Raw genomic sequence first — 122,341 nt, forward strand, 5'->3', positions numbered from 1 at the left:
TGCAGCTCTTAAAGTGAAAATGAGGTATTTATAATTCAGTTGGAAGGGAAGATCATGGTCAGGACACCTTAAAGCAGCATTTGCAATTTTAAGCAAGAAAAAATGGCAGCTCCACGCCTGTTTAAAAGCAGGAATTCACACTTGCACTACCCATTGGAAGGACAGTAAGGGGCATCAGTGAAATAGGTAACTAAGCCCAAGTATGAAAGTTAAACTATGAGCTCCCAGTTATCCTAGATTAATACTTCAGATAAGCAATTTCTCAACTTCAGCTTTTTGCTGTAAAACTTTGAGACGCTTTCCATCCTTCGTTCAGCTAGAGCAATCTATCAAAGAGATTTAATTCCACCATTCACCTCAAATTGGCAAAAAGTCATGCAGAAGTGGCTTAAAAAGAAACTGGACCTATTCGGGTCTTTCAGCCAAAATCAGTTTTCTTCCCCATAGAAAGGCAAGGCAGCAATTCTTTACAGTTCATCTATACCATCACTCAATAAAACAGCTCTTGCATCTGCTTTAAAAATACCAAGTTTCTCTAAAGCTTAAGGCCTTCAGCATTAGGGGACCAGTCAAAAATTCACCCAATGTTGCTTTAATCTTTGCTTTTTAATTACATGTAAAAATACCGAATAAAGTATATTTTGACATTACGCTATACCCTGAGCAATATGCTGGCTAGCTAGCACGTTATTGGCATCTTAATGGAGTCACTTTGTAAGTGGCTGGCACACTTTCATACCATTTCTATTAAACACAGATAAGGGCCCACACTTAAAAAACAAAACACGCATCAGAAACAGGATCACAATCAAGTGAGGGTTAAGATATACCAACACATTCTTCTCAGGCGCTCAGCTTCTTCCAAAAAAAGAAAACAAACCCCAAAACAAACCAACCAAAAACCCCATAAAATGCAGGAGCTGGAAGCATCTAAAAATTAAGTTACTTACAGCAGACTAGTGCTGATAGTGGCTGAGACTTCCACCTTCATGAGATTCCATCTTTCAGATAAACGAAGAACATACTGTAGGATCACCATTTGAGATTTAAGGGTGATTTGTAGCCATCTTTGGCAGCTTAAAGCCATCATCAATGCATCAGATGACAGAAGGCAAATATACTGTGCTGAGGTACGTCGAGATTCATTCTTCAGAGTTCAGCAAGTCTATCCATTCTCTGTTCCCAATTTTAAAAACTTCTTAAGCAAGAACTTTGGTACCACCACCTGTGCTCTCCCCACATTTTAATATGAAAGACAGACAAGTGTTTGTGTAGGGTACTGTAGGTTTAGGAAAAAAAAAAAAATCAAGATCATTTAGCAACACTTTTGTGCTTACACAAGTGACTAATATGCTTTATAGGTAGAGTTGTCAGGGGTTGTAGCTAACCTCGCTTACCAGAACAGTATCTGCTTCAATTGATTCAGTTTTCCATACAAGCCAAACTTCCAAATGAGTTTAAGTATTAAGAGTTAGCAGTTAAAACCATGGTAACAGCAGAGCCAACTAGGAAAAGCCTAATCATTTCTTTTCAGCAGATCAGAAACAAAACCAAACTATAACAAGATTTTTCAAATATGGAAAAAACGATCGGTTATATTAAGTTACCCAGTGGCTTGCACGATACAATTCTAAATGCCAGCTGCTCCAGCTATATGCTAACACAAGCGGCTTAGGCAGTATGTGGCACCCATAAAGTTGGCAATTCCCCACCTTTTTACAAGGAAGTTACACAAGCCATCTCGAAGATGCCAACTTCGTTCTGGTAGATTGCTCCTTTAAGGTACTTTCAGTAGAAAAGGTAGAACTTTAAAGCAGTCCTTCAAACGACATGCTACATATTTAAACAAAAGCAGACTTAACATTTCTGTGCAAATTTAGTTACTTCCACCTATATGTTAGGAAACAGGTTCAACAGAAGGTTTAAGTTAACAATTCATGTTGGTTTAGAATTAACAGTAAGTACAGCATTTTAACACTACAGTCATCTAAAGAGCATGTTGTGGGCAGTGTACTACATTGAGAACTTTTAAAATGAGTCAGAGATATTTTTATACAGATTTAACACCTGCCAAAGTAAATTCTGTAACAAAGTGATTTAGCAGTATGCATGTAACACTGATCCTTAGGCAAACATATAAACATTAAACCAATGAATCTGAGGACTGTGAGGAATGTTATAGCTGGTAGGAGTCTGCTACAAAAATCCTTAAGGATGCATTGCTATGTTGCTGTAGATCTTAATTCAGGACACTGGTGAACATCTTTAGCAAGAGACCTTATACAGCCACTTTAAAGCAAGCAGACATTTCAAAGTTTTTTTGGTTGCCAGAAGCTTAATCTTGCTTCACTTCACCCTTTAATTGCCTTTTCATGCGTGAATATGGGCTGATTGTGTCATCCATCACGAAGTCATACAGTACTTTTATCCAAGAGTTATATTGTGGCAGGTTGTCATAGTATTCAGCTGCTATTTTCTTCACCTGAAGAGGAGATATGAGGTTTATTTACTATTTATATTTACCACCAATCATAAGAAATTTACAATCCTCAACCTGTAACTTAATGTAGAGCACTAGAAGTGTCATTTTAGATGTTAAAAGAGTCTACAGGAATGGCTACCAGTGACAAGATGTGAAAATTTCATGAAGCAACTCCCTTGTTAAGTAAACTTCATATGAAACTTTTATATTGAAGCTAACCAGAACAAGCTCTGTTATCACTCTGAAGTCCATTCACTGTGCAACCTGCAGAATAACGTATCTCACAGAAGCATGCAGCTTGGTTGCTACTGGAAGTGGGTGACTCAGTTCAGTGCTGACTCATAGGCGTATGAATATCACTAAATAGGATGTTGTAGATTCTAGGAAGACGTGTTTAAAACAGCTATTTTTACACGTAGTTTCAAACCTCAGCACTCAGAAGAAAAAACATCTTATTTCTGAGGAACACCACATCTTGTTTCTGAAGACAGACATTAAAGAATGAATATAAACTGTTTCACAAAGACTTTATTCTCAGGTGTACATGCTGACTAGATCACTCTCAAATTGAGAGAGAGGGAGTTTCAGTTAGATATCCTTACTTATATTTGAGGCCAACCACCTAAATCCTTGAAAACCTGAACAGAACAAAACTCATTTTTCACTAAATTCCATAGTTTTAGACAGAAGAAAAATATTAATCTGTAGAAGCAATAAACAAAACCAAGATATTTGCATGACTGGTCTGGAGCTGGAGATCATTTTGATCTGTCATCACATCTATAGAATAGTGCATTGAGCCAATATACTTTTATTCAACAGTAATTATTCTTGGCTCACCAGTACCCCAGCTGGAATTAAGTGTTCAGTACTTCAGTGATCTTTAGCACACATCATAGCAGAGTCCAGTCCAATCAAATTAACTACACTGTTCTAAAAGAAGGCTTTGTTTTCTTATTAGAGCTGTGGATTAACAGTCCTGTAGCAGAGCTGGGTATTTACCTCTGCAATTAAATACTTGAAAAAAAAAAAAATCATTCCCTATTTACAGCTTCAGTACTGTCACAAGTAGCGAAATGGTGGTTCACCAGCATGGATCTAGGTATCAAAGATGAGTTAAAGCAACTCCAGCTGTATCTGAAAGATTAAATCCATGAATAAGAAGAGTCATCTTTTTTCAAAACCAAAACCATTTGCAAAGTGATAACAAACCAATTAGAGAATTTAACTGGCCTGCTAAAGAAGTGCTGGAGTAGCTATTTCACCTGCAGTTCCACCACTGACAACAGAAATAGTGAAGTTTAGACTCCAACAAAGGCACAAGCTTACAAGGTCTTACTGCTCCCAAGTGGAGTAACAAAGCTACAAGACCAAAACCACAGTTGCTGTCAAACTGCAAATTTAGTGTGTGATGAAAAACACTCTTCACTGGAGTTTTTGGTGTAACCCTAGAAGCCTCTGCTCCAACTGAGAAACAGATATACAATGAAAATTAAGCTCCTGCTTAAAAGAAATCAGCAAAGACTGAAGTGGGAAGAAGCCAGTTTGAAGATTCACATCTACTACTCATGCAGATGTGTCAGGTCTAAGTCTTGGCTTTGAAGCCTTAATTCTGTGAAAGTACAGCTGATACTTATGTAGGGTTCAAAGGTTCTCACTAGAGGAAACTGAGCTGCTCCAAAATAGAAAGCTATTAAACATTTCCCAACAGTCCAACAAACATTAGCAGTATCTCAAACCATCTCTTTTCCCCACCAGAGAATGTCAGTGATAGAAGAGACTAAAGGATAAGCATGCGTTACAATTTTGTCCTTAAGATTTCAGAGACAGAACTGACAAGTCTCTGAAGGTATCTGTAACTTCTTAATTAGTTTTCTGCATGCTTACAAACTAAAGAAATCAGAAGGCTGGTTGCAATTAAAGAAAACTAAAGATAGTGCAAAGTGTAAGACATGCATTTCCTCCCCTCTCCTTTTATGGAAAAGGCTTGAGCAGCCAGCACACTGGAAGCTTGTTCAGGATACCACTAAAATGTTAAATAATTACCCCTTTCCTCACTCAACTTAGAAATTGTTCCCAGGGTTTTAGGGTTTGCTGTTGGTGTGGTTTTGAGTTGTTTTTTTTTAATCTCCTAATTTCCATTCTTCTAAATATCAGCGTTCTACCCGATTTTCATGTTGAAGTAGGGCATATTTTAAGAAGTTATAACCTTGGAAGTAAACTTACCAGTGGAAGGCTCTTGCCAGGAATATTGGGGAAGTCATGATGTTCATTGTGATAGCCAACATTAAAAGTGAGCAAATTAAGTGGCCCATAGTAGGAATAAGTCTCATGTCCTTTCAAAAACATGTAATGTTCAGCTATGAAGTGTCCTGAAATTGGGTGCAACCCAAGCCCAAGTACTGAACCAGCAAGCATGTAAAAAGTGGATTTGACTCCCCATAAATAATATATCACCACATCAAAGGAAAGCTGAGCCAACAAATTGATTATTTCAAGTCGAGTAATGGGTTTAGGATTGATGCAGAGAGGTCTAATCGCATAGAAAAAAGGCTGAAGAACAATCCATATGAACTTCCTGAAACGGGTGCAGAAAAACCAGCCTTCAAAGTTGGTAGGGATGTCCACGTCAATTCCATCGCCTCCTAAGTAACGATGATGATCCATGTGGTATCTCTTGAAGGATATGGAATACGGGAGACCAAGAGGGAGGTTGGCAAATATTCCAAACCATCGATTCCACATTGCTTTGCTGTTGCCAAAGGCACTATTGTGAGAGATCTCATGAATAGCCAGAGTCATGGAGTGGCTAATACAGCTTCCAAAAACATATGCCCAGAAGATCACCCATTTCCAGTCCAAATCTTTAACTAGATAAAATGCAGTCAACTGCGCAAGAACCATCAGCACAACCACCCAGATCAAGTTGTAGTCTGGCTTCATCAATGCTTTTATCTCTGGATGTTTAGCTAGATAAGAAAGAATTAAACAAAAAAGGAATTATTTAGAAGCTCTCCTCGCAGCCAACTATCCCAACTAGATTACAAAAGCAGATAACAGTCATTTCTTCCCTTCCTCCCAATTAGGATTTGTCTGCAAATGTAACAAAGACACACCACCTTTCCACGTGCGGCATTTATCGCTATAACGAATCCTTAAATAAATCATTTCAGCACTTTTCTGTTGCTCAGCAACTAGACACGTACATGGCAAGCACCAGTACCACCTCCACCCTGCCCAGGAAGGAAACGGCCTTGACTGACAACACACCAGTCACCCCGAAGGCCTCAAGTAAGCTCAGCTCAGCTCACATTTGGGCGTTTTAGTTGAAAACGCGGTTATTTACCGCCGACCCCGGGTGCCGCGACGACACCTCGGCACAACGCCGGCCCTGTTTACACCGACCAGCAGACGCCTCATCGATCACCCACCGCCTTCCCTACCCGCGCCGTGCGCTCTGCGGCGGCGGGCGGGGAGCGGCCCGCGGCCCCCCGGCGGGCAGGGCCAACGGCGCCGCCGGCCTCCGCTGCGGCCCCGCGCCCGCTTCGCGGCTCAAAATGGAAGCCCGGGCCGCCCGCCCCACGTTTCGGAGCCCGGGCTCTGCCCGCCCCCGCTCCCCCCGCTCCTTTCCTTCACCCGCCAGCGCCGCCAAGGCGGCGGCTCCCGCCTCCACGTACGCGGCCAGCGCCGCTCCCCTTACGCGGGCCCGGCCCGGCTTTAGCCCAGCCGCACATCCCCTCGCCGCACCGGGAGCCCCTAACGGCCGGCGGCGACGGACGGGCCCTCCACCACGGCGCCTTCCCCGCGGCGCCCCCCCGGCAGCCATTTTGTGGGGGTCCCCCCCCGCCACGCAGCCAGTAACAAGGAGCCACCACTACCACCACCACCACCACCGCCGCCGCCACCCCTCTTCCTCACCCAGGATCTCCTTGCGGCGGTCGGCATGAGGCTGGTCCGTGTAGACCCACTCGAAGTCCTCCCTGGCGACGGTGTTGCCCATCCCGGCAGCACTACACCCCCCCTGACCGCCTCGACCACTCCGTTCCGCAGTGCCCGGCACCGCCGTTTATAGCGCCGCGGAGGCGGCCCGGCGCCCGTCCCGCCCACCGCCCCGTCCTCTCTCCCCATTGGCTGAAGCCGGCTGTCACGGCTGACAGGCCCCGCCCCCCCCGCCCGAGCGTCTCGCGCCCCGCGCCCCGCCCGCTGGCGGGGGCCTGGCCGGGCCGGGTGGGGTGAGGCGCGAGGCGCAGCCGTCGCCTGAGGGGCTGGGTGGCGGCTGCCCGCGGCCCCACCGCCTCCGCCCAGAGCAGCCGCGCTGCTGCCTGGCGGCGGCGGCCCAGGGGACACGGGCCGCCCCTCAGCCCCCGGAGGGAAGTCGTCCGTGCTCCACTCCTCAGGGGAGAGGTCCCACCGCTCTGCCCTGGGACCGCCCGCCCGGGCGGGCTGCGGCTTCCCGGCCTTCCCCTTGACTTCCCCGGCCTTCCCCTTGACTCATCCCGCGGCCGCCGCGGCCTGGCGGGCTTGCGGCCGGCGCCAGCCGCCTCCTCGGCGGCCGCAGGGAGGGGTCCCAAGGGGCCGTGAGGCGCTGCCGCCTCAGGGGAGCGGAGCGCGGGCAGGGAGCTGGCTTCTCAAACCGCCGCGCCGGGGCTGCCTTTGCTACGTCCGCCCGCGTAACTAGCGCTGAAGGAGGGAGAGAAGATTCTCGGCTTGTGGCACTGGGCCTTGCCGAGGCGCTGGGGGAACCCCAAGCTCCTTCATCGTTCCCCGCGGCGGCGAGGACGAGCTGGACTCCGAGGAGCTGGGCCGGTGAAGCCTCACCAGCTCCGCGTTCCTCCCCTGCCACCTTTAACCGTGTTTGTCCGGGTTTAGCTGTCTGAGAGGTTTCTGCCCCTCAGCTGTTGGGACAACCTTGCCCAGAAGCCACCGCAGGCAGCAGGGCAGTCTCACCCGACTCGCTTTCTTGAGGCTGGAAACAGAAACAGCATCTTACAGCAGCTCTTTAAAATACACTTTTTCTTTTCCAAACATAAGAGGTGTGTGGTTGTAAGGACTAGCTACCGTTTGTCCAAAACCTAAATTTATATAAGCCAACTACAACTCAAAATGCCTGTGCCAAGGTCTCCAATTTCTTCACTTTCTGTGGTAAGATATTTTAAGAACTTCTTTGACAAACTCCTTTGTGAGAACTAAACTCCATTTAATTTGTCCCTGCATCTATTTCTCGTATAACATTGACTGTGGGCAGTTCAGTTACAAAGATTACTTTATGTAGAAGTTAAATGACTACTTGCTTGGAATTTTAATTGTCCATAAATGCACTCAAATTAAAATACTTTAAATCAAGAATAGCGATAAAAACAACAGAGGACGTTATCACAAAGTAAATTATACCTTATCTATTAATGTAATATGAATATCTCAAGGTTTATAATGCATCACTTAAAATTTATTAGTAATAATGAATAAAAAAAGCTAATATGTACTAGCTGCTAAAAGCCCTATGTGCAACTGTACAGATGCAGGGGAAGTAAAATCCCTACGTGAAAATGTTTACAATCTAAAGTAATGGACAAAGCACAGGATCTAGAAAACATAACAGCTTTGCGGATATTTTTGTTTACATGCTTTTCTTAATCTGTGCATATTAGGATGGAAATTAGAACTGAAAAAGGGAGCAAGTAGAGAACATGGAAAAGTTTATTCACAGCTTTTCCGTCCTTAGTCACACGATCTGAATTTTGTAGACTTCAGGAGGACTGGTACAGCATAAAAGGTAAAAACAATGTTTAGATTTCATCAAGGCATTTTTGTCCTTGCAAGGGATGTTCAGTTTTACTTTTCTGCTTAGTGACCACTTAACAACAAGCCAGGAAGTGCTTTTGAGTTACCAGTGCAGAAGCTGACTGCAAAATTGCCAGGATCACAAGTGTTTCACTCAACTGCACTCTAAACAGTGTACGTAATGTTTCTGAAAACTTTTCCCTTCTTGTTGTAGTTCAAATATTAGCACTGCTATCCATCATTGTGCTAAAGACTTTTTCATACATGGGAAGGATCCTGCCAAAAGAATGAACTGCTGATAAGAAAGGTTACAGCTGACAACAGGAACACTGGAGGAGAGAGACACAGTATCAAGAGTTCAGCACACACAGGCAGGTTTACAGCACTGCAAGTGTATATAGGTTTGTAAATGGTGATAAGTTTCAGCAGGGTAATTAAATAGAAGAGCCCAGATTTATAAACTAAATATTCCATAGAAGCCAAACAAGCCTTAAACAACTAAGAAAAATATTAAATAGCAAGGTTTTGGAATTGCCCAAGTGTCCTGGAGTGCAAAGTGTTTTTCCTGTTTAATCACCGAGTCAGCCTGATTTAAGCAGTCCATAGAGCAAATCCAGATTTATTAGGTCTTCGGCAAGCTAACAGTTTCTGTATCTGAGGTTTTCCCTTCTGAAGACAAAGAGATCCAGTACCTAGCACATCTTTGGCTGGCACGGAGCTAGAGCAAAAATCCTGGAGTGTTCAGTTACATGTAAACCAAAGCGGGCAGCACATCCCTGTCCAACCAGAAAGGTGAGATCCAGTAAGTACAGCTCTGCAAGAGTGAGAGCACACGGACAAGTGAGCTGGCCCGGGTACGGTGCAAAGTAGCACAGGAATGGAACTGGAGAGTATCAGAATAGTTCACAGCTTGCAGACTTGTTGCTATAAAGTACTCCAAACTGAATTTACTTATGAATGAAAGAACAATCTATCACGGTAATTTGCCAGTTACTTCTTAAAACCACCAGGAACACCAAGAAATCAGGTAGTCCTCTCCTGTCTGAAGACACATTTAGCTACATCCTATGTCATCCTATTTTCAAGAAGCTCTTGATGTTGAAAACTCCTTAGGTTATCTTAGTGCTTCCCACAACTAACTGTTAGAAGATTTCAGTAGGAGAAACTAAGTTTCTGCTCAATACAGTCTTACCTTTTATGTTAAGAAATTATGTGAAGGCATTGTCGTAACATTAATGAACTGTTGCCTCAGTAGTTTTAAGCTATTATGAAACTAACTGTAAAAGACACTTACTGTTGAGTTGTCTTTCAACCCCGAGCTGTTCAGTTTCAGCCCTTGCTCCAAGTACTAAAACTGAACACTGGCTGCAAATAAAACTATTTGTCATGTAACTTCGTAAACTACATCTTAGTCTCACTACTTCGAGGCTCTCTCTTGAACAGATTATACAATCACTAATCACTACTAACACTGTGCTTTTTGAGCATGATATACCAACTCATGTAAACTTGCATATAAATTTATAGTGGAAAGTGATTTAGTTTTACTTCAAACTATTTATCAACTTGTTCATATATTGCAAAATGCATCCTTTTTTATTTAATAAGGGACACTATGATGTCAGAAGTTAATGTTCTAGCTGTTTTCTCTAAACTATTAGTTCATTCTGCTTTCTACATTCTATCTATACCACTGGTGTGTATCCCAGTCTGAGAGCCATTCCATACCGATGTCTCCCTCCCTCTCCAGGAAGTGAAAACGGAGTAGTGGTGTACCTTTGTTGTGGCATTTCTCAGAGCTTGCTTGTAACCGTCCCCTCTACCCCTTAAGTTTTGTTGGCCTCATTCAATTCTACTATACTTCGTAGCATGCAGAGGATCAGGATGCACCTGCAAACTTGGAGCACGTGATACTTCCTTGAGTTGAAAGTTCCAAGTTGGCACCATTCACGGAGAGTTTCATGTAACAATAGGCTGTTGTTGTTCTTTCCAGCTCAGTTTATGCACAGCTAGAGATTCATCAACATATAAATAAATGTTTCTCTTCAATAACCTGGAACTATTTGTATGTTGTGAAGGGTGGGGAAATGAATAAAGAAACTAAAGTGAAAAATATTAAGAGATGAACGAATAAACCTTTTCAGTAAATGCAATTCACAGGTTTATACTTGTTTATAAGTATTTAACCACAAATATCTGGTAATTAGACCGTTACATTAATTTGTCATCATGAATGACCATTAAATGGATTTGTATCAAATGATACACAGTAATTGTAGCTATCATGCTGACCCTTTGATTCAAAATTATTTTTTAAAAGATAAAGCATATGCAGTATTTTTAAACTGAACAGCAGGTATCTATCTTAAAGAGATCTTTAACAGTAAAAAAATTCTGGACCATGGAAGACCAGTAATAGCAAACGTTCCTCTAACAGTTTAACCTTTCCCCCAGATAACCTTTTATCATTTCCTTGATGCTTTTCTTAAGAAACATGCCTTTTTTAAAAAGATTCAAACTACCCAACAAGTTTATTTGAAAATTAAATGTCTGCCAAAAATCAGGCATTTGCAATGTTACTTCTGATATGAGCTAATACCATTGTATATGGTATTCGTACAAGGTTCCAAAAATATACAGATGGGGAAAAAAATAATAAAAAAAAAATCACTGTACACAACTCTGAGGTTGTTAAAGTGACCAGAGAGACTGAACAGTGCAAGACATGCTTTTCCAGTTACAAGCTCAACACAGAAGTGCAAAAGAAATTAAAGCTTCGTCTGAAGTGATTTACCTTTTAGGATAAGGAAAGCTTAGATTATTGTCATCAGTGTTACAGAGAAATTTCCATCCCACCCCACCCCCAACACATACACACAAAATAGTTTAAGTTTTTCCATAATACAGCATTTCATTCAAATTATGTCCCCCTGAGCTTGGTTATCGCGGGGACAATTTGTCTGATACTTACTAGATGTTGGCTTCTCAATTCTCCAGCTTTGGCTAACAATACCTGCAATTTACAGGCAGTGAAAGTGGCAGATAGCCTGGGTTCAAGCTCTCCTGCGACTCGCTTTGTAAGACCACCTCATTGGAAGAAACCAGTTGTGCTGAAAGCAGCTGCTAAGTTATGGCTGAGGAACAAAGAAATTGCTTTATAGGTCTCTGTACTCTCTCCCAGAGTTAGGAACAGTTTCAGGCAAGTGCTCTTAGCAGGCTGACTAAGCTGAACATGCATCTATCCATGCAAACATTGAATATGGCTCCCAAGTCCTCGAACCAGGGTGTGTGCATGTGAAGACTAGATAGAAGGCCCTTCCTTGTAAGTTTACAAAAATATATAGCCAATACCGTAGCTTAAGAAGTCAGTTTTACTCATTACAGAGATTCCCGAAAAGTATTAACTACTTTTCAGACATTCCAGACAAGGTCACTTGTAACAAAAAAGGTCAAGTTCTCTAAAACAAGATTTTAAAAGTGGATCTCTTCCTTCAAGTGAACAGGACATTTGTTTTTACGCTTAACTTTTTAGTCAGTTAAGACTGAATTTATTTAAGATTTATGTGAACATATGCATAAACACAAATAAGTTTACTTTAAACACATCTGCACAGAAAAAAAAGATTAACCCTTCAAAACGTAACGGAGCAGGTCTGGTTAGTATGTAACTATTGCAAATCTTAGAAGATTCTGTGCATTAGGCCGACCCATACAGAAAGCAGGGGAAAAGTCTCAATGAAAGAAAATTACTGTTCAAGTCTAAGTGGTGTTTTGAAGAGCCAGCAGACTAGGTGACACCATGAAGCTAGTCACAGTATCCAAACAAGCAGACCTGCTTGGGCTACTAAAGCAGTGTATCCTCCTGAAGGTGTCATTTTCTCCCAAGTTATTTTCTGTTTCGAAGGCGTTTAGATTTCCTAGGACAGTCTGTGGGTTCAACCGCCTTCCTCCGTTTCCCAGAAGATTGTTCATTTGAGCCAGAACCTGAAGAGTTTCCTACTGTACTCTCCATCACCTCTCGCAGCTTGCGTTCAAGCTCAGCCAATCGGGCATTCTGTTCACCTATGATTTGGGTTTGCTCTAGCAGTTTCTGATCTTGATCTTGGAGTTGTTTCTGTTGCTCTTGCACTTTGATGCGAAGCTCTGAGATCTCTCGCTTCAGCGCCGTCAAGCCCGTGCCGTTTGTTTTTACTTGCTGCTGGAGTTTGGTGATGTCCTGTCTTAAAGGGTTCTGCTTGGAAAACAGCTGCATTGTTGTCAGTGCTGCAGAAGTCCCTGGAACTTCAGAGAAAGCCGTGATTAATCCTCTGCAACTTTAAGACAATGGCAGAAACTGTGTTCCAGTTTTCCTGTTTTGCTTATCCCCACTCCCCAAATATGAATCTGAAAGCTAGCTGCAAGTTATGTGAACATGTAAACAGATTTACAGTCATTTAAGTGTCCAATAAAAGCAGATGGTATCTCAGAGCACAACTAGTTTAATTTAAAATACTTAAGATTTTCAGCAGTCTGGAAAACAGCTCATTGTTCATTTTCTGTATAGAAGCCCCCCTCCTTTTGCTCTATCAAAAATTACTTAGAGATATTATGTTGTCATCGATACTTAGTGTCACAGATTTTAAGTCAAAAATCCACAACATGTCTATAAATTACTTATTACAGGATAGTTATATTAAATAAATATATTTCAATAGAGCAGTACAATTCTGCTGTCTTAGCTGTAGACAGCTAAAGTTCTAAATTTTGTGGTTTGGGGCTTAACAAGATATTTCAGTTTAACTTACTTTTTGGAAGAAATGAATTTATCTCCCATGCTTCTTTAGACTCACTCTTCCTAAGTACTAAAACCATACTGGAATTTGAGCTTGGGAATGCTGGTTTTAATAAAGTTCCTGCAAATCAAGGAGACTAACAGCTACTGTATAATTTCTTTCACTTTTTCTATCATAAAAGATATCACTTCTATTTCTATCATTTTACTCTTCTAGCAATGCTGTGCAAGTAAGGTGCAACTTTTAAGGCTACAAAGACAGAACAGTCTGGAACAGCCTAGAACATTCCTCCTCCTCCTCTTTTTATTTCCTTAAAAATGCCAGCATAGCTACAGTTACGTGACACTAAAGGGTTGCCATTAGATAGGTTATGCTCCTCCCTCAGCACAAAATAGGCGTTTTTATGCCACATAAAGCCTTGGCTTTGAAAAGACAATCGATACCAGCTATGGTTTTGGGCAATGCTTCCTCAACTGAGAGACTCAATGGAACTGAGGTATAATTAAGAGGATATAATTAAGGGGTGGTATACACGCTTATGGCTGAAAGGATGGACAGGACATACCACAAATAACACGCAGCTCCTACAGTTAGGCCTACCATTTTTGCTTAAGATGTAATTATTAAGTTATGCTTTCAGAAAGTTAATTTCACAGTTCTTAAGAAGTGTGAAGATGTTCAGCACAGGGACAACACTACAGTTCCACTAACCTTTTGCTTTTGGCCATTGTATGAGGCAACTACCTTAGACGTTGGTTCACAAAAGTTCTGGAAAGTCTGACAGATTATACAAGGGACCAGTTTAATTGTTTATTTATAGACTGTTATTTTAATTGCCTTTTCACTATTACCCATAAGTATTTTGCTTGTTAGTGCATACATTAGAGCCCCAGGAAAGTAAAAAAGCACATACAAGTATGTTCTAGCTCTCTATGCACTACAACAGTTTCGGCTAATTCATTTGCTGATCCTCCTAAAAATAAAAGGCATCGAGTTGTCATCTTATGTGCCAAATTTCAACCAAGTGCAATGATAAAGTCTCATTCATTGGTGGCACAAAAGCGTTTGTTTAATGAATACACGCTATGCATAATTCTAACATACATTCAAGTGACTGTTCTTTTGGTAGTACAAAGGCTCCTTAAATTTCAAAGCAAATGAATTTTAGTTAGCATTCTTAAGAAACAAGTATCATCGATATTTGTGTAATAAAGCTTGCATTTAAGGGAGGGAGCTTTTAAAAAGATACAGTGCTGTGAATTTTTACAGAAAAACTAAATAAAACTTAACTATACATTGGAATTAATACCTGGGGCAGTTCCTAGCAGACGTCCCGATACATCTGACCCAGGTATCTTTCTTTTCAGTACTGGAACAATCTTCTCATCAAAATATTCCATAGCCATGGAGGAAATGTCCCTTAGTTCTTGAAGAACTTCATGAGCTCTCTGAGGAGCTCTTGTAGAGTTTACATACCTTAGCACACGATAAATTTCATCTATTACCTAAAACATTTAAGAAGAATTAGGATTTTCCGATAAAGGCAAGATTATTTCAGGTCATTCTGGAAGTGCTGGCATATTCAGGGGCTTTTACTACGTAACTATTGCATAGTTCTAGATCAGCTTTTTGAACTGAAGTGCTGTTTGTGATACATCACAGAAGCTATTCACTTGATCAATCACAGCAACTCTCTTCAATCTCATGAAATAATGCTCATTGTATGAAATTTTGTTTTACTACATCCATACTTGAGTTCTAAGCTATATAAACTATACACAGCAGAGCATAATCATTTCTTTTTGGAGACCCTGACGCGAGATACTCTAAGCCACGCTGCAGAGCAGTCAAAGGCAGAGCAGTCACAAGGCATACGAAACACATAAATGGAACAGCAAGAGTTATCGTTACATCAGTCTGAAGAGCTGTCAGTATCCACTTGAGTCCATTTGCATACACCCAAAATACTGCAAATTCATATTAAGTCCAAAGTGTATTAATTTATAAAATGTCAATCCACTACAGACAGAGAACATAAGCACCCCCTTAACAGTTTTGACAAACAAGCCCTTTGGTTAGGAGAGATGAAGAGATGAAAGGTGTCTTGCTAATTTATGAATTACAGTTTGAGGCAGGTCAAGATAGGAGTGCTGGTCTCTCGTAACCAAAACTACTGACACAGGTATTTTACACTGGATTAAGAAGGGTTGAAGAGTCTCCTGAAGAACACACATGTTAAGGACTTAGAATCATAGGTAAGACAACAGAGTTGCATCTTATGTTTAATAAAGGACGCTTAGCTAAAAAGTTGCAAAAGATAGACAAGACTATCCAATGATGAGACTAAGTGTCTCATTGTGCAACAAGCTTACAAAAGACTTCTCCAATTTTACCCACATTATATCCTGTTAGCAACAACATCCTTAAAGCATTCTCCTGCCATCCTCAACACAAAATCTTGCAGCAGCGCTCTGCTATCAGTGGGAACCCTCACACAGTATGCCGAACCTCATATTCTAACACAAATTCACTTCATGACAATTCTGTGGCAGCTTCATTCAAACAAAACTTCCTGAGGGCTGCAGGGCAGGTGTGGGGGAAACCACAGACTGTAAGTGAACACTGAGCCGTAAGTCTGCTTGACCAAAATAAGATTTTCTGGTGAACTGGTAACTGTGCTGAAAGAGCAGCAGCACTAGCAAGCTCGTACAGTAAGTAAATAATTTAAAAAAAAAACCAACAACTTTTTAGCTGTTACATCTGAATACAAACAGTGTCCTTATGACTCAGTGCTCACAAGGAAAATGGCTGGCAAGCTCACTTGCCCAACTTCGGCACACCCCCAGGTCTAGATTGTGTATTGCCTTTCCGTCTACTGTTCAAAGTATGGCAACATTTCTTCCAAGCATTCCATTTACTATGGAGTATCAAGGACTTAAGTTTATTTAACTTTATGTTACATTTAATTTATTAAAATATATGGTATATATATAATAGAAAGTCAAATAAACACAGATATATTAAACTATAATGATGTAATTTAAAATTAAATATCAAGTCAACAAGAGTGTACAGAAATCAAGTTACCTCTTCAAGATAAAAAAATACATTTCATGCCAACAGCCTATCCTACAGTACTGAATGTAAAATGCCTGCCATGCTTCCCCTCAATCCCAACAGCTAACTTTTCCATTCATCCCAGGGCAATTCAGTTACCTGCCCATGAAAAATTAATACCAACCTCACGTGGAAAGATCAATGAATAGAGCATTAGCCCAATGTTCACGGATCTTGTTTCAACACTGAGCTGTACCAGCCTTCCTCAGATCATGATTTTGTCAATTCCCCTGTGTGCTTCTGTTTTCACAGCTTATGAAACAGTGGTATCTCTGATGTACATCTCGCTTGCATAATTTATATTTTATGTTGGGGTAGTATTCCGAAACGCCAGAATTCTTCATTAGTATTAATATTTAACACACTATCTACATTTAAAAGTAATTCTACCTACTGTACAAAAATACACCATCCACTGTAATACTCAACAGTGCTTCCACATACTAAATATCTTAATTAATCTGAAGTACTCAAACCCTTAAGAAAGGTGCCTAAAATCTTCCTGATTGAATGCTTAGTGCTATACATAATCTAAACTACTACATCTTCTGATGACCTGGCCTCCAGCTGTTTCATACAATTAAAATTCACAATTAAACCCTACATATCACATGTTTCTTGTAAAAGGTTGTATAGGATGTATATGCCACAAGTCAAAAATTAAGAGAGAATCTAAGAGAAAATGGAAATCAAGTTTAAAATAATTAATTACTCTGGTTCATTCATTTCAGACTGCCTGTTATAGCAGAATATTGGTCTGTGTGCTTGTTTGGAAGTATCTGAAACACAGTTTCAGTATATATATATATAGAATATATAAATTTGTCCCAGCTGTCCCAGGTTAAGTTACACAATCATATCTTTTTAAACACAGATATACATTCACATAATATAGTCTACATTTTACCTTTCCAGGTATGAAGCAACAGAGATTGGAATCCACATACTTCATGAAAGTCATATTTAACAGAGAGAGTCTCGTTTCTACAGCAGCAAGGATGTCTGCGTGACGAGCTAATGAATGGTTTCTTCTTTCTGACTCCCGTCTAGAAGACAGACCATTAAGTGACACTGATTTAACAATGAGTCAACAAAATGAAACTGGAACAATTGCTCAGGTTAATTTCACCCTTAAAACCCCCTGAGGTTTAAAAATGTAACCACTAACATTAGTTCTGTCTTTATGGAAAAGAGACTGATACAGATTGAGAACCAGCTAGTAATCGCATACTACACTTTCTTCAACAATTTTTTTTCTCTAAATAATTACTACATCTTATATGATCCATAAAGTCTATATGTAATTTAGGACTATCTAAAAACAAGCTTTCAGTACTAACTAGCAGTAGACACCGAGTCAGTGTGAATATTTTTATCCCCTCCCATATTCCTGCAGTTAGTACTTCAATGTAACTGACATAAATTTAATATGTTATCAGTTTGTCGTGGTTTCGGTTGGGATAATCCTCTGTTTTGGATTTGGGATGAGAAATATTTTTGATAGCGCACTAATGTTTTTAGTTGTTGCTAAGCAATCAAGGCCTTTTCTGCTCCTCATATCGCCCCGCCAGCGAGCAGGCTGGGGGGGGCACAAGAAGTTGGGAGGAGACAGAGCCAGGACAGCTGACCCCGACTGACCAAAGGGCTGTTCCATACCATGAGACGTCACGTTCAGCATATAATGCTGGGGGAAGGAGGAGGAAGGGGGGGACGTTCGGAGTGATGGTGTTTGTCTTCCCAAATAGCCATTACGCATGATGGAGCCCTGCTTTCCTGGAGATGGCTGAACACCTGCCTGCCGATGGGAAGCAGTGAATGAATTCCTTGTTTTGCTTTGCTTTGCTTGCGTGCACGGCTTTTGCTCTACCTATAAACTGTCTTTATCTCAAACCACAAGTCTTTTCTCACTTTCACTCTTCTGATTCTCTACCCCATCCAAACTGGAGGCGAGTTAGCGAGTGGCTGCGTGGTTCTAGCTGCTGGCTGGGGTTAAACCACGACATAGTTCTTGCTACAAAGTTTGGGTTCAGATATAAGCTCTTTTGACAAAGGATCTCTACAGTAAGTAGCATTTAGTTTCTTCATTCTGACTGGGAAATCTGATAGGACACAGCAGCAGCTGCACTTATTCACTGGAACGAGGAGAAAAGACATTGCTTTAGTGAGACACTAGCTCCCAGTAACGCTCACGTGTCAAACACCCCTCCCTTTGCCCTGTTTAATCCTTGGCACTGAAAAACCTTGGGTTTTAATCAATCATCAGGGAAGGCAGTCAGTCTTGAAAAGGAATGGCATTTATTCATTCCTAGGAGTCCTTGCTTAACTTGTCAGAAGAGTTGAGTAATACAAGACCCACTCTTCTCTGTTTAAAATATCAGAGACTTTCTGGTATTCCAATTTCTAGTATAAGACAACCTACATTCATTGACACCAGTATTTTGTAATTAGACCTGAAGTTCATGGTGCTTTTGGAAAAAAATGAAATAAAAACAAAAGTGACTCAATTTTTCGAGATATATAAGCAGAATTAGCCAGCAAGAAACTCCTTTTCAATACTCCGCTTAAAAGAATCTAGCACATTTAAGTTTAACTACATTGTAACTGGTACATACCTTGGAAGCTGAGCTTTAACTTGCTTTTGACACAAGTTGTGGTATCTTTCCACTTTCAAAAATCCCTGATTTAACATTCGCTGGCAAACCAAGTCCATCCGCTTACAAACCTGTATTTAAGTAGAAAGAAAAACTTAAGGCTCAATTAAGGCCACAAGTCACTTTTACGATTATTTTATCCATACTTGCTTAGGAGTAAAAGAGTCTCTCATCGGTTTTTGCTCCATTTCAAGAAGCAGAAACTGCAATTGAGCTTAAGGCATCACCATCTCTAACAATAATCACAATACTCCAAAGAGAAGCAGATATGTTTCGCACAGTTCACAAATTAATCACCTAACAAGAGACAGTAGGCCAAATGCTGCCCATATATCAGCAGACACAATTTCCTCTGATTTTAATGAAAGTTGCAAATGCCTGTGCCTGGCTTTTAACTTGGTCTCAAGAGTGATTCTGGTAGATCAAGTTAATATTTTGTAGTCTTAAAAAAGACGACTTAAAAAAATCTTTCAGCATTTGAGGCTTATGTTTTTGAAGACAGCCACAATTAAATTTAAAAACTTATGCAATACAGTGCACATGAAACACGATTTTTTTGTATGTTAAAAAAAAGTCTTTTCTTCTCTGTTTAACAGACTCTTTTATTGGCTATGTTGGATCCCAACAGCCTCAATTTTTTCCACAGATTTAGGGAGAAAGGTCATTAATAGCTGCAGAAGATATAATAAACTGCTAAATTTAAACCTTCTCAAGTAACCAGTTACAAGACAAAGCCAACTTGCACAGAAGTTCAAAGCAATTGCAATTCAGTTCTGAAGATGCAAGAGCTTAGTGAGCCAAAAGTCCTTTGAAATTGCTTTTGGGTTTTTTTTTTGTACTTTAAGTGCACAACCCTCACTATGACACCACTTTCCAATGGATTAGCTTTTTTCTTTTTAAAAAATAAACACTCCTTCTCTCCATACATTACTCATTTCATAACTTTGAAGTCTATGTAAATTTATACCTTGGGAAGAAGATTCTCACTTCTCCTAGAAAAGTCTGCAATTATTTTCTGTTTACATGGAAAGCACTACTTAAAGAAGTTCTACTTTCTGTGAGTCTTCCTCTAGTTATAGCTAATTTAAGTTCTGTAGGAACTGACCATTGTCAAACAAACCTGTATTAAAAGACCGTTAAGCAATTGCTGTCGATCTCTCTGTGCTCCTTTGTATTAGATCTTCCTTGCTAACAGCCAAAGGAGAAGGATCAGACAGGCTAACTACAGGGGTACAGCCTCAGTACACTCTCCCCCACACGCACTGAATCAGCTGAATTATTTCCAGCATATAAAAAAAAAACAAACAATGCTGGCTCTTCAATTACAGGAAGGAGGAAATTGTCATGTTTCTTCTATGGTATCAGCTGCATTAGTAATGCCTAGATCTGATACCATTTTTGAGTACAAGGCTTTACAGCTTACTTGTACTTCTAAAGCTAACAAACCCCTGAAGAAGGACAAAGTACCTGCACAAGGGCTATGTTAGCTATGCGACTTCAGCACAAGAGAAAAACAATCCTAGATACATTATTAGCTGCAAATTCAGAGGAAGCAGAGTGAATGATTTTAACCATGTGTATGCTGACCCCTGGTGGCAGCAAGGGCCTTTAAGCGTGCTGAAGCCTTCCCACATAGAAGAGAGCAGCTCACAATGGGTAACGCTAAATTTCTTAAACACTGGATTTTTTCATCTTACTCATTTGCTTACACTATGCAGCATGAAGAATTATTTCCTCCAGTTTCTGGACATTACCCGTATTTACTCCAATAATCAGCCTAGAACACAAACAGGTAACAGGTACCACCAGAAACCAAAAGCATTTGTCTGCAATTTATTTTACCAATCACCTCTTAATTCTCAGCTGGCTCTTGATGTCACCATTTAAAACATATGGCACCTGAAGGTACAGAAACGATATACTTCTTTTACACTGCACAGTCAGCAGTCTTATGCAAAGTAGCATTATTACACTTTTAAGCATTCATATTAGTCCAAGACAGTGTGATAATAGCTACCCAGTGGGCTTCAATATTCTTCTACTCAAAGAAAGTAAAACATTAAATTTGCTCATATTTGTATTTGGAAATTTTTGTGAATATTTTCTAATTTTAGCCATAACGCTGAAAGAGCCCAAGTTTCCTCAAATGTCAAGTCCAACCAGACACTGTGTTCAAATTTCAGTGTTAGAAAGTTCAACTCCATGTGAAAAGCAGAATGAAAACGTGGCTGCTTCTTAGGATGCTGACTTATATGCGGTAACAGCTTCTGTGAAAGAACGGTCCACTTCATTGGTAAACAAACTAAACTGACACAATCTACTAGACAAGTACTACCAGCTTCTGTTTCCTCAAGCATATCTTGCTTCTTCCAAGCTTCACTAACAGATAACCAATATCAAAACAGAGATAAAAATATCCTACAGTACTTAGATTCAATACACGTTCTTCTTCTACGCAGACACCGTGTTTCATAATGCCTTTCTAGGGTAAAGTATAAATAAGTGACAAAATGCTGATGACTTCAGCAAGAAGCTTTAACATAGAAATGCCTGTAAATACAGATTTACTGAAACTGTGGGAAGACTAACGCCATGCTGTCCAAAGGCTATCAGTCCTTATTTGTGCTGTGCAGAAAATAAGCTCAAGTTTGCTGCAGAATCCAAGACACTTCTGACATGTGTCAGAATCCAACATAACCTTCTCCTCAGAGTGTTCACGGAAAGAGGTTATGGATTGTTCAGTTTTAATCATGCTTGCTGCAGTAATATGCTGAATGGAAGTGTATTTCCAAGCTCAGACACGTGAGTGAGAAGAATTTCATTATTACCCTCCTCAGGTAAAAATTCCAGAATTGCTGTAAGTCATCAAAAAATCACAGTAAAAGAAGCCTTCAAAAGCCAGAAGATATGACAGCTTCCATATCAGCATGCGGCTTGTCCAGAACATTACAGCTTCAGACATAATGATCTTCTAAGTTTTCTGTGTTTCTCTTATGATGACATATCAGAGGAAATAGATGAAGTAAATACTCAAAAGGGCTGAAAGCAAAATACTGCTGCTTTTCCTGTCATTCACTTTATCTGAATAAAAGCTTGAGAACACAAGATTCGCACTGAAGCATAATTTAAGACACGATTGCATTCTGAATACCCATTGTTTAGTCTCCATTACTTTTGATCTACTTCACTGCTTAACCAGTAGGTGCTTCATTTATGCTTTTAAATGCAGTAACACCAGGAATAGCAGAAAGCATTACGCTCAGGAAAGCAAGTGCTTCTTTGCACAATGAGGGGCCCATTGTCTTGCCTTGCCTGATGGCAATCATCATCATCAGGGTACATTCTTTACTTCATCCTTTGGTGACAGAAAGTGTCTTACATTATGCTCTATATAAACAATACAGGTTCATATCTCTATTTTAATCTGAAAACTTGCTGATGTTCTATGTCCTCTCACCCATCCAACTCACTAGTAGTCTGTTTTCTTGTACCAATACCAGTTCAACTCAAAGATTTTTTTTTTTTTCTCTTTTGGATCAGTAAGCTAAGGTGTCCCAGAAACAGACACTAGGACATTTACTTCAATGCTGGGATCCGGAGAATGCATCAAAGTGATCGGTTTAGGGAATCCAGATTTTGCCTCTACACATGTATGATCAAACTTCATTTAGGTTGAACTGATGTCCTGGATCATACATTCCTACTTTCCTCAAGATGCTTTGTCCCACGGAACGCCACATTCTAAAGGGTTAACAAGGCTGCTTTTGGGCACTTTAATATGCATGAGAACTAAGCAATTTAATCCCTGTCATTCAATTAATGTGGTCCTGCAATGCATCTTTAACAGCATACTACTCATTATAAGATACACCCATTCATCTTTGATAAGCAGCTCAAGTCAGTTCTCATACAGAAGAAAAGTTTCCTGTTTGTGCTAGACAGATCTTAGAGCAGGAATATACAAGGGTCTCCCAAGGCTACCTGTAGCCTTTAAAAATCTGAAAGTGATGAAATTTCACTACGATTTTATGCCTAGGCATTGTTATTTTAAAAGGCTACCTCAATTCTCCATCAACAGGAGAGTCTGAGTTAAGTAAAACATCCAGTCTCTTCCCCTCTGTTTATAGCCTTCAGTGAATCACCAAAAGAACACCTTTAGTTCTGAGTGGCCATCCAAAAGACCCAGCTCATCAAGCTTATGTGCTTCTGAGCTACACCTTTGACTAGGTCAAACCAAGAGGGTTTTGATTCTTCACATTAGTGCTCTTTAACAGGGACAAGAGTACTTTCTTCTCATAGGAATGCACATAATGCTTCTGATGTGCTTAAGGAAACAGTAAGGAATTTGATGGAGATTAAGTTTCTTGGCTGCCACCGACTCAAAAATTCAAAATAGGGAAAGACAAACTGGATATTTTCCTTCATTTTACATCTCATATTGATCCATATGTGTGTCAAATTTAGTATTTATCCTGCCTGGTTTTGTATATTTCTGAAACTTCTGAAAGGGGCAGTCTTCTTTCGGAAAAATTAACTTGTAGGTGCTATGTAAGACAGCAGAAGTAGTAAAATGTAACACTTTTAAGTATCACAGACAGTTAAACAGCTGCTTTAGTCCTTACACCACCATCCTTCCTATTTTCAACTTCACTGCTGACAAAACATTGCTTGCAAACATTAACTTAGCCCTACAGAAAGAAAAAACCTTAGATTGACTAGTGATAGCTCCCAGGGTACCACTGTTTATAAAATGCAACAGAAGAGTTGCAGCGAAGGGCTGTGTCTAGCATTGCAGTACAGGCCATGCAACACTAAGCATGCCCAAACGGTGTATGTACTTCTCCTCCCCTCATTCAAACTGTAAGCACTCAAAAGCAGAGGCTCCAATCCAAAAAGGCAGTAGTACATCTTCACAGATGCACTACCTACTCTCACAGAGGAAGCAGAAGTCTTTAGTGGATTGACAGCATGCTAGAAATATTTAGGTACTGGTGTACTTGGTGCAGTATGAAAGAACAGATTTTCGGCTTGAAGAGCTTCCAGTTTAAAGTTACAGTCAAGGTGCAACGCTTCAGGTTGCTGATCCAGAACACACGCAGTCTAATTTTCTGCAGAAATATGCTTGCAATATTAGCCAGTTTAGGCTAATAGAGTTCTCAAAATAGAAACAGTACAGTACATGCAAGTTTACTGAGGGTTACATAAGCTATGCATTAATTCCCTCACTATTATTCCATTTATGACCTCATAAGAAATTCAGTAAGATAGCAGCTTATCACATTATGTCATAGTATACATCAGGCTCCTTATACAGGCAGTTAAGATTGATATACACCAATCTCCTCACTGACAGCTGCATTTTATTTTGGTATTATAAAGTTTGGAGGTAGAGGTAATATCTTTTATTAGATCTACTCCTATGACTGGAGGAGGCAGGCAGCCTTTCAGGCAGACAAGGGCTTTCTTACATTTTCTTTTTTAACCCACATTTATTTCTAGATAGAGTAGGGTCCTTGGAGCGGCAGGCTCACCATCTCCTACACTTGTAGGCTTAAGATCTATAAGTAAGAATAAATACACACGTGAGACACAACAGACTAGCCCCCCAGGAAGAGCAGTCACTAGGAGAAATAAGCCTTCAGCAGCCCAGTAATTTCTTATAGAGGACGAACGGTATGAAAGAAGTAAGAGATGGTAGAAGACCTTCAGGAATACGTGTATGGAAGCACACACCGACATGCCCGCACCCGAGGCTCGGGGGCGGTTGGGGAGATGGGAGCAAGCCCCATCCCATCCCACCCCCTCCCGCCCCTTCCCCGGCGGGGGCACCGCCGCCACCTCCCCACCTCCTCCCGCCGCCGCTCCCGCCCCGGGGCCGGCGAGGCGGCCTTCCCCCGGCGGGCCCAGGTCCCATCCGCAGCAGGGCTCCTCGCTCGCCCGCCTGCCTGCCCCGCCGCCTGTCCCTGCTCTCCCCTCCCCGGCCCCTACCAGGCGGAGCTGGCTCGTCTCATCGTAGGACAGGAAGCTGAGGATGCTCTCGATCGCCACGATGGGCAACCCTATGAGCGTGTTGCTCTGAGGCGGCGGCTCCAAGGGAGCCAGAGCCTCGGGAGACTCCGACACCGGGGGCGGGGAGAGCCGCGCCGAGCCCAGGGCGCCGCCTTCCCCCTCCGAGAGGACCCGCTCCTCCGGCGCCGCCATCTTCGAGCCCGTCCTTCCTCCACTGAGGGGAGGGGGGTAACGAGCCTTCCTATGACGACACTTCCGCCCCCGCGTGTAACAGACGGGGCGCCGCGCCCCGCCCCTCCCGGCCGCTGGGAGGCGGCAGAGTGCGGGGTCGGGGGGGCGGCGCCGCAGGGCCCTGAGGCGTGGGGGGTGCTGCGGGAAATGGCTCCCCCCAGGGGCTGGGCACCCCACCGGCGGCAGATTTAAACCAAACCAAACAAATAAATCCGCCCCACCGGTGCGTGATGAAGGTGTGGGGCTGGCCGCTGTGGCGGATAAAAGCACAAGAGTGTTTGGGGTGAGTGGGGAAAATGTGGCTGTGTGGGCCTCATGCAAGGTATGTGAGCAACTGCTACTGGCTGTGGGGGGAAATGGCTGCCCCGAGCTCCCTACACCAGTAGCCTGACCCCCCATGGCTGGTTTTATTGGACACTAAGCCTGCGGTGGGTTTTTGCAAAGCTACAGGGCTTTTATTTTCCACTCTGGGGAAGAAGAGATGTGGGAGCGAGGCAAGCAAGGAGGCTGCAGGAGCTCACCAAGATGTAGGTTGTCCTGAGCTGGAAGGGACCCACAAGGATCATCCAGGCCTGCTCTTCACTCCACACAGAGCAATGTAAAAGTTAAACTGTATATATCAGTCTCCAAATGCTTCTTGAACACTGACTGGCTTAGAACTGTGATCTCTTCCCTGAGGAGCCCATTCCCATGCTGGACCACCTTCTCTGTGAGGAACTTTTCCCTAATGCCCAACCTGAACTTCCCCTGAGGCAGCTTTACGCCATCCCATCGGTCCTGTGGCTGGACGCCGGAGAGGAGAGATCAGCACCTCCCTCTCCATGCCCACTTCTGAGGAAACTGTGTGAGAAGGACCTCCAAAAACTTAATCACTGCTCTTGCTCAGGAGTATGGCAGTGCAAATTTCATCTTGGTCTTTCTATTCTACATTTATATGGAGGAGCACCCTGTGTCCAACCTGGGCCTACCCACCCTTGGCCAGGACATACAGCAGGAGCCGGGGTGACCAGACATTACTGAGGCGGCAAAACAAACAGGCTCTGCTCCTTTATTTGACTTTAATCCTGTATATTAGGGAGGTTTCTTAGGTGTAATAGATAGGGCAGCAAAGGGGTGGGACCAAAGGCTGTTTCTAGAACATTCCCTGGTGCTTCTGAGCATGGTTATGGACACTTACACCGTATTCTCACAACAATTTTAGCCTGACAGAACTCGTCACAGCCATTGAAAAGTACGGTGCCAGTCTCCTCTGCCTTCAGCTGCTGCTGCTGATGCTTTTTTCACATCAGTAGCATTGAGTGTGCATGCTTGACTGGAGAACTGGTGCTGCTGAAGACTGACTTGCCAAAGAAAATCAGTAGGTGCATGCCAGAAGTGACAGTAGCAAAGTGTATGGGAAAAAGCCATAAAATATTTGGAGAGAATGGGACCACTTATTGCAGTACCTGCACCAAGGTAGTACAGCTTAAAATATGTCAAGACTAAAGCATTAGCTGCCTGCGGCATCCCTGTACTTTTTTTTCAGCCACGCTTCTTGTCTTTGAAGGTTTATATTAACCCATTTCTTTCATGTGCAACTTCGCCCTTTCCTTGGAAATCCACCTGGAACCTCTTTCTTAAAAGAAAAAATTTGCAACCGGAAAAGAATTAACTTGGGAGCAGGGCAAATGCAAGGGTAAGCCTTTATGTGTGTCATCCTAATGGCACTCCAAAAATGCACACTGAAATTAATATTTCCTTTTTGGGAGCAGAACACTCTGTGCCTTGTACGGATTTGGAAGTCTTTTGCTCCCCCAGCCCCTCAACTCATCAATGCTGCTGTAAAATGATCTGGCTATCTTGGAACAAGGGATTTATTCTTCTGCATGATTTTAGGACTTGATCTCCTTTCACATGCACAGTCAGCAGTTTAAAACACACTCAGGAGAATTCTGTATAAACTTGTGACTTGGCATGTGAAGTTTGGGCTGGCAGTCCATTGATGTTTTAAAAGCAAGTGGTTTTTTCATCCTACTTAAGCATATATAATTTAAGATAGTTTCAAGAACGCTTTTTTGTTTTGTCATATAATTTGAACAATTTTTGTTTTTACGATGAAGCTTTGTGTCTAGTAAAGGTAAGCTGTATGTTCTACATGTTTTTTATATTACTAAGTAGAATATAGTAATAATATTAACAATATTATTAACTAAAACGATATAAATAGCTTTTTAGTTAGTAAGTCCGCTCTAGTAAGTAGGCTAATTCTGCTGCCTTCCAGATTCTGATACACGTCCTTCCCCAATGAATCTTGTGTCATTTGTCTGAGTATGCATCACTTTGGATTAATTTGCAAAAATGCAGACTGCACGCACTTTCACAAAATCCCCATTGCAGACTCTCTGGTGGCTTAACTTTTCAGTTACTATCACATAGTGTGAAGCCAGACAACTTGATAGTAGTTCCTGAAAGGGATGATACTAAGTTATGTAGAGCCTATTGCATGTCAAGTAACATGCAAACACTATAGTCAGTATTTACAGGTAATGCAGGATACATGCCTCGTTTGCCTTATGTGGGTTACTACCCATTTCGATTTCTGCAATGCTTGTAAGATCTAAAAAATCTTGAAATAGCCTTAGTTTTGATTCTGCCACGTTAGAATGATAAGTATAGTTGGAATTCAATTTCTTGGAAACCTCTCAGTGACTCACAAGAAAGATGTTAGGGGATTTTAGTGCCTCTGTACTTTGGTCTAGGACTATACGGTCTAAAAGGAAGGCTGCTTGGGCTGAGGATATCTGGTCTGCTTTCTTTGTAGTAATCTGCAAAGGTTTTTTATGTCATAAGTCTTTGTAAAATCTCATTATTTGCCTTAAAATTTGTCAGTGAAATTCTTAGCTGTATCTATACTGAACAGATTCAACCTCTCAGCTTACTGCGTGCTTATAAGACTGTATATATATTGTGCTCCCAGCTGATTGTAGTGTGGTCTGTTGAGGACAGCAGGGACTGTGAAATTTTACTGAAAGGACGTAGAATGTTTCCTTTGGGCTTTGTCTGGCAACGAGCAACACCAGGAGGCGTGATGAAGAAGAAGGAGCCTGGCTTAAATACAAGGAAAGTTGTAAATATCAAATGTGAGAAAGAAGAAGAAATTCAGGGAAGGGGAGAGAGTGAGAAGCAGGAGGTAACAAGCAGACATCTGGGAAGATAGGGATGGGGGAAAGAAATCTAGCAGCAGAAGTTGGAGGGGAAGGGCAGTGTGTAACTAGGTCAAGAACTGCCATGTTAATGAGGAATATAGGAACAAACAGGAGCAATGTGCTCGAAAACTGAGGATAAGAGCAGAAGTTGGGTGGGAGGAGAACAGATTTGTTTTATTAAGTTAGTGTAATCAATAGAAAAATAGGAAATGCCTTTACACATGGCACGTTTTCTTCTCTGGGGCGGCAGCAGTTTGCTCACTTTATGGATGTTAAGGCTTTTTTTAAGAGGTGCTAATTTGAAAGAAGGCTGGTATATTCACAAAGCCATATTTTCATGCAGGCTGCTGGAAACTGAGGCAGGGTAAAGTCTAAGGCTAAAACTACTGCAGAAGTTAGGTGCAAAGGCCAGATCTGGACAAAACACAGAGCCTGATTTTGCTTATTTAGGAGAGCAGTTACATCTGGGCATATCCAGGGACCATGAGGTTTGTGCCAGAAGAGGAGGAGAGACCTGTAAGCAACTGGGGGAGATCTACAGACAGTCTGCACCCTTGTCCCTGTGAATTGCCTCCAGCTTGCTTAAAGGTTTTGTTTAGAAAGGCATTAAAAAGAAATGGGGGGAAAAAAAGCCATACTAAAATTTCCTTTTAAAATGTTCTTAACAAGTGTAGACAGGAGTGTAAATTTGCACAGATTCATGTTTCACAGCTGAGACTTTTCATCCATTAACAGGCAGCTTACTATTTATTGTTGTGTGGAGTCACAGCTTCAGATAGGAATGTAATCACAGTTTAATTAAATCAATATAAATATTTAAAGGGACCTTTTGTAGTTTAACCGGTTTTGGGCCTAGTAGTGCTATATATTGCACAAAAAGCTGGTTGAGAAACCTCCTCTAAAGCCTCATAATTTATTTGTAATACTGTACCTAAGATATCTGATAGTAATCATGAGCTGAAGTTCAAAGGCAGACAAGTGTGATGCTCCCTGGGAAACGAGAGGCAGCAGCAAAAGGAGAACAGGTAGAAGACATAGTGAAAGAAAATAAAATGTTTGTAGATTTTTCTGAGGTAAAAGTATGGGGACCAGATGAATCTTGAGTAGCTTTTGCAGACTAGGCATGTTGCACAGTCAAGCTTTCATTAAATATGGTTTTCTGTTTTAAATTAAAAAAAAAAGTAACTAAAAGTATTTTCAACTCCACAAGAAAGTGAGAGTTTGTAGACATGTAATATATTTATGAGGTAAACTGATGTACTTGGGGAATAAAAAGGTCAAGGGTTCAGAAAAATAACCTTTCTGTTTTCTTGGAGTCAAAATACCTTCCGTGAAGGAGGACTGCAGGATCAAGTACTGGACAGCATGTTATCTTGGTCGGGTTACATGTCCTCACACAGCTGTACTCAGAATTAAGCGCAGTGAAAAAGCTTTTATAACGCAAAAGGTGGCTTTAACATGATTTGTTTTCTTGTAGGATGTTCGCAAGTCCTAGGATGGAGAATCAGTTTCCACCATAGGGAGGGCCTCAGTTTTGCTGCTGGTTACCTTGATGTAATTTCTAAGGAATTCCTTTGATTTTAGTATATTACCATATATTTACACTATGATAAAGAGAGCTTTTTGAAGATATCAGTAATGTCTCTCTGTGTCTTGTCAGTTCAGCTGAGTAAATCACCACTGACACGACAAACTGCACCAATAATGTTGATGTATAAGAAAAAGACCACTCCCAAAGTGAATGTTGTCACTTATAGACCATGTACATGTGTCTGCCAGGCTATCTAAAGCAGAGATTGATTTCCTGAGGTGCAGGAATATAGCTCTGTGTGAGAATGCACAAAGAAAATAGGTAAATTGACCAGGAGAATACATTAACAAAGGTGTAGTCTGCTCAGTGCTGCAGTCACTTTACGAAAAAGAAACTGTGCAGAGCCCAATCTTGAAATAAGTTTGTATTTTCTGAAACTCTTCTGGTTTCATTCTCCCTTGATTCCAGAGGGACTGCTATCATGAGCTAAGGCTGTCTGCTTGGCAGCCGAGAAATAGGGACGAGGCAACAGTAAAACGGCAGTGTTAATTTAACTCTCCGCATTCTCTAAACATCCAACTGAGATGAAGGTTCAGCATTGCTGTATGGCCGATCAGTGTCTTAAGGTTTCTGGTAAGGAATGGGATTTTGATCGCAGAATTCCCATTTGCAACAGCTGAATATATATGTGCCTAGTGAGCGTATTTTTTTGGTTCCTTCCCTGTTCTTCCTCTGGCCAACTCCCTTATGGGGCTGGGTGAGTGGCTGCAGGCAGATATGTCTTTCTCGCATTGCTGTAATTGCCTTGAACAGACATCTTGTTATAGAAGGTCTTCTGTCAGGGTCTGTGCTGAGATAAATTGACAGGGATCCGGAGTGAGTCTGGTGAATACAATTTAGTTATTGAGAAGAATGGCAGCTGTGTATGATGCATACAAAACACTTGATTTGTCTCAGCCTACGTTTTGTTCAAATATGCTGGGGACTAATGGAAGAGGAAGTTTATTTCTCCCCTCTTTGAGACACAGTGCAGACTTGCTTTATCTGGCTCGTTGTTAAATTACCTGTGGAAAAAAAAAATATAAATTTAAATTACATGGAAAAGAATTTTGAGCGAGGAGATTAGAATTTTCTTCTAGCAAATGACTTGGGAAGTTGGAGAAGCTTTAGTTTACTGAAGTTAAATAATTCCTGGTTGATGTGGAATAAATGGAAGACGTTTATTTACTGTGAGTGATGCTTGCGTACAGTGGTATTAATGTCACTTTCTACTTTTATAGAATCGTCCTTTGAAAGTGTTGTTAAATTATCAGCTTAAGAGCTGAATAGGTTGCAGCAAAATTGATGCAAATTCCTAAAGTAGTTTCTGAGTGCTGCTGGCTCCGTATAATTATTAGCTTACTGAGTAATGTGATTGAGTATGTACTTTGCACAGTGGGTGCATGTGTGATTCTCACAACTTAGATAATGGGATTTGTTTACAGAGAGGATGCAAGTTAAGCAAGAAATATTTTTTAATTAACTTTGAGATTACAGGGTCTGAACCTGAACCTCTGTTGTCTCATGTAGTTGCTTTCATGCTTTACCAGTTCGTATATACAGTGACCAATGAAGTTTATATCTGCTTTGTGGAGAAGTAAGTGCTTTCACAAGCCAAGAGACTGGTGCTCTTGCTTCTGAGTGAGGTAAATGTAACTCAGCTGTTCCTTGTGTTGGGAAAATTTGTTTTTTGTTTGAGCTGTGGCACAGGAGTGTGACAGAATACAATTTTTTGTTTAGATCTTAAATCAGTCTCATCTGTGCGTGAATAAAGAAGTATACATCACAACCAAAATGGACTTCGTCTGACAGCAAAACATACCTTGTAACAAAACACAAACCATTCAAGTAGGGGCCTGATGATGTTCTTCATTAAGCATGTGCTGATGTGATAAACTCCCTGAAGGGGATTACAGCTGGAGAGAGTTATTTCAGTTGCCAGACGCAGATGTCTTAGAGAGAAGTAGCTTATCACCAGGAGGAAGGTATATCTATTATATCACTCCTCAAGGGTGAAGAAAACCTGTACACTTAAAGAATTGGACTTGACAGAAGTTGTAGCAAGCCACCGTGTCTTAATTTAAAATTTACATCTGCTAAATGCATCTTGATGTAGTCTTTTGAATGTGGCATAAAGCAAATGCTTTTGCTTTGGAAGCAGCCACTGGGATAATATGGGATGTCCTAGCTGACGGGGTTAGCAGATTCCTTTAAGGATTTTATGAATCTCAGCGTCAGACTTTGGAACCAGTGAACTTCTTTTTTCCATCTGGGAGGTAGACTCAGCCATTGCTGCATGCTTTTCCCAAAACTATTTCTACTGCAAGGTTTGTTATCTGATGTTTTTAAAACAAATTAAATAGTGAAAATGCATCTAACAAACACTGGAGGACAGCTGGTATATTAGCAGAACTGTGTGAAGGTGCTGAGGTATAAAGCCAACAGTTTTCTATATCTACTTCTTTTCTTCGTGAGGAAGTTTGATGTTACTGACTAGTTGAGAAAAGCCTTATCTTGCTCTGGAGACTAGCTGTATAAATTAGGTGCCAGAAGTTCAACATTGCTGGGAAAGAATCCAAACTTGTGAAGCTGCTGTGCCCCAGCCCGCTGAGTTTAGGTGAGCAATTCTCTTGGCATGTGCCCTTCTTTTTTTTGTTGTTGGCTTGTTTTTTTTTTTCTCCTTCTCCCCATCAATCTCAATTACAAAGCTTTCCCTTCTTTCTGCGCTCTTAAGCCGCATCCCTCAGAAATTAGAGCTCAGAAGTTTGACTTGGTGGAGTTTTAACAGTAGGTGGCAGTGGACAGCAAATCTAAACCAGCTGGCTTCCTGCTCCTCTTACATTGTTGCCGTCGTGCCGATTTCTGACAAACTCTCTCTGAAATTACTGCCTTAGAAACAGTCTGAGAATCAGGTTCACCATCTTTTTTTGCTGAAGAGTTAAAGGGGTTATTAAAATATAAACGACTGGCAGGTACAGCTTTTTTTTTAATTGTTACAAGGTATTGCAAAAGGGATGTTGCCTGATGTCTCTTGCCTGATAATCCTCCTAGTTGTGTCAGGACTGTGAAAGATGACTTGACGGGTCTGGAGGCAGTTTTAGGCAGGCTAATAGGGAAAAGGATAAGAAGTTACTGTTAAAATAGCTTAGATACAGCAATGAAGGAATTAACTGAAGTTTTTGAGTCTTAAGTAGCGTGCTGAAGGCATGAAATACAGTGGTGCCTTCCCAGCCCCCTTCTCGCCATTTGTATGATAAGACTAACGACAAGAAAAGATGACGCTATTGATTTCTGCTGACTATTATTACCACTCTTGTCTCTAATATCTTTCTGCTACTGCAAGTTTCTGTGGTTCAGATCAAGTAGATCTCTTGTGGAGAGAAGAAGAATGATTCTGCTACATTTTTGTTTGGTGATTATTTTTTTTCCCTTTTCTTGGATGCTTTTCAAGCAATTCCATGAGTATTAACTTCCCTGGGATCCTTGCTGTGACTCTTCTAGGGAACTGTGGCCAAGAATAGTGGGAACAAGGAAGGAGGTGCAGAGCTTCAGCTGTCTGTGCCGTTGGCACCAGATCCTGCAGATCTCCTCTTCCTTTTCGTGATGGCTCTGCCCATGCAGGACTGAGAACTGTTGCCCCTTTGTGAAGTCCCCTGTGCGTGACACGGTTACCTCCAACTGCTGGCACTCTGGAGATTGAACCTGGTCAGGAACCCTCATGTGTTTCTCCCTGCTGTGTGTGTGTGGGGGAAACCATCTACTCCCTGCTCGTAAAACCAACAATCCTTCCTGTAATTAATAACCTGTTGTGGGGAATTCATGTCGTGCTTATCTAGTGAAATCATGTCTGAATTGCTGTAAGAGGCAGCAATGTGGGATGCCGTAGGGAAAGTAAGAAATCCATAGGGAAAGAAAGCAATGCTGCTGAGATATGCACAGGCAGTTTTGACCCTGCGTTACCTGCAAACCTGGCGAGTGTTATCTCCTCTGTTGGAGGGAAGCTGTGACCTAAAGCGCATGACCAGATGGCACCAAGAGCCTCCACCACAGCGGGTGAGTCACAGAACCTGGACAAAAACTGCAAAAAAATAGGTGCACCCCTTGAAGCTTCATTTCCTTAGCAGGGATGGGGTTGTGGTTTTGTGTGGAACCTTGTAAAAATTAGAAGTTGTGCCAACAGAGATGTCCATGGGTTGACTGGCAAGAGGCGTGCACTAGCAAAATATAGGTACCAACGCACATGCACACATCTGAAACCTCTTTTCTGGGTGATTTTTTTATGTAAACATTTCCAAGTTTATTTTACAGGCTTAGAAATCATAGAATCATGGAATGGTTTGCGTTGGAAGGGACCTTAAAGACCATCTAGTTCCACCCCCCTGCCATGAGCAGGGACACCTCCCACTACACCACGTTGCTCAAAGCCCCATCCAGCCTGGCCTGGAACACTTCCAATTATTACTCTAATATTCTAATTATTATTAGAAATAATTTGTGCCTGTATTTGGGGCATGCATTAAAAGATCCTGCCCCTTATTTTATCCCTTAATAGCTAGATGCTCCTAAAAATTCAGCAGAGTTTTGGGGTTTTTTTTGTGGAAGAATTTTTTTTTTTCTCTGCTGCCACCTGTTTTTGCCCTGTAACATTTTTATCTCATGAAATTAATTCAAGAGTTTGAGTTCAAAAACCCACCAAATGAAAAGCAGGATTATAAACCTTTGGTGGGTAGGTTGATGAATGTGTCCGGGCAGTGGAGCCGCAGGTGAATGGGGGCCATGGGAAAGCGCTGGTATTTACAGCAATGTTTAAAAATAGAGGTGTTGGCTCGACTGGTGGTATATAGGCAGCGTCTATAGGTACCGGGGAGCGCGCCCGCCGGAGCAGCGATGCGGGGCTTTGCTCATGGTTAAGGGTGGCTGTTTCCAGCCCTTGAGTGAAACCACCACAGAGGCACGAACCGGCGGCGGCTGGCGCTGCCCGGCGGAGTGGGTTGTCCCCGGGGCGCGGCGGGGCAGGCTCGGCTCGGCTCGGCTGGCGGAGAGCGGCGGGGCACCGAGGGCCGCGGGGCCGTGCCGTGCCGTGACGCCACGGCGTTGCCGGGAGACGGCGCGCTGTTTTCGCCAGGCGCCCAATAGGCGTCGGGGGAGGTGATGTCATACGGCCGGCGCCGCCGTCTCATTGGCTGGTCCTGGCGGCGGGGCGGGGACAGACCGGGGGCAGAGGTCCGCGGGGAGGGCGGCCAGGGCGGCCCCGGTGGTGGGGCCCCACACGGCGGGAGGGCGACTCCGGGCGGCTGCCGCTGCCGCCTCCTCCCTCGGAAAGAAAACGTACCGTGTATGTGGAGTTAAAGGTGGTCACGGCCGCGGGGAAATGGCCGGACTGGACCCCCCCGGCCCGGCCCCCACCGCTCCCCCCGGTGGTTCTTCCGAAAACGAAGCGCTCCCGGAGCTGTGAGCCGGGGGCGGGGGAGACTTTATACAGCAGGTTTAAAACAGATGCGAGACACTTCTGGGACGGGTTTTAAATATTGTTATATTTCAAAGCGCTGTAGTAAAAAAAAAAAGTGCCTTGATTTTCTTTGCTGCAATTAGGCAACTACGAAAATAGCTTTTTGAGCTTTCTTTGGCTTCCCCCGCCCCCCAGCTGCAACAGTATTGTATTAAATAATAATTGATTATCGCATAGGAGTTGCCAGGGGTTTTATCAGTGCTGTTAAAGTTTCTTTACAGCTTTAGAAAAAGAAGTGTTTATATACAAATTAGGTCTGAGTTTTGTTCTCCCTTCATCTGGCAGCTTCTAATCCTCTTCCCTTTTATCCTTTTTAATTACTGTGAAGATTTTAATACGAGTAGGAAAAAACAGATGGAGCTGGTTTTCCTGCAGAGAGAGCCCTGTAACGGTGCTGATTTAGCATACTTTCCTTCCTTGAGCTTTTGAAGTGCTGCTAGCAAAGTACCTGGGTTTGAAATGCGTGTCCCGCACTCGGGAGTGAGGGGTATTTTTTTCAGGGTAGTTCAGGGAAGGGAATATTTTTTTCCCCTCTTAAGAGGCTCTAAAAGATTGGTGGAGTTGGTTTTTTGGACAGCCCAACCTTAAAGCCTGTAAAGACTTTGTTCTGGCCCCTCCACGTTGTTCTGGGAGGTTTGAGTTGGTCGCTGTAGCTCGACTGCCAGGTCCCACTAAAAATAGCAAAAAAAGTAAACTGTCCCTTGAGCGGGGATGCTAAATTGGTGCGCACACGAAGCGCTGAAGGCGGTTACAGGCAGGACCATCCCTTTGAGGCACAGGGACCGGCGGATCAGACTAGGGCAGGCTCCAGCGTTAAAGCCGGAGCCCGGCCCGCGCGCGCTTCCCCGCTGCCCGTCCAGGGAGGCTCCGTGGAGAGGGACCGGTACCGCCTGTGCCCCTGCCCTCCGCGGTGCCTGGCGTGTTCCGCAGGGCTGTCCCAGGGTGACCCGTGGGGACTCACATGGATCTCGTACTGACGCAGCCCCCCGCTGCGTCCCGGCACTGGCGGCGGGAGGGCTGACCCCCACCGCACCGGCCAGGGAAGCTGAGCTCACAGTCGGCCGGCAGCAGGGACGGCGTGGCGGCTCCCCCCGGGCCGGGCACCCCCGGCGGGGCGGAGGAGGCGGCCCGTCCCCCGCGGGAGCCGCGCCGGCCCCTCCCGGGGGTGGGCGGCGGGCGGGGCGCGGCGGCTCCTCCTCGCCGGGCCGGGGTTAGTTTCGGAGCGGAGCCGGGGGCGACGGCAAGCGGCGGGAGAGCGGCTCCCGGTGGGAACAAAGCGGAGGGCGGGAGGCGAGGCCGGGCCGGGCACCTCCCGCAACAGGTCTCACCGCGCGTCCCGGCGGCAGCGTAGGCCCTCCGCCTCCCGGGTCGCCGGTCTCCCGCTCCGGGCGGCGGGGCCGGCACCGGCCGCCCCCATGCGGTTCGGCCCCAAGATGATGCCGGTGAGTCCCGGGCGAGCAGGGCCGTGGGGGATCGCAGTGGAGCGGTGGGGGAGCCCAGGGACCCTCCCGGGGGCGCGGAAAGTTGGAGCGGGGCAGCGGGAGGGAAAATGGATCTTGCGGACGTGGAGGGGGGCGGGAGGGCGACCCTTCTTCCCTCCCCTCCCTCTTTCCTTTTCTCCTTCCCTCCCTCCGCCCAGCGCGGGCTCCGCGGCCGCGCAGGGGCTTCCCTTCCCCTCCCCTCCTCTCCCGGCTTCCCCCCCGCCCCCCATGGCTTTTCCTTTTCTTCCTCTTTCACGCCGGGATCAACTTGTTAGACGGGCCCGCTGGAGCAGAGCCAGGGTGGGGGGAAGGGGGGGCCGCGGGGCCCCGGCAGCACCGCGACGAGGCCGCCGCCGGCGGCGGGGGGGCTCACAGAGCCCGGAACCTTCGCCCCGCTCACGGGGGGAAGAAAAGGCTGCCCCGCTGGGGCGGCTCGCTCTGCTCCCCGCAGGGTAAACCGGCAGCTCCTCTGAATCCTGCCTTTGTTTTTTTTGTTTTTTTGTTTTTTTTTTTAATGGTATGAAGTTCTTAAAGTTGGCTTGAGCCGTGCCGCCTCTGCTGCTTCTGGTGTGTTGTAGTGGGGGTGGCTTTGTTTTCGAGTGCCTGGACTCTAAGAGGAAGATGGTGTCCATGTTGTTTACGGCTCAAAGTGATGAGGAGCTCTCGGGGGTAGGTATTCCCATCCCCGGCTGGGAGAGTTTCACGAGCTGTTCGCGGCTCTGTGTGTGTTAAACCTGCCCTGTTCTGGGAGGTGTCTGTGGTTTAACACTCTCAAAAGGGACAGGAAGGACCATCTCCTATCGGAGTTTTAACGTGAATTTTAAAACTGCACCGGTTCTGTCAGCTGAAGTTGGATGAAAGCATAGCACAGCAACTTTGCTTAGTTTTCAGCACGAAATACGTGAAGGTGATGACGTAAAATACTTAGTTTCCTTAACAAGTATGCCTGACACTGAATACCTGGTTTTGCCAGCAGAGATGCCCCATGAAACCCATAATCCCTTGTTCTGAGACTGGAACATGTACAGAAAATCCCAGCAAGTTTTAATACCTGCTTAGTCCAAGTTGAAGGTGCTTTAAAATGTTCTCTCTGCCATCTTCCCCCAAGCGATGCAGCCTGCCTTACCACACTTGATACTGCATTGGTAGTCCTTTCAACAGAACTCTTTTATTAAAGAGTATTTCCAGTTTAACTCTCACAGGAGCTGACTGAAGCACGTGAGGAAAGAACCGTACTGGGAGGTGAAACTGGGAATCCGTGCTGGAAGGATATGGGCGTTTCAGGGATGCTAGTTTTGCTATTGGTGTGAGGTTCCTTCTCTGCAATTAGGAGGAATAATGACTGATAATTTGATCTCACAGAACACTAGAGAAGGCTGGGTGACTATTGCTGTAACTAATGAGAGAGGAACAGACAGAATATGAGCCCAACTACAGAGGAAATAGCCAATGTGTTGTGCAACTGTGATGTTGTCTACCTATGAAAAGCTAAGAAAAACAAGCAGTAATATAATAAGGTGTTAATTCAACCCATGTCAAAACCGAGTTAGGTAAGCACCCTCATATAACAGCGGAATCTCCAAGAGATGCTGTTGCTGACCAGTTCCTTGTCACTGAGCTCAAATAAAGGAACAAACAAGCAGGAGCAGTCTTATCCCATCAGCGTTTGCAGGTGACAAGTTCCGGAGTGTGCATCAGGATATGCGTCTTCATCGCCCTGGTGGCACAGACTTTTCTTTGGCTGATGACTCAACTCATTAGTGATTCTGTTTTTTAACCCATAAATAAAGGGATACAGCCTTTTCACATGGTGTTTACTGTGAATAATGAAAGATTTGTGAAGGTTGAATGTGGCTAAAGGAATTAAAAATATAAGTATTATGAGCATTAGAACTCTAATTCGCCTTTAAAAAAAACCCACCCAAAACCCTGAGTTTTAGTATCATCTTCAGAGGGGTAAGATGTCCAACAGTTATATTAAACAGTGCAAAAGGGTGTTAAAATGATGCTGTGATCCATTGGCTGTAGGACAAATAAACAGACACTTGACACTTTGAAACCATTTTATACTAAATATACTCACGTGAATCCAAAAATGTGGAAAATGCAGTGCCAAAAGTAATTCTTACTATTTATCTTTTTCTCTAGGTTTCTACAGACTTCCTCATCTCTTCTCTGTGTTTTTTTTTTTTTTAAGACCCTCCCCCCACCCCAAACTAATTCTCATTTCTCTTTATAAAGATTTTGAAAGAGTTTGGGGTGGGAAGCGGAGGAGGAGGAGGGGTTAGGATATCTGAGTGCCCTTTTATTTATGCACTAATGAGGTGTTCATGGACTTGAGTATCTTTATCTGGGTTGTTTGAATGAGAAGTAGTAGCTGGCCCTAAACCATCTGCAAAACGTTTTGTTTCTTGCTTAACGTTTCTTACAATGTCTTTCTCTTTCCCACCCGCCAAATAAAATTGTCTGTAGGAGCTTATAAGTCTCTGCTCCAGGTCCATCTCCCTTCCTCTCCAGAAGGTAGCGTGGAAAGGAGGAGGGCAAACAACACAGGAGGGCTGGTGGCCCCAAGAGGGGAATACAGCAAGCGTGAGCCCGGCCAGGAATTTACCTCTGAGTAGCTGCCAGTGAAAAGCCTGGAAACTGCTGTAGCAGCAAAACTACTCCTGCTCTTGGGAGACTACCCTGAAATGGGAATGTTTTCCTTGCGGTGATGACAGACAGGAGCTAAACTGCTGCTGTAACCATATGTCAGGACAATGGTATTAAAAGTCTGCATAAGGGTGTAATATGAAGTAATTTGTGTGTAGCTGTACTGATGAAGGTAATAACAGGGTTAACACTGGCAAGCTATGTGGAGTCTCACCTTTCATCTGTGAAGGCTTGTGGGAGTGTGACTGGTACTGTTAAGTAGGGAAAAGGAGCTGGAAACACTTTCAAAAATAGCATATTTTTCTGTGGTATAATTGGTCTCTCCCTTATTTTACGTTATTACCCTAAAAATGAGCATGTATTGAGAAATAATTTGCGTCATTACGCGTACTGGATAAATGGCTTTTCACAGATAGTAGGAAGTAACACAGATTGAGCTACCCTTTAATGCCCAGTGAAGTTTTTGCATCAAAACCCCTTGATGACCTAGATGAGGTTCCATTTTGCAATTTGTCTTATGTGCAGTAGTTATTGGGAGCCTCCTTGAAATCAGGATGGATCCAGACGTGCAGGTACATTGTTAGGGTTAGGGACTGGAGAGTGCTTAAATTCCTAAATCGGTGTTGCCCTCTGTCATCAGAAATTACTTAAATTTCTGCAGTGGAAGTTTCCTGATAACCATGCATTCTTTTCTATTCAAGTTAAACTTTGTTTAAATGTAATGCTGCAACTTTGATACCATGAGTTCTGCTTTCCTTCGAAAGTCTTGAATGCCTTATTCCAAGTGGTCTTCTCTGAGCTGTTACGTCCAGTGAGCGCTGGACTTTAAGTACATACTTTCATTGCAGAATACTCGCTACTTTGGGGATGTGTGTATTTATATTTTTTTCAGGTGTATTTTTAATGTTTAAAAAAACCTCCTACAATTAAAGTTGTTTTGCTTGTTCCATCAGTCAGTTAATTGGAATTGCCATATGGATTCTGAATGACTGAAATAGCATATTAGTAGCCCATCTTGGGCAGTTTTCTTGGGAAACGCTTTTCCTGCTGCTTCACTAAAGAACTTTTGACAGAAATTAATCTCTTTCGCTTTGTAAGATGAGCAGCCCTAAGTTTATAAACAAACAGGACCCCCTGTAGAGTTTTAACAACTTGTTATGATACCAATAAGTGATCTATAGGATCTCAGCCCCATTCCCTATGGTCTTTTAATTATTTAAGCTCCAGTCGGGTGTATCAATCATTAAAACCATTTTTCTGGTCTGCCTGTGTAGATTTCAGTACACGAATGGGACTTCAGACTGAGCTCTTCTGTGCGTAAGCCTCCTATCTTCATCTGATTGAAGTATTTAGTAGCTGTTGTGCGTTCTTTTAACTGAATTTCGATTTTATATTAGTCATTTAAAAGTTTTAATACTGTGATTGTATTCAAACAATTTAATGTATTCAGCACTTAAAGTATGTTGTCTAGAATGCTGAATAAAGCTTAGGTGATTGTTTTGCTGAGCTTTCTTACCTCTAAATTTCTCCTACATCTAGCACTTCTCTTGTAGACTGTGACCTGTCATTATGCACACTAGAAAATATTGCCTTGACGTTCCCAGAGAGCTCTTGTTTTGGTTTGGGTTTTGTGTGTTTTGTTTTGTTTCCCCCCCCTCTTTCATGTTGTTACAGCAAGATCTATCTTTCTTTTTTTCTGTCCTGTGAATAATTGTTCCAGGAATAGTTTTAAATGCATTTAATTTCTCGAGGTGACTTTTTTAATACCTTAGCTCTCCGACTGCAATTTGTGTTATGTTACGCTGCAGTGTGTTAAATATCTTTGTTTCTTTGTGTGGCTTTTATCAGAAATGGGGGAAGGGAAATATTACAAATTCGTACCAGATCAAGCTGTAGAGGCCATGGGAATAGCTAATTATGCTGCTTCTGATCTGTTCAACAGTTCAGGGTGTGAGTGCCTCGTGGGGCTCTTGCGTTTACTGTTTCAAGGGCTAGTGTGCAGCGATGAAGTTTGGGATGGGTGGATAATTCATAGGATTTCTCCTTTTTTTTTTTTTTTTTTCTTCTTCTTCCTAGTATTGCCAAACGGGATCTCCGCTTTATTAGCAAGCAGGCCTGCTTTGTGAGATTAATTTACATGCAAGTCAGTTGGACTTTAAAAGAGGCAGGTATAAAGGTTATTTCATCAGAATAAACTAGCAGAATGGCAAGGTGCCTAGCATTCCTTTCCAATTATTGATTAAGTAACCGTCTTGAAAATGCCCCGTTCGTCTAGCTGCCGTCCTTGTTACTAGTTTGCCTCGGGGACTCTCCTTTCTCTCCCACTGTGCGTGTTATTGAGCTTGTTTAATTATGGGCATAGTTCTGCCTTGATGCTGTACAGTTTCTCTGAAGAGGGAGCTGGATAACCCCGAGGAGACTGACTCAAGCTGCCTCCCATGGCTTGGTGGCACAGCTGGAGGAGGGCTTCTGCGTGGGCCTGCTGATAACAAAGGCACCCCCAGATCCTTTTAATCTGTGGGTTTTTGACTTGCTGTGAAGTGTAAAAACTTACTTAGTGCTCTGGAAACTGGAAGGTGCTCCTATTCATGAGGTAATGAGCAGATAAAGTCTTCCCTCTGCTCTCAGTTCTATTATCTTTAGGCCTGGTTTCTCTCAGCTTAGTCACTTGTGAGTCAAGCAGTGTCTTTTTGATCCTCAGTTCTCAAACAGTCCGATGGTATTGTGTGTAAAGGTCACTAGAAATCCTGGACATCATGTGAAGTATACTTAATTATCTTAGTCACTGTTGCTTAACTGTTTTAGAGGTTCCAGGCTTTTCTGTGAAACGTGAAAGACCTGAAACATTGTTTAAAATAGTGTTAAACAACTATTGCTGTAGTTTGGGATAAAGGTTCATGGAGAGGGAACTGTAAGGGAATCTGTGAAAGAACATCAATCATGACATTGTTGTGATGCTGGACATGTTAAAAGGCAGAAGCCAGTCTTCCGCTTGCTTTTGCTATTTGCTTTTTGTTAATCATTAATATTCTGGATCTTGCTGCTGGTGTTTAGAGTTAGTCACGCATGTGTCCTCACCAGTTGTTGCACCATAGCAATGGCATTATGTGGGTGTTGAACCCAGTTGTGTATAAAGGATGAGCCAGCCCTTTGTTTTTTTGTTGCTGTGGTGTTAATACTAAGAATTTTATTACTGAGATGATAACATCATTTCTGTACCAATTTCTTCTATGCTACAGTGATGCTTGCAGGTCTTAATACGATATGATCCTTTGATAGATGGCTGTGTGCAGTGCTTTTTATTGGCACAGGAGAATTAGGGGAACACTTAACTGCCCTTTTCTTGAGTTTTTTAAAATCCAACACTTTCATCTTTTTTTTTCCATCCTTTTGCAAAGTAAAGCATATACACTTTAAAACCAAACACTGCAGTTGTCTCTTGTTCTGCATCGTTCTCTGGATTATGAAATTGATTCAGGAAGACCTTTATCTGCAATGTACCCGGGTTATAGTTGTAGTACCCAAACTCAAGTGAAAACAGGGACGCTTTCACATTGCTGACTTGAAAGCTTCTGACATTATTTTGCGTTGTTCAGTATCAAACATCTGGTCTGTAAAATACTAACTGCTACGGATCAGAGCATTTAATAAAGAGAGCGGAAGCTGCAGGGAGGTTAAGCCACTTGTTAAAGGTCATGCAGGGAGTTCAGCCTGGGATTTGGGAGACCCGTAGAGTCAAAACAGCTGGTACATTGTGGTACAGCTGGAATACAAGTCTGTCATATCCAATGTAGGTATTAAATGACCTTGCTTAAAGTAATTACATTGCCTGTGCCCCTACTTCTGCAGGGTTAATTGTGAATGGGGAGAGAACCCTGATGGTAGTTCATTCTGTTCCATGCTTGAGAAGAGTCCCCAAAAGAGGTGCTTGTTCATTTGTTCATAAATACTTTACATGTGTGTGAGGGCAATGTTCCCGTTTCACTGTTTAAGGCATATCTTGGATGTATGAAGTAGCATGTGGGTTTTGTTTTGTTTTTTTTGTCAAATAATTTAGGAGATTTTACTTGTCTTTTGATACTTTTCTTTTGTGAGGCTTAACTGCTTAAGGAGCAATTTAGATCTAAGCTTGGATTACTGTTTTTCTCTATTGCAGTGGAGTGTTAAATCCCATTGTTTCTTTAAATTGAAAACTAAGGAAGAGTCTCTGGAGTCATGTATTTTTCTTACCTTCAGTTTCTTCTGTCCTTTAGAAGAGGAAAATTCATATTTTCTTAGGTTTTCTTCAGCAGGTTCTCTTTGAATGCTGTCATTGTTACCCGGTTTGAGCTCTGTGCTGCACCAAACCACCTGTGTGCTATGGTGCTCCAGTGGAGTGGCAGCCAGCCAGGTCTGTGAACGTGTCGCAGCCTTGCAGCATGCAAATACCGAGTTGGAAGACCCCACATAAGCACTGGTGTAGAGTATCCTTCTTGCCTTCTCAGGGTGTGGAGGCGTGGCCTTCTGTAAGGTGACTGTCCCCTTCTTGGGTTTCAGTAACCACAAGCCTCTTCAGCAAGACACACAGGGGTTCCACCCCCTTATTCCTTAGTTTTGCTGGACAAAGTTGAAGTTGTGCAAATTGGCTGGACTATCAAATCACACAGAAATGCACAGGAAGGCTCTTACTCCCTGAAGCTGGGGCTCTCATTCAGCTCTTTGTGTCATGCCTGTGTGCAGTTATAAATCAGTGGTAATTTCCTTGCTGCTTGAGTGTGGTGGCTTGTCTGGTGCACTTTTTTCTTTTCTTTTCTTTTTTTTTTTTTTTAAGTGCGTGCAAATACCTTTTTTCACACTGCTCTCCTTCCTACATAAATATATGATGCCCTGAATGCAGAGCCTCACCCAGATCAGTATCTAGGCCATGCAGAGCAGTGATTGATGGCTCCTGCCCTGGCTTCTCCAGGAAAATGAAACCCATTCCTGCCATCTGTGGGCATCCTGGGTCTGGATAGACCCTCTAAAGGATGGGATTCCCAGAATTTGTTTGAGGTTCTTTGATCTCAACTGTGGTTAAGACTCTGTGTGTCTCAAAATAATGAAGTGCTCAAAAAAAACGGAGAACTGACATAGCAGGCAATATGACTGATTTCTGGCTGCAAAAGAGGGAGGGAGGGAGGTGTCGCTGAGTTGTGAAAGGCAGGGTGTGTAGGGGCCAGGCAAAATACTCCAGACCTCCTTGGAGAGTGCCATGAAGGTCTCTTGTGAAATACCAAAAACGACAAAGTGACTGTGCCACGGGTCATGTATGAGCCGTGTTTCTTAAGAGCATTGCCCGCTTATCATGCTGCCCCATAGCCACTTTATCAGTGGTAGCCACGCTGTGCCTTCCAGCCTTATGAGAACAAGTTTTACTACAAGTAAGGGTTTGTGTGGGGAAGCTATGGAAATGGTACTGCATGCTTCTTGTCTCTGCATCGTTTTTCCTATGCTATTGTATGTAGGTCTTGCCCACAAGGCCTTTTGCAGTGTGGTTTCCCAGTGTTGCACAAAACCATTGTTATTTAGAGGGCTTCTCTTGCAAAGCAGTTAGTGGGCTTGGGTTAGAGAAGTTTTCTACCTCCAGGGAAGCAGACTGGGTGGCCAAATAGTAACAGGCTGGGGGGAACAATTTCTGGAGTTCTTGGGGAAAAGAATAATATTGATCTGATTAAACTTTACTCTGCTTAATTAATTTAAAATAGCTGTGACATCACCTCAGTGACCACCGTTTCACATGAGACCATCTGCGAAGATCACTATCATGACTTTGCTGGTGACAACATGCAGAGCCACCCAGCAAGCCTGCTGCCTTGCTCTGATGAGCTGCTCTCCCTTCCTTTGCTTCTCAGCTGGCGTGTCTGCCTAGAGCCTGGTATTGCCTAGAAAGAGCTCTGGGGAGTGAGCGGCACTTAAATAAAACCTGTCAGACAGTGATCAACTGTACAATCTGCCACCCTTCTGCAGCTTCTGTTATAGTAGCTGAATGTTTCCTAATGAAAGTTAAAGCATGTAGAGCTCCACATTACAGGAGCAAAGGTTAGATCAAGCGAGGAGTGCTTGGTGGGCTGATGGCCCGGCTGATGGGACACGATTTCTCCTTCCCAGTTGTGCTGTAAATCTGAATGTACATACCCCACTATAATTTGGTTGACTAAGACCATCTGACCATCCATCATTTCCAGTGTTGGAATAGACCCACTGGTCCCTTCTAACTTGCAAAATAACAAAAAAGATCCATCGCTTTTGATGCAGAAGCTTAATGAGTCTTTCGTGCCAGTTGAATGCATGCTGTTGTAGTGTAATATTCTTCAGTATCTGCACAGTTACTAACGACTTCCTGTGTGTTTGCAGCCCAGAAGCGGTAGGACAAAACCCCTTCTTTATGGCTTTGAATAATAACTTCAGCTGTTGTCAAATAGATGTGATCACCAAGCACGGGCATTTCGTGCCGGTTGTCTTTGGCACTGCTGATGGCTATGTTGGTTGCCTGCATTGCTGTGCATGGGCTGCTTGCGCTCAGTGTACTGGCTGTCATCTAGATCTGACAAGTCAAGGTCATTCTTAAAGGTACACTTCCATTGCAACAGGAGTGTGTTCCCACCCAGAACTGATGGTGAATTGGAATGAGCTACCCTTCTGCACAGGTATGGTGTGACATTACGCCTAATTAATTTAATAGTAGGATGCTGCTCAAATGGATGGTCTTGTTTCTTTGGTTTCCATCCCCACCCAAAGCCACGTGTCTTTCGTAGCTTCCCCTTGAATTTAGTAAGGATCTGGATGACAGTTGGGTGGGAGGAAATGCTGCCTACACTAAAGGCAAAAAGCACCAAAAAGGCTTATATGGTGGAAGTGATTTGCCATGTGGCTGCAGAATCAGACACAATGTGGGGCTGGCGTTGAGAAGCTTGATTCCGTCAGCTAACCTGTAGTAGGCAGGTGATACCTTATGCTTTCCTGAACCTCCATGTTGTCTTGAGAGCTGGTAATAGAGGGGAACTTCTCTGGTAATAGAAAGGGAGTTTCATTTTTGGGTATTCTTACTCACTGTGAGGATGAAGTTGGACTAACACAAACATATATTTATCCTAGTGAGATTGAGATGCTCATATAGCAGGAAGCCTCTGCTTCCTGGAGGCAAGTATATAGGGAAGCTGGAGTCGACCTTGAGAGCAGTAAAGCATCCAGACTGTTATGCTATGTGGTCTGAAATTCCTGGTTTGGGTTTGTTTCTTTTTTGCTTGTCCTGAAGATAGATGGCTGGACAGCATGTTCTGTGGTTGCGGCATAAAGGAGATGTTGACCTGCGGTGCGCTAAAATACCCCTGAATTTCGCATTGTAGTAATGCATTTTAGGATATCAGACTGGTCGGTCTGTAACACAGGACAGCCCAAACAATATATCCCGTGACTTTCCCCACACTTAGAATTACTTATGTGGTTAAAACATGTGTCATTGTTTTAGATGCCAGAAATGGTGTGTCCTCTGACCTACCTGTGCGTGCCATGAGCATTTTGGTTTGTCATAGGTCTGTTTCATGGGAGGTAGGACACAGATTTTGGCAGCTGTTTTCCTGGAGGAGTGACTAATGTGATGTAAGGAGTAGTATTTTCAAAAGCGTTTGTCACTGAGCTCTATGAATTTGCTGGGATTGGAATAAAGCAGTGTTCTGTGCTTTTTTTCTCACTTGCTACATGATTTGTGCTGCTATTAAATCACAAAGCTTCTTCTCTCCTGTTCTTTTTTTTTTTTTTTTTTGTTAAACTGTTTGAGATAAACATTGACTCAAAAAAAAGAAAAAAAAAAAAAAGTCCTCCGTTCTGCTTGAATACTCGCCTCCCCCATGGGTGCTCCCAGGAGCACAGCCCCCTGTTGCCAGTAAATAGCAGGTAATACGTTTGCTTGTGAGGCACTTGTTGCGTGATAAACGTGGATTTGGCTTGCATGTTCTGGTGGGCTGCGGTCAAGTGCTTCCTGGTGTGAATGTTGATCGTCTTTTTATTGGTGAGATTATTGTACTTTGTCTGGAGAAGAAGAAAATGAGTATTTTTATACCCTGTAAAGAGTTGGTATCTTAGCTAGTGGGTGGTGTGGTGTGGGTGGTATATGTGCCAGTTTACTCTGATAGCCTGTTTTGTTTAGCTCTAGGTTGTGTTAAATACGCTTTCATCCCTGACGCGGGTGTAACTTCGCTTTTCTCCATGAAGGGTCCTGGCTTGTACGAAATCTTTTTTGATTACCAGGAAAAATACTAGGCTTTCTTTTCACTGTAAGAATATACATGTGTCCTAAAGGACTATTTTGAGAGATGTAATTCTCAGGTGTCCCAACAGGCAGCACTTAGTATGGCTTTTTATTGGCCTCTAGCCACCTAGGAGTCTAAGAGAACAGTAACGCTTATTCCCAGTGGGGGGGGATGCAAAGCTCTAGAGCAGCAAGAGCAGCTTAGTTTCCTTTTATTTTCCTTTATTTAGTTGTATGTGTGGGGGGTTGTTTTGTGTGTGTTTGGTTTTTTTTTTTTTTTTTTTTTAGTACGAAGACTGCCTCTGGGTTTGATGCAAGTACAGAAAATTGAGATGATTCAGGCTTAAGCTTGAGTTCATAACCCTGCTCCTTATGCTTGGATGTTGCCTTGGCTTTAGGCTCTTTTTAGGTGCAATGTGTGTTGCGATACTGAAGAATTGGAGGAGGAGCAACTGTAAACCCCTGTGGTTATGTTGTACGAGTTAGACTGTCATTCTTTTCCACACCATAGTACCTATTGTAATAAGTACGTGGTATCATTTTTTATCGTCCTGAAAACAATATTAATAGCTTTCTCCTTGCGTACCAAGTGTTTATAACTCAGTGCTGAACGCAGAAGATGAGGCAGAGTCTGCCTGAAGGGGCAAGCCTCCAAAGACCCAATTCTCCTTTGCTGACTCCAGGAGGAGGAGGAGCGAGCTCCAAGTAGGACACCATCGGTACAAGTCCAAACACCATGTGTAGGCTTGCTTTTCTGCCAGTCAGCTTGCAGTGGGTTTTGGTGAAATGTCCAACAGTGCAAAAGTGGTGGCTCTAAGGAGCTATGAGGACGGATTTGGGGAGAAAGGGGAAGAGTAGTTGGGGTGGGTGTGTGTGTGTGGAAAATGTTCACAGGTGGCGATGGGAAGAGAGCTGTGAACGTGCTGCCATGTGGTACAATATGAAGAATGTGTTCAGGGTTTGTTTACCCTAAATTCCTGTAGTTGTTTAACTAAATTGGTGCAAATCCAAGTATGGATTCAGGTCTGAACAGAATGAGCTGTACGTGATGTGTTGGCAGATGTGGATGCTCAGTAAAAGGCTGTGGTTTCCTACTGAAATCAATTTAGTTTATATATTTTAAAAAAACAAACAGGCCTGTATCTTTTAGAATGTTTTCTTCTACTTAATGCTGATGTTGCAATACATACCCACAGTGCAAAAGTATAAGTGGCTTTAAAAGCCACACTTGATTTGAGACGTTCTGGCCTTTAGCAATATGTGGTAGCTCAGCCAAGGAGCATGGAGTGTTTTGCTCCTGTGCTTAGTGTTCATCCAAAATAGTGAGCTTTGTTTGCATAGACCTTTCTGATGCCTAGCTTACGGGGAGGACTTTTGTTCTCTTCTTGTATATGAGAATGACTGAAGAAAAACTTCAAATCGGATAACGTAGCTTGGTTTTGGAAGTCTTGTTTTGGAAAGATCTCTTCTTAATGACCTTGTGCATAATACCCTACTAAAAGAGGGGGGGATGTGGGTTAGGAATCCTGTATTTACCAGTCCTGACAGATTTCACAAAATTAAAATCGTTAACCTAAGATGATGATGATTTTCTATAAGGTTTGGCAGGAAGATTGTACTTGCGTCTTCCTCATTTGTAAGTCTGAACTGAAGCACTGAGTTCTGTCTTTGAGGTTGCAGCCTGTGAAGTTGGGGGGGTTGCAAACCAACATCCATTAATTTCAGATGGTACCGATGCTTGGTCAGAACTCAGACTGTTTTCCTTGCAGCTCCTCAGATTCCCCTGACGATGATTCAGATGCATGCCTGATAGTGAGATGTAATGTGGTGTTTGTGCTATAACGTTTGCCCGGTTTAACTTGTGTATACCAAAAGCAGATGGCTTTCGTTCCGTTCTCTCTGCATTAAGGATAAGAGGGAGAAAAAAAGGAAGGGGAAGGGAAAGCTTCCTCTTTGCTGTTTCCAGCTCTTTGTCCCCATCCCCCCAAAAGTGGACATGGATGTATGTCGTATTTGAAGTCCTGGAAAAAATTGACATTTTTACCAAAGATAAAATACAAATACATAATAAACTTATCCTTAAAATAAACTATACAAGCAGAAACTACCGTGCCTTTGAGAGTAAAGGCTCAGTCTTGTTTTCTCCTGTGATACAATTGAAAGGGAAAAGGGCTGTGCTTTATATAGACTGGGAATAATCTGAACAATCCCACGGTGCTTCCTACTGTACTCCACCTACCTTGCATCATAACTTCCTTTCTCATATTTATGGCCAAAAGCCAGTACAATATAAACGGAGTAGTGTGTGCAGCGGGTGAGATGGCAGGAACCTAACTCCTTGCCTTTGGGTGTGGCTATAGGCAAATATTAAACTTTACTCTGCATTTCTCTTGAACCTAGCTTTATTGAACAGCTGAACATGAAAAGGATTGGGGATAGCAATCATCCCGTGTGCCGGTCTTCTAGTAAGTCTGTTATAATCTTTTGCTTACCTTAATCTGCAGGTTACAATAAGGGAGCACGTTGCTTGCTGAAGGACTGTTTCAGGGTTCTGAGGAACTTGATGCGAAAGAATTGCTGAATTACTTTATTATTGAAATATACTTTGCGTTACATGGCGAGCTGTAACTATGCACTAACTCAGAATGCTGCTTCTCAGAAGCACAGGGAAATGTGCCGTTGTGCAGGCTGTCTTCTGTTGTTTGGAAAGTTGCATCAAGTCAGCAAAAATATCTATTTTAGCAGCTGATTTCTTTGCGGCTATCTGGGAAGGTGCAGAATCAGTGTTCCCAGTAGGTAAGGTGTAAGACTTCCATTTAAAACTCTTTGTTTGGAGGGATTTTGTATTTATCAGGAAAGACTCATTTGTGGTTAAAAATGTAGGTATCAGGTCTGCTGGTGGAAGCAGTTATTTCTCATTTCTGTCATTTGTACTTGAAATTTGATAGTTAATCTATTCGTTCTAAAATGTTATGCTGCTATTTTTTTTTTTGGCTAACTAAAATTACCTTCTAAATATATTTTAGTTCAGGATGTCAATTACACTGTTGCAGTTATTTTCTGTCCCACGCAGTGTTTGGAAAAAAGCTATTTCAGATACTTGTGAAATGTATTTTCTGTACTGCTGTATATTGCTGCTGTGTAACCACACTGTGGAGAAAAGTCATTGAAGGGCGTGCTATGAGGTGCTTTTTGGAGGCTTGTTTGTAGAGCGGATCAGGTGTACATGCTGTCCATGTTGTAGGAAGATATATTGTCTATGTTGAAACATTTGCACTGTAATATAAGAGGCGTAACTCAGGTAACAATAGAGAGAATATTACTGCAAAGCATTGCATTGTCAACCTTAAGAGTGACTTTTAATGCCTCCTTAAATATGAGAGGTAAGAAAATCTGTTATGCAAGCTAAGACCATTATTTAGCTGTGTTATGGAAATATAAAAACCCCAACACTAGTATTGTGTGGTTCAAGGGTATTAGGTTTCAGTCTAAAATGCAGAGAATATGGAATGTGCTACAGAATTATACTATTAGCTCTTCTGCAAGGTAATGAAATGAATCATGATTTCCAGAGGCGGTATGCTTGTTTGGCTACCAAATAATGTTCTTGGCTCTGTCATTGCCGCCTTATATGCCTCAGTTTCCCTGCCTGTAAAGTAGGAAACTGCTTGCTTGTGTCACGGCTTCCTGGTCATAAGATCCTTTGAAGATGAAAAGTACTATGTGAATAGATGCCGTAGTTTGTATCGTGTATTACGTGCTGTGCAGGAAGGCTGCATAAAGTTAGGAATTCAGCAAATGGTGAAAAGCAGGGTTGAGTTAGGGATTAGTTATTTTTATGAATTCTCTACTTGATTATAATACTTCATAAGGGTCTGAGTTTTGCTCTGGTAGATTGTTGTCCATTGTTGAAATCTTATGATCTGAATCAGATCTTTCACTAGAAACTGTTGGGGGGAGGGGGGGAAATTTTGTTCATCCTTTAAACTTGGGTAGTTTCGGGAATTAACAAAGTCTTTTTATTTTAATTTGCATCATGCACAATAATAGAGTTTTCTTCTGAATACTTGCATCCTGAATAATTGAATATTATTAGTATGTTACTTATAAAATGCCCAATTTGACAGCCTTTTAAGACCTTAGGTGTGTGATACCAGTTTTATAAAAAGTAAGGGGTAAGAGAAGTCTGATCTTTACAGAAACACCATCAAAGCTGAAAAGTAAATTGCACTTCTACTTTTTCCCCCTTTTAATCAATAATTGAGGCCTTCTGATGTAAGGAGAAAATTGATATGAGGTCTTTGATATGAAATGATATCTCATTGGATGAATGTGAATTGTAAGGCATGTTTTTGCTGAGATTTGTATTCCAAATAGGTTTGGAAGCTGGTTTCTGCGTTTTTTTTAATACAACAAAGCAGGGGTCAAAATGTGGTGTGGTTATAGCCTAGCACTTTCAGTTGAAAATTTATTTGCAGATGTCGAGACCTGTTACGTTGTATTTAATATCAGTGCAATTGTATGAAATGATCCTGTTGATAAGCTTAGCAACAAATGGGTCAGATTTGCAGGCAAATGTAAGACCATTTGGGACTGACGTGCAAAAGAGAGGCAGATTATGAAGTGGGGTGTGACTTGCAGTAATTGATGCCCTGATGTTTGGTTGCTTTTCTTACTGCATTCTCTTCCTGTTCCTGGGTGTGTTACAATCCAGCCTTAGTGGCTGTAGTTGGAGGTGATGCTTAAGTAATATGGGTTTGAACAAAAAGATCTATTTCGTGCTGAGAGGACTCAAAGCAGTAATTCATACCAATTTGGATTTTCTTAGATTTGTCTTAGTGGCAGGCTTTTTTGAGACATAAAGTCTGTCTTCATGTTTGGTAGTCTGCTTTGCTATTCAGTTGTTTGCAGGTCACGCGTTGTAGCCATTCCTTGCAGAAACCATCTCTCACTTTAGCTTATGTGTCCTTGGTTGTCCCTTTGATGCCCTCGGTGCATCCGATCGAACTGCCTCATTTGGTGGCTCCATAACTGCAAACTTTTATTTTCTGAGCTCGAGCGGAGTCAGCTGAAATCTGTGATGTGATTTTTAAAAGGAACTGCTTCATAGGTACCCAACGCATCCCTGCTTTCTTGCAAGTATGCCACGGTACTGGAATGCTTTTACATTTTAAAGCTTTTTGGTACCTATAAACAGCGAGTACCTCTTGGTGAGGAATGGTGGGGAAATCTCTAGTTTAGAACTTAGCTGGGGACCTGAGTCCTGTTTAAAGGTGCTCAGCCTGTGTGTTGGGCATTCCTAAAACTCAGTCTTTAAAAGTCTAAGAGAGGAAGAAAACCCCTAATCCAATCTGGAATTGTCAGATATTCCAGTATTTGCCTGGATGCCATCTTTAAAAGAACTACAAGGTCTGGCTGAGGTCTGTCTTTTTTTTTTTAATAAAATCTTTCATTTATGCCTAGTTTGAAACTGATTTTTTTCCCTTTTTCCTTTTATCTTAATTCCTGGATACCTGTATATAGCTATCTTGACATCTTTGGTTTCAGGGAGGAACAAAAGACCGCTTTATGCTCTAGCTTGATGCAATCTACAGGATTCAAACTTCTGAACAACGTGTCATGAGAGCATTCTTGTTTCCTTTGTTTTTCGCTGCTGCACAGCAATCAAACAGCAACATAAACTGGCTGGTAGGGTGGTTAGTGTTGTGTTTGAACCGTTCCCAGGGGAAGGATGACTTCTTGGGATCCCAACGCGAGGTGGTGCAAGCCACAGCAGCCACCGGTGGTTACGAGCAGTGCCGAGAAGCCGTATCAGGCTTTTGGTTCACACCAGCTGCTTCACCTTTTCCAGCCCTCTCTGGGGAGAGAGACATCTTTGTGATGGATACTCTCTGCTCAGTGCTTGCCCTGGGCTCAGACATGGCCAGGCGGACCAGGCTACACCAGAAGACCTTGCAGATACGCAGGCAGTGGAGCAAGCAGGACTAGCTCCTTGCCTCTCCCCTGCAAGGTGATAAATGTTATAGCCATTTGGGTGGGAGAGGAGGGACACAACTACTTAATGGACTTCTGAATCATCTGACCATTGTCCCTGGAGCTAAAGGGAAGTGGGATGAGGTAGCTGTGAAGGTCATGTCAATTTTATAGCCTTTTAGTTGCTTTAGACTCTCTTAAGACTTTGAGGTGTGTTTTTAGGGAATTTGCAGAGTTTGGTTGCTTTATTTTTTTCCCCTCAGGTCCTAGAATACGTGGGATAGAGATAATGCAGACACTACCAAGTCCCAGAAAGGGCCCTCACACACCAGGTCTGAGTGCTCTTGGCTTAATGTGTTAGTAATTATCCTGAGCATTGTGGGTAGAAATGGCAGCTCATGATCCTTCCTGCGTAGTTGTCTCTATTGGTAAATCCTAAGGATTAACAACTGGATATAAACAGGCACACTGAAGGGTGAAAGGCCCTGCTAGGGTCAAATTAGGTCTGCTTTGTGTATAATACCATGGTTTTTATAATTTTCTTTTAATTCCATCTATGAGCTCATCTTTTAAAACTAGCAAATGTTATTGCAGATGCACAGCCTGTGTGATTTAGTGCTGTTCTGAATACAAGGTTGTACAGCATCAACTGTGAAGTGTTGCTGTGTTTTACATACCTTTATAACACTACTGTAAAGCTACTTGGGAGCCTCTCTTTTTTTTTTATTTTTATTTTGTACTTTTCTGCCTCAATTTTTGTAATTAAGTGGTATTCTTACCTGGTTGCGTAAGGCATCCCTTGCTGTCAGCCTCCTCTAGAAACACTACATCTAAAAGATAGCCTGTTCAGTGACAGATTAAAGGAGAGTATCAGAGTGGAAAGCTTTGTCTCTTAATTTAGGTCAGTACTTCAATGCAGTGTGCTGTAAACAGCACAACGGTTGCATCCGTCTTCACTATATAATAAGTGTATGTGGTAAGCTGATCCTACCTGACTGCGGGCCATGCAGCTCTGGCCCCCACAAAACATACCGGAGAGGGAGCAGCCTTAAAACAAATTCCCTGCCGCCGGCCCGTGGGCGAGCAGCTGTGACCCCAGCTGGCAGGTGGGATGCTCCCCTCCAAGAGCAGGACTGCGGCGTTAGCAGCAGCCTTGATTCAAGCTAAAATCCTCAAGTGCTGGGTGTCCCGATCCATCCCACCTGCCCTCCACGGGATTCACCGGCTTCCGTTGGTCAGTAACTGGAATTTTGTTGCCGCCTTTGCATTTTAACGTGTTCTCTCTCCTAATTCCTCCCCTTACAAGCTCCAAGTGTTTGTGTTTTTCTTTTTTTGCCAGAATGTGACAAGGAAATGGTGGAAGGATCTGAACATTTAGGGATCTGAATGTTTTCCTAAGGATTACGAGCAGTTTTGAGTTCTCTTCTAGCAGGCTTTTTCCACTCTGAATATTTGTAGAAGGTCTTTAGGAATTTATCAGAAACTATTGACTTGTGGAGCTGGGCAAGACCAGAGATCAGAATCTCCGCGTGTTCTTGGTGCTGAATGTGGTGCAGTCCCAGGGCCCAAAATAGCATTCTCAAGTGTTTATACTGCCACAAGTGGGATGAATACTTATACTCTGTATAACAAGACATGCCGAGTGTGGAGTGTTTTCATAGAAGTTTTTACAAGAATAAAACCAGCTTCTCTCATAGGGGTGGAGGGGATCTTGGCACTCAAAAGAGCCCTGGAAAGGCTTTGGAGACCTCAGGGGTGTGCATGTGCACAGTTGTATTCCAGGGGAATCCCCAAGTGGGGGTTCCTAAAACTGTGAAGACGATGGGGCTAAATTTCACTTCACAGTGGTATCAGAAATATTGTCCCAGAGTATTCACAACAAATCACAGAAATAATGCTTATGGTAATGTGTTGGTTTTTTTTTTCTTTAAATTTAGAAGGGTATTATACCTCTCTCTTGCCTTTTTTGATTTGGCCTTTTTTTTTTTTTTACCTTTGAACAGTTATTCATAAGGATGTATACCCCTTTTACCTTCTAAAAATGAGGACAGGCAAGCATTTGTGTCTTTTCCTGCAAAAACAGCTTTTCCAGCTGCATGAAAAAGACTGAATTGTTATTGATAAGGTTTCTATTGCTTGAAATGCTCGGTGGAGGAATTGCTTTCTGAAAACATTTGACTGAGTTTTGTGTTGCTGGAAGTCATGCGACTAGCAGCCAATAGATACTGAAGTGGAGAACAGGCCTCGGAAGAGAATGGATATTAATTTTTAGCTAGCAGCTAAACTTTGATAGCAGTTTAGTATTAATAGCATCCAGTGAGGTGGTGTTCAGAGGCAGTAATCATCAATATTTTCTGTCAAATAAGGCAACTAATTTTTAAAATGCCCATTTTTCTAGTTGTGTCTGGAAAGATATGTGCCAGAATAACATCTAGCTGTCTGGTGTGCTTATACAGAATAATAACCAAAGACAAGGATCCTTCTACAGCTGTGAAGAGGAAGCCAAGTGTAAAATACCCTTGCTTTCCTGGGAATGGGATTTGGGGGGGACCTTGTATTCAGACTGAGACTAAGGGTGTAGCAACTCGACTTGTGTTTCTAAGAAACCTTCCGATGAAATGTGTTACGGAAATGCAAATTATGTTTCTACTTCACTGCCTATGTAGTAGGCTCTGCTCTTTTTTCTTTTTCTTTTTTTTACAGATGTAATTGCCATTGTTTTTCACTACAGAGAATATTTCTGAACTCTAGATGACTGTTTCTCCTGCTGCGTCAAATGGGTGCAGTATTATATGGATAGTAAGGTGGGAGGAGTTCTGACACATCACCTTGAGAGAAGGAAGGAGGTCCAGATTTAAAACCAAACAGTCCTCCAGCAATGTAATCTAGTTGAGCAGATAATTACTTCCGTATTGTCTCACTTGCTTGTAACTTGAAAAGAAATTTGGTTTTTGTTTCAAAATTCTGTATGCACAGTAGGTGATAACAAATGATACAGTTGTGTTGAAAACAATGCATTTAATGAGAGGGTTGTGACTCCAATGGCTTTGTGTTCTAAAGTAACCATGCACTGTTGCCTTTGTCTTTTCCAGATGTTTCTGACAGTGTACCTCAGTAACAATGAGCAGCACTTCACTGAGGTGCCAGTCACCCCTGAAACAACCTGCAGAGATGTGGTGGAGCTGTGCAAGGAGCCTGGTGAGAGCGAGTGCCACCTGGCTGAAGTGTGGTGTGGCTCAGGTAGGTTAGGCTCACACTTTGTGAATTATTGGGCATTCACTGCTGCTAATAAGGTAGCAGACAGAGACCTGACAGACGTGGTCCTGTCTCAAGAGGGTTTTCTGCCTTACGGTTTTGTCGATCTCTTCATCAGACCTGCTGTATGATAACGCATCTACAGAAAGGCTCACACATGCAAAAATGAGCTAAAGCAAAAGAAGGGGACCTGAGTGTGCAATGTTCTTGCGTGTATGCAGCACTTCTCTGACTCAAATGAGTCTCTGAAGGGTGTGGGGGAGTTGTTTTCTCTTCCTTCTTCTCCCCACTGTGGGATGCCACTGGCCTGTGTAGGGTTTTTGAAGCAGTAAGTATCAGTAGTTCTGTGATACAGAATCATTTCTTCAACCCCATAGCTCTTTTCACTTCCAGTGGCAAAGGAAACTTCCTTTTTCTGATGACACCTTCATTGTTTCTGATCATGTTAATTGAGTTGGGAAGGAAAGGAGTGTTAGCAGAAGGAGTAGGAGTTAGCTGATGGCAAGTGCTCTACAGAAGGTGTGTGGTGGGTGGGAGGAAAAACATAGAAACTACTGTTGACTGTCCCCTGTCCTGTTAAGGCTATGGAAGAGAGTTTTATGTTTGTGGTCGCTTGTGGCTTTTTTTCACGTCTATGTTCTTGCTGATTTTTTTTCTTGGAAGTTCAAATCTTCCTAGCTTGCAGTGCCCATTGGAACTCGAGAACATGTCAACAAACAAATCAAAAGCTAAAGTATGGCTAACTTTTCATGGATTAAATGGGAAAGGACTCCTGACTATCTCCTGTCTCCCTGGTAGCCACCCAGAGGCATAAAATAGGTGAATCACAGACAGGATTTTAAGTCATGCAAAATAATGATATTTGATCCAACTTTTTTGAGATGCTTCAACAAAATTATAAGAGAGTCAGATGATAAGGGCTTATGTTACTGTCTTCCTCTGCTGCTGTCTCAGGCTCTTACCTGTTTGAAGAAGTCTTTGGTGAGCTGGATGTTTGTTTAATGGCATGAGATACCTGAGTTGTCTCTTGATTTTTAGCCCCTTCTGACAGAGATGTAATGTTTCTGATATTTCTGAGTTTAAAAAATGCAACAGAATTTTTTTTTCTTCTCCTTAGAAAAGCATTTTTTATTTATAAGTGATAGTAAAAGAAAATCACCAATCTAGCATAGGAAGAGATCTTTTAGGAAAGTGTTTTTATTGTACGTCTTTGTCTAACTCTGTCTAAATCAACACAATACCAAAGTCTACAGTGAAAGACAAGTTAAAAAAAAAAAAAAAGGTTTAGTTAAAACCAGTGAATTTATAGTTAGCCTTAGCCCCGCACCCTGTTTAAGAGCTCAGGTTGTGGTGGTGGGGGACAGGGTTCTCCTGTTGTTACCAAAGTTGGAGCCCTGCTAGAGTGGGTAGCTCCTCTCCTTCTGTTTCCTTAACCTGTATTCTTGATTGACTTTTGAGATGTTGATGCGGAGTATGCTAGAAAGGGCAACGAGATTGTCCTGAAACCTAAGGAGAGCACTGATACTGAGAGGCAGGTGAGGTCTGCCAGCGCTTAGTGTCCAAATGGTCTTGTTAAGCTGCAAAGTGAACTTCTGGATGAGCGGGACCATATAATGCACAGAGGTTTATTTGTAAAATCAGGTTGTCAGCCTCTCTGCTACTCAAGGAGATGTAAGAAAATAATCTAGATACAGAAATATAAAGTGAAGCAGAGAGTTTTTCCTGAGATTAGTCTTTGCAAAGACGTCATGAGATACCATGAGAACAGATATCTAAATTGTTACTTGCCACAGCTATTGTCATAAGAGGAAAAAAAAAATCATCCATTTATGTAGTAAAAGCCTTGACAATTGTTTTAGAAACCAAATTATTCTTGTTCCCTTCACTGATCCTGTCATATTTACTAATTATTTACTTCTATATCCAAACACTGTATGTATGTGTAAAACTGTATACAATTTCAAACTGTACCTGGTCACAAAAAATGCACCAGTCTCAAATCAAGTAACATTAAAAACTTGAGTACTGGATGAAATACTTGCTTGCTGTTTTGGATAAAATATATCCTTTCTTAACCATTTGTATAACATCCAGTAGCAACCATTTGCAAGATCTGTTTTCATGTACATATGGGATCTTTTTGAAGGGGGGAGGGGTGGGAGAGAAATAGTTTTATCTTTCACCTAATCTCATTTTAGGTGTCGGCAAAGTTCGCTATCTTGTTTTGCCAAGATATGCCATGACTTCTATTGTGTTTGCGTTTTACACCGAACAAATTGAACTTTATTTTAAAATAAACATTGCACGCGGTAGCTAACCTTCTGGGGTAGAAACAAAAGATTTATCTTGGAAAATGACTTCTCAGGCTTCAGTTACCGAGATCCTCCTTAGATCCCTTGTCTCTCTCTCTCTCTGAGGCTTGCCGAGGAATTTTAGCTTCTGTTGTCAGGCCTTATTAAGTGTACTTTGAAAGACTGCCGCAAGTGCGCTTGAGGCATCCTACTCCCTGAAGGGGGCAAGTTTACTACTCTCCCTGTCTTCCCAGTTTTCCTTGAAATTTGATGAGTATCAGGGCAGACTTTCTTGATCTTCCTATTAGTGCCAGAATTCTGTTAGGCCACTACCTTGGCCACTGTGGAATGCAGTCAAAAGGTGTATGCCTGTATAAAGGTGGGTTGGTCTTTTTGTTTGGTTGTTTTTTGGTTTTTTTTTCTTTATGAGACAGATAAGGAATAATAAAAAAAAATGAAGTCTGATTGTTTGTCCTTTCTTCTTGGGCTTTCCAAATGTAGTTTTGTTTGGTATTTGAAAGCCTCTTTGACCTTCCTTTGAAGTCACTGGGTAGTATTGACAGATTTCTGGTGTAAAGGGCATTGCCCTTGATTATAGAGTTTCAGTTGAAGTATTGCTGAGCTGCTAGAAATCTCTCATAAACCTGCTGTATATTCTGTAAGATGGAAATCTGACAGCAGTAGTGTTGGGTTTTTGTTTTTTCCTTTTTTTTTTTTTTGCCTTGGATTAAGGTTTAGCAGATGAAGAGCTTTTTTAGCTGTCTAGACAAGTAACCGCCAAGAGACTGCTTTTTCTGTAACAGTGACCTACTTGCTTATTCTGTAAAGCTAATCTCTTTTGACAGTGACTCCAGAAATTTTCCTTCCTAGATTGCTTGAGCACAGCTGCAGCATTTTCATTTAAAGAAACACTTTTATGTTGAAAAAGAGCTTTTCACATTCTGAAAACATATGTTAGTAGCTCCTCTTCTTATAAAACTGAAAACATTTATACTTAACACCAACAATTTTTCCTCTGAAATGATTATTCCATATTAAGATAGTGGCTTTGAAAGACTCTATTGAATATGAATGAACTACTCTCTGATTTCTTTCTTTTTCTTTCTTTCTTTTTTTTCCTCCCTTTGCTTAAATAATGAAAGGAAACATGCAACAAAAGCAATGTCAGGAAAAATGAAACTGGTGCAAAAGCAGTGGTATTTAATTTCAGTCTTTGTCTGCTTGTCTTATTTTTCAGGCCAGGAACAGTATCTTCTGTTTGTCTGGCACCCAGTGCAAATGGATCCAACCTGATCATGAGTCGCGGATGTTGTCATAAGATACCATGACAGTATCCTGACTATGAAAAGTTGACTACTATGATATATTGACCTCATAGTTGCCATTGCTTTTGAAATAGGTGTAAAAATGTATGGCAAAATGTCTAGAACAACAAAAGAAATTGCTTTTATGTAAAGATTTACAGGCCAAAAAGTAATTCTAATTATATCCTGTCTGTAAATGCCTAGCTGTGAAGCAGATAAATTTTGGAAGAACAGTAATAGGGAAAGAGAGGAGTACTGGTAAAAGAAGGCAGTAGATGAAGACTCCCACTGGATTTTTGTAACATCAAAAGGCAATGAATGAGGCTTAAAAATCAGAGATGTGACTGAATTCCAAACTTGGGAACAAGAGCAGGAAAGGAAACGGTGGAACTTGTGCATGCAACTTTTAATGAAAGCTCGTCTTAACTGTCTGAAAGAAAATTGACAAGTTCTTACTGGAGTCACTTTTCACCATCTGATCTTTTTTTCCTTTGAGCTTTGAATTCAAAATAGTTCAGCTTTTCCAGGTTTATCAGAAGTGGGGCTTTCAAAACGCATGTGATCTGATCTTCGTGAAATTTGCTGTCCGAGAGAATGAGCCAGATCTATGGCTGATGGGAGCTGTGGGAGAACATCGAAGTGACAGGAGCTGTGATGGCTTGCTGAGCATCAGGCCTGTTGGGTAATGCCTAGGAGCCTCTTCAGGGTATTGAGTGCTTCTGCCTGAGCTTAAACGCAAGGGCTGCAATCCAGCATTTGATCACCATCCTTAGGAAGCGTTAAGAGAAGAATTTCTCTTCTCTGAGAGTTTATCCTTGCATCTCTCTTGATTCTCATTGGAATAGGAAGTCAATGAGTCCCTGCAGGAATCGGGGCAGAGGAGCCCTTAAGGAGGGGGTGGGAATGAGGTGGGAAAGCGTTTGTCCGAGGTACTACGGAAGTGGAGTGAAAGGTACGCCAGCACATTTCCTGTGGTGTTGAGCGGGTAAGATGATTTACAAATACAAAACTTAAGGCACTAGAGCCAAAAGCTCTAAATTGCCCATTTGCTTCCCCTTGGGCTGCGACAGTGCCTCAGCTTCTCCCTTCAGGGGCCGGCTTTTAAAGGGCTGTATCTGCTTTTCAGAAGTATTGGTTTAATTTGAGAAGCAAGGAGTGGTACAGCGCCTTCCTAAGGGAAGGGTAGAAATGCCTTGGGTGAGCGCAAGGGTTAGGTGCATGCGCTGCACCTGAGTAATAATAGGTGTTCCAGTGAAAGATGATGGACAGATGTTTTTTGTTTTGGTGCGTGCCCAAGCTACATAGAGATGTAATAATCAACTGGCTTTTTTCCTTTGCAGAACGTCCCATAGCCGATAACGAACGGATGCTGGATATTTTGCAGCGCTTTGGGATGCAGAGGAGCGAGGTTCGTTTCTTTCTTCGACATGAGCGCTCTCCCTGCCGGGAAACAGGTAGGTGTTGATCTCAGCTGGTTCATTTGTCGAAGTTTCATTTCATTCCTCAAGGTTAAGGAAACATCTTGCATATGTTACTTATTAATATTGGTAGTCAGTGTCGTGTTGCAGCCTTTCTTGGTCTGACTGTTACTTTCTTATGAATAGAGAATGATAGTAACAGAAAACTTGCTCATTTTAGTAAATACTTCATCCTCCCTTGCCAGGTCTGGGGTCATTAAATCCGAATTGAAACTTTTGCAGGTTTTCTAGAGCTGGTCATCACCAAAGCATCCAAGCACATCCTGTATTAAATATATTAGCCACAGCTAAATATATAGAGATCTGTGATAGTCTCTTCTTTTAAATCTAGTAAGCAAACTGTTGTCCAGTAATGTAATTTATTATTTGGGCTTAGGATGTTTCACCTGGATAATACTTTACCAGAGTGATAAACTTAGCATACTTGGCAAAGATAGAGTTCTTCAATGTTTCTCCCACAATCTACGTATTTGTATTCGTTTCAGGTATAGCTTTAAATGAACAGCCTAGTCAAGTTCTCTGAGAACGTGAGATCTATGCATTGTAAATCTAAATATGAAACCTGCAAAGAAAATGAATTCTTGCTTTTCAAGTTTTTTTTTCTGTGCATCCCATATTAAATCTCTTCAGTAGAATACTTAAGATGTTCACCTTTAAATCAGTCTTCTTCCTCCTCTTTTCCTGTTTTCATCCTTGGTAATCTTCCTCAGTATTGAAAATACCGCATTTGTGTTGTGACATTGTACCCAGTGTCTTTTAAAATGGCTAAATGCATCTTGATGTTTGAAATGTGTAATGAGTACGTGAAAAGATAAAGCTGTGCCACCTCTACCTACTAAGGGTCTTACAGTGCAGTTTCATTGTCAGGGTGTAATGGGCAAGAAGCTAACAGAGACGGCTTCATCTGGTAGTATATGTATGTCCGACAGGGAAATGAGTGATCTTGGTATTTGGCATCTGAACACCATTTGTATGTAACCTGATGGAAACATTAAAGTATGTTTCCAGTTAAGTAGCGTCTTTATTGTCACAAAGACTGCCAGGAAGAAAAAACTTTGTGCTTTTAAACTGTATGTGCAAATAATCAGCTGTAGATTAAATGGTGCATCTTTCATGATAGGTGACTGACCTTTAGCTATTGTTATTGATGTTCTCTGTGAGACAGTTGACAAAGGCACATCAGAACACCTAGGTGCTGATTTTAAGACATTGTGATCCAAATGCCTCTGTGAATTAACCAGATATTTTGGTGTCATTTGCAGAGGGGAACAGGTTTTTGTGACTCTTCATCTGTAATGCAGATTTACTGGGGGCCTGTTGACCATAGGAGAAATATTGCAATAGCATCCTGTTTGTTAAGCTTTTTTATTTGTCTGTTTTTAAGCAGTTTTATATTTTAAAATAAATGTTGACATTGAACAGGAGCCTCTTCATAAAATATCTTGTGTCATCATTTAAGTTTATCTGAGTGGTAAGAGCATGGGAAGAACAGTTGTTCAGATTCTAAACCAAAATGATTGTACTGTTTCTCCTTTTGTATTGAATGCTATGTCTAAAGAGATAAGAAAAAACAAAAACATATCTTATCATCTTTGACTATCCTATATTTCTATCTAGGAACTGGACAAAGATCTCAAGATCCAGCCTTAAAAAGAAACGGCGTGAAAGTGCCTGGTGATCGAAGAATAGAGAATGGAGTAAGTGCTTGATGCAATGGCCAGTATAGTGAAAATGGAGGCTTCCCTTCTTTTGAGATACTGGTGCAAATCCTACCCTGGAAACTAAGAGACTATTCTGGACGCGTTCCCAATGACTGCTCTAAACCAGACACAAAACCTTGAGCAATTTTCACCCTTGCATTCAGTTTTTAAGATGTTTCTGAGATCCATTGGCTGCCATATCCGTGTTTCTACAGGTGATCTCAGAGCAGCGAATTGAGCATACTTTCCCTCTCTACTCCCATCAAAAATTTTCTCTATTTTTCCTTCAGTTCATTGATTATTTTCACATTCAGTTTTGTGTCAGATTTCAAGTTGAGACCAGTTAGTGTTTCAGCATTGAATCCATTTTCTGTCATTTATTCTTGCTCTATAAGTTGTAATTATGGATATAAGATTGAATCTAGATTCAGGAAACATACGAACAGATAATTAATGTAATAATAGTGCTATCTTTGAGGGCGGTGAGGTTTTCCCCCCCCTGCTATATTTAAACTTTCCATTTTCTTCAACTTACGTTGAAGGGCTTTGAATTGCAACGATACACCTACGACCACAGATCTGTCCTGCCGTGTGCTGAGCATTCTGGGCTCAGTCAGTCAAAGCTGATTCATGCTGGGCTTAATTATAAAGGGCTGTGAAACGCCTCTTTAAAATGCTGCTGGGATTTTGCTAGAAATACTGATGTTTCAAGAGATGTCAGCTTATGTATGTTGCTGGATTGGGCTACACATGTGTATGAGCTTACAACTATTTATTCTTTTACCATGGAAATACACCATTGCTTTCTAATTATTTTATTGGATACTCGGTTGTCGTTGTTAAAGACCTTTATCATAGTTTTTCTGCCATAGCTCTATTGAGTTGCACGCTAGCCAAATTAAAAATTCTAGACTTAGCATGCTTTGGATTTTCTTTGACAGGTCAGTGCTCCAAGGATGGATATGACACTGGCTGAACTTCAGGAAATGGCATCACGCCAGCAGCAACAAATTGAGGCTCAACAGCAAATGCTGGCTAACAAGGTGAGTTTGGAATGAGACTGTTTATAGCCAGGAACAAAGGTAGTAAGAGTCATGTGAGGTGGAGGGGGAGGGTTGGGGATTTGGGTTTTTTTTCCCCTATTATAAACAGAGGGCCTCCTTTCTTTGCCTCCTCCTTTTTAAATTTGAAAGTCAACCTATGCAAATATCCAGTAGTAAAACATTAAAATAATGCCAGTGGTAGAAGTGACCATTTAGCTTACTAAAAGGATAGAGCATATAACATTAATATATTGTCATTCATCCTCGTGGCTCTACCGCCCTCTTTGTGTTCCGTGTGGTGACCAGACATTCACCGGTTTGATCACTGAACAATGCTTTTGTCTCTGGATATAATGCTGTCCTGTAATGATATCTTGCTTTCTTCTGATAGGGTTCGATGTGTGCTTGGTTTCCTGGGGCAGCTGTCTAGAAAAGATGGCGTGTATGAGATAAAAGTAACTAGGAGAGTGATTTATAAAATGCTTGCTGAACAGTAACAGAAAAGCTAATGAAAGCACACGGGGTGCTCCTGGATTGTTTAGGGGAAAAATACTCTGAATGCATCTGCAGAATGGTGGCATGGATTTTCATATTTGACTTAAGTGTTGCGAAAATACCATAGAAAATGCTGCTTTTGTCAGAGAATCGTTAAATGCGAGCCCATCCTGCAGAGCGCTCAGCTGTCTGGGTGGATGCATTCCCGTGTGTTTCAGAATGTGCTCTACTGGGGAAGAGGCTGCTCTGGGGCTCTTGTCTCACCGCTCTCCCTCTGTAAGAAGCCCTGTCTCCCTCTCCTTTTGAGATCAGCTGGGTTTTTTCTCCCCCCTATGTTTAGCATCTTGTTTGGTTCTCCTGGCTTTCAATAATCATATCTCAGGGAAGTGCTTCAAACCAGGGCTTTCTAATAGTTCTGCACTTCTTCAAAGTGATACTGTGGCCCAGTGAATAGCCAATATAACTTTCTTTCCATTTTATGGTAGGAACTGATAAGAAGAAGATGCAGCTATAAATGTAAGAAATCAGTCAATCAACTAAGTGATTAGAGTTTTCTGTTAAAGTTTAGCAGCACAGTTAATACCTATTCTGCCCTGTTTAATTTGCCAAGACAGAATGTTACTGCCCTCTCAGTTCCAGCTGAGATGTGCTAAAATACAAGAGAAGCCTAAGCTTTTATAACTTTTGTCTGTTTCACTCAAAGGTGATGGTAATAGACCATGGTCTTATAAATAGCACCGTAATCACTATATATATATGAAACCAGAAACAGGAACATTATATAAATTTACTGTAAAGGGAGTTGCAAAAGATTAAAAACAAAACAACAAAACCAAACCAACTATGAGTTTGAGTCTGGATAGCTGCCCGTCGGCTAGGTGTCTGCCGCCTGTGGTTTGAAGAAGAGTAGCCTTATGGGTGTCCCACTGGAGAGTATTTCATTTAACATGCCTCTCTGGAAAAAACCTGCTTTCCTAGATGCCCTTTCAAAGAGAGGCTTTCATGGGTTGTGTTCGTGGCTAACATTTCCATTGCCTCTTTCCTGCCTTCTGAAATCAGATGTAATATTAAAAATAGATTCTGAGGGGGAAAAATACATTTTCTTTTTAGATATGAGCTGTAATATCTATTTTTTGACATTTTCCTGCGTGGGATTGACTCTAAATTAGTGCACACACTGCAGGTGCTGCCTGGTTTTCTCCGGAAAGCAAGCTCACTTATTGCTTTTCCTTTTTTATCCAAAGTGCACAAGATTCCCTGTTTCTAAATATGACTGGTGACTACTTTTTTTTTTTTTTAAATTTCCTTTTTTGGAGGAAGTGTTGAGTTCTAATGTTCGTAAGCAGCGGTAGTCTTGGCTGTTAGTGGGTGCTTGGGGAAGTCTTAGCAGTTCTCCTACGTCTGGAACAACCCATCATCTCCAGACCTGGAAGCCATGTGTAATGGCCAGTGACTTAAAGGAAGTCTCTATGGGTGATCTGGTCGTTTCTATTAGTTCTGAACTATAGACATCTGTACACAGAAACTGACAGTGAACCACCCTACTCTCATACTCTTGGAGAGGCAAAAGGATCCTCTCCACTGAGGTGATGTCTGTTGTATAAATGGGGGCCAGGTCAATGAGAAGGTTTTCCCGTGTCTTGAATTCTCCTGTCTTGTGATGGCAGTGATTGTTACCAGGAAATAGCAAATTTGCAGAGCTTTGGTGTGCACTGATCCTCCATCTGAATGAGGTTCTAACAGAACTAGAAAAAGTACAGAGAATTATGAAAATGATCAATAATTTATGGAATATCTTCCATATAAAGAATATCTAATATTTTCCAGCATGACTTAATAGTTGTTTAAAATGTGATGTACAATAGAGATCTGTAAAGTACAATCAGCATGGAAAGAAGGTAGAGGGGAAATAATGATTAGCTCTTGCAACTCAAGAGCCAAGTAGTGATTAAATGAAATTGGCAAGTATCATGGAATACGAATGCTAAAATTTTTCTTAAGCTTCAAAGGATTTGGGGCAATTTCATGGAAGAAAAATTTACCAAGGGCTGTTAGACATGGCTACCACCTCTGTTTGCATACATTCTTGGGCTACGGAATGGTGGTACCTGGAGGATTGTATTGGGACAGTACCAGTACGCGCTTGCTCTGTTCTCTCAGACTTCCCTGGACACTCTGGGAAGTCAGGATATGGGACTAAAGCTGATCTGAGCTGCTGTGGCAAATTGTTTTTAAGTTTTAAGACTGTTCCTGTTAGTATCTTACCATAAGTTTAATTTAAAATAAATAAATAAAAAAAAATTTCCTTGTCTTGACTGCAGGAACAGCGTCTGAAATTCCTGAAACAGCAAGATCAGCGACAGCAACAGCAAGCTGCTGAGCAGGAAAAACTGAAGCGATTAAAGGAAATTGCTGAGAATCAGGAAGCCAAACTTAAAAAAGTGAGAGCACTGAAAGGCCACGTGGAGCAAAAAAGACTCAGCAATGGGAAATTAGGTGAGTTGCTGCTTGTGGAAAAGTAGCCTGTGGTTTTTTCATGAAGGGTGCTTCTTGGAACTCTAGAATTTCTGGTGATTTCGATGATTCAGAAGAGGTATCTACAGTGTTCCAGGAAATGTTAATCTTAACAATTTCACATCTTGTATTTACCGAGAAAATTCCTGAATGACCTAGAACAAAATGTATTTTCTTGCTGTATTTTAAAATATCCCCTAAGGGCATTTCCACTCTGTGTTTTGAGCCTAATATGTCTGCTCTTTAAGTTACAGTGTAAGTTGTTCCCTTGCTCAAATACCTTTGTCTACTGCAGTAACTTTTTCATCCTTGATGTTAATACCCCACACATTTAGAGTGTTATTTTCTTCTTGGCCTATAAGAAAGGCTGGCATGGTACCCATGTTGCTTCTTACGCAAGAGATAACTTAATGGCCAAAGAGGCTGAGTATTTTCTTTTTAATTATGGAAATCGGACTAGTGTCTGGCTTGCTACAGTACTAGTTGAGTGCTTGCAGTTCAGCATGTCGATGCAACATTAAATATTTATTTCAGCCTTCATATCAACACTCATTCTTCTGCCTACCTTTTCATCCTCCCTCTATATGTATTGTACAGAACTTGTCATTTCCAGCTGGACTCAAATGAAAATATATTGGTTTATTAAGGTAAAATAGAAATATATTGTATTATTAAGAAGCCTGGTGCTTTACAGATAAAAGTGTTTTTCTATGGGGAGGACACATTTTCTGCTTGGGTTCTGTTGCATACAGTAAACATCAGTTTAAAGGAATGGAAGGATGGTAGAGTAATACAAGATCTTGGAGCATGTGTGTCTGTTTCCCTGCATCCTCCCCAGCCTGTTTGGTCTTGGTACTTGCTTCAACACTTACCGACTCCTTAAGCTTTATTCTGTAATGTGACAGTTTTGGCAGGGGGAGCAGCTGATGACAACCATTCATAATAGACCCTAAAAAGCCCTCCGAGTCTTTGTTTAACATAACAGCTCGAGTGTTTTGTCATTGAGTTCCTGTGACCTAAATTCAGAGTTTTAAATATTATAAATATGCCTTGTGGTTGAGTGAATTTCTTCCTGTGGAATTCAGCATTAAGTGAATTTAGGCTTCTACAGATGAAATTCAGCCTGGTAGTGTGGTTTTGGTTGTTTCCATACTTCAGAAAGTAAAAAAAAATGTCCTCTTTCCCTCCCCATCAGAACTCTAAGTAGACCAAATTTACATAATCTTGCTAGTGCGTTTGCTTTTACAAATGCTTGGAGGAAGAGCTGGTTTGACAGGGACCGTGAGTTGGCAGCAGCCGGCTGCAGCCTGCGTGCAGCGCTGCTCCTGAGGCCGGCAGGGCGCTCTCTGTCCCCTTAACCACCGCCTTGGAAGCGGCCCACGCTCGGTTGTTTCTCAGGGCAGCTATTGTGCTTTCTCGTCCTCTCCAGTGGAGGAGATTGAACAGATGAACAGCCTGTTCCAGCAAAAGCAGCGCGAGCTGGTGCTGGCGGTGTCAAAAGTAGAGGAACTGACCAGGCAACTGGAGATGCTGAAGAACGGCCGAATTGATGGTTACCATGACAACCAGTCGGCTGTAGCTGAGCTCGACCGCCTGTACAAGGAGCTGCAGGTAAGGCAAAGCCAGCTCATGAGCCACAACTCCTAGGAGCCAAAAGCTGGTTGGGTCGTTTCTTGCCTTGTCGGAAAGAAATCCCATTGCTCCTGTTCCTGGCAGAGCTGCGTGGCTACCTGCATGCTGAGGGTGGAGGGTTAGTTATACTGGATTCAAGGGAAACAGGGGAAGGAGCACGCAGTGTATATACCTTTCCTTTCTGCAAAATTTGGAGACAAACCAACATTTTTTCTGGAGAAAATAATCTGGGTTTGCCAGCGTGACTTGACTTTTTAGAAGGCTTTTCCCTTTGTAACTGTTTCCTGTCCCCAGTCCTGAAAGTTAATTTGTTTTGATTTCTGTTGTTTTCCCCTCCTCCCCCCACCGCCCCGGCTTTGTGAATTTATTCAGTTGAGGAACAAACTGAACCAGGAGCAGAATGCCAAGCTGCAGCAACAGAGGGAGTGTTTGAACAAGCGCAACTCGGAGGTGGCAGTCATGGATAAGCGTGTTAATGAGCTGCGAGAGCGCCTGTGGAAGAAAAAGGCAGCTCTGCAACAGAAAGAGAATGTACCAGTAAGTGTTGGGATATTTAATAACAAAAAAAATGAATTTCATTTGTGGCCCGTACAGGCTGAAGTAAAAACTTGCTTGTGGGGAAGGCTGTTCGGATGCTAGACTTGTTGTTTTTTATCCATATGTGGTGGAAGTCTTGTATTATTAAAGTACTTTTCATGGTACATTGGTGTTAACCTACTTACTCTTTATGGACAAGAACTCTTCTTATGCTGTCGTGGAATTTTTTTTTTTAGATTTTTTTTTTTTTTGGCTATTACTATCTCATGTTTATATCTCCTTACAGCTCTTTTTTTAAAAAGCATTTTTAATATTGTAGCATCATCTTCTATTTGTTTTATCCTTTTTGACTTCTATTTCAAACTCTGATGGATGGATACTGCAGCATAACATTCTTTACATTTTCTTTTTTTTTTTTTTTTTTTTTTCCCCAAAGGTTTCTTCGGACGGGAATTTACCCCAGCCAGTGGCTTCTGCTCCAAGTCGAGTGGCAGCAGTAGGTCCTTATATCCAGTCCTCTACTATGCCACGTATTGCTTCCAGACCTGAACTTTTGGTGAAACCAGCATTTTCAGATGGGACACAAGCTTTGCAGGTACCTGATGGTCCACTAAAAACACAAACTCTGCCTAACATGAGAGCTGGGAGCAGTTCGCAAGCTAAAGCTCCTGCAGGTAATAGCTTACAATTAATATTTCTTTTCCAAAAATGTCTTATTTTCTTATCTACCAACTCTGCCTTTTTTTTCTTCTTTTTTTTTTTTTTAAAGCAAAGTATTATTTGAGATGTCAATCTTACTACTTGCAATTTTCCTGCCCCGGTGAATATATTTTATAAGCCTTGAGGTTATACTACTCAATGTGTTATAAATTTAGTAATCCTTCTAGGGAGCAATCTGAGTTGTTACATGTTAGGAGGATTTTTCTGTAAACTATTTATTTACTTATTTATTTTAAAATACTCCTAAAAACTATACAACAGTATTTGTGCAAGTTTCTAAAGGCAGTTTTAGAATATACATGGTAACAACCTGGTGCCTGGGCTTAACTCTAGCAAAGCAAAGTTTCTGATCATGCGTTCTGGAAATGACACATGTAAAGGATTAACCACTGTTACAAGAAATATTATAAAGGAGGCAGGTGATTGTAGCATAGAAATAGCAATGAACTTGCTGACACGTTGATGGCGTAGGAATAGAGAGAGACCTAAGTCCAACACCTGATAGAAGGCTTGGCCTCTCCTGCTGGGAGTGGTAATGGAGATTTGCCGGGCTTCTCTCTGCAGCTTTCTCCTACCTACGAGATACAGTTCGGCTCTGTGAGAGTAGAAGTCTGGAGAAAGTTGAGAGCTGCAAATACCTCTTCTGTGCTATCTTGGAAGGAGAAGAGTCCCTTTTCAGCTGGGAGATAAGAGAAACTCTGTGATCTTCCCAAAAGGAAAAAATGGAGGCTGAGCTTATAGAAGAGTTCTGTTTATTTTTATCTCCCTCCTTCCATCTCTAGTTCTGGCAGATGTTATTAAAGTAGCCATAACAAGAAACCAGTCCAAGTGTCTCTTGCTGTGCTGGAGAATGGGGAACTGTTTCATTTTATCTGGTTTGCAGATCCTAAAACTGATGGAGTGGAATTTTAGCTCCAGTCCATACAAAAATTGAATTTTTGCTATAGGAACGTGTAGTGGTGTGCTACTTGAACTAAAATAGCACTCCTTATTTTTTAGCATTTGGGCAAAACGACTGCTTTCCTAGAGAGATAGTATCCAACACTTTGTCAGAATGAAACTTCTCTCCTGATACTTAGCATTACTCTTTGTATTTTCTATCACTGATTGTACTAGATAATTTAGAATTTAGTAGAGAGAATTTGGTGAAATATTTAAACTAATAACAAGTTGCAAGCATTTTCTTAGTTATTTTTGAGGCAGACTGGATGCCTGCTCCAGTGAATTTAAATATCAGCTTTTAATGCAGTGCCTGTACGCACACTGAACATGCAGATGATCTTTCTGCTGTTTTGGCTATCACTGGCAGGATCTACTTATGCTTTAAAGCATCATGTTTTCTTTGATATCTATATATATATCTTTCTCATTCCTTCTTACCGTCCTGTCACTTCTGACTTACTGTAAATATCCAACAAAAGTTTCTTATTAACTGGAAAGGCGGCAGTCTGGAGAAGTTTCTTGGCTGAATGCTGAAAGTGCAAACATGTGCAAATATTTGTGGACAAATAGTTTTGCTGCTGCTTTAATAGCTGTTTCTGAGCTTGGTTTTGCATTTTTTTTCTTTTTTTAAAACAAACAAATGAGCAAAAAAATCTAAAGTAATAGGATTTATAGTAGCTAATTTATATATGATACTTGTACAGTGTCTGGACCTGACTCTCACAAAAAAACTTACTTGTAGTAAATAAGTCAATGAAAACATTATTTTAGCTTAATCACTTCCACTTGTTCTCTCCTAGGTTCTGTAGTCCCCAGTACAAAACCTTCCCCATCTGCCACTGACTGGAGTAGTTCAAATGCAGACAATCATATTAGTCAAGGATCAGCCGTGACTTCAGGAAAAGGAATTGTGACTAGTGAAGGACAAGGTATGTTCTTAGATGTTTGGCTAATGTTAAAATATGGAGAATCTAGTTAATGATATCTGTCTGTTCTAAATGCTTCCGTAAATACACAGAATTCATTTGAGAGCACAAACCTCCCTGAAGAATATTGCCATATAAGCTTTAGTATCGTTGCAGGGATGTTTTTGGGACAAAAAAACCCAACAACAAAACAACCAAAAAAAACCCCCCAAAACCCAAACAAAACCAAAAAACAACCCAAAACTTGTTTCAGGTGGTGAAGTAGATACTAATGCCTTCATACGTGTTCCTGTTCAATTTGCAAGATACAGCATTTGGCAGGCCCTTGCACCCTTGGCGCAGGGGTAGGATCAATACAAAAAGCACCCCTTGCACGCACTGTCTTGAATATTGCACAGACCAGGACTTTTATTCCTACAATTCTGTTGCCTGTTTAAAACGTTTTCCCCTCTGTCTCTCTAACAACAGCTGAAGGAGAAGCTTTTTTAAGAGACAAAGAGAAAAAAGTTCGTCCATTCTCAATGTTTGATTCTGTGGACCAATCTGCTGGGCTGGGCACGCTCCGAAAGAACCAGAGCAGCGAAGATCTCCTGCGAGAAGCACAGGTATGCGGGAAACTCGAACTACTGCATTCCAGCTGATAGGGATTACTGCACAGCTCTTCAAATATTGCTGTCAGGATGGTCTTTGAAAAGCACCTACTTCCTACTTTTAAAAGACTAATTCTAAGGAAAAGAAGTCTTTTTTTTTTTTTTTTTTTTTTTAGGCTTTTATTGGTAGTTGGTAACTCAAAGTTGTTCCCTACAGTCACCAGTCACAGTGGTGAAAATCTACATTTTGACTGAATATGTAAAAATGTCTGTGTTACTTCTACTAGCGTGTACGCATTTCCCCGCCCCGCCCCCCCCCCCAAGATTGTATGCACCGAGGCGTTTGCATGGGGTTTTAAAAATCGTTTACACGCTTGTTTCACTGTTTAATGCAGCAGCGCCCTTCAGATGTTTGATTGCAGCAAGACTTCCCACCTAAACCTTGGCACAAGGGCACGATTTGATCGGGCAGGGGTGAACTAACATAGAAGAGCTGGGGTTCACAAGCGCTCTGTTGGAAAAGAAGCTTCTTGCCTACCGATGCTACTAAGTGCCCCCGCTATCTCCAGAGAAGTTACTGTGCCCTGCCATTGCTTGATGTTTTAAACATAGCTGCTACAGAACGAATTAAAGAGAATGGGTTCAAAGTGTAAACAACTATGATGATAAAATGTTTCAAGAGCTCTCTTCATGTTTCCAATGATGTTGTAAACAGTATAAATGCCAGATACTGTATCATTCTTACAGTATCTTTGGTCCTTCACACTAAAACTCTTTAAAACATGTTTTGCTATTTAATCTTAATAAACTTGTTTTTGTCTTTCAGACGGCCAATAAAAATGTAACAAAGGTACCACCACCTGTCCCCACTAAACCAAAGCAGATAAACTTGCCTTACTTTGGTCAAGCCAGTCATCTGCAACCTTCTGATACTAAGCTGGATGGAAACCTGCAGAAGCTGCCTTTGGCTATTGTAACTATGGGGAACAAACAAAAACCAGTGGCACAGCAGCCCTCACATCCTTCTCAGCAGATACAGCAAAGAATTTCTGTACCTCCTGCAGGTCCTTCCTCTAGCCAGGACCAAATTCTTCCCTCCTGCAAACAGGAGAGTCCCCCAGCAGCAGCCGTGAGACCTTTTACCCCTCAGCCGTCCAAAGAGACCTCACTCCCACCATTTCGAAAGCCTCAAACTGTGGCTGCAAGTTCAATTTATAGCATGTACACGCAACAGCAGACTCCTGGGAAGAACTTCCAGCAGGCAGTGCAAAGTGCTTTGACAAGAGCGCAGACCAGGGGACCACACTTCCCAAGTGGTAAGCATGTGGCGCCCTGCCTCTCTTCTGTCTTCATAAACCTCAGATATATGTACTTTCCACTTGGTCTGTGGGTATAAAGCTGTTCCGCAGGGGAATTAAGCAGGTTAGTGCAGCTATAAGAATCTTAGATGGATCTGACATGCTGTATACGGGCTCTAACAAAAAGTGCAGAATATCTGTCTTGCATTTGCAAGAAAACTAATGGTAAACCTGGTTACCAGATCAGTTCTGTTCATTTGATCGTATTATTCTGCTTCTTTGCCCTACATGGGTGAATCAGGTTGTGTGTTCTTTTTAGGCTTGTTGATCAAATATTCACACTTGTTTTTTCCCCCCCACCCCTCTCCGAACTCCTCCACAGTGTATGGCAAGCCTGTGATGGCAGGAGCTGGTGTACAGAATCAGCTGCCGCAGACGGAGAACGTCTACTCAAACCTCCAAGGCAAGCCAGGCAGTCCAGAGCCTGAGATGGAAACAACAGCCTCTGCTCATGAGAATCACGAACCAGAGCGAATACCCCGTCCCCTTAGCCCGACCAAATTGCTGCCTTTCTTATCCAACCCGTATCGCAACCAGAGTGACGCTGATCTGGAAGCACTACGGAAAAAGCTCTCCAATGCACCCAGACCACTGAAGAAACGTAGCTCCATTACTGAGCCAGAAGGACCTAATGGCCCCAATATTCAGAAGCTGTTGTATCAGAGGACCACTCTGGCTGCGATGGAGACTATCTCAGCTCCATCACATCCCTCCAAACAGACAGCATCAGCTGCCAGTCCTGAAAGCCCAGCAGAAATCCCAAATCCTTATCTAAGCCCAGAATCGGAAAAAGAAACAGCTGCTTCTATGCCAGAACCGGCCATTGCTGAGGAAGCAGAAAACACCCCAGCGGATCAGAGCGAAGCTGTTCTTCCCTCTGTAGCTTTGGACACTGTACCTGAAGGAGTATCAGATGGTGATGAACTCACGCAGCCAAAAATGGAAGAACCAAGCATAGAAGCTTCACTGCCACTGGAGGTATACATGGAAGAATATCCTCCATACCCACCACCTCCCTATCCATCAGGGGAACCAGAGAGTTTGGGAGAGGACTCATTCAGTATGAGGCCTCCTGAAGTTACTGGACAGTTTTCCTTGCCTCCGGTAAGTATTAGTTAGCCTACAACTTGGATGCCCTGACAATAAGTCACCTTAAGATCTGACATAAATCCTGTGTGTTGTATTGTAGAACTTAAGTGGATGTGGGAGAACAGTCACACAAATAGTCTAGAAGTCTTTCCGTGGCTATCTGTTCTATTTGTGCTGTGTTCTTATCTCCAGAGTGAATGACAGTAATGAAAAGTCTCTCTTGTTTCTAGAATTAATGACATGATGAAAAGTTTCAAATGGAATTTGATACACAAATAGTAAAACTCTTCCGGGCTGTAAAGAACATTCCCTATAGAACTCTGCCTACTACATCCAAACTATACTTCTATCTTAAGAGAAATTAAAGTTCACTTTTTTTGAGGCACAGTTACAGACTTCACAAACATTTCCCACTATTGCTGATATGAAATGGAAACTAATTATCTTAATCCCAGATTGCATTTGTTTGTCTGAAAGTGCCTTGCTTGAAAAATACGGAGAAACACACTTAGTTTCTGCTTTAAAAACTCATTTGTAGACATCAACTGTTGGCATTTCTTCTACTGAAATGTTTTCTGGGTTTTTCTTCGGAACCTGATTTAACATCAGTCAGTTCTTAAGTTGCATCAAAATGGAGTCGCTTTGGGCTAAGGGTCGGCAGCATTTTACCATCTTGTTTGTCTTGGAAGTTTGTATCTGTGTGTGTGGTACGGTGTTATCTCTCCGTTGTAGAACAGAAATGCTTACTGCTTTCAGTTCCCCAAAGAGTTTCTTTTAAAACCTATCATGAAGAGAATTTTAATAACTTGATAGATGAAAGTGGTTTTTTTCCTCCATCGCTTCAGTGCAGAGGAGTTAAAAGCTTTAAATGTGCTTTTTAACCTTGTAATTTCTGCATGGAATAGTCATTGCATGTTTTCATGCTTTAAAGGCTTTGTCCTTGCTCCCTTTTACAAGGAAACTTGAGTGGTAGGATTTCCTAAATTGTAAGCACTCGTTCCTGGTTGGTTTTGTAATAATTCTGCGATGATTAGAATAAACCGGCCCAACTTCTTGATTTCATATTCAAATACTTGGGTTGTGCTGCCAGGCTCATTCTTTAAAAAGCCTGTACTTTTGATATTATGTATAAATCAACAGGCAAAAGAGTATTTTCTGGGAATCTCTTCTTATATATCTTATCTTTACACGTTTGCTCTTGCAGAACATGAGTCATTTCTATTCATCTTTGCTTGGACATCTGACAGAAATTTACATACCCTTATGAATAGCGTTTATTGCTGCTGCACAGCCAGCTGGGGAGAGCGCTGAGCTAATGCCTGCATATTCTCTTCGAGGAAAGAGTACAAACCAGCTAGAGAAATACTTTGTTTCCAGTAGCACTGGGAGCATGTAAAGCGTTTTTAGGCTTGGTCCTACATTCTTGCCAAAACCGTTTTCCATAACTCTTTCTTTTTCCTGCTAACCTCTGCTAAGTTTAGGCAAGTGTTAGGAACTTAACATCGGTGCTGAAAAAGTAGTGTACTTCATGGAGTGTACTACTTGCTTTGTGTAACAGCTTTGAGAGCTAATGCTAAAAATGATCTGAATAATTAAAAAAATAAATAAATTAAATTGCATTTTTTCCTGATCTGCAGGGATTTGGGAGTTTTATTATTTTGTTGACGTGTTTGATCAAGGTGACTTCTGTATTTCAGTTGAATAGTGACCTTGTCTAGAGATAAAGGCAGAGACGTTTCATAACATGCCTAACCTACTATATGCATAACGTGTTGGGGAATTGGTAGAAAATAGTCTAAACTTCATATTAAACAGTGCCTTAATTGGTCATTTCTGCTGTCATTCCCAAATAAGCAATTCTGTATTCTTATTCTTACCAGGAAAAAACGCCTGTAACTTGTTTTACCTTTTCACAGGGGAAGAGGACGAACTTGCGCAAAACTGGCTCTGAGAGAATTGGGCATGGAATGAGAGTGAAATTCAATCCCCTCGCATTGCTTCTGGATTCATCTTTGGAGGGGGAGTTTGACCTCGTGCAGAGAATAATTTATGAGGTACAAATGCTAACTTGTAAGAGAAGGAATAGCAATCCTGGTTCAAACTGGGAAGTTGCAGCTTTTCTGGGCTGGGGAAGCTAAAATAATAGTGCACAACCTTGATCTGCCCTTGAGGAGACGATAAGTCCTAACAGAACATGGACACTTGGAGGCTGATTTTAACTGTGTTAAACCCACGCTGGGTATTTAGCATCAAGAGTATAAATTCACAGGACAACATTTTCCTCATTTCTTATGTAGTGTTTCAGCCCCTGTCTGGCATGTTATCAGATAATTTGATAAGCAAAATCCGCGTGAATTTTTCTTACAGTTAAATAGGCAAATATGAGAAATTTGTTAAAAATGCTTTTACTAAGTTGTCAAGATATTATTTCTCTGAACCACTTTACGTTCTCACTGTTAAAAGGAGGCTGCAAGCTTATATGTGTGTCGTCTTGAGAGATTGGCTACTGCTGTAGTTTTCTGCCTGTTGCTCATGTCCTTCATAGGAATATGGCTTAAAATCATATTTCAGCATAAGAAAGCTCATTTTTATATGTGAAGAGATGTTTATTGTAGAGTTTCATCGGAATGTGAATGGCTTTTTTTCTGGCTGACTAGGTTGAAGATCCTAGCATGCCCAATGATGAAGGGATTACTGCACTGCACAATGCCGTGTGTGCTGGACACACGGAAATCGTCAAGTTCCTGGTGCAATTTGGTGTGAACGTGAACGCCGCAGATAGCGATGGATGGTAAGGCTTTAAGTGGTACCTTACAGATGCTCTCCACAAGAGAGCTGTGGCTCGGGGGCTGCTACAGGTCCCTCGGTTTGCTCCTGTACAGCTGGCAATGACTTTTCCACAGTAGAGCAACAGCCGTTCTCTGTGGGCCATCATATGAGAATGCACGGAGAAGAAAACAGGCAAATTATATTAATATTCCCTATATGGAAGAAGTGTGTCTGAGGCCCAGTAGGGTGGATACAGTTGTCAGGAAATTGCCCTCTTTCTTTGAGATATTGAAGACAGCTTATGCATAACAAGTTGTTTGCTGAAATTCCCGGTGTCTTCTCTGTGAAATAATCTGTAGCTTACACATGCTCTGGGCAGTACCTAGCCCTGCAAACTCGCCTCAGTTTTTTGTCCAGTACTTGGACAACTTAAAAACAAGACAAAGCAGAAAATAACAGTCTACAACCTAGGCTTGTAACTGAATGGGTTATAAATCCTTCTTAAGGTAGCTAGGGAGCTTATTTACAAAAGGCTAGGGGAAGGGGGCAGTGACTTTACCATTATTTCTGCCTGTAACAGAAGTGTCTAAGGCCCAAGATTGAATTAGGATGCTTGTTGTCCCTCAGCCTCAGGGGTAATGGTTTTAAACTGAAAGAGGGGAGATTTAGATGAGCTATTAGGAAGAAATTCCTTAATGTGAGGGTGGTGAGACACTGGTCCAGGTTGCCCAGAGAAGCTGTGGCTGCCCCATCCCTGGAGGTGTTCAAGGCCAGGCTGGATGGGGCTTTGAGCAGCCTGGTCTGGTGGGAGGTGTCCCTGCCCAGGGCAGGGGGGTGGGAACGAGATGATCTTTAAGGTCCCTTCTAACCTGAACCATTCGGTGATTACCTGCGCTTGTCACCAAGTTAGGTCTTGAAGTAATTATCTAGATTGTAAGAAGCATGATGTCAGGAGGATTTCTGAGTGGTTTTTTTAATATAGATTTATTTTTTTAATTTTTATTGCTTTAATCAACATTCTTAAAATGTTAATGGGTTATTAAAAGGTAGCACAACTAGAGATCCATATGGAAACCCAGCTTTAGGGCTCAAGCAGCTCCCATTATCTGTGAAAAGCAATTGTTCTTGACATCCTGAGTGAAGTGCTTCTGGTGGGAAGCCTTCAGCGATGCAGTACTGAGTGCTGGAGGTCACGCATGAAAGCGGTTTGCCCCTAAGAGTCTGTAAGTACTGCTATCAGGAATAAAAGTAATGTGTCATCTTTCTCTCCTCGGCTTGCAGGACCCCGTTACACTGTGCAGCATCTTGCAATAACGTGCAGGTGTGCAAGTTCCTGGTGGAGTCAGGTGCAGCTGTATTTGCGATGACCTACAGTGACATGCAGACGGCTGCAGACAAGTGTGAGGAAATGGAGGAAGGCTACACACAGTGCTCCCAGTTCTTATATGGTAGGTGATGAGAGCTGAGTTCTGGAGCGTGCTAGGGACTCACCTGGCACTTTTTGGTATGTTTTTGGATGAGGGGCGGCAAGTTGCATGCTTAGGTTGTGTGCCTGTGCCTCGAGTTTCTCTTGGAAAGAGAGCGGTTTTAGCCGGCTTCTTGTCACAGAATGAGGTCCATCGAGACCAAATTTAAGTACTGAACCCATAGAGAAGATCTGAGTAACAACGTGTTCCCCTACATTAAAGACCTTGAAATGAGTTTAAAGCGTGCATTGACAAATACATTGGTATGAGGTAACAATTAGGTGAATCTTACCACGTAAGTACTTTTTTTACATAAACCCAAAAGTAGTATGGGTATCTCAGTAGGCAGTTCGTATCTGCTACCTAGTGTCTTTAAATCAGGACTATTTCCTAATGTGCACTTCAGAACCAAGAAAAGTCCTGCCAAACTTCTGCCTTAACGGAGGTTAGTAAGCACTGGATTTGACTTTATCTTTCCGGCCTTTTTCTTCTCTTGCATTTAAAAAGAAATCCCATTTTCAATTTAGATTTTATTCAAATAGTAAGACTACAGGGAAACTATCTTTTTTAATGGAAAGGATGAATTCCCCCAGGGTGTGATGAATATTAGTCAATGAGGTTTTAAATTACTGTATGTTTTGTATGTAATGGGGTTTTAAATTACTTTTTTCTATCTTTTGTATGTAGTTCTTGTCCCCTAGGCACCTACCAGCTGGAGTGTCATCTATCTGTAAAAGGTTAGAGTAAAAGCAATGTAATACAGTGTAAAAAGCTTAATATAGCCTTTCTGGTTTTGTGGAACATGTGAGATCTGAGTTCCTATAAGCTGCTCAGCCAGCATATTTCAAAACTGTCTGTCCAGCTGTCCTCACTAAGCTTGAAAAATGTATCTCTTGGTGCCCCAAATATATAGTTTTCCCTATGAAGGGAGGAAGCCTGTTTAACTAGCGTCGAAAGTCGTGGACTAAGCAAAATTCCATTTAGTTTTGTATCCAGACTGCAATGGTGATCATCAACAGCAAATGCCCAAGGAAGATTGTAGGATTAGATTAAAAATAATAATACTACGTCTGGTATTTCTTACTGGTTTTAACTCTGACAGGAGTTAAGAGATGGTATCTTTGTGTAGAACAGGTCTTGGGAGATTTCTTTCAGGAATTAGTCTAATTCTTAAAATCCAGGTAAACAGCCCATAAGATCCTGTGGGAAGGAGATCCATGGCTTTATTATATACAGCATGAAGAAACACATTCTTTTTGTTTGCGGGGTTTTTTGGACCCACCATCTGGTGATCTCGCTTGATACTCTGTTTTGAGTTGGGTTTGAGATATTTTTTTGTGTGTGTGTGTCATGAGAAATTTCTTAATGGGTCCTGAAAAGTCTGTAAGGCTTTGGTTATTGTGAGCTTTTCCAAATTGAAGCCACTGAAAGTAAAGGTATCTGTCTCTTGATACGCTGGCTGTTCAGCTATCAAATTTCCATATTATTCCATTAGGAATTAATCCTATTGCTAAGACTGTTTCTAGTTGCCTATAGTTATAGTCAGAAATTAATTCACTGGCTAAATCTGTTTCTTGCTGTAAAAGAAGTTTGGGGATGTGTATCTGTTTCCCGAAGAGATACCGTATTAAAACCTGTCAGGTGAGAAACCTTGGTGTAATTCATTGATTCACCTAATCCCTTTTTGTTGTACATGATGTGTAATATTGAATATCATCTACAAGTATGTTTAAATAAAACCACTAGTCCTTTAGCACTGATTAAATGACTAGTTTGCTGCTGCTTAAGTGTGTCACTTCTCACTTGCTAAGTTTTAATGCCTGTCCGGTTGCTTAAGAGCATGTTTGCACTGCTACCCTGCTGTGAGTGTTCACACTTTTTTACAGAAGACCAGATCCATTGTGCGCATCTTCTCTTTGTTTGCTTTGATATGCAGTGCTCAGTCTTAACCTTTCACGTGGGTGCAGAGGACAGCTTTTGCCAAACCTTTAATCGTACCAAATGCAAAGCAAGGGAGGGGCTTCTCTAAGCAGAACTAAGCATTCATTGGAAGTATTTTAATGTTACATGATGAGCTGGTATGCAGAAAAATAGAACTGGATTTGAGCAGATGCTTTCTTTAGCAGACATAGGTAAGCATCCTATACAAGAGGTTGTAATAGGTAAGAGATGGAAAGGGAAATGACAAGTTTTGCGATACAGTGTGCAACACGCTCTTTGCTCCCAGCAATACCAAAACCAAACAAAAAATCCAGTAGGATTCAGTATTTTAAAATGGAATAATTACCCAAGAGAAAGTTTATATAACAGTTGATTAAGATACCTTTTCCGGTTTGCTGCTTAGAAGCTGAGGAATGTGTACAGAAAAAATAGTATCTCATCTTTGGCTACAGCTGTAAAATGAGCAAATTCTAAATAACACCCGCAAGGTGTATGTTGTATTCCAAAACACCTTGGCCCGGAAGCAATTTAATTTGTTTCTGAATTCAGCGTTTAAAAAAAATAACTAACATAGTGGCAGAAGTCAAGAACTGCTGAAGTAAGTATCTGAGTTAAGTGACAGCAGCTGGCAGGCAGCAGACAAATCTTTCAGGTATAGGTCTGAGACGCAACTCGTTTCAAAGTTCTGAAATAACGTAGCACAAGTGGTAGATGACACCTCAAGCATTAAAATGACAATGGTGGTCAGCGTAAGCAGGTATTGCTATCTTCCTCTGACAGAAAGAGATTACCGATGAACTAAGAGTATAAACAAGTGTTTCTTGCTCATCACTTAAGTGTAGGAAGCGTGAACGCTAGCACAAAAATATAACCTTTTATCAATCAGTGCTCCTCTCCCCATTTACCTCATATTTTTTGAATGTGTGTAAGGAAGGAATCTGCTGTGTGCAAGGGCTAACTTCACAATGCCACCTGTTCCAGGAGTGACTTTCAGTAGGCTGATGACACCAAGGTGCTAAGTGTGATAGGAACCAAGGTTGGTTTTTCTTTTTTCTTTTTTCCTGGACTCTTTTCGGTAAGAGTACAGCAGCCTTTCCAACTGTTATCTTTTTTTTTTTTTTTTAACATTTTTTTGAGCTGCTCTGTGTTTTTAATGTTGCAGGAGTCCAGGAGAAAATGGGGATAATGAACAAAGGAGTGATTTATGGACTCTGGGATTATGAGGCTCAGAATGACGATGAGCTCTCAATGAAAGAGGGAGACTGCATGACAATCCTGCGCCGGGAAGATGAAGATGAAATTGAGTGGTGGTGGGCACGGCTGAATGACAAGGAAGGCTACGTTCCCCGCAACCTGCTAGGGGTGAGTCCTTGATCTTTCCAAAGTCAAAAAAAACCCCAAAAAACCCAGCCCACTATGTGGAGCATAGGCAGCATTATTCTCATGCGTCTAGGTCAGGTGCCATTCCAAAAGTCAAGAGGAAGGAGTTGACATTCTCTGTTTATTCATTTGGGGAGTTGAATACCTTGTCAGAGTGGTTTAACACCCTCTGTTTAGATACGTAACACAGATTATACTAATGGCTGCATAAAAGAACATGTATCACCACCCTGTTGTACGCGGCAGGTTCTAATACTAACCTTGTCTCACCATCTTAGAGGGGGAAAAAAAAAAAAGCTTTTATCTGAATATGACGTGTGCATAAGGTTTTGTTGAGCATATGAAGAGAACTGGGTTTCCCCTCTTCTAGAGCGTGATACACCGGCACAAAGGGCCTTAAGAACTGAAACTTGTATAAAGAATGAGTCACAAGTCCTTCCCTGCCCGGGTGTACACAGCGCACCTTGTGATCTGAGACAGTTTCACAGAGAGTTTTAAGACAAACACTACAAAATTCTATGGTCATCTTTTTTTCTAGTGTTGAAAAAGAGATCATGTTGCCAAATAAAGGCAGATCTTTGTTTTCTCCTATGCTCTTTAAGTAATATCTAACCACACGTCAAAGGCCTTAAATTAATGGCCTCCCCTAACCATCTTTGTACTACCTCTTTTATTAAAAGCGGCTGTGTACAAATAATAGATATTTTCAATTATGTCCCCATATTTCTCCTCAGGGCTGAGTTGCTAGAAAACTATAGCAGATGGACACGTATAAAAATTCCATTAAGCTTTTTTCTGCATATCCCGTTTCCCTGCTGCTGGAGATAAGAGCTTCTGCCAATGCTAAAGATTAACTGGTGTGAATTTTAGCTGATTGATGTATGATGCTTGAAAGAGGGTGAACCTCCTTCCTCATGTAGATAATCCTTACTCTTAAACTGGTTAGATTTTGCAGAGCGACTATATCTAGTGCAAAATCAGTTTTCACTTCTGTATTGCTTTCAGGTCAGGCCTACCCACAATGTACTGTAAAATTCTCCCTAGCATAGTACTTCTGCTCAGGTTTTTCCCTTCCAAATGTAAGCATTTTTGGACTGAGAGCAGCCATCAGCCCTGCACAACAAGGTCAAGAAAGGTCAGAAATGGCAGCTTTTTATTTTTTTCCTGCCCCAGGGTGAATTGGGCAGGTGCTACTTCATAAGCTTGTGCCCTCGGCCTGAGCGCAGGTGTGTGAGAACACCAGGAGCATCTGTGCTCCTGTACTAAAAAGCACAAGGCAACACAGCTTAGACTGGGGGTCACGACTCAACCTTCAAACAGAACACAATCCAAACAGAACCTTTGGGGACAACTACCTAGGCCCAGTATTCACTGTTCACTCTTGTGCACGTTCAGTTGTGCTGGTACTGCTAGCCAAGGATTCCGTGGTTATTATCAAAAGCAATTACTGGACTCTTAATATAGCAGCTGAAATGTAGGCTGAGATATTCAGCACAGAGGGAAATGTTTGGTAGTTTGATATGGTCTTTATTAATTTATCACAGCTGCTTTATCCTTTTGCAGTTAGGTGCACTGAATAAAAACAAGGATGAAATTATCTGCATCAGTACTCTGCCCTTCTGACTCACTAACTTCCTAAGCTGTGGGAGAGCTCTTAAAACTGAATGCAAATAAGATAATACTGTCAAAATACTGATTTCTTCATACCAAACGAAATCTTTTGAACACTATCAGGTGTTATGCTACTGTGACTGACTGACTGACTGAATCTCTGCTAGTGGTGAAGTCGTTGGTCTCTTCTTAATCATTAGCTGACCACGAAAAAGAAGAAAGCTACAGTCTGGCTGAAGAGAGCAGCTTTAAGGAAAACATTAGCTGAAAAAACCCAGGATGTAACGTAGGCATGCATGGCCGTTTACAGCATGGAGGTTTCATCTTTCCTAATTGTATGAAGTGTATGCTTCTATTTTTATATGCCAGTAGCCATGCTTTGCAAGTGGAAGTAAAAATACTGGCATATTTTTATATGCCAGTAGCCATGCTTTGCAAGTGGAAGTAAAAATACTAGCATATTTTTATATGCCAGTAGCCATGCTTTGCAAGTGGAAGCCAAGAACTTCCCAAGCACCTCAGTGCTGCTGCACGCTGTGGCGAGCTGCGTCCCATCAATCGTCACCCTTCAACCGAGGCGGTCTCTGTGCCTCTCTGTGCGCAGCCGCAATGTGTCACTAGCACACAGCTCAAGGGCCAGGGGGTGGCAGCTACTGATTTACCACTGGGCAGTTAAATTCACTTAACTGGCCACCCACTATCTAAAGCACAGCTCCTACTCTTCTGTGGCCCTTATGCAGCCAGATGTTTCCAGCTTGCTCAAAGCTATAGATCTGTAAAGGCTGATAGGCATTGAGAGCGAGAAAGCAAAACAGACTTTAATACCTCTCTATTTCTGTTATAAAACAGGGGAAAACCACACAGTTCACTAAGAACAAAAGTCTTTTTGACTTACAAAGCCAAATCTGGGTAGAGCTGGAGGTACTGAATTACGTGCTTTACAGTGCCTTCCTCTTGTCCTGTCATGGTTAGTAGTTTTTAAACTTGCCTAAGAATGCTAAATTTGTATCTGTTAGTGCTCTGGGTGTTTTTTATAACCATATTTTTGCTACTAGACGTTACATTAGAATTGTAGCACCAAAGAGAGGTTTTTCTTTCTTTCTTTTTCCTTTAAAAACCCTAACCTTTTAAAGCACTAAAATTTTAAATCTCATTTCTATTTTACCCTCAGCTGTATCCAAGGATTAAACCTAGACAAAGAAGCTTGGCATGAAATAGTACAGAAGCCAGATTCTTGAAGTACTAATCATGGATGACTTACAAAAAAAAAAATTCATTTTGTGTTGGTTCCAATATCATGAGACTTATTTCAATGACAATGTAATTTGAAAGCTATGAAGAATGTGCTTTGAAAACAAATGAAGGATTGATGCATTAGCAAATAGATGAGGGCATTCTACAAGATGAAATAATGGTTACAAGCAAATGAAATTCTGCGCCTTTGGTCCAAGCGAGCCATTATGTTCAAGTACCCACTCTGATTTCTTCAAACATGGCAGAAAAGAATTTCACATCTTTCTGCGTTAAAGCCAAGGACCTTTTCAATTTACCATTGAAGGAATCATCATGAAACAGCTAATTTGGCTCTGTCCAAATTTATCCCGAGGCTTATTGCTGGAAACAGAACACTTGTTGAAGAAGCTAAACTGAACTGCATCTGAACAGTGACAACCACGTGACCAATCCATTAAGCAATAACTTTTAAAAATGCTGTAGCATCTTAGGAATTCCATGTATCCAAAATATTATGTGCTGTAACAGACAATGTAGTTTTAGATTCCTCTTTTTACAAAAAGAGCCTCATGTATTTATTGTATTTTGTACTTTGAAAACTAAGTGTAGAAACTTTCTGTAGTCCTTGACAACTTACTTGTTTTTACTTGACTGTGATACCATTAAACTTTTGTCTCCTCTTAAGCTTTAACTCTGGGTATTTTAGTGTCATGTTTTTATTAGACCATCTGAAAATGTTAGCAGTGAGACACCCTGCTGTTCTACACCATGCTAATATTCCTCTACCTTCTGTGTTAAGTTGTACCGCTCCTCCCCAGTTTGTTCAAGACAGTTTTTCTGTACTTAAAATTAAGCCAGATCTGTCAGTTGCATATAACCTTGTTAACCATAAAAGCTAAGGGACATACCTAAGAAAAAAACTTGTTACAAGTATTTTCCAAACAAAGCCTTTCCCACAGATCTATCCTTTGTATCTTATCTGTTCATCAATAATCACTTGATAATGAACACTATTAAATAGAGAGGAACAAATCTTACCTTAAGGGTATTTAGGAAGTGCTTCACTCTTCAGGCTGAAGTTTTCCTACGAGGTAGGTCCTTATTGCTTTCTGAAAAGGTGCCCATAAATACAAGACCGTGTTTGTAGAAAGGAGGACGCAATTCCTCAGGTGGGTAAATTTAAGCCAGCAGCAGTGAGAACTCCTGGAAGCAGTAACCTGCTCATGTTCCCAGCCCCATGATTTCAATAGGGTTGGGTACAGGGTATATACCATCAGTCACCTTTCTTGGAAACCTTTAGTTTTTCAAGCACTGATCTTTTAAAGCATCAGATAAAGTATCAAACTATCTAGCATTTCATTAACTGACACACAACCTAGTCAACACCAGAACGCTGATTTTCTCCCCCTATAAAAAACAACATACTCTCTTTCTGACAATGAGAGCTCTCCATATGCTCTGTGTTGATCTATCTCTAAAAAAAAAATAATAATAATGTCCTTAGTGGCAGAAAGAATAACAGTTTTGCAAACTTTATTTCTACTGATAAATACACTTTCTTTTATTTCAAAGGAAGATAAATAATATCCAGGAAATCAAGATTCCACCTGAGAGCACGGGCTTTCTCTTGGAAGAGTCTGGTTGTCACCACAGCCTCCTGCTAGAGGCATGGCCATGGTCAGGATGGAAAGACTTGTCTTCAGTTTGGTCAAACACGTACTTGCTACTTAAAGTCTTAAAAAAAATATTGAACCAGAACAAAGCTGGGGCTTGACAAAAAGCACACAAGAGACCCATATCTCACCTAAACACCTGCAACACCATCCCTTTTCTAGTTTCAGAGACACAGGATGGAGTGGAGCTGTCGTTCAAAAAGCACTTATTAAACCAGACCATCAAGCCATCATGAGCTTTCTCCCAGAAATCATGTAAAACACCATAAATACAAAGATATTAGCAAAGCAGTATTTTCAAAAGTTGCACTGAGGATTTATATTAAATCAAAGCTTTTGTACAGAGGATATATAATAGTAGATAAAAGATCGTCAGGCCCATAAAAAATGAGGTTGCAGAGTCTTCTCTTGTTGAAGTAGAATGCTTTCCTTCGTATAACTGTGTGCAACATTTGCCATGCATACGTTAAGGCACATTCACGTTAGAATATTACTTGTATGTTTGCTTGATTATCTTCACCTGGTCTTGCTCTTTTTGAGGTGGCTTGAGCTGATGTCAGTGGCTCAAATGACAGTAAAGCACAGCCACTACAACAAGAGAGGGAGAGGAGAATAGCCCAAGGTTAAGTTTAGTAAAAATACCGGTAAGAAGTAGACGTGTTCCCATTTCTAGCGTAAGGATGAAAGTCTATTGTTACAGAAGTAATTTTAAGATCTTTCCTGAATGATTTAAATTTATATCTTGTTTAAGTCAGAAGAGTTTTGGGATGATCTGCACATTCCTCATTTAGCTCCAGAAATAAGTTATGTTTGGGTAATAAGCAAGTTGAACATGCGTAGGAGGGTAGTTTTCTTCTAACTTAGTCCTTTCTATAGGGCAGATGTGGTCAAGACCACGAGTTGCCTCTGCACCTGCAGCTTACGCTGTTGTTGACAGAAAAGGCAGGGAAGAAGCCTGCATACACGTCAGCCAAGATTCCTGCCCGTAAGGGATAAGTGGCGTCAGGTGCAAGTGACCTTGTCTGTCTGTTAGACAATGTGCTGTAGGTACATCTTAAAAAAGGGTAAGACTGCTTATAAATACACAAGCTATATAAATCCAGCATATATGTGTGTACACATAATCATCGATAATCAGTCAGAACGGAGCAGGACGGTCTCTACTGTTAACCCCCCACCCCCCCAAAAGAAGATGAAAACAAGTATTTTAGAAATAAATGAACTTACATTAACAAGGTTCAATTCTATTGTTCCAGTTTTCTCAGTATCCAGTTTTCTAAACATTTCTGTGGCAGGAGAGAGATGACAGACAAGGATGAATATAGGAACTACCTGGAAAGCCTGCCCCTTCCTCGTGCTTCAGGATCAAAAAGGAGTTTAGTCCCAGAGACTAAAATTCAACAGTGGTCTACAACCCCAAACCAGAAGGAGCCACACTAAAGCTATTGCATGCCTGTGGGCAAGAATGAGACTGAACGTTTTTAACAGTTCACTCTGTAGTGTTGATGCTATTTGTCAATCCGTAAATGTTTAGATTGATTTTTTTTTTTTTTTTGTTTTTAAATCAACATTTAGTTGTTTGCATGAAAGACTGACTGGCTCTGGTTCAGCAGCCTGGCCTAAAAGGCTGATTCCTAGCTCTAGGAGGAGTGTGCAGACCGGGTTGCCAGATTTATAGCTCAGCTTGGAAGTTGCTTTGGTTCCAGTACAGAAGTTTTCTGAATAACTTATCCCGGACTCGAAAACACAAAGCAACAGAGTCTGTCTGGTTCTTAAGCATGTACTCACTGAACAAGGTTTCCAGCCGAATCAAACACCGGACAAAGTTATCAAAGTCAATGATGAGGTCTTCATCAGCAAAACGAGCCACAATGATTTGATGTAACTGGCAGTTCAATTTGAACCCTAAAAATACAATGTCAAGGATTCAAAAAAGAAGAGGAAGGAAAAAAAAAAAAAAAAAAGCAAAAAGCTCCAACCAACAAAAAACCTCAACCTTATACATGGCCAGAAATTCAATGGGCTACTTTTGATTAAATTCACAAATTTTAAGAGTATTTGCTCCATTTTGGAAACTCCCAACAACCCCTTCTGTTCTTGGAGGGATTTAGAGCTGTGACTAGGTCATGTATTGCTTCTGCTGCATGTTCTCCCACGCTTATACACCCATTTCCCTGAGGACACGGACAATTGCTCCAGCTCGTCCTTCCCTGGGCAACGAGGTGGCTGCCCGACTCGGCCCCCCGAGACCCGAGATGAAGCAGTGGTTTTCTGTGGGCAAACGGGTCTATATTTCCACAGAGCGCCCAAACTTTGGGACGAAAAGAAATGCTGCCTCATCTTAGGCGGTGACAGGAGGGGAAAGCGCCAGAAAGCCCAAGCGCTGACATTAAGGCATCCCCAGGAGATCAGTAAGTTAATTTGCGATGGTGTGGGTCTGTGACCCCCGCCTCACTCACTGCCATAACTCAGATTTGCTTTTCAGTGGTTGCAGGAGCAAACTGACTCCTCTTTTAGCTCTCTTGTGAGCATCACCCCTTGGTCAAGCCACTTCCATTCCCTAGGTCACAGCATCCCTCTTTCACGGGCTTATCCCAAACCCCCATTTACCCAGAGAGACTCACTGCAAGATGACAGTATGCTCTTATAAGACCAGACTGTTACAGTTTGTGCTTCAAAAGCTGGTCACCAAAGAAAATAACCGCAAACCTATCACTCCTTTGAGATGCTTTTCGGGCGCCTGCATGGCAAGACTCTGCTACACAAAGACAGGAGCCCACGCTGAGCATCTGGATTAAATGGAGGCCTTCCATCAGGTCCAGGAACACAGGATTTTTCAGCTTATAAGTGATATACAGGCGACTAGTGAGTGTCTACCAACCCTGCTTGAAACTGATACAATCCTAAAAAGAGACAGAGCAATATAAATACCTGCTGTTTCCAGCGCTCTCCTCATCTCATATGAATTCATGGTACCAGATCGATCCACGTCAATTTCCCGGTAAATTTTCTGCAGAACACAAAACCCAAAGCTAAAACTTGTCAATAACTCAGAGCACGTTTGGGCTTTCGGCAGAAGTCAAACAGTTTGAAATGCAGCCTGCACATTCCTTAGTAGCATTTGCAATGTTGGTCTGAAGAAATAGGGACTTACCCCCGAGTTTGTCTAAAATCAGCTTTGGAAAGTCTTTTTAATGCAGCAGCCAGAGCGGATAAAGACTCCAGAGAATTCCTTGGACACCTGTGCAAAATGGCACTATCGCTACCCAAGCAAGCAGCAAGACTGACATTAAACTCGCTCTGTTAAGTGGGAAGGCTAAACGTATTTGGACACGAGTTAAAACAAACCAGAAACCCCTCAAAAGTGCACGACAGGAAGAGAGGCGGCCTCTCCTTCAGCCCTTCCCCCCGGGGCTGAAGCCATCACACCCCTGGGCTCTGAGGGGCAAAACCTGGGCGACCAAGGACAGAAATGCATCCTGAGCTCGAGCGGGAGCCCCTGCTTGGGGAAGTGTCCGAGGCAAACCAGTCTCCAGCCACCTCTACGCCTGACTGCGTGCTTGCCCAAAAAGGCTGCGTCTCACCTGGTATTTCTGAATCTTCGTCCAGAGGGTGTGGAATTCCTTCAGTCCCAGTTTACCACTCCCGTCGTTCTTCTCCGAGTTAAGGTAAGCTCTTTGGAAGGAAGGAAAAGGGCCTCCCCTCCCTGTGCTGGGTTTTACTTACGTAGGCAGTGGTGACTTAATACTTAAAAAAAATTTGCAGTTAAGAGAAGGATGCAAGTCCTCTCTGAAGGATTCATCCTGTTGAATATGCAATTGTTGTCCAAGATGTCTTTTGAAATCAATAAGGTGATTGATGCATTTAAACCACAACCAGGTCACAAGATCTTTCTGCTCCTCCTTTGGCAACTCTCTCTCTTTTCAATACGTGTATAAACCAGCTGAGATTATGTGATTTTCTTCTGCATTGTTGGTTCAACACCTGCAGTTATAGCAGCATGACTCCTAAGCCTGCGTTATAAACAGGAAAAGCCACAGCCAAGCCTGCCATTTGGAGAACTTAAGTTCTTGCACAAACAGCTAACAAAAGAACCTGGCATGGCTCCCAAAACCCACTGAGGAGTCCCTACGGCCTGCCATATTTTACACCAAATTATAGCAGAGCATCATTCTGTTTTGGTAATTTTCCCTTTTTCTGACTACGCAATTCAACGCCCACTGTGCGAGGAAGCTGAACACAACTATTCTTAGACTTGAATCCTTCATCCTATGCTTTTGCCGTTATTCTTAGGAGTAAAAACTCCTAAAATCCAGCATACTCTCTGGTTTCTGTATTTGTTTCCCTCATTTTCTATTTGCTAAGTCCTCCTGCCCTTACCAACTCCAACAGAGCAGTGAAGTGCCCCCAGATGTGCGTGTTCAAACTCTATCAGCCAAGGCAATCCACGCCACGCTGAGAGCCAGGTGCCTTTTCCCAGCACAAACTGCACTTTGTCGCCAGCTAAACCAGAACGTCCGACAGCTGGGAAGACTTGAAAGCAGATCGTCCTGGCTGAAAACAAGTCTTCCCCACTGCCTGGCAGAACTCAAGTGCCATGGTCAGCAGCAACAGCCCCCCACCTCAGGAGTCACTAGTACATCAGGATGGACCCCCACCTGCAAAGGCAGCAGCTCACCTACTCCAGCACAGGCAGAAGAATATCATCCAGGAACAGCCTTAAAGGATACATCTAACAGGTCAACCATTATTTTGCATGTCTCAATGCTAAAGCCATCAGATTTAATATCTTGGCCTGTAAAGAGAGAGCAAAAGACAGGATTATCATTGCACGCTGTACCACAGCGCCTTCCTACACCACCCGGGAGCTCCGTCACCAGTGTATACACCTCAGCCCTTATGTGCTTCCGTGTCATCGGCGGCTTCCTCTGCAACTGGCAAGAAATCTTTTTCCTTTTACAGGGCTTTTTTGCTTCTAGGTAACACGTGCTTAGTACTCTACCATATCTGCAATACACACCTACTCGTTACTCAATGGCCATCCGCTGCCTACTTCAAATCCTCCCCTGGCAATAGGTGTCCGACTGTGCCGCTGCCGCAGCCTGGGCCAGGTGAGTGCCGTGAGCAGCAGGGGATGCCAGCCTCCGGCTCCGGGAGTTATTACTGTCATCCCTAAGCCTTTGGGAATTTGCAAGTACCTAATGCAACGCTGACAGTGGAGGATGTGGTGCCTGTAGAGCTATAGTCAGGATCACAGAACCATAGAATTGCCTGGGTTGGAAGGGACCTTTCAGATCATCTAGTCCAACCACCAACCTAACTCTGACAAAAACCATCACTAAACTATATCTCTAAGCACTATGTCTACTCGTCTTTTAAAAACCTCCAGGGGTGGTGACTCAACCACTTCCCTGGGCAGCCTGTTCCAATGCTTAATAACCCTTTCAATGTAAAAAATTTTCCGAATAATCCAGTCTAAACCTCCCTTGGTGCAACTTGAGGCCGTTTCCTCTTGTCCTATCACCTGTTACTCGGTAATCCTACAGTTCCCTCAAACACCGGATGGGAAACCGTTGCCTCATGTTGCTTAGGTCCCCCCCTCTGAGGTAAGCTATGACCCCTGACAACTCCTTTGCATGCGGCAGAGCGGGAGGCAATGCTCACTGAGAGGTGTGCTCAGTGGGGTCAGGACTTGCCAAGCGAGGAAGAGCTTCAGGGCGGGAGGACACACGAGCAAGAATTACAAAGCTCTTGGCGAATGGTCAGAGGATGGTCCTTGTTTTGCATGAGAGGGACGCAGCACTGCAGCAGGCAAATGGATGCTAATAAGCAGCCCTCTTTGATTTCCTGATGAAGAGACTTTGAGTGAAATTTAGCTGTGATGTTTCCCCAAGCAAACAGCCCAGTTAGTCTGGTTTGTAGGTGTGCAACACAAGCAAGAGGCAGACAGAAAGCTTTCCTGCCCTTACTGTCTGCCTGCAGAGACAAGGGTGGACTTTTGTGGACAACGTGGGCTTCTGACCTATGGAGGTCAGCTGTAGGTAGCTTCATGCAAGGGAAGAACATCAAATCAAGCCTGGTAACCAGCAACACACCATTGCTAACTGGCTAGTGCACACAGACATACAATGCAGTCCCGGCTACCTGGCTAAGATTTCACTTTGGAAAACAGAGAGACACTTATTTCTCCAAGCACTTATATCTGAAGCACTGTTTTATGAAAAGGAAAATAACGCAGAGCCAAACTCTGAATCGCTTCACAGAAAAAGCACCCCAAAGTTTCTCCTTCTCAGAGGCACCCCAGACCATTGGCTGGGCTACTGTTTGAATCCTGAGCAGTTCAATACTAAAGTAACAGCAGTACCTTTTCTTGATTGTTATCAGGCATTAAATCAAATCCATCCATCTTCCTGTCAGCCAGTTCCCAGTAGGAGACGCTGGGATAAACAGCACCCATATGTGCCCTGCCAAAGCACACGTCCTGCGTGCACAGCCCCAGCTTTTCCGCAGCCCCCTGAAGGAACAGGGCACTTGGCTGTGGCCACACGGAGCGCCAAGCCACAGCGCTTTGGCTCTGCCCAGGTCAGTGGTGGGCTCCCCGCTCCCACAGCCACGCTGGAAACCTGCTGGTGGACAACTGACGCCGCAGCTGGAGGAAAGTACTTACGTTTAGCCATGATTTTATTCAAGATGTTGCGGAGTTCGAAGGCAGAGATCTCTGCATCCTGCGTGAAAGAGGAAAATAAGTTTTTTCCACTGTGAGCTGCAGACACCATCTCATAAGCAGGCTCTGACTGCTTTGGGCAAGTTGGCCAAGTTCAAACATCCCTTGGGAGTTCAGGTTTCCCTTGGATGGAAATGCAAGTGGATCACCACCACCCATTCCCAGGAGCAGAGCCCTTTGCCTGAGCCCCGCGGCAGGCGGGAGCAGCCCGGGCAGAAGGCACAGCCCAGCCCTCATCACCTCCCGGAGGGACCCACGCGCCCGCACCAAATGCTCTGCCCAAAGGACAGAATTAGAGACCGGCAGAGATAAAAGCCGAGCCTGCAGTTCAAAGAGAGAGGAGATCATTTGCCAGGAGCGCTCACAAATCCGTTGTGTAAGCAGACTGGTAACTACACAGATTTTTGCATGCACAATTATGCACATGCTCAAGATCTGACTCAGCGCAGGAATTACACTCCATGCTGGGCGAGGCGTCTCTCTTACCCACTCACCCATGCTAGCAGTAAGTCCTTAAAAAAAAAAAAAAAACACCCAAAAAAACAACAAAACAAAAAAAACCCAAAACACTCACACTTCCTGCTAGCTGTCCAAAAAGCTTTTTAAAGTTGGGTTCGATGTCATCTTCACTGATCTCGGTCTAGGAGAAATAGAGAAGATGGAAAGGAGGAACTTTTCTGCCTGAGAAGGACTTAATGCATTTCCTTGCCTCTAGTAAAACACAATTTAAATGGCAAAGTTGAAGGTACAGAGTGCTATTACTTTGATTTTAATCAGTTTTATTTTCAGGGATGCCTCAAAATGCTGGTGTTGCAAGCACGGCAGGAATTAAGAACTTTAGCAATGTCTTTTACTAAAAAAAAAAAAAAAAAAAGCACCACACAAAAAAAACCCCAACCCCCCCCACTTTTAAAAATTCTTTATTAAAAAAAAAAAAAGAAAAATCACACCCAAATTCAGAACTTCATTGTCGCTGCTGCTACGACTGTTGGACCAGCTGCCTTCATTTAAAGACAAGAAAGCAAAATTAAGTTCTCATCTTGGGGAAGAAAAAAATATGGAAAAAAAAGAAATCACAGAGAGTTGTAGATGCATTAGGAGGTGAAACATCTCCAGCAAGACTAAGCATACGGTGAGCCACTACTTACTCATGGAAACAACATCGCATGCAAAAACACCCCTGTAGCTAAAGGGCTGCACTCTCAGATTCCTGGCAAACAGAGGGAATTTCCCATGGCCCCAGTTGCCTCTGCAGGGAGTACCTGATTCTCCTCTACCTGGGAAGCCCAAGTTCACCATTCTGGAGAAAGGACAACACGTTTCCATTTTGCTTACAATATCTCCATTTGCTGGACGTTCAACTATGGATATTGAAAGATCTGTTTCCAAAGCGGGACAACAGTTCTTGGCAACGCCTGTAGCTAAGCGCTGCCCCGCGCAGGGAACAGAGCACTCCAACCCCACTCATTTACAGCAAAATTATCTCCATTTAAAACATTTAAGTTAAGATATACCTCTTCAAAATTGGCCTCAATTTCATCATCTATAACCCTAGAAAGAAAGAAATCAATATTAAAACCAAAACAAGTCACTTTTCTGATGCCCTGGCTTCAAGTTTCAGTTAATGAGAGATTCTTTAAATTATGGGAATAACGATGAGCGTTCAAAGCTCAGAGGTTACTGGATTAAATCAGCCACAGACCCTGCATACCACACCTGAAAGCAGTATTTTGCCACGGCAACAAGAGTTTCAAACCACACTACAAACTGTGCAACATCCTGCAGAGTCACAGACAGGATTTTGGGTCAGACATAACCCTTTGGGTCACTTAGTGCCACTGCCTACAGACCTCGGCCCAGGACCAGGCTCTCAGGTGCAAATCAAACTTATATCTAGTATTTTTTTTTCCTTTAAAACAGCAAGAGTGAGAGACAAAGTCATTCGGACGTGCCAGAGTGGCAGAAGTGTTTCACACTGACCCCCAGCCGTGGTGGGAGCATCACACCAACAGACGGTGCGTAAGCAGCGATAAGGGCCCATCAAAAGCTAGATGTGTGCCTTCGCACAACTGACATCCCAGTTTTCTGACTGCTACAGAAACACGCAACAACAGATTACAGAACAGTAGAAAGGTTTTTGCTTTTTTGAATTAGAGAACTCAACACCAAAGATCCCACGCCTCTTCCCAAGGCCTTAGCCCAGCTGCTCTTTAAGATGTGACACACGTATCTCTCTTGTTTCACGGCTTCTTCACAGCTAACTGCGCGGTTTGATCCCGCTCCATTAAAGCCCATTTTAATTTTATCAAAGGTACCATTTGGTTGAGCAAGTATCTTGAATTTTTTTTGCAGCCTGATCTCAAAGGCGTGATACCAATCGCTGCAAACAGCGCGGTCCCAGACGGCCAAAAGCACAGGCATCTCCCGCGCGTGGAGAGCCCAGCCTGCGCTCGCTGGGGCTTCTTCTTCTCCACAGACCAACCTCTGCTGTGGCACCCAGCTGCCTACAGCCCAGGAACTAAAAAGGTTACGGCTGGTAATAACAAGAGTTGTTATTATTATTAATAATAATTATTATTATTTGTTATATTATACTGTTTTATTATTCCATCACCATTCCTTCCTGATAAGTTTACTCAGACTTTCCTCAGTTGCACATGGGGAAACTGGGGACAAACCAGGGCTGCCGGCAGCCCATCCGCGCAGGGCAGTTGCGCATCCCCACTCCCCGCTCCCTGCGTAAGCCGATGTCCCCCAGCCCTGGGCTGCTCCATCCTTCCACACCCATGAGAGGGACCAGAGATCACCCGTGTGCCCACACCGCTCTAATATGGCTACAAAAAAGCTACATACGTGGAGTTTGCATTTTTCTCGGAGAAGACTCGCAGACAGAAATCCCCATTCTTGTTGGGTTCGAAGGTCGAGGGCACGACGATATATTCTCCGGCAGGGAGCTTGAACCGGTTCAGCACTTCTCGGAGGTTGATGAAGGTGTTCGATTTTTCTCTTGCTTTGTTGGTCAGGAAAAAGTTTTTGCTCAGATGAATATTCGTCTGGCCAGAAAACTTCAGAAAAGCAAAGAAAGAAGGAAAAAAACCAACCAACCCACAGTTTGCATGTATTTGCATTTACAATTTAAAAATGTAATAGATATGACAATTGGCTATGTATGGGGGAAAAAAAAAAGAGAACCAAAAGAGAACAGAGAAAGTGGGGGGGTACATCCCACCACAGTACTCCTGAGCTGTGTGTACAAACAATATTTTGCGGATCATCTCAATAAATCATTAGGGTCATGCTTGCGTTTTGCAGTTGGTGAACAGGTTGTGAAGACATCTGGCAAACTCTTCCACCAACCATTTTTCTTTAAAGTGAGATGGATTACAACCCATGTCCCTCTGGTCCCCAGAGCTGGTGCCACCAAGGACTGCAGCTCAGCTCTGCTGCTGAGGTCAGGCTGCATCAAGGCAGAGCGCCTGCTTATCAAGGCCCCCAAGAATAAAATAAACATTATGCCTTATAAAAACATATTTGGAGCGTCACATCTTCCAGAACAAACTCCTCTGCGTAGGGTCTTATAGGTGGGCTAGCTCAGCTCTAGAAGCAAACATCAGGAACCAGCATGGTTCAGAAACCTCCTCCTGGATTTTTAAGAATGCGAAACCTGTCAGACCCGCTGCCACGGTGGGAGATAAAATTCCACCTTTGGGGGGAAAAGTCACGGGGACTGTAGCTAGAGTCTCTGTTTTATGGAAATCCTATTTTTGAACCACTAGGGTGAGAGCTGAGCAGCTGACAAGAGTACTGCTAAGGCATTCAAAAGGTAGGTAAGAAATTTCATTAACTGGTAGCACGATTTCCTTTCCTGATGAAACCACGTTTTACATAACAGCAGATGGTTTGAGCGTGGCCTCAGGAGCCGCGAGGTGCTTTGCCTCCAGCAAAGCCCTGTAATGAGGTTACCAGGCGTTTTGCTCAACCTCACTTGTTCCTCTGAGGAGCAGCAGCTCAGAGGCGTCTGCGGCCCTGCCTCCTATTGCATAGGCATCGCCTGCGCACCCCTCTCGCACCCCTGGGGCATGCTATCAGCTACCTGCAGGTAGAAACAAGAGAGAAACCAATAAAGACGGTGCTTAGGGAAATGAAAATAAACACCTCCTTGGAATACTGGTTGTGTGTCAAACGCGAAAGTCTGCGCAAACATAAGAAAAGCAGCTGCGCGCCGGGGGAGCAGGCGTGGGTCTGGGTGGGAGAAGACCCGTGGAAGAGCAGCTTTGGTGAGTTTCTGCAGCACAGAGAGCTCTCATCCCAACCCGAGACACTCTGAAAACGCAACATGGGCTCAAGCCCCCTTCCAGAATAAATGGCCTCTAACTTTAGACTCTGCACAGCCAATATTGTCCTGCAGTGAAGGAGGGAGGATCCTCTGAACTGTTTCTTCCCACAAGCCATTCAGCCCCAACTCTGCATCTTGGCCGCCAACGCATGCTACGTACCTCTGGGGGCACCTGCAAGGAGAAAAGGAGAGAGTTATTTGCTTGTGGAATGGCAGCTCCGGGGCTACTTCTTTTCACCACTGGTTAGCAGGTACATCCACGTTCTTGGGAAAAAAATGAAGGAAAAAAAAAAAAAAAGTCAGCTCGAGGGGGAAGGTGAGCACTGAGCCCACGTCACCCAACACCGACTGCTGGCTCTGCTCCCAACTCCATCCCAGGGGCAGGCGGGGCTGACCCGGAGCGTGGGCAGCCTGGCACGGACACAGCCAGGCTGCTCGTGGCTTCCTGCTGACCCTCGACCCTGCTGCCCACTCTGATATCTTTATTAGACTCAGTTTCTCTACTATTTCTTCCCATCTTCTCTTTCTCCCTTCTGCCCACCTGTCCTCCCCACCATCAGGAGAGGGGACAGGGGCGGAGCGGGACAATAATGCAGCTTTCTGTTTCCTGATGGGTTCAGAGGACCTAGCTTTGCTTTAAACCTTATTTGCCTACAGGGACCAGATTCTCCGACAAGCTTTTCCAAAGCCGGGACACTGAGAAAGCAAGCAGTTGCACACATTGCCCGTGGTTACAGAGCAACCTGCAGGCACGACCATTACTCCTGTTTTCACTGCCAGCTAACCAACGCTGCTTCGCAGCTCTGAACAAAATGTCCTGCTTAAGGAGTTACTGTAGACATGTCTCCGACCCTTTATTCAGCAGAAGGAGCTTTACAGGTGTCTTGGCTGGTTCTGCTGCTGGGTTCACACTCCCCAAGCTACCGCTGGTGTCCCAGCTGGCGTCATATCCCCACCACGTGACAGCAACTCTCACCCTGCTGCTTTTCACCACAGCCTGGCAAGCATAGGTCAGACTGGAGTTCTACGCTTTAATTTTATTTAATTTTATTTTTAAATAATTTTTCTCTCCTCCATCTAGAATCACAGAATATTATAGGTGGGAAGGGGCCTCTGTAGGTCTTCTGGTCCAACCCCCTACTCAAAGCAAGGCCAATATCAAAGTTAATGATGTTGCTCAGGGCCTTGTCCAGCCTAGGTTTGGCCATCTCCAGGAACACAAATTCCATCATCTCTCTGGGTACCTGTCCCTGTGCTGCACCGCTGTTTTTGTGGAGGATAACTTTCCAAACATCTAAGTGGAACTTTCCTTGCTGCAGCTGGTGTCCGACTCAATCCAGCTGAGTTTTGACAGAAAGCCCAATCTGAGAACTGCAGTGCCCCATTTATAGGGTAAGTTTTCCTTTTCCTCCCATGCACCTGTACTGCCTTACTTGCCTCGTAAATCGCAAAGCCGATGGTGTGCATGTCCTCTCCCATCTTCCGCTGCTTCCGCCGGTGCTTCTGAATCAGTCCAATGAGGAAAGTGCAGCCGCCCTCAGGATCATCAGGATCCTCATCTTCTTCCTCCAGCTTAATTAAATACTGTGGATTCGTCCAGAAAGTGTCTGGGAATTGGATTTATGCAAACAGCTCAGATGCTGAAAGCAGCTGTGCCGATACATAAGTGTTGTCTAGGACAGATGCAAGACTGATTTCCAAAATCAGCTGCGAGAAGGAAATCTTAACACTACCATCCCAGCCTCTACAACCACAACTAGATCCCCCATCGGGGAGCCACATTCCCCAAAAACCTTGCACTTTTTGGACCTTAGTCCCAGGTATCCCACGTACATCCTCCTCCTTCATAGGTCACCCCAAACCAGCTCCCAGAAGAAGCTCCCAGAGAAAGTACATGTGGACAAGTATAAAGGGTTCCCTCCATCAGAGTGGTGACTGCACGCTCTTACTTGGGTAATTCCTGCAGCCCCCTGCAGTGGCTCCTCGCCTCCAGTTCCCATCCAGCTTCAGCAGGCTCCACTTCTTGTACCTGTCACTTGCCAAGGTGTCCGGAGTCAGGTTACAGATCTCCAGGCGGGAATAATGTCTCAAGAAGTCGTTGAACGCCATCCTGTGGGAGGCAATGCCACAGACAACGTCTCCTTAGAATGGACAGGTTTTCTAAAGTACCACCTTGTCTATCCATCCTCTCTCCTGCTGCAATTTAGCACTAGGATTTGGGGTGAATTTGCTCACTTCTCTTGAAGAGTGTACTAGTGTACTGGGAGAGGTTACCTGGTGCAAAAAAAACAGAGGAGAAGACATTCTCTTCAGCCTGAATGGAAACCCGGTGGTACTTACCAAAATTCCCCATCTTCATGCCTCCTGGTCAGACGCTCCCGCACCTCAGGGTCAACACCACTCCAGTTTGGGCAGCTGAAAGACAACCCCATGTCAACTACAGGGTACGGTAAAGGTTAAACCCTAACGTAGCTGTTCTGGAACAACGATTTTACTTTCTTACAGCTCCATGCAATTGCAGTACTCCACAATATCTAGCTGATAGCAGCTCCAGGGCTCTCAAACCATAGCAGAATTAAAATACAGGGACCTGGGGTATTTGATACCTCACTTCTTCAACATCCAAAGTAAGGTCCTGAAACAGAGTTCTACTTGCAAAAAGTGCTAATGCTTTGACTGAGACGGAGCTTTATTTTAGAAAAAGCAAGACACAGAATAAATACTACCCAGCCACAGAAGCGTGTATTCATTGCTGACCACAGAAACAGATTTTTAAAGCCCTTTTAGAAATTAAGTTTTCAGAAGCTCACCACCAAACCTGGGCTGTTAAAGAAGCAGACACTACAGAGAGGCTTGTAGGAGCCACCAATCAAATCACTGCGCCTTACACAAAGGCAGGTGTTTGCATGAAGGGCACCGCATGCTGTGATGCCTATGCAGGAGATGACAGTGGTGTGGGAGGCTTCTTTTAAGCTTCTCGGAGCAGACATCATATCCAGATGAGTGAGAGGAATCCGAGGTAGGGGGAAGACAGACGACAGCAGAAACGCAGTCGTACCCCTGCAGTAAAAGCCTACAGGGAACACGCAAGCCATCGACTCACTTGTCATTCCACTTTCCCGTCCACTCCACTTCCCCCCAGGGATTTCGGATTCTGATCAGCTTCTGCACCGTTCCTCGGAAGCTCACCTGATGGGATCAGAAGTGTATGGAGAGTTACACAGGGACTCAGCACTCCGCTCCCTTCCACCTTTTCTATGGGAATTAGAGGACATGACAGAGTATCTCAGCACTCCGCAAACACTACAGTGTATGTACACAAATACACATTCAGCTGGTCAAAAAGACATGAAGTCAAACCAATTTTGAATGAGCTCCACGTGCCCAAGCTTCTCCAGAGGCTTTTTTTCTGCAATCAAAGCTCACAATAAGCAAAACGTCTGGTTTGCGCTGCTACAAAAAGTTACCTCTGATGGGATTGCAAGCAAAGGGAACGTAAAGCTGCTGCAGGACTGCCAGAAAGCAGGTACAAGGGGATGTTTCCCTAAAGTTTTCATCTATATATAAGTATTAACCACCCTTTCATATTCAAATTGATTTTTTTCTCCCCTCCCTATATATGATCTCAGCTGCACGTATTACAAGAGATGGGATACTCCGTCCGGCCACAGCCCCTTTAACCACACAAATGCCCCGCAGCGCGGCGGCATCAGCCCTGCCACCACAGCACCTTCTTGCACTGCGCCGAGGCCCTGGCTCGTTACCTGCCGATCTCTGCGCGCACAGGGGCCAGGCCAAGCAAAGCTGTACGAGTTTCAGTGGGAACACGCAGTATTTATGGGGCGCACAGAGCATTAAGTTGACGAAGGAGCTGGCGCACCTCTACAGCCTGAAGCCAAGAAAACTGCGCAGAGTATCAGCAGTGCAGAGTCCAGAAATGACGGGCCGGTGCCCGAGATGAACTATCCTTACAAAGCCTGCACATATGTCCAAAGGAAAAGCCTGGCTAAGTCACGCCTGTTTGTGAATTAAGGTCAACAAACTCCCTCTTCGCTGCTTTTGCTGCGAGAGGACGACCCAATGCACACACAAACCTGCCCATTAGCAGCGTCCACCTCAGCGCAGCACTGTCAGCAGCTCTCTGCACCTCGCTCTGAAGTTTCAGAGGCATTTCAGAAACAATTACCAGTGAAGTGGCCATTACACACCCGAAAGTCCATTACATACCTGGAAGGACGCCACAATCTGCTTCCTTTGTTTTCACTGGCCTTGCCTTCCCCAGTTACCTGCTCTTGGACCTTGCATCGGAACACCGTGCCCTGCCCAAAGGTGCTGTTCAGCGGGCATTTAAGGAACAATAACTTTTTTTTTTTTTTTCCCCCTTGGCACACATCTCTCGCCCATCTTGCTGTGCAGGTAAGGCAGAGTGCTGCCTGCTGTACAGAAATGTGCTGAAGGGCCCGGTGACCAGCAGAGGGTAGTGTGCCCTCTGCACAGGGCTCCCCGCCGCCCCGCTCACCGGGAAACAGCAGTGCTTATGAATAAAAAGGGGTTTTTTCTTAATCAAACCCACCAGAAGTCAAGTTTGCCTTTATCCAACACACGCCAACTAATTCGGTATTTCTTCAGAAAGTAGGGACTCAAAACTCCATTGGGCAAAACGGATGAGACTGAAGGACTTGCCAAGTTGACGATGAATTTGTGGCTGCTGCCGCGACCTGGGGAGGGCCACGCACAAAGCTGGCTGCATTTCACACCTGCGGGGAAGCCCACCTACCTCCTCTGCCCCGGTGACTGAATATGCGTGTCCCTTCACCAGCTTCTGGGAAGTGACTGCCTCCGTCTCTGCCGCGCTGGTGATCTGGAGAAGCAAAGAAAGTCAGTGAGCGTGGCTTCCCACGTGGAAGGAGATCCAACGGAGCAAAGCTTCCCGCTCCAATGGAACTTTAATCTCACTGGCAGGCTGCGGGGGGGTTTAGCTGCTGCACAGAGGCAACAAGAGGGATCTGTGTGACAAGGTGGGGAAAGGGGACACCAGCATGTGTTGTGGCGCTGGAGCCTCCAGGGCCCATGTTGGTGACACAGGGTGCACGCCAGAACCCCTCCACTGCAGCAAAGCTCCCTCCTGGCTCCAAAACACTTGGTGTGGCACATCCCCTCTGGTCCATCTCCAAACACCATTCAAAGGGAATACACACGACAAAGTCCATGATCTCAAGGGACCAGGAAGAACACAGGGAATGACTGGCCTGAGGCTGCCCAGGCATCACCAGGGAGCCTCAGTGCTTTGCTTTTGGGTCAAAACACCCCCTTTGGCTCCACCACCCACGCAGGGGAGCAAGGGAAAAGGCTGCACGTCAGATGCCATTCATACCTGAAGGCATATCACCCTCTCACTTTTTCGTGGCCACTACAATACTTGGGCAGTCTGGCCTATAAATGCTGCAGAGAAAAACCACTTCTTGCTAGAAAGTGACTGCTCGACATCTTGCTCTAAGGATGCTTAAACCCTCTATGAAACGTATGTTTGCCATGGCCTTCCCACCAATTCAGAAAGTGTGTGACCTTTAAACAAGCAGATCAGCAGCGTAACACAAAGAGAGGGTGGGATCAAGCAGACGCGATTCCTGCTGTCAATTCATGCCCCTTTTATTGCCCCGCAGCGCACTCTCCATGTAATGCTTAACCTCCGTGTCCCTGTTTCTCTTTCAGAAGAGAAGAGATTTTACAGAATTTTTCAAAGGCTAAAGTCACTAACAATTAGTTTCTAACACAGAAAGTGTCAGCACTTATCAACAAAAGAATATATTTACTTCCCCTAGCCCCCGACAAGATTTGTATCGTGCTGGGGCAAAAATCCAGATGTCGGATTCTCATCTAAATGCAAACTAGTAAAACAGGCCTCAAAAGCGCTGTGAAGTTGCACGCTGACATCAAACCAAGTACTTTTCCTGCTGTGAAGCTTCCCTCTCTGGTGACTCTGATTTAACTTAAAAAATGGGAGGAAACACTTGAGTTATATTATGAACAGGGTCCCTGTAAACAGTTTACCTTCCCTTTAGACATAACTAAGATGTAATCTCCTTTGGGAGCAGGGCAATTATCGTAATGACAATACTTAAGACTCATTTCAGCTAGGCTAAAAGCAATGCCGAATCCTTTGCCGGCAGGGCCAAAGCTCCTCTTTCCCTTCTGGTGCAGGTTCAGCTTCTGGTGACGTGTTTTCCCCACAAAGCCTTTTAAAGGCCTGGCAACAGTTTGAGCCTCTCTGCTTCAAGAACAGAGCCCAGATTTTTTTGGGAACGTTTTGGTACGATTTGTGCGAGAAACAGGCTACAGCAAGGACGGAGGTTGCTACCTCTGAGCATCCGACAGCAGAAGCCACCGGCAGCAGCTTTCTGTCCAAACCCACCCAGCCTGTGCCAACCTGCTGCCAAACTATGGGCTTTTCTTAAGAGCAAAGATGTCCATCGGGACCCCTAATGAGTTCCCTGTGCAGTTCGTTACCGTGAACCTCTGAAACAGGAAAAGCTTTAAGTCTTGAGGAAGAACATGGGAGGCACTGAGCTTTTACGCATGAAGTCAAGCTATTTTGATTTCACCCTATTTTGAGAAGCAACGCCCCAGAGGAGCACATGCCTGTGTCACACTCTCAGCTCAAAGAGAAAGGAGCGAACTGGAGGCATCAAGGGGACCAGCATCCTCCGTGCACCTCCTGTGCACACCCCCAGCTGCCCGCACACACAGCAAGAGCCGAGCGCCCAGCAATAAGCCCACTAACTCACGTCGATGGAGCAGCCAAGGAGAGAGCCTTTCTGAAGTGCCTTCTGAATGATTTTGAAGAGGTTGGGTGGTGCCTTCTGCAGCTCATACCATTCCGCAATTCCTCCAGTGAAGTCCTCGAAGCCTTCGGTGGTGGTGCCACCAGAGAGAGACTCGTACGAGCCGTTCAGCCTGCCGAATGGGGACACACACACAGACAACCGTCAGGCTCTGTATTTTCCTCTTCTCACACACACACACAACCATCAGGTTACCTATTCTCCTCTTCTTTTGGAGAGGGGCACTCAGTTGTGCCAACTGTCATGGCTTTCCTGCTTTTAACAGCACCACAGCAGCTACAAATGCGCCCCCCCAGCTTTGCTCCTTACGCCTCTGTACTTGGAAAGCCCATTTTATATGATCATGTATACAGTTTGCAGGCTCGGTCATATCAATGATAAAAATCATGATCACTATTTGAAGAAAGAAGAATATTTAGAAAAAAAAAAAAATCAAGACCCAGCAATTTGCCTCTCTAGTTCCATTCCTTTAACAATCACAGGTCTAATTTTCAGCTGACCTAAATCAGCTCAATTTCTTAAGTCAACTGAAAATAGTAATGTTAGATGGCAGAATTCCCCCCGATCCATCCCAAAACTGGAAATTTGGATTTGAGAGACCTGGGCACGCAGACCGGCGTGCTTGGCATGCTGAAGCCCTCACAGGTGCATAGAGCAGATGAAACAGAGCTTCCCAGGCCCCGGTGACAGGGGACAGCACTCTAGGAACAGCCTTCCCATGAGGCGCAAGAGCTCTTTTTCCTGGCTGGCAGCAAAGCCGATACTTTCGGCTGTTTGTCCTAAGCACCTGCTGGCAAAGCTTTACTAAAGCAGCCCCTGTGGGATACCCTAGAAGTTTTGAAGGGTGACAATAAGGCTGACATTGTAAATGCATAGTATCTGTGGAGTTGAGGATGCTATGGGGAAGGAGAGGCACGAGGACATTTGAGCGGGGTGAAAGCAGATTCCCTTGCCCTAGCAGGGCTGCCCTGGCCTCAACTCACTTGGCGTAGGCCTTCTCCAGGAGCGCGCTCCAGAACTCGCTGCCCTCCGCCGAGTGCACGAAGAGCAGCTCCCCGTTCTTGGTGGGCAGCCTGTCGTCCACCACGACGTCCACCCACTCCCCGTACTGCCAGAACTGCAGAGAGAGCACAAACTCCTCGTCACCGCCCCACGCTGTGCACTCAGGCCACCAGGACGTTTATCTGCTAACACCCATTTCCTAGAGGAAAAGCAACCCCTCCTCACAGCCAGCTGTTCAGGGATGCACATCCTCAGCTGGATCTGCTGGTGGAGGAAGGACCACAAAGACAGCCCTTGCTCACGGTTCTTTGGTTAGCAGTCATCTTCCTTCTGCCATCGTGACCCTTTTTGGATGTCTCCATTTTTATGCCTGACTCTTTGACACCCCTCAAAATGTTCCAGGAAACACCACACATGTGGACATGAATAGCCAGTTCCTGGCCACCAGCACCGCGGGGACGGCAGGAGACAGTTTTCCACTTACCTGGAAGTGGAAAATTCCTGCATATTTATCCTGGAAGCTCTGGTCTTTAGGAACGACACGAGCCAGTATTTCTTCATTCAGAGTGAGAGAGGCAATAGCGGCCAAGAGCCAACAGTCCCCTGTTAAAAAAAAAAAAGAATTTCATTATTAAAACCTTATTCTTTAGTTTTTGTACTACATAGGGATTGTGCATTCAGAGTGGATGCTAAAATGGTGGGGGGAGAGGTACAGAAATGTTTAAACAACTCAAAGGTTTACAGAATGCTCTTAGACAATGGGACGGGGCTTCGAGCAGCCTGGTCTGGTGGGAGGTGTCCCTGCCCGTGGCAGGGGGGTTGGAATGAGATGATCTTTAAGGTCCTTTCCAACTCTAACCATTCTGTGACTCCGTGATTATAACTAATAGCCACCTCAGCTGTGATCAGATCACCCCTCCCATCGCTTTACCTCTAAGGCAGATCAAATCCACGTACACAAACACACACCATTTCCAGGTGAGTGCTGCATTTCCTCAAGACCAGAGTAAAAAAAAAAAAAAAAAAAAAAAAAAAAGAAAAGAGTAAAAGCAGGCCTTTTTATGATCTACTAGCACAGTTATCACCCATGCTGGGACTATTTGAAAGAAACCTTGATATTCAATTGAGTGTCTACAGGCTAGGAAGCAGGATGGGGAAAAGGCAAAGAGCCGGCCCTGCGGGCACACACAGGTACTCAGGGGTGCAGTCTCTCCTCAAAAGGCCAGTGTTTTCTCAAGCGTTGGCTGTTTTCCTTTCCCTCCTCCATGTTTAATCAACGCCTGTTGACTTGCCGTCCAGAGGTCTACCCTACAGACAAGCTCCCTTTAAGGTCTCTTGCCAGACTTGTGCCAGACAGGAGCTCCTTTCACCTTATACAGCTCTGGAGGCTCTTGCTAGAGGCCTCCCTGTTTAGTCCCACATCCCGTTTCTGGCACTAGTCACCAGAGAGTCAGGGAAGGTCTGAAGGCAGGCACTGTTCCCCAGTCCCTCACACCTCTTCACCCTTCCTGGGATGGAGCCAACACACACCGAGCCTGCACACCACAGCCCCAGGGCCCAGGCTGTCTGGATAGCATTTTTCCACACCATCTCCGACCAAGCAGAGGGAGGAGGAGATCACAACTATGTAAACATTACCTCTATTTTTTTGTTAACTGTTTTCATAAACCAGTGTAACTTTAACAGAGCAGCTACCTTGCTGCTCAGCCCTGGGTTTTCCGCAACCCATTAGCAAGGTGATTAGAGATTTAAAGACCCAGCTGGTCCCCTGACTCCCACAACCCCACACAAAACTCCTTGTTGCCACTACCAGATCTGCCATGACCCATCAGATCCCACAGAATGGTCCTGCAGCATGTGTAGGAACGCAGGTTCAAGAAACATCAATCGGCCACGGCTGCCAGCAAGTCAGAGGCCAGCAAAACAGCCGTCTCTATACAGCAAGCTCTCCCCTACGGCAAAAGGTCAAAGTCTCGCAGGGGAGAAGCCAGGATTCAAATGGGTGGCTGGGAGAAAGTCTCTGGGAGAAGCAGCTCCTGGTCACCCCCAGGCTCAAACCCGGCACTGCTCAGAGAGCACATGGAGGAACACAGGCAACCGGCAGCTCCCTCCAGGCCGCCCATCGCTTCTCACAGCTGATCCCCGGCAGCAGCTCAAGGAATGACATTTGTCCCATGGCCCTTTTCGCATCTCACGAAAGGTGGAAGACGTGAAATCGCAGAACAATTTCAAAACCTGAGCTGTTTTACTATTTCATAACCCGGAGGGGAAGAATCGAACATAAAACTTTCCCTTCAGCTCTGCCTCTGGCTGCTTGTACTGCAAAAGGGAGAAAATCTGTCAGAGAAGGTTTCCAAACAGGAAAATCACCTTGCCATTCCTCCTGTGGCAGATTATGAAGCAACGAGGATGCTCCTCCTCCCTCCTCTGCGACAGCACATCCATCTCTCCCTGCAAAATGGCGACTCTTCTTGCAGCCTCCCTCACAGGGTTGGGAGCCCCTTCCCCGGGAGCCGCGCACCCTCTGGTGCCGTGGTGCATCCAGAGGCACCGCCAAGCACAGCAACCGTGCTTGCTGGGAAAGGGACTGGGGTCAGAAGACACCGAGAGATATTTTCAGATGGACTAATCTACAATTAACAGCGCGATCCTCTGTCCCCCAGCCACACGGGGGCTTTAGCACTTACCCTTCACGGCAATTCTCCTTACAGAGGAGGATGTTAAAGGGCTCTGCAAACAAACCCTTTGGTCAAAAGGCAACAACGGGACTTCAACTTCAGTTCAGCTTAGATCTGTGCTCTCCCATACATGGCCTGCCCATGCAAAGTTATGTTTGTGGGTTTTTTTTTTGTGGTTTTTTTTTTTTTTTTTTTGACCAAAGGAGTCTTCAAATAAGGCTGACAACATGGTAATCACTTGGGAGAGACTGTTCAGAGATCCCTTCTGTACTGAGGGTCCATGTTTTTATTAAGTCTCCGAAACAGGTAGTTTCTGAGCCAGAGTTGGGGTTCTTCAAGTCCAAGGGACAACTCCCTGCTGAAGAACAGCCCTGGCACTTCGACTGGGGCTCTTGTTTTTCTCCCACTGGCACTCATCACACAGCAAGTCAATTCATTAACCCAGACAAAAAGTCTTTCTGTCACCTTACGGGGTTAAAGGAGGTCACAGCTTGTCACACGCCTCTTCTGGGTCAAGAGAGCGGTGGGTTGTTATGTATTTGGCAGCAGAAATGTTGTGTGTTAGAGACATAGTGGCAGAATGGTATTTATGTAAACATACATGTGCACTGGACCAGCACACACTGCGGGAGAGCTGAGCACTCTCCATCAACACCCCAGCACTGCACACAGGTGGGTAACCCTTGGCCTCCCCCACAAATATTCCTCTTCTAGCACCCAGGAGCCGCTGTGTCTTTAAGACCAACAAAATCCCAAAAGAAAAAGAGCTAGGATCGTCATTCTCCTTGCTGTGCCGCTGTTCCTCCTCCAGCAGGAACAATCACTCACACCTGGGAAAAGTCAGCAAGCCTTAGTGAGTCTTTCAATTTCTAACAAACAGCAATCTCAAAGCATCCTGAACCCTGGGAACAGGCATGGGACAAGTCACAAACACACAAATTTATACGTTAACAAGTCTCATCTCAGCACAGAGGCCAAATAACTGATAACCCGCAGAGAGGTGCCTGTCCAAGCAGCAGAACGACCCCAGCACACATCCCACACTCTGCAAGGTTTTTTACAGACAGACACACGCAACTCGGCAGTGAAGTGAGTCTCTGGCATCTCAGACCTACACTAGCTAGACTAAAGCCAGTACAGGTATGCTTATCTAGACTTTCAGGATGCCTTCACGTGGTTAGGCAGATCACAGAATGACAGGGGTTGGAAGGGACCTCTGGAGATCATCTAGTCCAACCCCTGCCAGAGCAGGGTCACCCAGAGCAGGTTGCACAGGAACGCGCCCAGGCAGGTTTTGAACGTCTCCAGAGACGGAGACTCCACCACCTCTCTGGGCAGCCTGTGCCAGGGCTCTGCCACCCTCAAAGTAAAGAGGTTCCTCCTCATGTTTAGGTGGAACTTCCTAAGTTCAAGTTTGTGCCCGTTACCTCTTGTCCTGTCCCTGGGCACCACTGAAAAGAGCCTGGCCCCATCCTCCTGACACCCACCCTTTAAGTGTTTATAAGTGTTGATAAGGTCCCCCCTCAGCCGTCTTTTTTCCAGACTGAAGAGACCCAAATCCCTCAGCCTTTCTTCATAAGAGAGGTGTTCGAGTCCCCTAATCATCTCGGTCGCCCTTTGCTGCACCCTCTCCAGCAGTTCCCTGTCCTTCTTGAACCGGGGAGCCCAGAACTGGACACAGTACTCCAGGTGCAGCCTCACCAAGGCAGAGTAGAGGGGGAGGATGACCTCCCTCGACCTGCTGGCCACACTCTTCTTGATGCACCCCAGGATGCCATTGGCTTCTTTGGCCACAAGGGCACATTGCTGGCTCATGGTCATCCTGTTGTCCACCAGGACTCCCAGGCCTTTTTCCACAGAGCTGACCCATGCATAAGAGCAGATCCATGCTCTCATTCAGACTAAATTAGATAAACCCAGAAAGAGAGCAACTCAGCCGGCCCAGCACTGCTGGGCTAGTCCTAAGGCACAGCTGGGTAAAACCATACAGCTCTTGGCCTCTGCAACAAAGCTGCGGACGGAGCTGAGGGCACTTTGTGCAGGCTCTGTCGGGTGGGTGGAAGCTGCTGGCGGCATGTCCTACGCCCCTTGTTCGCAGTCAGCTGTGGAGGTATTTTTCCTCTCTATTGCTCAACCTGCAGCATAAACCAGAGTTCACATTGCACAGCCTTACTCGACCAGGCAAACCCAGCCGCCCCAGGACACCCCCAGAGCATTTGACATTGGTGTTACTACCCTCAGAAAAACTGTGCCGATTTAAATTAGTAGCAAGTCTGGCTCAGGGAGCAGCTGTCCCAACACTCTTCCAAAGAAACATTAGTATAACTATTCCATAAACAAGGCAGGGGCTGGGCAGGCAGAGAGAAGCAGGGAAAGAATAAGTGAACAGCTTGGCGTCACCACAGTAGCTCAGGAAACCTTGGTCAAGAAGCTGGTCAGGCACGTAGACTAAGAGCGTACACCTTTAATGCTACAATACATCTTTGAGTCAGATTTCCCCTGTAGATAAGAAACACTGAACCTCCAGGAGGAGAAACTCCCCCCAGAGGACCTCTAAGTCCATAAGCAGTTTACAAAGAATTTCCTTTACTTTCTGGCTGTCCCATCAAGGCAGACGTGAAAAGAAAGAAACAGCAGACTTTGCCGTAAAATCTCTCTGTTGAACTTTATACTGGTTTCTAAAGAGAACTTGGGGTCAGACAAACATAGATCTTAACTCGGACAACTCTGGGCAGGGTCTTCTTGAGGTTAAAAGGCAGATGCAGCATATTGGGAGAAACACTACCCTTTGGTTTCCACATTTAAAAGTGCTCAACAGTCAGGGTATCACCTCTCTCCTTCTGAACAGTCATCACTAAAAGCAGACCTGATAACTCAAAGCCTGGATGAGAACAGATCTTGTGATAATACCTGGAGTTTTAGTCTGCACTAAGTAAGCCTGAGCAGGGTCTTTACCAAATAGTTTATAAGAATTGATGCTTTTGTAAAGCTCTTGACGGTGGCTTTTCTTTGATAGAGAAGGGAAGTCCAAGAGGAGGCTAACAAGCAGGTTCTTTGTGTGAAGACTGAAAGGTCTGCTAGTAAGGCTAGGTTAATCATGGAGGATTTTTGGAAATGCACAATAAAATAGGCAGAACAAAGCTCCCAGAAAAGTGGATATTATCAGGCTGAGAGTTTATTTATATTAACAAGAAATATATTTTTTTTTTCTGTCATGCTTCCTTTCTGCTACTATCGATGTTTTACTTATTTCTACACATCCATCTCTGCATTTATCTAACCTCCAGCTATAAACAAGAACGTTGCAAAAAAAAAAAAAAAAAGTAATTGCAAGGCAAGCATGAATAGCCATAAAATTGGCCATTCTGGAGAGCAAAGACAAGGATAGCATCCCCTTGAAGCGCCTGGAGGGCTGTAAGCAGAAGGCAGCTCCTCTGGCCACTGCACAGCCCACGTAAGAGTAGGGGGTCAAAGAAAAAATGTACATTCAGCCAACCACGGACACATCATTATTTTAAAGCACTCATAGCTATAGATTAACAACTACATCAACGGCTGAACATATTTATATTAATACTATGGGACTCCGGGAAGTTTCCTGGTTACAAACATGAGGCTGTGGCCACCCACTTACAGCCCCCGTGGGAAAGCCATGCATCTAAATTTCTAAAGTCACCCTACCCAACTCATTATTGTTCCACACATTTTTATTTAAGGAGGAGACACCTGTGTCTAAGCAGCAGATGAGAGACACTGGGCTGTGTACGCCCCAGTGTTGTGATACCATGGTGACATCCCCTCCAAAGAAGGCGGTTAAGGGTGAATAAGCTTCCTCTCCGCAGTGGCTTTGGTTCCTCCCCTCTGCTGTACTGAGTCACCCCATCCCATGTGCTGCCGTTCTGAGCCAAATACCATCACTGACTTCAGCTCTGATACTGCAAAACCAACTCCAAATACTCGCCTTTAGAAGTTTCTCCTAAAAAGCAACAAGAACAGAATAAAGGAGAATCCAAAGCCCAAGGGGCAGAATTTTGGTGTCTGGAGAACCTAATAAAATGCCACCTTGGTGCGAGGACAACCTTGTCCACGCTGATGAGCGGCTACGCCTTTTACACATTGCAGTATCCTACGGTTCAGGTCAAAAGCGATGAAATTTATAGGCTGCATCTTGCCCACAGACCAAAGCCTCTTGGGCTAAAAGGAACAGCTGTACCACTGCTCCTTAGCTGAGCTGTTTTGTTGCACATCCCCTGCCAAGAACCCTGTTACAGCAGCGATGGGTACCTGTGCTTTGGATGCCTCATCTGTCCCTGCAGCACTCCAAGACATTCTGGATGACCTGGCAACAGCAATGAAACTCCATATGGGCACAAGTCTGCTACTTGGTGATCAAGCCCTCTGGGGGATAAGTAAAGGCTACAAATGCTTCCTATGGAAAAAAGCAACGTAATAAAAAGTACAGGTTTCCAAGAACACCTGACATCTTCCACTGCAATGTTCTCTGTTACATCCTAAAATGGGATGGGACATCAGTGTCAGCACGCAAAGCTCAAGTAAATGGAAGTAAACGTATCGATATAAATGCTGGCGTCAGTTGGGGCAGTGTCAAAAAAACAACCCAACATATTTGTATAGCACATCTGCTAGCCTCATTGTGTGAAAAAGCAGATTCAATACAGGCCCTTGGTAACTCAATGGCTATACAGAGAAAAGACCAATAGCATCTAGTTTTTAAATCAACCACTAAACTGTCACACAATACCAGAATCCTGCCCAGATTCATAAGAAGATAGCAGGGTGAGTCACCGCAGTACTTAGTCATGCCAAAAACAGTAACACAACCAAGAACACTAACAATGTCCGATTTAAATATTGTTTCAGGAGGTTAAATAATACCAGCTGTGAGTCACTTCATATCCTTTGGTGATACCGTACAACCTCATGAGAACATCTGACTGGTCCGAAGACCACTAAGGCAACAAATGCTCTCATCAAGTTCAAACAAGGTTTGGCATTAGCAACAGCAACTCCACAACTTGAAAATGATGTTACAAATCTTTCATTCCAGTGCTCTTGCTGCCACAACATCTAGATAGAAAAGCTGGAAGCCTGCAGAAGGCAGAAAGCAACTAAGTGGCTCCAGAAACCAGCATCTCTACAAAATGCCAGATGTTGAAATGGCATTACAATAAACTCCTATTTCAAGCTGAACAACTCCTTAGCTGTAAAGTTTTGCAATAAAAAAAAAAAAAAAAAAAGAAGAGGAGAAATGCCTGGCACGTGTGTTAAGCGCTGGGACAGGCTTTATGCCAAAATAGTCATGGTGGGAGACATGATATCAGGCAGAGAGAGAAGACACGAAGGAAACTGGTGACATGCCAAGGATTCACCGATGACACAATGGAGCTTAATCCACGCCACAGATGATATCGGGGCATTAGGAGAACTGAATTCACAATTTAAGTATTCTTTTTATTGTCAGGGCTTTTTACTCAAATTGTATCTAGTTGTTAAAGCACTAACCTAAATAACTTCTGAAAGAAACGCAAGCACAAAATATGTGAAATAAGCTTCCCTAGCCGTTGTATTTTTGGACGTGAAAACACAAATAGCAGCAGCAGGACTAGAAACTAAGAAGCCGCAGCGTGGCTAATATTATGCCGATGAAAAGCAAACAAACAGAACTTTATTCCTTTGCCAACCCCGCTGCAAAAGCACAACACACGGCACGTATTAGTCATGTTTCCCTACGCAGAGAGCTTTCCCTCTCAACCACGCTGTCAGTCTAATCTAAAACCCCCTCCCTACAGTTATGGAATAAATAGGAGCCTCACTGCTTCCACACCAGCTTATTTCCTCTCGCATCCCCGCAGCTTCCTCCTCGCTGCCTTCTGGGAGGAGAGGCATGGAGACACTCGCCTAAAACCCCTTCTGGGAAGCAAGAAGCTTGGAGACCCAGATAGCCATGCACGCACAGACAGGATAAGCCACTCACTTTTCGCTCTTCGCTGGGGCACCCCTGCAGCTCCTGCGGCTCCTCCTCGGCGGACTGAGGGGCTGCCACCCCACAAACTGAGTGGCAGCCATGGCAAAAGCAGCGGGCTCACAGGCTGGCCCACCCCTCCTGAAATATCCCAGCTTTGTTTTCCTGGGGAGCTGGCAAGCAGCAGGGAAAACCCCCCCATATAATTTATTTCTCCGAACCGCATCTTTCCAGGGGGTTCCTCCTGCTCAGCAGCACTCTCTTCCACTGGGGAAAGAAATGCCCTGCTACGCACGCAACTGCTTTTCTAAGCAGACTGTTAAAGGGAAAAATCAGTCAGGCCGCTCCCAGGCACACGGATGCGGACAGGAAAAGGACTGGCAGTGGTCAGAAAAGCCCTCAGGAAACCAGCCTGTGTCATCCCTGCTCGGTGCACACAGCAAGGTCGTGCTCAGTGGCCAAACACATGTGGTCCCTACCTGCACAAGGAAGGCATGGAAGATCTGGTGTGATATGAAGAGAGGTGGTAGGACGTAAAAGGATGTATTCACAGAGCGCGTTACTTAGTGTAAACCGTGCTGTCCTGGGGCAGCACCTGCATGGAAAACTCGGCTTTCTGCCTCCACCTTACCTAAGGCCCCTTGGCAGATGTCTGTGCGAGTGGCTCCACCGGCTATGAACTGGGGGTTGGAACACAGCTCCTGGGAACAAAACAAGCCTTGCATTACATATTTCTGCAGGTAAGGGAGGGAACAAGGCCAATTTAAACAAGAATTGACCACAGCAAGACAACGCCACAGAGATGGAGCGGGTCAGGAATGAGTGCAGGGGCACGAGACACGTTGAGCGCGGTGAGAATGGGAGCTGGTGACCAAAGCTTGCGGGCAGCCATCTCACTTCACAGTATGTGCCAGGAGGTCCACTGTGTTTTCACACACGTGCACACACCAGTCTGCTGTTACCTCCCCGCGACTGACTACATCAGGGTCTTTCAGAGATGCCTAGACTCCTGACCCGATGGCTCCCGTGGCCAGACAGGGCTGCTTCTGTAGCCAGAGGTGCGTGTCGAGCGAGGGCTCAAAGGAAACCTCTGCATCGCGGTCAGCTCATCTCTCTGCTAAGGAAAAGAGTTATCGGAAGCGACAGCCCCAAGCGCTACCCAAGGCAAATGGTTTATCCACAGGGAGAGCTCCGGCTGGCGAGCACAACGGCTTTTTGGCTGTTTGTTTTCCAGATGGAGCACGTTACCCCGCCAGCCCGGGCCAAGGGACATCCCCAGGGCTCTGAGCGGCCGCAGCCTCATGAAACGGGCGCACCGGGGATTTTGCAGCCGCCTGGGCGCTGTGCGGGGCGGCTGCGGGAGCGGGTCTCGATATCCGTGCCCTGACCCGCCGCCGGTACCGGGCGGCGGCCAGAAAAACGCGCCTCCGGGTGGGCTGAGAGGGAGAAGGGGGAACGCAAACAGCACCCGCAGAATTAAATCAAGCCAAATTTAAGGCAAGGTGGGGGGGGGGGGAGGGGGGAAAGAGAAAAATCGGGTGAAAAGACGCGGCGATGCCGCGGAAGGATGCTACCGGGACAGAGACACCCCCCCCCGCCGCCTCCCTACCGTGGGTCTGCGCCAGACGACGCCCTGCGTCTTGTAGGAGCTGGGCCCCAGCTCTCGGTAGCCGAGCGCGGCGGGTCCGGCGGGGAAGGAGGGGTCCTGGAAGAGCCGCCCCTCCTGCAGGCACTCCTGCCGCAGCGCCCCGAAGTGCTGGCCCAGGTAAGGGACGGCGTGGCCGTGCCGCCCCTCGCCCGCCGCCGCCGCCCGCTCCTTCGCCAGCGCCGCCGCCATCCCCGCCATCGCCCCGCCGCTGCCGCCGCCCCGCCCCGCACGGCCCCGCCCGGCACGGCCCGAATCCCCCCCCCCGCCCCCTCCGGCGGATGTCACGAGTGCCGCCAGTGCTCAGCCCGGCACCATCCTCCGGCTTGCTGGAGTCCCTCTGTAGCGGGAGTCATCCGCATCCCCTCCGAGACCCCCCGCTCTCCAATTCTGCTCCCCCTGGACCCGAAGGGCAGCACGTCTCTCCCGCAGCGGGCACCTCATCGGCTCAGCACCTGCGCCGGCCCTGGCTCCCATATTGCCACACGTATTCATCAATAAAAAAAAAATTAAAAAAAAATAAAAAAAAAATCAGTATTTCCTGCGTAAAATGCAGAAGGATCCATGTCCAAATCTGTAAACTTAGAAAAAAGGCAAAGTAAGGATAAAACTTAATATCGCTCAAAACCTAATCTGGTACATATGTACCCTGCATTGTCATCCTGTTGCGATTTTGAACGCTGCACTCAAGAGCAATAATTTACAGCTTGATTTGCTGGCGGTCACCACAGCACGTGTTGCTGCCACGGCTGGCATGGATCCATCCACGCCCCCCCGCGCAGCCCCAACCACCCGCAGCGAGCTCCCCGCAAACGCACACCCCCACCAAACGGTGCGGGGAAAGGAGTGCCTCCGTTTGGGCGGTGAGCTGCTGACGAGGCTGGCTGAAATGCTGCTGCTGGCACCCGCATAGTACGGCATCCCTCCAAGGGAGAATTCAAACCATTTGTTTCATATTTTAGATCTGACTCAGGACGTGCTGGGTGCCAGGCGGCATTCCCCGGGCTGCGGCACAGAGGCTGATAGCCCTTAGTGCTGCACCCACCGCCTGCGTTGGCTGTCCGCTGCCTCCGAAGGAGAGGCACCTCCTTTTGTAGGTCAAATCCCAAACACTGGATGCGCTAAATACTTTTTTGGAGCCATCCTAAAATGAACGTTATTGTTTGAAAAATGCCTAAAAAACCATAAAGTACGTGGCTATACCACTTGCTGAGATGTGACGGGAAGTTTCCCTTGAAAATCACAAATCAGAAGTTTTTCTTTGTTGCTGATACATGGTGCCTCGATGTACTGGGAAACACTGTCCATTTGCTTGGTGGTTTTGGACTTCAGTCGCTTATAATTCCTCTGCCAATATTCAGCACGAGTCCTACTTACACAGTCACGTGGGAAGCCATTTCTAGTAAATAGAACACCAAGATAAACATTGCCCATTCAATTCACGATGTAGCAGAGGAGGCCCTCAAAATCTTTTTGAAGTTAGATATGAGAGTGGTATGAGCCACACCAGCCAGCAACATCTGTTTAGATCATGGCCACCCAAAGGAGCAGTCCTGATGCTGCCTTTGAGGTTGTCCAAACTTGGCCAGGCGCAACTTCACTCTGCTTTGAAGGTGTCTCCTCCTCCTTTTGTGTCAGAGGGGTTCCCTTAATGAAGAGAATAATGGTATTTTTAGCAGAATATTGAGGCACATGGGAAAGCAATCACACATGGAGAACTGGAAGCAGAACAAGTAATGTTACTTGCCGTAAGTGTTCTCTGAACAGAACCAGTACATGCTGTGTGCACTCAATTACTGGTATGCCATTAGCCCAGGTCTCCAGCATGGCTGTGCTGAAGCTCTAGCAGCACAGAGTACGACACTGGAGGATGGTTTTTCTCCACTGTTTTGATTCATTAAGCACTGCTGAATTATCTCGCAGGCAAGAAGGCCATCTACTGAACGAGGGACTAAGAGACAACAGCACCTCACCAGAGCCATGTTGCATCCTAACGCAAGAGACCCAGTAGCAGTAGAGCTGCTCAAAAGGCGTTTGTTTGGCTCCACGCAGTGGTTCAAATCTGTACAGCTGCCACAGATCAGACTTCTCTGATTTTTCAAGTCATGGTAAAAGAAAATCAGTCTCAGTTTAAAGCAGTGGTTTTCACTGGCCCACAAAACCGTTTTGGTTTGTGAACTCCTATAGCCACTTTCCAGTAGGTGCAGAGGTTTAAGCTGGGTTGAAGTTTATCATATAATCACTTTGCTTTTCTTAGTCATCTCCCTGACGTCCCATAGATGATATTCACAGACCATTCTAGGGGCTGCTGGCAGCGTGCCGACAGCCTCCGCTTGGACAACGATCAAGAAGATCAAGTGTGTACAAGCATGTTATATGGCCTCTCTCTGCAGTCAGAGTTGCCAGAGTTTTCTTAGGGTCTCTGCGGTGGGACAGGGGTTGAGACAGAGCCAAAGAGAAAAAGAGAAGAACAGAAGGGAGCAAAGCCAGAAGGAAACTGAGCCAGCAAGAATTCAAGTAGGTGGTAGGAGAGTACCTGGGGCAATGCCGAGAAGAGGTATATTTGCCACCCCGCCTTGTTAGACTGGTCCCAACCATACAGGGGCCGTACTGTCCCAAGTGTTTTGATGGGAGACAAGGATATGTTGGCGCAATACAGGATTTTTCTTATTATATGGGAAGTTGGTCATACCAGCAGCCATCTGAACAGCCTACCTACACAAAGTCCTCTGCAGCCAGGTAAGTCAGCAAGTCATCCACTTCCAGCCCAGCAGCAGATGTGGGTGTGATCCCGCAGTTAGAGGGAAGGAAGTTCTTTTGAGCTCTATACGAGCCAGTCCTTGATCTTCTACATATTCACACAATATGCCCCTTTTCTTTAAAGAAAGGGGTGATTTCCACTTGACCATGGGACCACTTCAGTGCTCCTTGGTAAAAATAGCAGCCCCAAAAATAGTTATGCACTAGCATCTCCCTAAAACTAGGCAACTTCAGAAAGAAAAAGAAATTTGACTTTTTCCCTTAAGCTCTCTGCACACCTGCAGCTCTTCAACAACGTCACTAACTCTCACATTTCTCAAGTAAAATGACTTCAGCTGTTGCTGCAGCAGCTCATGCTGGTTGCTGATAAGGAGCACCCAGCTGCCACCACTCACAGCCTGGAGTCCCAGGTAGGAGGATGTTCTCGTCCTACCCCAGGCCCACACTCAGCACTTGTGAGCGACTCAGTGCTGCTCTGCCTCACAGCTCTGGCTCATCTGCCCTCCGCTATACACAGATACTGGGGGGACAAAGGGGAGCAACTGGCCAACCACCCAGGAAGGGGGAAATGGGGCCGTGCACCCACTGGGCTCCTGCTCTCCTCCCATGGAGCTGCCCTGTCCCCACCAGGAGAAGGGTGGCTTCCCAGAGGAGGAGGCTCGCAGCAGCAGTGGTGATGTTTCACAAAGAAGGGAATTGCTTTCCCCTCTGGAGCTGGGATCTGGAGGGGGACTGAGGTTTCCTCATCAGTGCAAGACAAGGCTGCAGCCCCAGCCAACGCAGTGAGAGGTGGCAGAAAGACCTGGGTCATCCTGCAAAAATGCAGCCACCCTTCCCAGTTCCTTACAGCGCTGAAACACCACCCCTGGACCAGCCTGGTTGTGTCGTGGAGCTTCATACCTGGGGTGCAGGCGTTACCACTACAGCATGCCATCTTCCTCCTCCTCAGGCAAAGACAATTTTCTGGCTTTTATAAAACAAAGGAGGAGGATTCTGGCTAATTTCAGATGCCTTTCCCTATAGGGAACCCACTAGGCTGCAGCTTGTAGCGACCACTCCCTCCTCAAACATTTAGATAAAATATTGCAACCTTTGAAAGAATAATCTTGTAGACAAACGTTTAGGACCTTTCATAGGGTGACCTTTCATAGCTCACACTAGACTGCCTATTAAAAGTCACTTCTTTTTCACAGTAGTAGCGCGGGTAGGAGCCCATACATCTAGAACAGGAGATGGCGAGCTAATCCCTTTTCACGCTGTAGGGCCCACGATACAGCTAAGCGGCTGTAACTCTCATTAGCAAAGTGCTGCGGTACAGGAGAGCCATTTCATTTCCTTCTAATGCACTACAGCAAAAATGTATCTAGAACTGTTAGGTAATTGGCAGCTATTTTCTCCTAAAGAGTTCCACAAATACAGAACGGTTTTGATTTCACGGAATTTGCAGATTCTTCTTTGAAACCAAGATGATGCATTTTCCTGGGTATATTGTATTCTTCCCCATTTCTCTCACCCGCCTGCTATCAACAACAGAAGGAGAGAGGGGAAGGAGAACAGACAAAACACACAAATCCCTGAAGGAACAGAAATCAGGATAATTTTAGTATCTTTTTTTTTTTTCTGGTTGCTGTTTCCCTGGGGGTTAATGTCCCTTCAGCGGCAGTTTTTGGGTGTCATGGAGAACCTGAAGACTTTTTTCCCCAATAATATAACTGTCAGATCTTAAATGTAGTCAACTATACAGTCATCACCTTTTCCTCTGCTTTATATCCTCTAGATGGTGCTTGTGTATCACTTTCTACACAAAATAAATCATGCTGCCTCTACTCAAGCTTGGAAATGGATTTGAAGTGCTGAGGGTTGTGGTGGACACACTGGGTGGTTACCCAGTCCAAGCCTCCATCATAGGAAATGGTTGTCATCAGCTTCTTCCCAAATGTGAGACACAGGACTGAAAAAATCCTATGCACATTTTACTGGAATTTATGAAGATTAAAATCTGATTGTATTTCCTCTGTATTGCACCTTAACTCATTGGTGATGCACAAGGGTTCACCCCTTCCATGCCTACTTGTGCCCGGTGGCAACCGGAGTTACAGGGCAGACGGCATATCAAGGGTATGTCTAAAAAAAAAAAAAATACATGGGAAACAAAAGATCCCTAATCAAAATGGCATTTCCCAAATGCCAGAGCACCACGCTTCCCATGAACAACATTACCAAAGCTTACAGCAAGCACAGCCGAATGGGAGCGTGCCTCTGGGCCACGGGAACAGAGGAAATTTCAGCGTAAGAGGCTGGTGCAGGGAGGGAAAGAAACCAGTATTCTGCCTCATGAGCAGAGAAAGCGGGTACCTCTGAGTGGGTCTATTTGTCAGAAAAAAAATATATAAATAAAAATCAATCCTGGAAAGAAAAAAAACATCCCCTCAACCCTTTATTATTCCACTCTCCATTCTGATTCAGTTCACAGAGACGCCTAGACGTACTGAAACGTAAGAGAGACTAAATTCCGGCCATCCTTCTCCTTTACTCAATGTCAACAGTAATAATTTAATTTTCAGATAACCCATATAGTAATTCCCTCAGCCCAGCCTTCTCTACCTGTGCCCACCCTGGAACCGACCAAGTCATTTCGTTTCCTCTTTTGCATTCATGCTCTTCAAATATTTGCAGACAAGCAACCCGGCTTGCCTCTGTTTGGACTCCTTATCTCAACAGGTTTCGGTCCTTAAAAATTCTCTC

General features: G+C 43.7%; 4 protein-coding genes across 9 annotated transcripts; 1 reads left to right on the forward strand and 3 right to left on the reverse strand.

Moving 5' to 3' along the window:
* Positions 1–576: 576 nt before the first annotated feature.
* DEGS1 (delta 4-desaturase, sphingolipid 1) lies at positions 577–6,603 on the reverse strand. Its single transcript, XM_074579031.1, has 3 exons — positions 6,401–6,603; positions 4,709–5,451; positions 577–2,482 (listed from the first exon to the last, which is right to left on the reverse strand). The coding sequence occupies exons 1-3, from the start codon at positions 6,480–6,482 to the stop codon at positions 2,336–2,338; spliced, it is 972 nt and encodes a 323-aa protein (XP_074435132.1). The 5' UTR covers positions 6,483–6,603; the 3' UTR covers positions 577–2,335.
* Positions 6,604–11,616: 5,013 nt separating this feature from the next.
* On the reverse strand, positions 11,617–25,027 carry FBXO28 (F-box protein 28). 2 transcript variants are annotated; one of them, XM_074579032.1, is made up of 6 exons: positions 24,792–25,027; positions 18,765–18,874; positions 17,060–17,198; positions 14,345–14,540; positions 13,048–13,155; positions 11,617–12,544 (listed from the first exon to the last, which is right to left on the reverse strand). In XM_074579032.1, the coding sequence occupies exons 1-6, from the start codon at positions 25,002–25,004 to the stop codon at positions 12,150–12,152; spliced, it is 1,161 nt and encodes a 386-aa protein (XP_074435133.1). In that variant the 5' UTR covers positions 25,005–25,027; the 3' UTR covers positions 11,617–12,149. The 2 variants fall into 2 exon arrangements, with proteins under 2 accessions (XP_074435133.1, XP_074435135.1); XM_074579034.1 differs by lacking the exon at positions 13,048–13,155.
* An 11,492-nt stretch (positions 25,028–36,519) lies between these two features.
* TP53BP2 (tumor protein p53 binding protein 2) lies at positions 36,520–86,644 on the forward strand. Of its 3 annotated transcripts, none has more exons than XM_074579037.1 (18): positions 36,520–36,749; positions 56,772–56,919; positions 61,870–61,983; positions 63,625–63,704; positions 64,649–64,750; positions 67,567–67,741; positions 69,189–69,370; positions 69,764–69,928; positions 70,365–70,602; positions 72,391–72,519; positions 72,985–73,121; positions 73,933–74,422; positions 74,787–75,568; positions 77,470–77,607; positions 78,211–78,344; positions 79,604–79,770; positions 82,892–83,091; positions 85,892–86,644. In XM_074579037.1, the coding sequence occupies exons 1-18, from the start codon at positions 36,723–36,725 to the stop codon at positions 85,931–85,933; spliced, it is 3,450 nt and encodes a 1,149-aa protein (XP_074435138.1). In that variant the 5' UTR covers positions 36,520–36,722; the 3' UTR covers positions 85,934–86,644. The 3 variants fall into 3 exon arrangements, with proteins under 3 accessions (XP_074435138.1, XP_074435136.1, XP_074435137.1); XM_074579035.1 differs by lacking the exon at positions 36,520–36,749 and adding an exon at positions 50,002–50,171; XM_074579036.1 differs by lacking the exons at positions 36,520–36,749; positions 56,772–56,919 and adding an exon at positions 57,070–61,211.
* A 778-nt stretch (positions 86,645–87,422) lies between these two features.
* On the reverse strand, positions 87,423–117,707 carry LOC141740395 (calpain-2 catalytic subunit). 3 transcript variants are annotated; one of them, XR_012586018.1, is made up of 21 exons: positions 116,801–117,707; positions 115,823–115,892; positions 107,015–107,133; positions 106,512–106,645; positions 105,472–105,640; positions 103,464–103,547; positions 101,790–101,875; positions 101,027–101,101; positions 100,636–100,796; positions 100,124–100,293; positions 98,847–98,858; positions 97,204–97,415; positions 95,865–95,901; positions 94,925–94,990; positions 94,294–94,351; positions 92,357–92,421; positions 90,781–91,279; positions 90,558–90,636; positions 89,415–89,531; positions 88,854–88,912; positions 87,423–88,214 (listed from the first exon to the last, which is right to left on the reverse strand). XR_012586018.1 is itself a non-coding variant. In XM_074579039.1 (21 exons), the coding sequence occupies exons 1-21, from the start codon at positions 117,035–117,037 to the stop codon at positions 88,191–88,193; spliced, it is 2,103 nt and encodes a 700-aa protein (XP_074435140.1). In that variant the 5' UTR covers positions 117,038–117,707; the 3' UTR covers positions 87,423–88,190. The 3 variants fall into 3 exon arrangements, 2 of the variants coding, with proteins under 2 accessions (XP_074435140.1, XP_074435139.1); XM_074579039.1 differs by having other exon boundaries at positions 91,211–91,279; XM_074579038.1 differs by lacking the exons at positions 87,423–88,214; positions 88,854–88,912 and having other exon boundaries at positions 88,925–89,531; positions 91,211–91,279.
* Positions 117,708–122,341: the final 4,634 nt, after the last annotated feature.

This window comes from Larus michahellis, chromosome 3 (assembly GCF_964199755.1).
Source record: "Larus michahellis chromosome 3, bLarMic1.1, whole genome shotgun sequence".
NCBI classification, from domain to species: domain Eukaryota; kingdom Metazoa; phylum Chordata; class Aves; order Charadriiformes; family Laridae; genus Larus; species Larus michahellis.

Coding starts and splice junctions, on each gene's coding strand:
- LOC141740395 (XM_074579038.1), bottom strand. CDS start 117,037: ATGGCGGGGATGGCGGCGGCGCTGGCGAAGGAGCGGGCGGCGGCGGCG. Junction 105,641..106,511: donor CTGGAGAAGGCCTACGCCAA/GTGAGTTGAGGC, acceptor CCCATTCGGCAG/GCTGAACGGCTCGTACGAGT. Junction 103,548..105,471: donor TCCTTGGCTGCTCCATCGAC/GTGAGTTAGTGG, acceptor TTGCTTCTCCAG/ATCACCAGCGCGGCAGAGAC.
- TP53BP2 (XM_074579037.1), top strand. CDS start 36,723: ATGCGGTTCGGCCCCAAGATGATGCCG. Junction 36,750..56,771: donor TCGGCCCCAAGATGATGCCG/GTGAGTCCCGGG, acceptor TGTCTTTTCCAG/ATGTTTCTGACAGTGTACCT. Junction 67,742..69,188: donor ACTCAGCAATGGGAAATTAG/GTGAGTTGCTGC, acceptor CGTCCTCTCCAG/TGGAGGAGATTGAACAGATG.
- FBXO28 (XM_074579032.1), bottom strand. CDS start 25,004: ATGGCGGCGCCGGAGGAGCGGGTCCTCTCGGAGGGGGAAGGCGGCGCC. Junction 18,875..24,791: donor AGACGAGCCAGCTCCGCCTG/GTAGGGGCCGGG, acceptor ACTTAAATACAG/GTTTGTAAGCGGATGGACTT. Junction 14,541..17,059: donor GTTGCTTCATACCTGGAAAG/GTAAAATGTAGA, acceptor TAAATGTTTTAG/GTAATAGATGAAATTTATCG.
- DEGS1 (XM_074579031.1), bottom strand. CDS start 6,482: ATGGGCAACACCGTCGCCAGGGAGGACTTCGAGTGGGTCTACACGGAC. Junction 5,452..6,400: donor CCGCCGCAAGGAGATCCTGG/GTGAGGAAGAGG, acceptor TTTCTTATCTAG/CTAAACATCCAGAGATAAAA. Junction 2,483..4,708: donor CTGGCAAGAGCCTTCCACTG/GTAAGTTTACTT, acceptor TCTCCTCTTCAG/GTGAAGAAAATAGCAGCTGA.